At 37.7% G+C, this 142,249-nt stretch overlaps 12 protein-coding genes, 1 long non-coding RNA gene and 2 other non-coding genes across 18 annotated transcripts in view; 7 read left to right on the top strand and 8 right to left on the bottom strand.

The window, feature by feature from the left end:
- Positions 1-1,220, top strand: part of LOC137963327 (uncharacterized) — a 1,595-nt gene extending 375 nt beyond the window's left edge. The window contains exon 2 of the mRNA XM_068810463.1: positions 856-1,220. Within this exon, the coding sequence (XP_068666564.1) occupies positions 856-1,220 (365 nt within the window). The remainder of the gene's footprint in view (positions 1-855) is intronic.
- Positions 1,221-15,653: 14,433 nt separating this feature from the next.
- Positions 15,654-20,913, top strand: LOC137962674 (uncharacterized). Of its 2 annotated transcripts, none has more exons than XM_068809678.1 (6): positions 15,654-16,306; positions 17,774-17,965; positions 18,223-18,339; positions 18,435-18,584; positions 20,411-20,469; positions 20,643-20,913. In XM_068809678.1, exons 1-6 carry the CDS (start codon positions 16,118-16,120, stop codon positions 20,776-20,778), a joined length of 843 nt encoding a protein of 280 aa, XP_068665779.1. In that variant the 5' UTR covers positions 15,654-16,117; the 3' UTR covers positions 20,779-20,913. The 2 variants fall into 2 exon arrangements, with proteins under 2 accessions (XP_068665779.1, XP_068665780.1); XM_068809679.1 differs by having other exon boundaries at positions 16,224-16,306; positions 17,757-17,965.
- A 92-nt stretch (positions 20,914-21,005) lies between these two features.
- Positions 21,006-24,817, bottom strand: LOC137962671 (TPR repeat-containing protein ZIP4). The gene is made up of 5 exons (XM_068809677.1): positions 23,449-24,817; positions 23,072-23,261; positions 22,937-22,969; positions 21,779-22,399; positions 21,006-21,657 (listed from the first exon to the last, which is right to left on the bottom strand). Exons 1-5 carry the CDS (start codon positions 24,777-24,779, stop codon positions 21,028-21,030), a joined length of 2,805 nt encoding a protein of 934 aa, XP_068665778.1. The 5' UTR covers positions 24,780-24,817; the 3' UTR covers positions 21,006-21,027.
- A 3,930-nt stretch (positions 24,818-28,747) lies between these two features.
- Positions 28,748-31,469, top strand: LOC137962887 (rhodanese-like domain-containing protein 4A, chloroplastic). Its single transcript, XM_068810010.1, has 4 exons — positions 28,748-29,661; positions 30,369-30,471; positions 30,773-31,018; positions 31,207-31,469. The coding sequence occupies exons 1-4, from the start codon at positions 28,784-28,786 to the stop codon at positions 31,258-31,260; spliced, it is 1,281 nt and encodes a 426-aa protein (XP_068666111.1). The 5' UTR covers positions 28,748-28,783; the 3' UTR covers positions 31,261-31,469.
- A 30-nt stretch (positions 31,470-31,499) lies between these two features.
- LOC137962888 (uncharacterized) lies at positions 31,500-32,932 on the bottom strand. 2 transcript variants are annotated; one of them, XR_011115180.1, is made up of 4 exons: positions 32,823-32,932; positions 32,419-32,547; positions 32,146-32,310; positions 31,500-31,764 (listed from the first exon to the last, which is right to left on the bottom strand). It is a non-coding gene; the product is annotated as an uncharacterized lncRNA (long non-coding RNA). The 2 variants fall into 2 exon arrangements; XR_011115179.1 differs by having other exon boundaries at positions 32,419-32,932.
- Positions 32,933-44,298: 11,366 nt separating this feature from the next.
- On the bottom strand, positions 44,299-47,149 carry LOC137963580 (endoglucanase 12-like). The gene is made up of 6 exons (XM_068810709.1): positions 47,091-47,149; positions 46,503-46,990; positions 45,896-46,203; positions 45,105-45,702; positions 44,792-44,964; positions 44,299-44,703 (listed from the first exon to the last, which is right to left on the bottom strand). Exons 2-6 carry the CDS (start codon positions 46,870-46,872, stop codon positions 44,299-44,301), a joined length of 1,854 nt encoding a protein of 617 aa, XP_068666810.1. The 5' UTR covers positions 46,873-46,990; positions 47,091-47,149.
- Positions 47,150-48,059: 910 nt separating this feature from the next.
- LOC137962964 (outer envelope pore protein 37, chloroplastic) lies at positions 48,060-57,867 on the bottom strand. Its single transcript, XM_068810120.1, has 6 exons — positions 57,275-57,867; positions 49,530-49,619; positions 49,165-49,332; positions 48,950-49,044; positions 48,643-48,763; positions 48,060-48,348 (listed from the first exon to the last, which is right to left on the bottom strand). Exons 1-6 carry the CDS (start codon positions 57,677-57,679, stop codon positions 48,217-48,219), a joined length of 1,011 nt encoding a protein of 336 aa, XP_068666221.1. The 5' UTR covers positions 57,680-57,867; the 3' UTR covers positions 48,060-48,216.
- Positions 57,868-57,970: 103 nt separating this feature from the next.
- On the bottom strand, positions 57,971-58,044 carry TRNAI-AAU (transfer RNA isoleucine (anticodon AAU)). Its single transcript has one exon. It is a non-coding gene; the product is annotated as a tRNA-Ile (tRNA).
- A 364-nt stretch (positions 58,045-58,408) lies between these two features.
- On the bottom strand, positions 58,409-64,276 carry LOC137962383 (la-related protein 6B-like). The gene is made up of 10 exons (XM_068809213.1): positions 63,797-64,276; positions 61,443-61,524; positions 60,262-60,356; positions 60,088-60,159; positions 59,913-59,992; positions 59,728-59,824; positions 59,386-59,433; positions 59,207-59,275; positions 58,954-59,088; positions 58,409-58,863 (listed from the first exon to the last, which is right to left on the bottom strand). The coding sequence occupies exons 1-10, from the start codon at positions 64,184-64,186 to the stop codon at positions 58,615-58,617; spliced, it is 1,317 nt and encodes a 438-aa protein (XP_068665314.1). The 5' UTR covers positions 64,187-64,276; the 3' UTR covers positions 58,409-58,614.
- Positions 64,277-65,397: 1,121 nt separating this feature from the next.
- Positions 65,398-75,953, bottom strand: LOC137962761 (protease Do-like 10, mitochondrial). Its single transcript, XM_068809813.1, has 8 exons — positions 75,476-75,953; positions 73,466-73,711; positions 73,176-73,371; positions 67,142-67,401; positions 66,919-67,046; positions 66,046-66,249; positions 65,838-65,888; positions 65,398-65,744 (listed from the first exon to the last, which is right to left on the bottom strand). Exons 1-8 carry the CDS (start codon positions 75,831-75,833, stop codon positions 65,499-65,501), a joined length of 1,689 nt encoding a protein of 562 aa, XP_068665914.1. The 5' UTR covers positions 75,834-75,953; the 3' UTR covers positions 65,398-65,498.
- A 7,091-nt stretch (positions 75,954-83,044) lies between these two features.
- LOC137962450 (protein ASYMMETRIC LEAVES 2-like) lies at positions 83,045-87,041 on the top strand. Of its 2 annotated transcripts, XM_068809319.1 has the most exons (4): positions 83,045-83,665; positions 83,902-84,052; positions 85,253-86,011; positions 86,867-87,041. In XM_068809319.1, the coding sequence occupies exon 3, from the start codon at positions 85,392-85,394 to the stop codon at positions 85,986-85,988; it is 597 nt and encodes a 198-aa protein (XP_068665420.1). In that variant the 5' UTR covers positions 83,045-83,665; positions 83,902-84,052; positions 85,253-85,391; the 3' UTR covers positions 85,989-86,011; positions 86,867-87,041. The 2 variants fall into 2 exon arrangements, with proteins under 2 accessions (XP_068665420.1, XP_068665421.1); XM_068809320.1 differs by lacking the exons at positions 83,045-83,665; positions 83,902-84,052 and having other exon boundaries at positions 85,220-86,011.
- Positions 87,042-97,255: 10,214 nt separating this feature from the next.
- Positions 97,256-99,724, top strand: LOC137963718 (uncharacterized). The gene has a single exon (XM_068810888.1). It carries the CDS (start codon positions 97,268-97,270, stop codon positions 99,686-99,688), a length of 2,421 nt encoding a protein of 806 aa, XP_068666989.1. The 5' UTR covers positions 97,256-97,267; the 3' UTR covers positions 99,689-99,724.
- A 17,990-nt stretch (positions 99,725-117,714) lies between these two features.
- Positions 117,715-118,047, top strand: LOC137963326 (uncharacterized). The gene has a single exon (XM_068810462.1). The coding sequence runs from the start codon at positions 117,715-117,717 to the stop codon at positions 118,045-118,047; it is 333 nt and encodes a 110-aa protein (XP_068666563.1).
- Positions 118,048-128,005: 9,958 nt separating this feature from the next.
- Positions 128,006-133,247, top strand: LOC137962386 (diacylglycerol kinase 2). The gene is made up of 8 exons (XM_068809217.1): positions 128,006-128,133; positions 129,157-130,347; positions 130,459-130,837; positions 130,932-131,008; positions 131,535-131,654; positions 131,738-131,902; positions 132,084-132,221; positions 132,581-133,247. The coding sequence occupies exons 2-8, from the start codon at positions 129,247-129,249 to the stop codon at positions 132,728-132,730; spliced, it is 2,130 nt and encodes a 709-aa protein (XP_068665318.1). The 5' UTR covers positions 128,006-128,133; positions 129,157-129,246; the 3' UTR covers positions 132,731-133,247.
- A 6,906-nt stretch (positions 133,248-140,153) lies between these two features.
- On the bottom strand, positions 140,154-140,226 carry TRNAA-UGC (transfer RNA alanine (anticodon UGC)). Its single transcript has one exon. It is a non-coding gene; the product is annotated as a tRNA-Ala (tRNA).
- Between the last annotated feature and the right edge of the window lie 2,023 nt (positions 140,227-142,249).

Raw genomic sequence — 142,249 nt, 5'->3', positions numbered from 1 at the left:
GATTTAAATAACGAGTCACTCATCTGAGATGACTCAGACCAGTTGGGATGATTCGCCGAGGGTTGAGATGAGTTGGACGTTAAGGGTTGAATTGGGCGGTTCGGGTCGACTGAGACAGGCTGAGCCGGCTCGCCCAAGAGAGGATCGAGCCAACTCAGTTCTCAAAATCCAATTTTGCGCCCATGGGGATTCGAACCCACGCGAAAATTTTTCAGCTTAGTGCAAATAACCAGTATGCCAACTCTCCTTCGTGTGTTCGCTTTGGATTAAAAAAAATTATATATATTAAATTACAGAAATTGCAGAATTTATTTTTTGTGCAATTTTCATTCATATGAATATTTATGCATGCACATATAGTTGTATAATGTGCATATTTAAGTTGATTTTTCAATTGTGAAAATTCCTATTGTTTTTATGCAATTAGTCAAGTATTTTAATCAAATTGATTGAAGCTACATGTTGCCAAAGTAACCTCTATACTATAGATTAATTTGACTAAAAATACATAGATGTTTGTGCAGAGTTATTTATGCAAATTGTGTTTGGTCCAAAGGAAGATACAGTTTGGCCAAATCAACAACGTGCCTGTGATGATAAATGTGTGACTTTTCATGTGAACAATAGTCGGTCCAAATAAAGGATATTGTTTGATAGAAGTGATTGTCAATATTTGATCATTGCACTGAGAGTACCACTTATAGTTAATTTCTCAGTCCAAAGACTAATAATTAATGTCGTACTAAGTATCTTGAGATGAGTCTCCAATTTGGATTGTTTGTACATGTCTTGTTTTTCTTTATATGACATGCTAGTTAATGTGAGTATGCTTGTTTATTTTTGTTCTATATACAGTTTTTGTTGCTACTACTATAAATGTTACTGCTCAAATAAGCAACATTCCAATGCTAAATGGGATGAACTTTAAAACGTGGAAATATACCATGGAAATTGTCCTCGGTTGTATGGATTTGGATCTTGCACTTCGGGCGGAGACACCCACTTCTACTTTTGAAAACCTCAATGAGGTTAAAATTCAGAAGTCGGAGGGCTTTAACCGAATGTGCTTGATGATCATGAAATGCTCCATTCTGGAGGCATTTCAGGGCTCTATTACTGAGAGCAAGAGCGCCAAGAAGTTCTTGAGGAAATTGAGCAATATTTTGCCAAGAACGAAAAGTCGAAGGCGAGTGGCCTTTTGGCTAAACTCGTTTCGATGAAGTATAAGGGCAAAAGTAACAAAAGGGAGTACATCATGGAGATGTCTCATCTCGCATAAAAACTCTAAGTGATTTAAGATGGAGCTGTCTGAGGACTTGCTCGTGCACTCAGACAGCTCGTGTACTTGGTTTTGATATCTCTTCATGCACACTTTGGGCAATTCAAAGTGAGTTATAACACTCATAAGGACAAATGGTTTTGATATTTCGCTGTGTGCAAGAGGAAGAGAGGCAACAACGGGATAAGACCGAAAGTGCTCACTTGGCCTCAACCTCTTAGAACAAGAAGAAGAAGAGAGGTAAGGATGTTGCGGAAGGATCTTCTCCGATTAAGAAACAGAAGAAGCAAGATAAGAAGTTTACCAGCTATTTCTGCAAGAAGCCAGGACACATGAAGAAAGAGTGTCCCAAATACGCCGCTTGGCGTGTAAAGAAGGGTATGCCTCTAACTCTAGTTTGTTCTGAAGTTAATTTAGCTTTTGTACCTAAAGATACTTGGTGGGTGGATTTTAGTACTACCACTCGCATAAGTATGTCTTGGCAGGGTTGCATGTGAAGCTGACTGCCAAGTGATGCTGAAAAATTCATCTTTGTGGGCGACAACAATAAAGTTGCGGTAGAGGCTATAGGAACTTTCAGATTACAATTAAACACTGTATTTTATTTGGATTTATTTGAGACATTTGTTGCACCGTCTTTTAGGCGGAATTTAATTTCTATTTCCATTTTGGACAAATCTGGTTTTTCTTATTCTTTTGGAAATAATAAAGTTAGTCTCTACCAAAATTCAAATTTTGTTGGTTCTGGACTCGTAACTGATAATCTGTATATGCTTGATGTTGTTAGTTCCTGTAGAGAAATATTGCAAAAAATTTCACGTGGTACAAAGCAAAAATTAAGTGAGAATTATGCCACATTATGGCGTAAACGTTTAGGACATATATCTAAACAGAGAATTCAAAGGTTTGTGTCGGATGGAATTCTTGAACCCCTAGATACTACGAACTTTCAAGTTTGTGTTGAGTGGATCAAGGGGAAACAAACAAACGTTGGAAAATTAGGTGCCGAAAGAGCTATAAACATCTTAAAACTTATACATAAAGATATATGTGATCCATTCCCTACAACTTCATGGAATTGAGAACAGTACTTCATTACATTCATAAATGATTACTCTAAATTTTGTTACCTATATTTAATACATGATAAGTCACAATCCCTGGACGTCTTCAAGTCTTTCAAATCTGAAGTTGAACTTCAACTTGGAAAGAAAATAAAGAATGTCAAATCTGACCGTGGTGGAGAATATTACGAAAGGTATGATGGATCAGGAGAACAACATCTAGGACCCTTCGCGATTTTCCTCAAAGAGTGTGAAATTGTTCCGCAATACACCATGTCGGGCAAACCCAGTATGAAAGGTGTTGCAGAGCGACGAAATCCAAACTCTTAAGGATATGGCAAGGAGTATGATTAGTCATTCCTCCTTGCCAGAGTCACTTTGGGGAGAACTTTTAAAGACCGCCGTGTACATCCTTAACAGGGTACCGAGAAAGCAGTTGCCAAAAACCCCTTATGAGATTTTGACATGCAAGAAGCCTAGCATTTGGCACTTGAACATTTTGGGTTGTCTTGCTGAGGCGCGACCTGATAGGCCACATGAAAGAAAACTGGACTTAAGGACGGTTAGCTGTTATTTCGTTGGTTACATTGAACGCTTTCGAGGCTATAAGTTTTACAATCCCACATCAAGATCCCTTTTTGAAATAGGAAATTAGAAATTCCTTGAGGATATTGAGTTTGGAGGGGAAGAAAACATAAGGAATGTTGTCTTTGAAGAAGAATCTGTTATTGACAGTTATCAGGTTTCCATACCTATTGTTGTTCAAGACACAATTCAGGCACTAGAGGACAATGTTCAAGCTCCTATTCCTGACATTGTTCCAGATCAAGACAACAATAAGATTCTTCCTCAAACACCGCCTTTAGAACAAACTCAACAACCTCAAGAACTGTTGTTTAGGAGATCCACTAGGGAGAGGAGAAATGCGATTTCAAATGATTATATCATCTTTCTCCAAGAACATGAGGATGGCATCAGATTGACAGAAGATGACCCAATCAACTTCTGTCAAGCCTTGCTTAGTTCTAACTCTCAACAGTGGATTGGTGCCATGAAGGATGAGATGAAGTCTCGTCTAGTCGCTAAAAGTTTTACTCAAAAGGACCTCATCGAGTTGCCTAAAGGTGTGAAACCCATTGGTTTTAAATGGATATTTAAAACCAAGAGGGATTCAAAAGGCAATGTCGAGAGATATAAGGCTCGTCTAGTCGCTAAAAGTTTTACTCAAAAGGAAGGCATAGACTATAAAGAGACTTTCTCTCTGGTATCTTCGAAAGACTCTTTTACAACAATAATGGCACTAGTGGCTCATTTAGATCTAGAGCTGCATCAGATGGATGTCAAAACTGCGTTTCTCAATGGAGACATTGACGAGACAATTTATATGGTACAACCAGAAAAATTTGTATCTGGATATCCAAAGTCTATGTTTTGTAAATTAAAGAAATCCATCTATGGTCTCAAACATCTTCCTAATATCATATGTCGATGACATTCTGCTTGCTAGTAGCTATATAGGATTACTGCACAAAACCAAGAAATATCTGACAAATAATTCGAGATGAAAGATCATGGTGGTGCCTCTTTTGTGTTAGGTATTCAAATACTTAAAGATCGTTCTCAAGGTATCCTTAGGTTGTCACAAAAGAGTTATACTAATAAAGTTTTGAGCATATTCAACATGAAAGATAGTAAACCAGGAGACACACCCGTCGCTAAAGGAGACAAGTTTAGTCTCAAACAGTGCCCTAAGATCTTGAAAGAAAAGAGATGCAGAAAATTCCCTATGCATCATTAGTACGGAGTCTAATGTACGCTCAAGTTTGTACTCATCTTGACATAGCATTTATAGTAGGAGTTCTGGGCAGATATTTGAACAATCCAAGTATGCAACATTGAAAGGCAGTCATACGTGTGATGCGTTATTTAAGGAGAACAAAAGACTACATGCTCACTTATCGAAGATCAGACAGTTTAGAGATCATTGGGTTCCCTTACTCCGACTTTGCTAGATGGCAAGATAGCAGATGCTCCGCATCAGGCAATATCTTTATGTTGGATGAAGGAGTTATCTCATGGAAGTCTGCTAGGTTATTCAACCATGGCTGCGTAGTTCATTGCTTGTTTTGAGGCATCCAACCACGGAATATGGTTGCAAAACTTTGTCACTGGGCTACGAGTGGTAGATGGCATTTATAGGCTATTAAAGATTTATTATGACAATAAATCAGTTGTACTTTATTCCAATAACAACAACAGCTCAACGAAATTGAAGTTTATTAACATCAAGTTTCTAGTTGTTAAAGAGAAAGTTCAGATAAGCAGATTTTTGTAGAACATATAAGGAGGGACTCTATGCTAGCAGACCCATTAACCAAGGGTTTAACGCCTAAGGTCTTTCATGTGCACATTGCTCATATGAGTGATATTTCTGAGGATACCTTGGTTTAGTGGGAGTCATTTCTATACAATATGTTTGCTTTAGACATTGAGTTATCCAATATTTTACGTAATAAAATTGACTGCTTATTATTCTATTTCTAAACTTGTTTGTGTTTCTTTTTATGAGCAATGTTCGCATTGCATTAAAGACTTTAGACAGATCTCACTAAAGAATAAATAATGACCAGTTGGAAATAGGCATGTCTGAGATCACATTGCATGCAATTTTCATACTACTCATCCATATTTGAGCTATGTCATTGAGTGTAATAGTATGGTGATCATTGTGGTTTAGTCCCGACTGTATTGTGATGATAGTAGCGGTGGTTCCATTATTAATATATAAGATGGTTCCATAGTATACAGATGCATGCGTAATTAATTTATTTTATAATTATTTCAGGAATGATATGGAACCCAAGTTGGAGATTGTTAGGAAACTAACGTTTCCTAGGTTGAACAACATATTTTATTCAATTATATTTAATATTAGCTAAAATTAAGTGGTTTAATTTTGGTAAGCTCATAGACTGCTAAAGAAGGAATATGGGTCAATTGACTAGATAACCATATTGTCTTAATTAGGAAAATATGGGAACTCTAATTAAAGAATATAAATAGAACATCAAGGTTGTGGTCCCCACAGACTAAATCAAACACGGTTTCTCTTCTCCCCATCCGAAAGAGAGACGACGGTCCCATAGAGGAAAAATGTGATTTAGTTGAGAAAGATCATAAAACCATTCATTTGTTCGTCATAGTAATCTGCAACAGAAAGACAAAATTTCAGAATGGATCCAGGTATGTTTCCCGAATCTTAATATTCTAGCGTGATGAAATTTTTGGATTATGATTTAAGATTATAATTTTCTAACAAGTCTACCCATCAAATTGTTTAGACATTTATTCATAGTCATAGCATCTTGCACTTACACCCCTCTTATTTGACATTTGTACTCCTACCATTAGAGAGTCGTTCCCTTGTAGAGGGACACCATGATGAGGACTGTATTACTACACTTCTGAGCAATGTTTATACACCCACAACCTACAGAGGATAGGAGTATGCCCAACATCCAGTGTGTGTCAAGTCTATTATTCACCCAAAAAGTATTTTATTAGCTACCCTAAGAAAGTGGGTAGCCTCTATGGCCCATAGTAAGGCTAATTTTTTTCTTGTGAAACTGGGAGAAAAATATTTTTGACTACGACCATTTGAATGTCCTAAAAATCAACATGGTATCAGAGCCCAAACCCAGCTTGAGGGGGAGTATTGGAAGATGGGCCCAAACCTAGCTTGAGGGAGAGTGTGTTAGAAGATGGGCTCAAGCTGACAAGACCAATAAGACCCACATATCAAAAAGAGGTGGCAGATGGGTTCTAGGCCCAAAAACCAAGGAGAAGACCTACATGCCCACACAATGATGTCATGATGGTAAATAAAGAATTATCTCATAAAGATGACACTAATGTAATGAGTTTAAGTTTTAGGGGCATAATTGTAATATTGAAGGATTATTAATCTATAAATTGATGTTCAAGGGAAGGGCTAGGACACAAGTCCATAACCCTTTTATTTCTTGTTTTCTCCCAATGGATGTCTCTTCTTTTTCTCCATGAGTTAAATTCATAGTATTCTGAAAATCAACATGGTATCAGAGCCAAGTTTTTAGTTGACTTGCTCTAGATGTTTCAATAGAAGCTTCATATAAGGTCTCTAAACAATTTGAATGAGGTTGCTTTTTGTTGACCTTGAACTCTAAGTCATATTCTTCATTCTTCACTGGATCCCTTTTGTTGAATTTATGGAAAAAAAAATACTTCATTGACTTTTTGTAATCAGAGTACATGAACCTCTATTTATAATAGAGAAAGGTAGTAGAGTCCAATTACACTTAAACTACCTTTGTCCCAATTACACCCAAATTCTAACACTTAAAGATAAGTCTTAGCATAATTAAATAACTCAATATAAATAGAAGACTAACATGACTAAAACAACTTTAAAATGAAACTCTTCTATAAGACCTGCTACCATAATAATTTTGGCTCAGTAAGAATTCTTATTGTGTAAGACTCATCATGCCACCTCATGTGATAATGGTGGGTCCCACCAGCTCGTGTGATAATGGTGGGTTCATATCTTATAGGCTTGGGTCCATCTTCCAACACACTTGGATATGTGGGCCTTGCTTGGGTGTGTGGGCTTGGGCCCATCTTCCAACACTCCCCCTCAAGTTGGTGGTAAGAGAACATCATGAATTCCCAGCTTACTGCAAATGGTGTATAGGATTTTCTCATATAAAATGGCAGTCCTCCATATCTTCCAACACTCCCCCTCAAGTTGGGGGTGAGATAATGGCAGTGAACTTAGCTTGAACCAAATAATATAGATATAGTAATAAGCTTCTCCATCATGGTGTCCCAACCCGAGCACCGACTCTCAAATGTAGAAATGGGTAATAAGTGGGTAATGTCTGTCACTCAAGAGATAACGATAAAAGACCCACGGATATATATATAAAAAAAATCTCAATGGACTTAAAACACCCATATATACGATGGACTTAAAACACCCATATATACGATGGACTTAAAACACCAACCGAAACAACACACAAGAGGTCGGCCCAAAGATGTATTTGAGAGTCAAATAAAGGATGGTGGGAGATAGGGTGCTAAATAACTAATGGGTAATGGGTAAAGAGGAAGATAGGATGTTGATGTCACCACTTCTTCAATAATAATGTCTCATACAAAGAGACACAATAGCAGCAGCTAAAATGGGTTTGGGCCTACGTACCAAATAATTAAACATAAAATAATTTGATGCAAGTCTGTGCACCAAATAATATGCTGACCAAGGAATATGTTGCGAATACCTCAAAATAATAATCCAGCTGGAGAAATAGAATCGAGTTGAGTCGAGTCAAATAGTAGACCAATATAGCCGAGTCACGGCAGAACTATATGTAAAACTTGGGACCCACACATGTATATCGAGGCAGAAGATAAGTGGGCTGAGTCAGGTTGACCCATATCCAAGTTGACTCATTGAGTTGACCCGAGTTAACTCGGTAGACTGGTGTTGCTCGACAGCAGCTAGAAGGGCAGCCCAATTCGTTGGGTTGACCCGGCATGGTTTGGTCCAGGATGGTAGAACCAACACAAGATTAAATAAGTTTCCTAACTAAGGAAACATGTAATTTTGCAACAATCATCATCTTTCTCATGTCGTCGAACAAAGCGGGAGACCAAAGACAGCAACACTCGGGATGGATGGACAACAATGCAGAGAGATTTGCTCGGGATTACAATAAGATGCCAACAAAGAGCAAGATTGAAGACAACCAGTATGAATATATGCCAGCGAAGAAAACAACGAGATTGACACTGTTATCAATCAACATCTTCTGAAGATAGAAGATCCATCATAATAACTCGGAAGAAACAACAGTGTCATCTTCCTTGCTTTCGAAATTTCAACAAACTAAAATCAAAATCGGATTCAGTATGCCAAGTAGCAGAGATATCGTGAGCTAAGCAATTTTTGGAATTAAACACTAGATGTCCGCTAGTGAAGCTCCCAAATAACACTGCCAAATAGCTGGTTATGAACCATGAAGATCAAACTCGAAAATACGAGTAGCAACGGATATCTTAGCAAAGATAGCTCAGTAAGGATTTGACAAAGGCAAACATAAGGCAGCAAAGGAGACTTTCCGATCGATGATAAAATCCTGTCAGCGAAAGAAAAATGATAAACAGAGATGGTCGGATCTTTGTCCACTAGAAATGAAAACAAATCCCCAAGTTCGAATATAGATAGCTGTGTTGAAGATACTGCTGGATCTTTCCAGAAATAAATCAATTGGAATAACTGGACTCGTTGGATACATAAGCATAACATGCCCACCTGACAGTAGTAATAGTGGAGATGGCAGTAATGACCTCAAAATTGATATTAAATAGCAGTAAGGTAGATCTACAACGAGCCAATTGTTACCCAAGTTCATGAGAAGGGAGCCAGATTTCCCGATTAAGCTTGATGATCAAGATTTCGCCAGATTAAATGCACGGGATCAATTATGAGATGCCAAATTATCAACCAGAAAAGAACACTCTATTACAGCACGATACTAAGGTAAGTGATGATAAAAAAAATTAGCTAGAAATTATTGTCGCATGAGCCAACGAGACTCTAGAGAGCGGTGATGAGATAAGATCTAGCAGAGACAATCACGGGAAATCAGCAATGTGATTAAGCCTGAATAATACAGATTAATCCAAATATGGAGACATCCGAACTGTAATATATATCTTCCCAGAGATGGCACCGAGGGGGAGAAGTTTCAGATACAAAGAGGGATCGTCGCAGTTGGCGGTCACGAACCAGAAACCCCCAAAAATAGAATAACAGTATAGAGGTAAAAACGTAAAGCAAATAATGGGTATAAGGACTGTGTTATGGTCCTAGGTTAAGTGTTTGGCTTTCCGCTACCTACCAAGCCGGTCTTTTGGATAGTATTGGCGAGGTGTTTAACATTTGGTATCAGAGCTAGCGCTACGTCACGAGTTCGAATCCCCACGATGTGAATCCTGAGCGGAGGGGGCGACCTAGCAGAAACTAGAGTGGGTCGTCGCTAGAGTGGATCGTCACTAGTGTGTGGCCGTCGTGGTCGTTGGCTCGTGAAGGTGGGTGTATTGTTATGATCTTGGGTTAAGTGTTTGGTTTTTTGCTACCTACCAGGCCGGTCTTTTGGGTAGTATTGGCTAGGTGCTTAAAAGCACCTAGCCAATACTACCTAAAAGACCGGCCTGGTCAGTAGCGAAAAGCCAAGCACTTAACCTAGGACCATAACAGACTGAAAAAAAAAAAAAAACGAACCTAAATTGCTAGAGATAATAGATCAGAAAAAGATCACATTACCTTTGTGGGTTGACTAAGTCAACTCACAGAACCTACTCTAATACCATGTTGAATTTATGAAAAAGAGAAATACTTCATTGATTTTTTGTAATCAGAGTACATTAACCTATATTTATAATAGAGGAATGTAGTAGAGTCCAATTATAATTAAACTACCTTTGTCCCAATTACATCCAAACTTAAACACTTAAAGATAAGTCTTAACATAATTAAATAACCCAATATAAATAGAAGACTAACATGACTAAAACACCTTTAAACTGAAACTCTTCTATGAGACTTGCTTCCATAATAATTTTGGCTCTATGAGACTTTTTATTGTGTAAGACTGATCATGCCACCTCATGTGATCATGGTGGGCCCATATCTTATGGGCTTGGGCCCATCTTCTAGCACACTTGGATATGTGGGCATTCCTTGGTCGTTTAGGCTTGGGCCCATCTTCCAATACCTTTGAATCTCTCTCTCTGGCTGATGTCTATTATCCATCATGTACTTTTGCTCCCGAATTTTCTCTCTATTTGTGCCATTCCTACTGATTCTTCTTTTTCCTAAAGTGTGAAGGGTTGCACATCATTTTTCCTTATTGTTTTGAACACACCCCAAAGGTAGAATAGTTTGTTCCAACGATGAGCTTTCTTTGGCAACTAGTTTGAAGGGAATACTAAAAGATCAACCCCATTGAAATTTACTTTGAAAGCCAAATCATTCTTAACCATCATCTCAACTAACTTCTTACCACACTTTCTATAACTCTCTAGATATTTTGCAAAGAAATAAAAACCAATGTCATCTTTCGCAACACATTTTCTCTAAAATTTTATAGGTCATGAATTCAAGCGAGGTACCTCCTCCACTTGAAGTTTGGGAGGAAGCTTTTTTATAATTTCTAGAACTTTAGGTATTGCAAAGATAAATATGTGTGCTTGAAGTTCATCGAAAAACCCAAAGCTCCTTCCACTGCATCTCTGCACTTCAAAACCTCCCTTCCATATGTAGTCATGCTCTGGGATGGCCAAGTTTCTCAATAGCTTGCCAAGTTCAGAAGTCTGACTTAACATTCTTGTTGTCCAATACTTATTGGTCGTGGATGGCATCTGGTATCTCTTTAGAAGGTTGTGCCAACTCAAGGGAATAGAAATTTCTCAAACAACTTGAAGAACTACACAATTGATATTTCTTTCTAGCTGCTTCAAAACCTATATCAATGCATGACATAGTTACCTCATCAAACTGTTTAAACAGTTTATTCGTAACTTGCACCGACACCCCTCTTATTTGACATTTTTACTCCTACCATTAGAGAGTTGGTGCCTTGTGGAGGGACACCATGATGGAAGAGTTTATTACTACACTTCTGAGCAATGTCTGACAGCGGCTAGCCAATTCACCCAGAAGAACGATTTGTTAGGTGTGGAAAGTTACCACCTACAAGAGTGGACGGACCCACTCTGACACCCACCCGACCCATTCTTGACCGCCTCTCACGGGATTTGAACGCGGGACGTGGCGTGCCCAGCTCTGATACCATGACAACAGCTAGCCAATACACCCCAATAGACTGATCTATTAGGTGCGGAAAGCTACCGTCTACAAGAGTGAACATAACCAATTTGACACCCACCCCGCCCATTCTTGACCGCTTCTTACGGGATTTGAATGTGGGATGTGGCGTGCAGAACTCTAATACCATGACAGCGGCTAGCCAATACACCCAAAAGATTGGTCTGTTAGGCGTGGAAAGTTACCACCTACAAGAGTAGATGGAATCACTCTGACAATGCCTATACACCCAATACCTATAGAGGATAAAAATATGTCCATCATCCAACTTGTGTCAAGTCTATTATTCACCCAAGAGGTTATTTTTTTAGCTACCCTGAAAAAGTGGGTAGACTTTTTGCCCCACAGTAGAGCTACTTTTTTGCTTGTGAAACTAAGCAAAAATTATTTTTGACTATGATTATTTGACTGGAGTATGGAGTTATGTCTTATAGCTAGGAGTGATTTTACTCTCTCTTATATTATGCTAGTTGGGTCTCTAAGAGAGCACTAACTTGAAGCGGGAGTGTTGGAAGATATGGTGGACTACCATTTTATATGGGATGATCCTATATACCATTTGTAGCAAGTTGGGTGTTCATGATGTTCTTTCACCTCCTGCTTGAGGGGGAGTGTTGGAAGATGGGCTCAAACCTACACGACCAAGGAAGGCCTACATATCCAAGAGAGGTGGAATATGGACTCAAGACCTACTGGCTCACACAGTGATGGAATGATGGTAAATAAAGAGTCATCTCATAAAGATGACACTAATATAATTAGTTTAAGTTTCAGGGGCATAATTATAATATTGTAGTATTATTAATCTATAAATTGAGCTTTGGGGGAAGGGTTAGGACAACTCCATAACCCTTTTCTTTCTCATGTTTTCTCCTAATGGGTGTCTCTTCTTTTTCTCCATGACCTAAATTCATGGATTCCTGAAAATGAACACTTATTGTTTAGAATTTGTGAAAGGTTCATCTAGAACATATAAAATTTAGATAGAAAGGGTAAGGTAGAGCTAGAATCTAGTAGCAATCTTTTGGGAAGATTGGTATTGTAAAAAGCGTCTATTGAGCTACATGTGGTTTAAAGAGAGCCAAAATCTTTGTGTAATTCCTGCTATTTCCCAAGCTATGGTTCTTGGGCGGTGAATACAAATTGGGGAACATCGACAATAAAAATTCTCTTATCTCCTATGGTGTGTGCATGTTTGTTTTACATTGAAATTGCTTTGATGTTTTTTTATTACACACATTGCTTAATTTTAATTTGAAATTCTCAATTCACCTCTATCTTGAAAGGTCATCTGGGCCAACAATTGGTATCAGACCAAGCCAAACACTTAATTGAAATCAAAGTCCTCTTTTGAAAAAGGTTAAATGACATCTCAAGTTAAATTGTTTCTTCCCAAAGGACAATCTGCCAATCGTCCACTTTTGTTCATTTTCACTTGCTCTCTCTCGACTCCTCTCGCTCAGACGTTGCTTCCCTCCTCTCTCGACCCTCTAAAATCCAAGCTTCCTTGTTGTCGATGTCATCCTCTTACAATCGACCATCTTATTTTTTTGCTCCCCTCCCTCTTGTTGTGTTGTCATCCCTAGCATTTCACCGGATAGCCTCACTCAGTAGTTGTTGCCCTGCTATCGTCGCTCAGACATGTTGCTAGATTTTTTTCCCCTCATGCAACCGCTCGGACTTGCCCTTTTGATCCGTTCCCTCTCTATTCATCCTCATCCTTGTCCCCTCTCATCGCCCCCTCTTTACTCCTCTCAACCTTCTTCCTTCGCGCTCAATGCTATTTAAAGAAGAAGATCCAATGTGATTGACGCTAGTCACATTAGCAAAATAGCTTTTTTATTTTTGCTTTTAATATACATAAAAAATAAATTTCATATTCTATTATCACTTGTATGAAAATATCTCATACTCTCTTATTTTAAATGATTAATGTTTTAAATTATTTTGTTTACTTTTTAATTTTTTAAAATTAATTTAATTTAACTTTAATTAATTAATTTTATAATAACATTTGGATGTGTTATCTATTTTGAATTATTTTTTATTTTAAAATTATTATTAATTTTTATCTATTTTACTCCAGTTAAAGTTTATTTAAATTTTTTAATGTTTGTGTTTCTTTTAAATTTATTTACATGATTTAATATATTCCCAAAACACTAAAAAGTATATAACAGATCCACTCTATGGTCTGTATTATATGTTTTAAATTTATTCATTTGTTTTACATTTTTAGATTCGCTTTTTTGCGTAATATTTTTTTTCAAAAGTAAATAGTTGTTATTTCTTTTTTTATTTTTTTATTTTCTTTTTTATTTTATTTAACTTACATTATTTTTAATTTTTAAAAAATATTTACCAATTTATTTTATGTTCAACTTATGTTTGTTAATCTATTCATTAAAAAATAAAAATACTTTCAAATCTATTAATTTATTGAAAATCGATGTTTATTATTTGCTTAATGTTATAGCAAAATATGTTCAAAAAATATTTTATATTTTCCATTTTTTATTTCAATATAATTTATAATTTACTTTTCTGTTTTCCTTTTAGTATATTTTATTTCATATAAAATTATGTTTACTTAGTTTAAGTAACCGTGTTTATTTAGGTATATTTTTTTATTTAATTAAATTAATATTTTATTTTATTTTTAAAATATTTATCTTATTTTGTTGATTGAAAAGAAATAAAATTATCTTAATAAAGTTAAATCTATCAGTATTTTATTAATAACTCATTCTCCACTTTCCCCTACAATTTCCATTGTGCATACTAACACAAGAAAATACTTTATACTACATTTTACATTGAGCACACCAACACTAAGGTCCGGTTAGTGGATTTTGAAAGTGAAAATGACCCAAAACTTGTTAGTATGCACTGTAAGTGGCGAGTAAAAATGAAATCACTCTCTAAGGCTAGTGAATTCACTTTCACTCGCATGCTCTCTCTCTCTCTCTCTCTCTCTCTCAATCTTGAGGCTAGTAAATTCACTTTCACTTGCGTGCTCACACACACTCTCTCTCTCTCTCTCACAATCTTGTTTTTCTCTTGCATTTGAATATTTTAAAATTATGCATTTGATCAAGTATTTTATTATATATATTAATTAAATTTAAAAATATTAATTTAATTTAAGTTATTTATTAATTTAAACAAGTTAAAATTTATCTTAGTTTATTAAAAAATATTTAAATAAAATTATCTTGTAAAAATTAATCTATTAGAGTAATTTTATATAATAAAATATCCTATTTTTATATAAATTTATAATTCTAATATATATTTGATTTCTAATTTAAGAGTGAGAATTTAGATATTAAAAAAGTAAAAATTTGATTAAGTACTTGGATATTATAAAAGTAAGTATTTGTTTAATCATTTTATTTTATATATTTAAGTACATAATTAATTATTTTAAAATTATTTATTAATTTTAAAAAAGTTAGAATTTATTTGAGTTTTGTCAAATAAAACTATCTAAAATAAAAAAATTTATATATTAATTTTTTTTGTATTTATATAAATTCTTTATTTTTAATATTATAATTAATGACTATTTTAAGAGTGAGAATTTAGATATTGTCAAAGTAACAATTTGATTAGCGTTTGGATATTATAAAAGTAAGGATTTGTTTAATTATTTTAGTTTTATATATTTAATTAAATAAATAATAATACTAATAATTTATTTATTAATTTAAAAAGTTAAAAATCTATTTTAGTTTAGTTAAATAAAACTATCTTATAAAATTAAATCTATAAAAGTAATTTTGTATAATAAAATTCCCACTTTTTATTTATATACAATTTTGAACTTTAATAATATATTTAATTACTATTTTAAGAGTGAGAATTAAAATACTTAAAATAAAAATTTGATTAAGTATTTGAATATTATAAAATTAAAATTTGAGTATTTTATTTATATATTTAATTCAATAGATAAATTTAATTAAAAATATTAATTATTTATTTATTCAAACAAATTAAAATCTATCTTAACTTTTCTATTAAAGTAAAATTTGAGTATTTTATTTATATATATTTAATCCAATAGATAAACTTAATTTAATTTTTTAATTATTTATTTATTCAAACAAATTAAAATCTATCTTAACTTTTTAATAGATAAGGTAAATAAAATTATCTTATAAAAATTAAATACATATACTTTTCATTATTGACTAGTTTTTTCACTCTCGTTACGTAATATGTTACGTGGTTGATTTTCAATGCTTGTAAAGGTTTCACTTTCAACTTTCCTGGAATTTATTAATGCGCTGGTCTCTCTCCTCGGCTCCTCTTCTGGTTGTTCTAATACCTTTCCTTGTCCTCTAAGACGACAAAAAACGCCCGGGCCTTCTTCCGTGGGATAAGATATCCGTGACTGGTACCGTGGTACAGTGCATTTTGATGCTTATTGCATTCGAGATTTATTCCTTCTCGTATTTGAGATCGTAGAAAGAGAGGCAGTCAAACGAGGTAACCAGAAGTCAGGAAGAGATTCCCGAAATTATTTCTTCCACTCACTCCATTACCTTTTCCGTTGGACAAATTTAAGGGTTCGCAGTTCGCCGATAAAGCTTCGACGCCGCCCAAGGAGAAGGACAAACGAGCCGAACGTAAAGAGAAGAAAAAGCAAAGCAAGAAAGGGAAGGAAAAAGAAATAAACGCCTTTTCAGTCTCTTCACATTTGGATTCCTCGCTGCATATAAAAATACCTCTTATTTGGCTCTGCTTTCTCACCCTGCTTTTCCTCAATCAAATCGTCTTTTTTCATAACCGAAAAGGAAAAGCTGCCGAAAATTAAGGGCAGTTACAAAAGTCATGGTGTCGCTACTTGTGCCGCCAAACGCTGTATTCTCTATCCTGGGTTGTCCTCCAAAAGCCCTCAATGTTTTATCTCTAAACCAGGGCGTCTCCTGGAAAAACCCTAGTTTTTCCAAGAATTTGTTTGCTTCTTCTCATGCAAGCAGATGGATGGGGAGTAACAAGTCGCAACGGCAAGGTAGAACGGTATGTGGGTCTCGTCATAGCCTTCTATAGTTCTTTTCACGAAGCACTTAGCTCTTTATCTGAACTTGTTTCATTTCTTTCTCGGGTTGGACTATGAATTACTGGAACAATAATTATTGCTTGCCTGGAAGGTTTGTTTTGATTTTCTTTCTGAACCTTTTGAGCCCCTGCGTTTCTTTAGTTGTAGTAGTGTCAGGCGCAGCTATTTTTTCGTCTACGCTTTTGTTCTGGTCTTTTATAGACTCCTATGAGAAATTTTAATGGGTTATTGTAGAAAGAAGCTAATGGGATGGAGAAGACTGTAAAAATGCCTTGCCGTTCGAAAAGTTGTACTACACTTTCGACATACTAATTACGAACATACTATTTAGTCGAATCTAATTGCTATTTGTACTTTAATTAGGTAATGGACACCGGAGGGCTGATCCAATATGAAAAGTCATTTGGTGCGAAACTTGCTAAACACTATCTCAGCTATCTGTCCATGAACAGGTATCTCAGCCGTCCGATCAGAGATAGCCGTTCGTATTTTTTGCACCAAATGACTTTTTTGTATTAGATCAGCCGTGATGGATACTGTTGCTAAGTACCAGGGAGAAAAAGAATATAGGACTTTTTGTCTCCACTGTAATAGTTAAGTGGGACCTGCTGAGTGCTGCATTTTTTCTTTCAGCTGTGGGGTGGAAATCAGTCTTGTTGTCCTTGGACCTCTGTCATTTTATACAGAAAAGATTTGCATGTGTATGTTGTTAGTTACGAGTACTATATGCATTAAGTTGGTTTTGCTCATCTCCTGAAATGAACTCTTTGAACAAAGCAATACGGCTAAATTCTTTACTAATTTAACCAAAAAAGTGATAAGTTTGATGTTACTTTAAGTTCAGTTTAGATTTTTCATAACTTTCTCAAAAAAAAAAAAAAAAGTTTAGATTTATTATCAGCTAAGCTTGTGTACGAAATGTCCAAAGATGGCTTGAGTGTTCATTTCTGTATACATTCATGTGTTGCAAGTTGATAAGAGTTAGATTAAGGGAATTACATTCTCATATTTGAGTTCAGCACGTATTAGGAAAAAGACATAAGTTTCACTTGTTGAAGAACATTAACATGACATTTTAGTTTCCATTGATTTAGGAACTGAAAATATTCACCACTTTCAGCTTCATGTAGACGACATTTTTTTGGTAGAAGCTTTGTGAAGCTAATAGATTCTCATACTGTGGTACAGCATTTTAATAATTGAGCCATGCTACTGTAGTTATGAGCTCTTTCTTAACATATAGCATGCTTTTAGTTTTGTTTTTACCTAAATTTTCGTTCATTAAATGTGTGGCAACTATTTTTTTGATTTTTAAAAAAATTACTTTTGGCATCTCTGAAATATGAGGTTCAGTGCAAAGTAAAAATCAACCGTGGTATTTTGTGGTTTTCACTAATGATTTACTATCAGGGAATGTTTTTGTATAGTGGCAATGTGGATACACGATAGAAGATGAAGAAACAGGTAATTTGAGGAACAATGTCAATGTAGGGGCCTCTATGTTTGGATCAGACGAGGAGATCTTAACTCAGGTTCCTACCCAGGTCCAGTCCTTAGTGGAAGGTTCTGGGACTGTGTTAGTCTCAGAGAAGCCTATGCGGGACCTCGACTACTTACAGGTTTGTCTGTTTTGGTTCTTGAGTTGGGTCTCAGATTCTTCATTTCTTGCCAATGTAGTAGTTAAGGTTTCCAGATTCACTTTTTCTTATTTTGAAAAGTTTTCCCTATCACTTGGAGAAGTGATTTATCTCTACAAATTTGTAGTGTAACCATAACTATTTTATGTACCATCCTGTTTTTGTGTCATGCAAGATCTTAAATAACACTGGCTTAACTTCAGGTTTCTGATACTATATTTATTTACATATTTTTAAAGGAATTATTAGCTATTCAACAGCAAGGGCCAAGAGCAATTGGTTTCTTTGGGACACGTAACATGGGTTTCATGCATCAACAGCTTATAGAGATTCTGAGCTATGCAATGGTCATCACTGTATGTTTTTCTGCATCATTACACTGAATTATTTGCGGTGTTCCTCATGTGACTTCTATAACTTTGTAATTCATGAATACGGTTATATTTTTCAGAAAAATCATATTTACACATCAGGAGCTTCAGGGACCAATGCAGCTGTTATTAGAGGTGCTCTAAGAGCTGAGAAACCAGAATTGCTGACCGTAATTTTACCTCAAAGCCTGAAGATGCAACCCCCTGAGAGCCAGGAGTTGCTATCTAAAGTAAGATTCGTGTGTTTTGTTATTAGACCTGCTCAATGTGTACTGAAACCTTTTTATTTTTCATTCCTTCTTTTTTGAACGTCAGTTGAATCCCTATGATCTATAAGTTTCCACGAAGTGTTACAAGGTATCCAATTCAAAAAAAAAAGAAAAAAGGTTGGTCACATTCTAAAGTCTTCCCCTGCCTTATTCTGATCCAGACAGTTGAATAGTATGCTTATATGCATTTTTTCTACACATTTATACTTAACTTCAGAGTATCTTCATCTCACCAAACATAACAGCTAGTATCTTTCATTAAGTGGAAAAGTGAATGAACTGTGGTTCTTTACTAAACAATGACTCTATATTCTTACAATAGCCAAAATTACAGAACCTATCTATCAGCAATTTTTTTTAATTAATTAGCCAATAAGACCTCTATTTAATCAGCTTGATTAATATGAGCTTTATTATGCTGCTATATATTTATCATGGAAATTCCCTGAAGAACATTTGTGGGTGATGGTGGATTCATTATCAGAAACACTTCCGTCTTGTTGGAGGACAGACTTACCAAGGATTAGTATTAAAGTTACCTAAGTCATAGTGCTAGAATGAGTGTAGTTCTCCCAAGGTCAAAGTTTGTGGGATCAGCTAATGGAAGAAAAAGAAGAAAGCTATTTTAAGGAGTGGTGATAATACTTGTGTACACTTAAGACTAAATGGCAGAGTTTGACTAGTTTACATCTTGCCATGTAAACTAATATACCAAGTCTGGAGAGCAATACCTGTTGCCTCAACAGTCCCACTGAAGTCTGTCCTCCACTGCTCATGGTTACACAGTCGTTGTGTTCTTAGTTCTGTGGATGAATGCCAGAACTGAGCTGTCAGGGGATTAAGGGATGAAGACAGACATCTGATTACTGTAGAACTGAGCTTCCAGTTAAGATCTTCTATTCAACAGGGTTTAGATTATTTTTTAGTTAAGGCCTCAAACATTTATCATAATCCTTGTGGAATTTATTTGAACCTGGTCTTTGGGTCTATTTTTAAACCCATGCAACAGGGCCAAGATTGTGATAACCATCCCCTCCCCGAACTTAAATGGGTTTTTTTTTTCTCTGGCCCTGGCCCTGCCTTTGGTATTTTCACCCAGAGTGGGCTTGCATCTGGTCATTTTCCCTGCTTTAACCCACTCTGACTGCCATCCTCTGTTACCCTCTTATTCTCTTTTTTTTTTTTTTTTTTCCTTTTCTTTGTCTCTCTTCTTTCCCTTGTTTCCCTCTCCTATCTCCTAGAAACCCCTTTTCTGCCATGTCCCTAAGGTAAACCAAGGGACCACTTTGCTGCCATAGGAGAACAAAGTGATGGGAAATCATTTTTCCTTTGACCAATCTTACCAATTGGAAATTTTCCTTTTGACCGTGAATTGGGTGATACTAATGCCATTCGCAGTGATGGATAACTTGTAAAACTGTTTGCATTTTCTAGATTGCATAATTTATAGCATGTGCTGGTTAGCCTTCATTAAGAAAAGAACCTCAAGAGGGGAAGTATGAACCGTTAATTACAAAAGCAAAAGAGGGATAACAGCATTAGCGAAAGGCTAAAACAACAAATCATTGAGGGAGGGCTGACTCGACAAGCCTGCAGTGATCTTCAGTCTTTGAAAAATACTGTAAGATAAGTTGTTTATGAAAAACTGAAAGTGGAGCTAAAACGTTATTTTGTGCATGTTGGTGCCATTGTAGACCTACTAGCAAATCAGTGTCTTGAAATATTTTGTGTTGTTGATTTACTGAATTTGCTGCTATATTTATTTATTTTCCCCTTTTGAATTACAGGTGAAGAATTTGATTGAGAAGCCTCATAATGATCATCTTCCCTTGATTGAAGCAAGCAGGTGTGAAATCTGGATTTTGAATTTAAGACATGTCTATTTCTGGTGTTTGATACTATTTTAACATGCGATTGCTCTTTAATCGTTCTTGAATTGGTATTGAGTCTTGCAATTTACACTTTTATTTTCTCCACATTCTGGTTGCTGCTAACCTGATTTCATTCTCGAACCAACAGATTATGTAATAGGGACATCCTCTCACATGTGCAGCAAGTAATTTGCTTTGCATTCCATGATAGTAAATTGCTCATGGAAACATGTCAAGAAGCGAAGAACCTCAGCAAAATTGTTACTTTGTTTTACCTAGACTAGTAACAATTCAGGGAAGTGAACAGGAAGGCTGCTCATCCAACTGCACAGGAAAACGAAGGAATGAAAGTAAAGAATAAGGAAAGCATAGTGTAGGATTCTTTTGGAAATGTCAAAAACGTTTGATCCCATTGCTGGGTATTCTGTCCTGTCATTGTTTATTTGTTAAATTGTTGTATATGCGAAGGTTTGGTTTTCCAATGATATCTTCTCATTCCCCTGTACAGAAGAAAAAAGGGATACTACAGGAGTTCAACTTGATTGATCATCATTTTCCAAGGTGGCCAGGCATTTCTCCATGCGGAATGCGTAAGTCTCCAGGCTAGAGACCTGCCGTGCCAATTCATGCCCCATTTTCATCCATCTTTTTGCGACCTCCACCTGCCTGAGACGTGCCGGCAAAACCGAACGGTTCCATGCTGTGGTGGCCAACCACTTACTTTCACCTAACGGGTACTCCCCTTCTTTTAAACCCACCATAATCCGGTAAGCTTCCTTGTACACGTTATATACTTCATCGCTCGTCTCCCCATGTCGCAACCCAGCTAAGGTCACAAGTTTTCGGATGACAAAAGACACAGTGGTGTAGTTTGGTGATGAAGTAACGAGGAGAGCACTGAGACAGGTCTGGTGCGTAAACTCCGCGTCTTCGAGGTCCGCCAATGGTCCTTGAGAGACAAGAAGACCTAATTCCAATAGGTACTGTACTGTACATGCCTTGGAAGAGGCAAAATTCTTTATTAGTTGCTTTTGAGAACCTCCGTCGATACGTTTTTTCAGATAGTAGGCATTACTGGTGTGGATAAAGACGAGGCTGGGTTCAACGCCACTTCTTTCGTCTGCTGCTAGGCTTCCTCCGCTGGAAGAGGACGTGAAAACCATCTGCACCACAATAAGATTATACTCAGTTATATGGAAATGTTTTGGCCGGTAATCGACTGGTCTTCTTTCAGTTGGGCTGCACAGTTATAGATTCTCAAACCTATGTTTGACCGGTGCTTACCTTTCCTGCTCGGTCTACCATTTGTAATGCCCTCTTTGCCTCAGAATCCGTCATGGTGGACTTTGTCTTCTTCTCGCGAGCGATCATCGCACCCACACAGAGGATCGAAGCCTTACAAACAGTCAATCGATATTCTTCTGCTCCGTCACTAAGTCCATCGTAGAATTCCGATGCCAACTGCCAAAAGTCGGGGCAGAAATCGAATTTCATTTCTCTCCAGGTTGTTAATCCCATATTCCATGAATGCCTGGCGAACCAGTGCAACTCGCCCTTCCCGACAGCTCCCCTCCCGAAGAATTCGTCAGATCCAATCTCCAATGACCGATCCCGGGCGCGTTTGGTGAATTTCAGGATCTCTGACTCGTCTATGTTTTGGCTTCGAAGGTGCAGAGAGATGATGTGGCGGAGAATTGACACTTCGGTTAAGGACATTTGTTTTCCACTGGAGAAGAGGTTGAGAAGTGTGACTAGGGAAGCGATGGCCAGAGGGAGCGCCCGCGAAGCCATGGCCTCGTGGGCTGATAGAGTGAGGAACTCAGGCTTAAAGTCCACATAGTTGACCATGGATTGGATTTGATTAATGGCGCCTTCTTCGTCCTTCTTTTGGAGGAGGATTTTGAACTGCAGTAGACATGATCGCGTAATTATCATTTATGAGGAAGTGGGAAATTCTTCGGGCATTTACCTTTGAAACTCCCACAATTTGTAGAAGAGGAAATACAGGCAGAGATGTGTTTGGTAATTGAGACCTGTGGACTACCTCATAATCAAGCAGGAACTTTCGCTGCCTGAACTGCTACCCGGCCATCGATTAGCTTTTTTTCGAAATAATCTTACAGAGCAGTTTTCCGCCTTGTGCTAAATGGAAGTTTTCTTCAAACGTAGACAAATTACGACGCCCTTAAGGGGTGCCCAAAGTTCAGGGTTCGAATCTATGAAGGTCTCTTGGGCAACAGCGCAGCCACTGGACTAGAATGCGAGATCATTACCGACATTGATGGTCCCAATTACCAAACCCATCTGCCAGGAGGAATGATCAGAACTTATCAGTCGGCCCCTGTGCCTTAAGCGGGTTCCTTGATGGTCGCTTAGCAGGCGAACCAATTGTGAACCGAAGTGTACTTTTTGCCGTTTGGATTTCGCAAATGAGGGAAATACCTTCAAAAAAGCGCTTGAAATGTTGGGGTCGAGCTGTAGATTTGGATAAATGAAGCAGATGTTAAAGAAAAAGGTGATGGACGTGATTAATAAATCCACCGAGTTGTTTTCGCTATTCATGGTGGGAGTAAGTACCTTCTCCGCTTCGTTGATGTATTCTTCTGCGAGATCGACCTGAGAGAGGGCTAAATGGCAGAGACAGAGGACTCGGAAGGATTTTGCTCGGAGGAATCGATTTCCTGCATCTTGAGCTACGTAAAGCATCGATTTCTCGAACATCTCTGCGCTCACATCGTACTCCTTCCATCTGAAATGATCTGCAGCCCTGTTGCAAGCAATCGCAGAAAAGGAACAGGAAAGTTTCAGTTGGAGAGTCCAAAAGATTGAAAGGGGATGAGAGGGTCCTAATTCACGAATTGGATTACGGCAGGTGCCATTTGTGAGGAATCTTTCCATTCTTCCAGATGGTCGCGCAAAAAACAAACCACAAGTTGGAAAATATCATTTCTGACCTGTTCCATAAAACGGCATACATTGCTTCTCTTTCCTTAGCTCCGGCAAAAAGGGCGACTACCCTCTCGTCAGAAACAAACTCCGCGGCCACTTTTGTCCTCATTCTGGACGGGGTGCCACTTCCGATCCCGCAAGATGTTATCGTCTGTGTCACTGTCAATGCCGCTCCAGCGCTGATGTGACACCTCCCAAGCAACCCAAAGAATACCATCTTTGCTACTTCCGCCCCCGCGGATCCTGCCATTCGGAAGAAAGCTTCCACTGCAGACACACAAAGAGCTTCTGAATGTTCCTTGTTTATCACGATGCTCTTCAACTCCTTCTCTGCCTCCACGTGCCTCCCTTGCCCCAAATACGCCTTCATGGCCATGAAGGCCACGCTAGGGTGCTCATCGGTAGTCCTACACGTTTCTCGAAGAACCCTTACGCACTTGAGGACGTTATCCAATTCCTCGCCTAACAAGTGGGTGGCGCCCAGAAACTGGAGTGTCTTCTCACGAAGATTCTTGAAAGCAAGGGCTTCTTCCGGCCTTTTTGTGCACTTTAGCCCCTTATCGCAGACATCTAAAGCTTCGTTGAACAGTTTCAGAGCTTCTACAATGTCAGATTTACCTTCTTTTGACAGAACAAATTTTCCGAACTGTAAATACTGCTCGGCTAGGATCTTGAAGCTCTCCGAACGTCCGAACAGAAAATTCTTGCAACGACTGAGTAACATGAGAGCAAGATTCCGCTCCGACATCTCCCATGCCGTCATTGACCTTGCGATGTGAAGATCCGAAAGTAGTTTCTGTTCTTCTTCGTTTGAGATCGTCTGAATGTCAATCTTCGCCGTCAAATCCGTGGCTCGTTCGAAGCAATTTGCTGCCAGATCAAACATCTTGAGCTCGTGCCAACACAAGCCAGTCCGGAAATAAAATGACGCCGTTTTGAAGGCTGGAGATGAAATTTCTGATGCATTTCCTGCCAGAAGAAGTAGATCGGCTGCAATCTGTCGGAGTTTCGCTTGCTCTTCTTTGAAAATTTGGAGCAGGCTTCTGTTTTTACCGTCGTCCGATCTGATATCAAAGGCGTTATTGAGATCAACGCAGCCATTCCATAGGCGAAAGCTGAGCTTCCATATCTGCAACTTTCCCGTTTCCGGCAAAGGAAGAAGTAAATTCAAACGAGGCAGAATATTTTGGAGCTTGCTAGAGATTTTCTCCGTTGAGAGATTGTGAGGGGACAGGCGTTCGATATCTTTAATGTAGGACTCAAGCTCTCCCAGCAAGGTAGAGAGTGAATCCGGAGAGTTTGGTCGGAATTCCGGCGAAATTTCGGAGATTCGCATTTTGGCGACAATTCTCGCCGGGAAACTATGATGAAAGAATCCTGGGCGCGGGTGAGATGGAAAGCCAAAAGATTTGAAAGTAGTTCTTGAGGAATGCCACTCCTGATTTATTGCTGAACCGAAGGTCTTTAAGTAATTTCAACGAAACGAGTCTCTCGTCTTGGATGTCCGTTATTGATGAAATTACAGGAATACCCTCGAGATGTCACATGTAACTGACATGTGAAGTTTCATAAGAACAATCTGGTGGCATTTTAAAAGAAAAAGAAAAAAAAGAATAATCCGGTAATGGTAGCTTTTGAATTTATAGAAGCCGAAAAATTAATAAATATGAAAGGAAACTTGATATAAAAACTAATAAATCTCATCATTGGAAGACATCTCGTGGGGCTATTAAGGTAAATACGTTCCCCACGTAAAAAGAAATAGTAAAAAGGTGTAAATTAGTGTCATTTTAATAAGGATGACACAAGGGTGTAAATAGAGAAAATGATGTATGTCTCTAATTATGTCTTTTCCTTTCAAGAACTTGTAGCCTTAAGGGCAATGTAGTCATTATAACTTTCTTTCATAAACTATAAATAGAAACTCAAGGCAAACGGTAGATTATTCTCTTCTCTCTCAAGTTCGTCCTTACAATTTTCTCTCAAACCCCCCCCCTCTCTCTCTCTCTCTCTCTCTCTCTCTCTCTCTCCTCTCTCACCCTCTTGGTCGAGTACCTATCATGGGATCTTAAATCTAACATTATCAAAGCATTAGGTTTGGGATCCTAAAATTATGATGTTGGTTAATCAAGTTTTTATCAACTCTCTCGGTGGAAGTTGAGGTTTTGGTCAAGGTTCAATTTTAAACCTCTTTTGGCTCACAAAGATAAAATTTTCTTCTCTTATTTTCCTTGAAATGAATGTTGTTGTATATCTCAGAAAGATGAAGGTTTATGTTGAAAAATAAGAACATGCGCATTTTACTATGTCGTTATTTACATTTCATGTTGTAATCTTATTCTACATGTCAAACTATGTCTACCGACCAAATTTCATGTACATGGGATACACAAAATAGGAAATATAGAGAACTAGGGCTTTCACTTAAAGTAGGGGTAATGTTGTAAATTGACCTCACCTACTCAACCATAAATCTATAAATAGAAGTTGGAGGAAGTCCAACCAATTTGGGGTTTTCTTTTCTCAATTTCTCTTCTCCAAGCTCTCCTTCTCATTCTCTCTCTTCAACCTTTATTTTTCTTATCATTTACTTGGTATCATAGTAGTAAATTGCACTTGGGAAGGGTCTTTGTGTTTCTTCTCTTCGAAGTAGAAATTTACATAAAGGAAATCTTTTTTCAGGTTTTTGGTTATTGGTTAGTAAAAATCCATTCTGTTTTTCCTTTTTACTTTGTCATAAGCCTAGGGTTACTGGTCCTATTGTTCTAAAACATATAATGATGTTCTAAACTGCCAAAAGAGGCTCTTTTATGTTGATCTGGAGGTGTGCGCCAAAATTCTAAAATACAACTGCAAACATTAGCCCTAGTGTAGGTTCCAGTGCACTTTTTTTTTTCTGAATTTAATCTCCTTGTTGGATTTTCTGGACTGTTTGATCTGCACGCATCTTATAACGGCCCTAATTGTGGTTTTTTTAACGTGGTGGGGCCCATTTGAGCTGGTTGATTTAAAAAATTTTCAAAGGGTTTTATTAGATCTTTATATCTGATTTGGCTGACTCTGGTGAGGTTTACACTCCAACAAAGGGGTCATATAATCTTGATGGTAAATATATTATCACTATCACCTCTGATAAGTTGAATGGTAATAACTACCTTACTTGGTCCATATATATTAGAATGTACTTGAAGGGCAGGAAAAAGTCGATAAAATCATGCTTTTCTCACTTACCTCCTGATTTTTACACTCGCGTTTTTGTGTGACCCTTATGTCCACAATTTTAACATGTATCTTCCTTCCCTTAGACTTGGAATGTCCCTTTTGGGACTGCCCTCTATTTCTGTATTTATCGTGTTGTAATCCTCAACCCCTTGCATCAAGAGCTAGAGCCGAACCTGATGAGGATGCACTACTTTTGCGCCGTTTCCTTAGCTAGCAACAAACCACAAACTTCATTCAATACAAACTTCCCAATCGAGTGTGAGCTATGTACCACTATCTTAAAAAATTCTCAATCAAGCAGTAATGACTTCAACAAGGCAAATGATTGAATATTTTCATCCAATTTAACATCGACAACCTCTAATTGATTCAGTAAATCATGGAAGGAATTCATGTGGCTAGAAACACTATCACCTTCTGCCATCTTCAAAACAAAAAATTGAGTAACAAGATGTACCTTATTTGTGGAAAAGGGGTTTGCATACATTGACTCTAGCATATCAAAACAATCCTTTGTAGTCTTTACTTTTGTTATATTTGAAGCGACTGATGAGGAGATAGAAAGTTGAACCCTAATGCCTGCCGATCCAGAAATTTCCAGTTTGCATCTGACATCTCCTTTGGTTGATCACCAAAAATACGAAGGCACAAATACTTCTGGTACAGGTAATTTTCAATCTGCATCCGCCAAAATCCATAATTTTAGCCCATAAACTTCTTTCTCAATTTTGAATCTTCTGTCATCTGACATGTCTCCGACAACGAATTCCGGTGTCGTTCCAATTTTTGAACGAAATTTAGTGACCTCCTAAAGTTTTGGTGACTAATTCAAGTGATGTACACAAAACCTGGTCATACACCTTTTGGCTCCTCTCTTGTCACATACTATTGTGTACAACCCCGCTCTGATACTAATTGTTGGGGATTGAACAACTTGATAGAACACATGCAATCAATCAATCAACCCGTAGTGGAGTAACTGATCTTGCACTATACAAGATCGTAACGTAAATTTTAAAGGGAGACAAAAAAAAAAAATTTGCATGGTTTAGCAATATGCTTACTTCACAGGATCACAGCCGCTTTACTATCACTCTTAAGTGATTACAAAATGCATCAATGATGATGGAATGGCCAGGGACACTCCCCTTTAAATAGCCCAAGAGCTATATTCGGTGTGGGATACCCAAGTAGAAGACTTCCCGGTCTAGGACTCTTCCCAAAATAGAACCCCTTCCTAATTAGAACTCTTTCCTAGATTGAGACTCTTTCCCAGATTAGGATCTCAGTCCTAATAGGACTCTAGTGGAGTAGAGCCCACTACAAGTGATCTTCTCTTCAATAGGAAATGGGGCATTAGTTAGCATGGCAGGTGCATGGCCTAGAGTCTTATGCATCCCACAAGGAGATGTGCCTCACTACCCAGATTGTTATCAGCTTTATGACCATACATATGACAGAGCCGTGATGTGGTTGCAATTGGGGGCCCTGAATGGTATCTTGTGGGTTGGACATTTCAGAAAATGCTGTCAAGAAAGCAAAAGTGCAACTCAATGGTTGTATATGAACAAAATATATGAATTCTACTCTCTACCAGATTGTAACTCCTTTGATGCTTGTCATCAGCTATCTGTTTTTTGTTTTGGATTTCTGGATGATTCTCTAACCAATTTTTTATATGTTAAGCCAGTCTTCCTCCATACCACCATGAAGGTGTTTTTCTGTGAAATTGAGCCAGGGATGAGATCGGCCTGGGCAACATGAGTTCAAGATGTACTAAAACTGGATGGAGAGCTTATAACTTTGATGTTTCTGGTTAATGTCCTTCCTGGGACTCCTTTTGCTTCAGTTGAAATTTCATAACACTTCCATGTAGCTCCAAAACCTCAATCGGGGGCCTGAAGAAGTTGTGATGTTATCCTCGACGAAACCAGAGAGAAATACAGAGGAGAAGAAAAAGAATTACTGTGCTGCCTCTGGAACTTTCTTTTTATCATTTTCTTACTCGATGGAGGGCAATCTAGTCATCAAATGTGATAGTAGGCTAATCTTATCTTGTCTACTCCATAGGAGATAGAGACCAGAGTTTTCTCGCATTCGAGGTTCAGTGGACAGAGCATGGAGGTTCTCTCTGTCAGCTGTGTCTCTCTCCAATCAATCCAAACTTGCTCAAGAACTCACAAACCCGAACTCAAAATCTCTTTCCTTCTCAACAGTTCCCCTCGTAATCACATCTCCGTTGTTAAACCTGTTTCTGAGTTTTCCAATTCTCAACGGAACTGCCTTTCCTACCTCCAAGCACTTTTTCCACTCAATAGGTGGAAATCCCTTCCCTTAAATTCCCCTCAGTTTTCTCTCTTCATCTCCAAAAGCTCGCCCATTTTGAAAATTGCGACTGCTCATCTTATAAAATGCCACGAAAATCATTTTCACACGCAAAAGGCGGCATCTTCACCAAAAGTCCCGAGTCCCCATCTTTCAGATACTCTGCTGCGTCATGTTTCATCGTCTGTTACAGCTTATTCTATCAGAAAATCTTCAAAATTTTACATCCTTCCCTTGGTGATGTCAGTAGTGATGCCTGTTCCATCTGCCGCGGCGGAAACATCTGTTTCCGCTGAGCAAATGTCCGGTAGAATCAACATTGAATCGGTTCTACTGTCTATTGATGATTTTTTCAACCGATACCCATTCTTCGTTGCCACAGTTACCTTCATATGGCTAGTAGTAATCCCCCTTACTGAACAATACTTCAAGAAATACAAGTTTATTTCCGCCTTCGACGGGTACCGCAAACTTAATGATGACCCCAATGCGCATCTATTGGATATCAGGAACAAGCAGAGCTTGGAGTACTTGGGTTCTCCTAATCTAACGAGTATGATGAAAAAGACACTTCAGGTCGAGTTCACAGAAGGAGAAGAAGAGAGTTTCGTGAAGGAAGTTTTGAAGAATTTCAGTGACCCGGGAAAAACTGTCGTCTGCGTTATTGACAAGTAAGTACAGATTGCCAAGATTCACTTCTCTTCTCTTCAAAATAAGCTTCAATTGACAGTGCAAAATGACATTTCCATGCATATATTAGTTAAGGTTTTTAGAGGATAAAAGTGAGTCATCAAACAAATTTTGAAGAATGGTAAAGGAGAAGGGAGATATACCAGTATTTGCAGACAAAATTCCAAAATAGAAAGCATTTATAGAAGAAATCTTAACCTTCAGAAATTTCGAATTGTAATATGAATTTTTCAGTTTTTCTATCTATCAGAAATTGTTCTGATACAGTGGCATGTGAAAGAAACACTATTCGAAATTAATGAATTTCTAGGATAGAAAATTTCTGTTTCTTCTAGTGATAAAAAGTGTAGTCACTGGCATGATTATAGTGAGTGTGGCATCATAGTTTTATGTCTTAAAGGAGCATATTTATCATCTTTGCTACTGTACATATAGTGGAGCAATGTTATTTGCTTTTTTGTATTAAAATTCACCAAAATCTGCTGCAAGAGAAGTTTGGTTCAGTTCATCTTGTATTAAGAAGATCAGGTTAACTTCTTGTCTACTTAGTACCTGAGACTAGTGTGACTTCGTGTGGATCCCTTCACTCATTGACACCAGGAAACCTTTTTCTAAAAACCTTAATTGTGTATGAGTATACTGCTGTGCCATTTGTTTTCTGAGTATTTGTTATTCCTGAATAAGGTAGTTTTGATGGTAACTCCCTGAAAGTGGCGGAACTCTTATTCAAGAGTGGTTTTAAAGCAGCCTATGCAATCAAAGGGGGTCTCAGAGGCAAGGATGGATGGCAGGTCAGTTTCTTGTCTTCTATTTGTATACAACTTCATGCCTGGTAATGTATTCTGAATAGGATCTAATCACGGATGGGGAACTTGATTGCTCATGAAAACGCTGTTGTGGTCGTATTCTTTTATAAGGAAAATGGGTTGATGTAACTCCATTTGTATTTATGTTCATTTTTATGAAGAAGTAAACAAATTTTGGAATACCCTTATGTTATAGTTTCAGAGTCAGAGGAAATGGACTGTTATTTTATTTTATTTTTAAACGGAGGAAATGGAGATTGATGTATCTTCTACTTGATTACTTCAGGAAATACAAGAAAACCTCCTTCCACCACATGTGCACGTTTATTCTAAGAGGAAGAAGAAGAAAACATCTCAGCTCAATGTGCGGAAAGACGAAGGGAAGGTAGATGCTGTCAATAGTAATGGCGTAGTTTCTACAAGTGACCAACCTGAAGAAAGAAAGCAACCAGAAAATGGTTATCTCAAGGCCAGTCATACTTCTTCTGAACCACGCTCCCCTTCTGGAAGACCAAGTTCACCATACCCAAATGTATGTTTTTGTCCCAAGTTTTTTTTAGTAAACTGGTGTCGTCACAATGACTATCTTATATCACTCTGAATGTATACCATATATTCATGATTCTACGCATGCATATCTAAATAATGCACATGATATTCCTTGCACTCTCAAATTAAAACTTGTTTATTATTAACAGCAGATTTTCCTTTTCGATGCAGTATGCAGACTTGAAACCGCCGTCTTCTCCAACTCCATCAAAGCCAAGAAACTGAATCCCTACTAACTATTGCTTCGAAAACCGACAACGTGTCGCTGCTGTGTCTTTGGGATTTTCCTTTTTCTTTCCACTGTGAAATACTGGTGCCTGGAAATTTTGTTATGGTACAGCAGAGCTGCTAAGAGGTACCTGTATGATGTGTTTCAGCTTGTTTATTGTCTTGTAGTTGACTTGCTATATTATGAAGAAATTGTTTTAGTGCTTTTTATTGGTGAATTTATGCTTGTTTTTGGAAAAAAAAAAAATCGTATGTCTAATGAATAAAAGGTAGTATTGGCTATCATTCAGAGAGGCTTGGGTTCTCTGAAAATCATTAGTATCATATATTAGAAAATAAAACAGGCGAAATTACACATATGATTGGAGGTAGAAAAGAGACAACGAAAACAACTTCATGAATCAATCTCCAGCTTTTCTGATGTCATTGCAACAGCAACAGCAACCAAGACAGCATTCACACTTCTCATTGCAGCAACAGCAGCAGCAAAGGGCAAACAGACTGTAAATCAAATAGAAAGAGAGAAAATGAGTTTAGTAGTAATTTTTCCTTTGGGACAAGTAAACTTAGTGAAGGTAGACAGAAGGACATTAATAAGAAGAGTGGATTGTCAAAATGCATGCTAGTAGTGAAAGGTTGGTATTCTCCTGCTATTTGTCAGACCTGAGTGAATTAATCTAAAAAGTCCTTGTTTTTGTATTAGGTTGGGATTTTGCTGAAGCTCTATTCAAGGCATTGAGCCAACTTAGATTTGCTCTTACACTATTTCTAAAACTTGGAAACTATCCGAGAAAGAAAAAAAGAGAAGGAAATAAAAGAACAGGTAAAAACACAGATTGCTAAGAGTTTCTGAAATAGAAAACAGAAAAAGGAAGCATATACCAAGTATATAATAGCCCTTCTTCTTCCTTTCTCTTTTGAACAACATCGTAGGAAGAAATCTTCTGTGCAGGTGGAGCATCCATTCTGATAACTTCAACTGATTCAGTCAGTTATCAGGAAACAACATAAAAGATCAGCACACTCTCTTTCTTTCCTCCTTTCAATCTGTAAGAGGTAGAACAAAGCTATAAAACCCCTGGAGGAAATGGTTAGCTGTGACATTAAAGAGAAGAAAAGGATGTCCCAACTGCACCATCAAGGAACCTGACTCACTTGAAAAGAAAATGACGCTAATTCTGTATATGAGTAGGTTATTGTTATTTTAATGATGCTGCTCAAGTCTTCGGCTGCTCGTTTCTTATTCTTTATCTGAGGCATTTCAAGCACTGCACCGCTCAGTACCTGTATTCGTTCAATGGAAATTTAATGGCCGACGGAGCGCACAAGGCATGTGAAAGTGTGAGGCTTTTCGCTTTCACCTCCGCGACCGCTCGGACGGGCTCTTCTTTAATGAAAGTGCCATGAAAACCATGGCGAGGGCAATTTCAAATCAATGTATAAATGGATCATGAACATCTACTACTTCCATTAAAACAAGCAGGTGCAGTTCAGAAGAGGAAGAAAACTTGAGACTTGAGACACGGCAACAAAACCAAATTCAACAATAGGGAACCAACCCATGACGAGAATCATCGACCCAGTCCACCACGAATACCATTAATCCAGTGCAGGATCAGCGATCTCATTCTCTCTGCTTTTTATTCTGCTGTAGTTACAGCAGCATCTATCGAGGCAGAACTCGCACGTCTCGTAGCAGCAGAAGCAACAGCTGAACGCGAAGTGACTGCGGACGTTTAGTAAACGAAAACAAGAGCAGATTAGCCACAGATTGACTCGTTCAAAACAGAAAGAATAGCTCAGATGGTAATATACTGTCGGCAGCCATAGACAACTTCGTAGTAGGACATCTGTTGCGCAGCCGGTCACCCATGTCTACGAAACCCTTTACAACAGAAGCTCGAAACTGTCAAAAAACCTCTTTCACTTGTTTATTCAAAAATCCTCATTTCAATTTACATCGATTACATCTGTCAATTACATCAAGAGTATTTACTTTCTAATTCGTCGGGAGAAAACTCATGCCAACGGTCCCTTTCAAATTAGTGCATATAGATATATGATGCCCAACTTACAAAGTGAGTTCTAGAAGTTCTTGTTGCATACCCTTTTTGTAAGTATGTCTTATATTCAGATTTAGAAAACGGAAATTGAATTATTTTAACCTCAAGGTTTTGTTTGATGAAATATTGATCTACTTCCACATGTTTAATCCGATCATGTTGAACCGGATTATGAGAAATATCAATAGCCGCCTTGTTATCACAGAATAAATTCATTTCACGGCTTAGGGCAAAACCAATTTTGGTTAATAATCTCTGAAGTCAGAGAAGCTCATAAAGACCCTTAGCCATCCCATAAAATTCGGTTTCAATACTTGATAATGCTACCGCCTTTTGCTTCTTATTTTTCCATGTAACTAGGTTCCCTCCAACAAACATAAAATAGTTGGAGGTAGATCTTCTATCTGAAATATTTTCTACCTAGTCAATATCTGTATAACCTTCAACATGTGTTTGTTTCCTGAGAACATAAGTCTTTTCCCAAGAGACGACTTTAGATACCAAAGAATTTGACTCACAGCAAGGGGTGACCACAAACCGAGTCGGTTCGCGAGCGGCTCGAGCTCGGTTTAGTTCCGACTCGGTTCAATTCGGAATACTTTGATCTCGAACCGAGTTCGAGATCAGGGATCGGCTCGTTTAAATTCACGAGCCGAGCTCAACCGAATCAAGGTTTGGCTCGAGAGCCGGCTCATTAACGAGCTGAGTCGGGATCGGGAGCAGGGGACCAGGAGCTCGTCATCACCGAGCCCCTCCCGTTCGTTGTTGTCGCCGCCTCTGTGGCCGTCGACAACTGCTCGTTGGCCACCTCTATGGCCGTTAGTTCGATTTCTTCCTCCCCTCCTTCGCCTCTGTTTCCGTCGTCGTAACCCCCTTCCCTGTGCGTCGTCTCGGTGGAAAACCAGAACCAGCAGAGATACCTACGTTCAGGGGAGAAATAATCCCCCCCCCCCCCCCCCCCCCCCCCTCCGCGCAAAGATGATTTCGCACGTGCGAGATCATAAAGTGAAATTTTTTTTCTTAAACTCTCCTTCCTCATGGCTCTTGAAGAAATTGAAAATACATTTTTGAAGAAATAATTTTTTAGGGACTATTAGTGTCTCATGTTTTTTGTAAATATTTTTCTAATTGAAAATTCTTATAAAAAACATATAATTTTCTAAGTAAGATTTTCCTGCCAAGTGAGCAAGAAAATCGTATAATTTTTTTTTGAATAAGTATGTTACGGTCCCAGGTCATGGATCAAGTAACACGGCGTGGAACTTGAGACTCCAGCACTCAGAATTTAACTCACTTCACGTCAAGGGTCTATATAAGAGTATTTCTCTTTGACCAGTGCTCGGTCAAGAGGAAAGATCCTCTGTTGATGGTCTTGCCAAGTTGTTGTGCTAGGTAGGAGACCCCACAACAATGCTGACCTTGTTAGAGCAAGGTGCTCTCTTTTCTTGCTCACGGCAAAGAGGGTTCTCCCCTCTTTATTGTTGCTCTAGCTAAGAGTGCAATCCTTATTTCTTAAATAAATTGAAACACGAGTTTGGGATAGATTAATACCTCTTCTTTGATGTTATGATCCACTCCCACGTTGCACCAGGATTGATCAAGATTTGAGGATAAAGATCCTCAATTTTCTGCTCGGTAAGGGAGGAATTGAGGCCTCTCTTGCTGCTGCTGTCGAGAAGGAGGACATACCCTCCTCTTTGGGCTCGAAAAAGGGGCAGGAAGCTCCTTTTCTTAGTAGGGATGACGGTAGATGAATTTGGGTAAAGATGGATGGCAATGGAGGGTGAAGGATAAGTTGGATTTTTGGAGTCAACCCTAAACTCGAGATCAAGAGGAGATCTCAACCTGTTTACAATGGTTATTCTATGAGGCCTCTCTTGCTGCTGCTGTCGAGAAGGAGGACATACCTCCTCTTTGGGCTCGGAAAAGGGGCAGGAAGCTCCTTTTCTTAGTAGGGATGATGGTGGATGAATTTGGGTGAAGATGGATGGCAATGGAGGGTGAAGGATAAGTTGGATTTTTGGAGTCAACCCTAAACTCGAGATCAAGAGGAGATCTCAACCTGTTTACACTAGGTTATTCTAAAATCTCAAAGCTTACCTATTTCATTCATTCATTTCCCTTAAATAGGTCACGTCATGGAGTTTTAGGGTTAGGGTTACAATAATTCCCCATAATGCCCTTACATATAAAGTAATTAGAAATCACTCCTACTTAAAACAATATAAGAAATAAATCCTACTCAAAGTAATATAAGAAATAAATCCTATTTAGCGAGTTGTTGCTGCCTCCTTCGTTGTGTGACTCGGTGTGCTATTGAGTCCACAACATCTGCCTCCCCATGGAGAAAGAGCTTGTCCTCAAGCTCAAAAGTTGGGTAGACTTGTTTGAAGATGTCCACATGTTCCCATATTGCAGCGTTGGGGTCAGTGTCCATCCACTGAACAAGAATCTTCCAATGGTCATTGGTCAGCCGCGTGCGTAACACCGCAGTTGGGTTAAGAATAACCTCGCCATTATCAACCGGTGGTAGGAATGGAGTGGACGTAGGTTGCGCCCCGGAATGTGGCTTCAAAAGAGAGACATGAAACACATCATGAATTTTGGCTGTGTCCGGTAAGTTGAGCTGATAGGCGACTAGTCCCACACGTCGAAGAATGGGAAACGGCCCAAAAAATCTGGGAGAGAGCTTATGACGTGGAGGTCCCGCAAGAGACTGCTAATGGTAGGGTTGGAACCGTAGCCACTCATACTCCCCAACCTCAAAAGAGACCTCGCGGTGGCCTTTGTCATAGACATCCTTCATCCGAGTTTGGGCACGTCGTAGCCGTTCTGTGATATTATGTAGCAGCAGATCCTGGTCCATAAGTGCCTGATCAATCACGTCCACGTGGGTGTACCCTGGGTTGTACGAGAGAAGGCGAAGTGGAGCCCGGCCATATATAACCCGAAAAGGAGTGGATTGCAATGTAGAGTGGAACAAAGTGTTGTAACAGTATTCAGCCCACGGAAGCCATTGAACCCATTGTTGCGGACGATCCCCCACCAAACACCGTAGATACATCTCGATAGTGCGGTTCACCACCTCCGTCTGCCCGTCTGTCTGTGGATGATAGGAGGAGGAGAACTTCAATTTCGTCCCACTCAAGTGAAACAGTTCCCGCCAAAAGGTGCTCGTGAAAACTGCATCTCTATCACTCACAATGGATTCTGGAATGCCATGTAAGCGGACTATCTGCTCCAGGAAAGTCTGAGCAACCCGTGTTGCTGTATACGGATGAGCCAGCGGTATAAAATGTTTGTACTTGGAGAATCTATCAACCACCACGAAAAGTACAAATTTTTCGGAAGATAGGGGTAGACCTTCCACAAAATCCATCGAAATGTCGGCCCAAACCTGCGTAGGAAGGGCCAGAGGCTAGAGAAAACCGGCTGGACTCAAGTGCTCGGCTTTGTTGCCCTGGCAGACCTGACAGTCGCCCACATAAGTCGCAATAGAGGGTTTCATGGTTTGCCTGTAAAATTCAACTCGAATCCTGTGCAAAGTCTTATGTATCCCCTTGTGTGTACTGTCATAGTAGGCCGAGAGATTAGCTGGAATCAACTCGGACTTAGGTGGAAGGAAAAACCGCTGCTTGTAATAAATAAGTAAATCCTGGATGGACCACTTCGAATTCATTGTCCCTTCCGAAATCTTCTGATGGAGTTCCTACAGTGCAGGGTCAGCAGTGTGTGCGTCTCTCACCAAGTCCAGAATGAGAAATCTCGGTTGGCTGATCGAATAGATGGACTGTTGATCCTCAAAACACCGTGACAAGGTGTCCGCCACCTTATTTAATCTCTCCACATGATATTCCACCGAGAAGTCAAACCCCAACAACTTATTGATCCAGTGCTCCTATGGCGACGTCGTCAAACGTTGTTCTAGTAGGAATTTAAGGTTGTAGTGATCCGTGCGTATGAGAAAAGCCCGGCCCCAGAGATAAGGCCTCCAATGTTGTACCGCCTTGGCCAACCCAATCAATTCGCGTTCATAGCCTGCCAGCTTGTGGTGACGCACTTCCAATTATTTGCTAAAATACTCAATAGGATAGCCCAGCTGCTGTAAAACTGCCCCAATGCCCACACCCGAAGCATCGCACTCTACCACGAACAATTCGTCAAAGTTGGGAAGTTGTAATACTGGCGCGGATGCGAGGGCAGCTTTGAGTGCCACAAACGACTTGGTGGCCTCCTCATTCCAAATAAAGGAATTTTTCTTGAGTAGACTGGTCAATGGTGCTACCACTGGCCCATAGTTCTGAATAAATTTGCGGTAGTAGCCTATAAGACCCAAAAAACCTCGTAATGCAGAACACAACTGTGGCTGCGGGCACTCGTGAATAGCTCGGATCTTCTCGGGATCCACCGTAACCTCCTTCATGTGAGATAATGTGTCCCAAATACCCCACATGTGAAGCCGCAAAAGAGTACTTGGAATGTTTCAAATAAAGCTGATGTGCTCGTAACAAGTCGAAAATAATCCTCAAATGTGCCAAGTGCTCCTCAACCGACTTGCTATATATCATCGAAAAATACAATAACAAATTTTCGAAGATAGGGGCTAAATACCCCGTTCATCAAAGCTTGAAAAGTGGAGGGTGCATTGGATAACCCAAACGGCATGACGACGAACTCAAAGTGGCCATGGTGCGTGCGGAACGTCGTCTTCTCGATATCAGAGGGGTGCATCCGGACCTGATGGTATCCCGAACAGAGGTCAAGTTTAGTGAATAACCACGACCCATGTAACTCATCCAGGAGCTCATCCACTACTGGAATCGGAAACTTGTCTTTTACTGCCTGCACGTTCAACTCCTGATAATCCACGTAGAACCTCCATGTCACATCATGTTTCTTCACAAGTAAGACGGGTGAAGAGAACGGGGAGCGACTAGGACGAATAAGACCCTGTTTCAACATCTCCTGGCACTGATGCTCTTTCTCGTCCTTCTGAAGGTGTGGATAACGGTACGGTCGCACGACCACTACCTCAGATCCTGGTTTCAGTCAGATCTTGTGGGCACAGTGCCTTAGGGGAGGCAAACCCGAAGGCTTCTGGAAGAGGTCAGAGAACTCCTCAACCAGACCCTCACTAGTACTATCAGGTTGTTACTGTGTCTGCAAAGTGTGCATGCGGTGGCCCTATCCACCTAACAGCCCTGTAAGAGCACCCGACTCCCGGCCAAATCAAAGCTCATGGTTAAAGCCGAAAAGTCCCACAGAATGGGCCCCAACGTTTGTAACCATTTAATGCCTAATACCATATCAAATCCCGGCAGGGGAATAACAAAAAATTCAGCATTAAATGAAGTGGAGCCAATGGAAAAAGTTATCGCCTTACTAATCCCATAGTTAGGGACCTTCTCGCCATTGGCCACTGAGACGGTGGCTGTCGGATGAGTGTGTATCTGGAGTTGGAGATGTTGTACGGCTGTCAAACTTAAAAAATTGTGTGTACTCCCCGAGTCGACTAGTCCCACCAGTTCTCGGTCGATGACATGAGCTCAGACTTGCATTGTATTAGGCGATTTCTGGCCAGTAATATGTTAAGCACCTAGCCAATACTACCCAAAAGACCGGCCTGTTAGGAGTGGAAGGCATAGGTACTTAACCCAGGACCATAATAGTACACCCCGCCCTCCCGAGCCGACGACCACGACGGCATTAAAACAACGACGAGAGCCTTTGGGGAACGTCTGGGGATTGTAGTCGCCCGCACACGCAGGGAGTCGAACTCAGGACGTAGCGCCTGCTCTGATACCAAGTTTTTACGGTCCCGGGTCATGGATCGAGTAACACAGCGTGGAACTTGAGACTCCAGCACTCAGAATTTAACTCACTTCACATCAAGGATCTGTATATGAGTGTTTGTCTTTGACCAGTGCTCGGCCAGGTGGAAAGATCCTCTTTTGATGGTCCTACCGAGTTGTTGTGCTAGGTACGAGACCCACAGCAATGTTGACCTTGCTAGAGCATGGTGCCCTCTTTATTGCTGCTCTAGCTAAGAGTGCAATCCTTCTTTCTTAAATAAATTGAAACACGAGTTTGGGATAGATTAATACCTCTTCTTTGATGTTATGATCAGCTCCCACGTTGCACCAGGATTGCTCAAGATTTGAGGATAAAGATCCTCAATTTTCTGCTTGGTAAGGGAGGAATTGAGGCCTCTCTTGCTGTTGTTGCCGAGAAGGAGGATAGACCTCCTCTTTGGGCTCGGAAAAGGGGCAGGAAGCTCCTTTTCTTAGTAGGGATTATGGTGGATGAATTTGGGTGAAGATGGATGACAATGGAGGGTGAAGGATAGGTTGGATTTTTGAAGTTAACCCTAAACTCGAGATCAATAGGAGATTTCAACCTGTTTACACTAGATTATTCTAAAATCTCAAAGCTTACCTATTTCATTCATTCCTTTGCCTTAAATAGGTCACGTCATGGAGTTTTAGGTTTAGGGTTACAATAATTCCCCATAATGCCCTTACATATAAAGTAATTAGAAATCACTCCTACTTAAAACAATATAAGAAATAAATCCTACTTAAAGTAATATAAGAAATAAATCCTATTGAGGGAGTTGTTGTTGCCTCCTTCGTTGAGTGACTCGGTGTGCTATTGAGTCCACAACAAAGTATTTGACACTTGATGTTGTAATACTTTTTTCATGAGTCAATTTTCATTGCAATTTTGTGTTTGACATTTTATTTGATTAAAAATATATCGATAAGTATAGTAATATATTAGATAGATTATTAATTTTTATTTATTTCCCTAGAAGAGGCAATAAGAGGTCTATTTAACTTTCCTGAGAAAATTTTAAAATATTTCTTGTAATTTTCTAATAAGTCACTAATAGTAATAGGATTTTATTTAAAGGTTTTTTTTGGAAATATGTATCATAGGAAAAACATTCCTAGTTTTTCCTAGAATATAAATTTTCAACCAGGGGCACTAAGGAGGTCATAGTAAATTTATAGCCAGATTCAAAAATTACAAAACAAGATAGATAACATTTGAAGTAAAAAAGATTAATATTGATGCATTTTAATCCATTATTAAAATTCAATCCTGAACCTCCCCTATCATTCTTTTTTTAAAATGTATGCATAATTTTATATATAATTTATTTGACATATATTTTATATAGAGTATTAAATGTAGGTTAAGCTCGAACTCGACTAGTGCTCGAGCTCGAACTTGGTTAAAATTATTAGGCTCGAGTTCGATTACAATTTTAGGTTCGAGGCTAGGGTTGGCTCGAGCTCGAATTCAAAATATTTAAATCAAGCTCGGCTTGAACAATGTTCGGACTTAGCTAGATTCGATGTCACCCTTATGCCCAATTTTAAGTAGACGTCATTCCCAATTTTATGTAAAATGTATGCATAATTTTATATAAAATTTATTTGACATGTATTTTTTGAACAGTTGTAAATGTATGTTGGAGCATGAACTCGAGACATGTATTTTTTGAAAAGTTTTAAATGAATGTTGAAGCTCGAGCTCGGCTCGAACTCGGTTAAAATTATTAGGGTCAAGCTCGATAACAATTTTAGGCTCAAGCTCGAGTTCGAAATATTTAAATCAAACTCGGCTCGAACATAGGCAGGTTTGGGCTCGGCTCGGCTCGATGCCACCCCTACTCACAACATCCATATAATCTTCACTTGGACAATGCATTAATTGACTTACTACACTTACTGCATAAGCGATGTCAGGTCGTGTATGAGACAAATAAGTAAATTTCCCAACCAACCTCTGGTACCTTCCTTTATCTGTTGGCTCTTGATTTGGGTATTCTCTAAGTTTGTGATTTTGGATTATTGGGGTATCTGCAAGCTTACACTCTAGTAGTCCAACTTCAGATAATAAATCTAGGATATATTTTCGTTGGAAAAAAAAATATGTCTTGCTTAGATCTAGCAACTTCAATTCTCAAAAAATATTTGAGTCTTCCCAACAATTTTATCTCAAATCCTGTAGCCAGTTGCTCTTGAGGTCTTTCTATTTCTTCTCGATCATCTCCAGTAATGATCATATCGTCTAACTCGTTAATGCTTTAAGAATAGCGTATGATCTGAGTTACTTAGTTGAAAACCATATTTCCTTATTGTCAAGCTCAATCACCCAAACCATGCTCTAGTAGATTGCTTCAAGCCGTACAATGTTCGTTGTAGTTTGCGCACCACCTTCGATTCCGAATTTGCCATATATCCCAGAGGAAAATCCATGTAGATTTCTTCTTTTAGATCTCCATGGAGAAAAACATTATTAACATCAAGCTGGTGTAATGGCTAATCAAGGTTAGCTGCAAGAGATAGCAACACCCTAACAGTACTTAATGTGGCCATTGGTGAGAATGTCTCTTCATAGTCTATGCCAAATGTTTGTATGTATCTTTTTTCTACTAACCTTGCCTTGTATCATTCAACTAATCCATCGGATTTGAACTTGATGGAGAATACCTATTTACACCTCACTATTTTTTCTATCTTCAGGTAATGGAATAAGACTCCATGTCTCATTTTTCATTAATGTTTCTATTTCTTCCTTCATAGCTTGAACCCACCCAGGGTCTTTTAGAGCTTCATCAACACTTGTGGAAATATGGTGCGAGGAGTGTTCACTTACAAAGTTCTTGAGGGGTTCGAACGATTCTTTTGTAGATACATAATTGGCTATCAGATATCTCGATCTTTGTTCCTTCACTTCAGGAGAATATCTGTTCAATGGTTTGCCCCGATTATGCCTGACAGGTAATTGATAGCCACTAATAGGAGTATCCGCATCATTAGAATTTTGAGGTGTGGCAGTACTGCAAATTCAACTTCCGAAGATGTCAACTCTGGATTAGGTTCTACTACTTCCAACTTCCAGAGATGTCTTTGTATTAGTGTCCTTGAACCAATCAAATTTCAACAATTTCAGCTCTTCTTCTCGTATCTCTCCCTGAAGAGAAAAATTGGATGTGGTAGGAGAGTAACAAGTATCGGATTCCAAGAATGTGACATCCATAGTCATATATGTGCACCGAGGAGTTGGATTGTAGCATCGTACCCTTTTTTATGTATAACATATCACAAAAAAAGACACTGAATAGCACAAGGATCAAGTTTCATGCACTGGTTTTTTTTTTTTTTAGATTAACAAACACAACATAGTCAAAAATTCGAAGTGTAAGCATCAACACCGTGGGAAATGAAACATAGGTTTGACAGGACCTATAGTGGAGTCTTGAACTCAAGCACTTTGGAGGGCATGTAATAAAATGAACTATCGTAGCAACAACATTAGTCCAACGGTGGCTAGGCCTGTGAGTTCCAATAAAAAGAGCTCGAGCCGTTTCAAGTATATGGCAATTTTTTCGCTCTGCAAAATATTTTGTTGAGGAATTTGGGGGCATAAGGTTTCATGAATCAGCTCATGATGTTGGAAATAATCATGGAACTATTAATTCACATATTCTACACCATAATTAGATCGAAAAATTAGATCCTAGCGGAGAACTGGGTTTGAATAATTTATTAAATGATTAAAATTTATGGAAGACCTCATCCTTTTATTTCAACAAGTAACTCTAAGTCATTCGAGTACAATCATCAACAAATATCACAGAGTAGCAAAAATCAGACAAAGTATATTTAGGGGAAGGACCCCACACATCAAAGTGAATCAAAGCAAAATGGACCTCACTCTTAATCATATTTAAATGATAATTGCCTCAATGACTTTTAGCTAGATGCAAGTTTCATTAATAAAGTCCAGAATTGAAAAATCCAAAAATAAATCAAGAAACACATGTTTCAGATAACCAAACAAAGGATTACCTAACTAATGGTGTCATAGCCAAATATGTTCCACTTGGAGGTCACTCGGGTGGCACATGTGATATGCTCGGCTCATAGTAAAATATTCCAAGTAAAAGAGCCCACCTCTCCTCTTTGTATCACGCCCAATACTCTCCTTAGTGAGAATATCCTGAATAAGATCAAATGTAGGATAAATATGCACAACACAATTTAGGTCTTTAGTAACTTAACTTACGGATAATAATTTGTGAGAAAGAGTATGCACAAATAATGTATTTGATATTGTTAGGGCTGGTGACAACATCACCTTTCCCACCCTTTTTATCGAAAAAATAACTCCATTAGCATTGGCAATGCTAGTTTGTCGGGGAGGAGATGTATGAGAAAAATCATTCGCATCAAATGTCATATGGCCCGTTGCTCTAGAATCAAGTATCCAAGTGTTGCAGTCAGCCTCTCTATTAAATCTGAGGAGAACATTACTTGGAGTAGAATTTGAAATGTTGGCTGGAATAATGGAAATATGCGGCTCTACTGCAACTACTGTAGCCTTGCCCATGCCTTCATTATTTCCACCTGCATCCGAACGCTTTCTAGCCTGGAGTTCGTGCCACCAATCGGGATACCTGTGTAGCTTGAAACAAGTCTCACGAGTATGCTTTGCATTCCCATAGTGAGAGCATTTACTTCCATCAAAAGTAGTTCATGATTTGGAGTTGGAATAACGATTTGCCACTTTGGATATGGTGTAGGCGATCATCGAGACCATCCAAAAATACATATATCTGCTCTTCTTGAACCAAAATATTATATCGTTGTATATCAGCTAAGTACTATATCAGATTTGGTTGCGGAAGTCTGAGATTATTGTAGAATTTTTCAAAAGAAACAGCCAAACTGTTTGAGACTATCACGAGTCGCCGGATATCATATACTTCGGAGGTGGCACCGTCTTGGTTGTCGGGATTGGTACCTTAGATTCGTAGTGAGCGTTGAATAATTCGATTCGTTTAAGACCCATCAATCAGTCAGTGCACGCGCTCCGTTTTACGCCTCAAGTAAGGTCTCAATTTGACGAAGGAAAAGCAAAAATGGAATTATAGAACCAAATGTAAGTGAAACCAATATCATGGTTTCCATGGCGGAGGGGGAGGAGGAGACATTGGGTAGAGCGGTGGCACCGCGGAGAAGATTGTGTTTTTATCTATAGTTTCGCTGCCGCCGCTGGAGGTGAGTGAGATTAGAGCAGCAACCAAGCCGGCATTTCCGGCCAGTGTAGGCTCCGTGTAGTTGTAATTCGTGCGGACGTCCTTAAACCCATCGAACCGATCGGGGCCGCCCACCATGCCGCCTACGATGGTGTGAGGATTGGGATTTCGGCTGTCCCGCCATTTCCATCCGCCGGTGCAAGAGTATTTTTTCCCGTCTGTTGGAATAGAGGCGCCCCGGTGGTGGACATGCTTCGGGTACTTGGTTCCATATCCCACCACGTAGCTCATTTTCTGAGGATTTTTCCCCAGAATGTAATTCACCTGCGAAATGCAGAGTCTGTCAGACGACGCCTGATTTGTTGATGTTCGTTGAAGAAGAAGAAGAAGAAGGAAAAGAGAGAAATAAAACCTGGGAGGTGGCAAATTGACGGAGGACGTTGGAGGAAAAGTATTTGGGTCCGCAGAACCAACCAGGAACGCCGGTGGCGTTCAGGTAATCTGCATAAAGTGATGCCAAGAAGGCAGCGTTGGCCACATACTGGAGAGGCTGAGGCCGCCCATGATTCAATTGGATCATCCCTCCTGCATTCAGATTAACCCACAGTGCATATATCAATAAACTATTTTTATCATCTCTATTATCTCCGCCCTTACTATACAGCCATTTCAGGCGGAAGAGTAGCTCCGAACTTAACAGAAATTCAGTTTCAGATGACTACTACCTCGGGTCCAGTTGAAGACGTTAAACTGACGGAAGTAAGAGCACATGTTTAGCCCTGTAACGTTGTGGTACATCCTGAGCATGTCCTCGTAAGGGTAGCCGGGGTTCAAGAAGATCCTCATTCTCGTCAGAAGCAGTTGCGCCGCAGGGAGTTTGTTGTCCCAGCTCAACACGCTCAAGTCGGGGATACCGAAGAAGGCCTTGGCATTCTTTGGTAATCCTGGCTTCGTCGCCAGCGCCAGGTAGGAAGAATTCCCGGTTGCGTAGTACATCCAAGCAGCGCCCCACATGTACTCGTCGTAGTAGCCGGTGGAGTTGTAGAACATGGCGATATCCTGGTTTCCTCTGCTGTAGGAGTTCCGCTTCCCGTTGTCCCTAGCAAATTTGTACAGAGTGGCGGCGCCCTGGGCTAGCTTCTTAGAATAGGTGGGGTTGTCGCGGAAAACTATCGAAGCGGAGGCGAGGGCTGCGGCCATCTCAGCGGCGAGGTCGGGGCCTGCGGCGACTGATATAACCGGCCGTTTGTAGGTCATGTCTTCAGCCCTTTGCCAACAGTAGTGATCATCGGGGGTGCTTGTTCCCTTTTGAGCCCTTCCTACCTACACAAACCTCTGTCGAGATTAAACAAGAACTGATTTTGCAAAACAAACCTTTTTTTCCCACGATCAAAAGCTCTAATTTAAATGAATTTATCGATGAAAACTGAACTCGGTGTGAGTGAAAAACAGAAACAGAGAAGGATGAACAGATAAAAGAGGGAGACGGATAGAGATCTGGCAAGTCATATCGCACCTGCGCATAGACGTGATCGATGGTAGTTGCAGTGGAATTGAAGGTTCGAAGAATGTAATCAGTACCCCATTTTATGAGATCCCGAACATGATCATATTCCCCAATCGCTTTGTATTTGTGACTGTATTCGATGACAGTCCAGCTCAACATGCTCATGGAAAAAGCCATGGGAAAGTGGAATTTTATGTTGTCGCCGGCATCGTAGTAGCCTCCGACAAATCCACCCTTCACATCCTGGACATCTGAGCCATCTTCAAGGCCAGAATTCCCTCGCCATGGCACCCCATTGCTCTTCGGCAATCTCCCAGCTGCAAGAGAAAATAATGTCAAGAAAAGGGTATTCAATTATTGTGAACAAGATAGATTTTTCTATCATCCAACATAATTTTCTGCGTCTCCGCCACCATATCGAGCAGAGCCATCAGAAGTCTGGTTTTCTTCAAAATTTTCAATTAGACATTTCAAGCAGTAAAACTTCATCTCAGTTGCAGTGTGAACTAACGATTCCCATTGTATCTTTAAAATCGTTATCTCTAAACTGAAGCAAAGAGGACGCAAACAGCCAGCCGTAAAGACAGAGATGATCGGAATCAATCGAAAGACTTACACTTTTGTGCATTGAAGAACATGAGGGCCTTGTGAAGGGCCAAGGTGTAGTTATCCGGCGGTGGAGGGGGCTTGTGGTGCTTCGGAATTGCCTTGACAATGATGATCGGGAGGACTATGAAGAATAAAGTTATGGCTATGGACCAGAGAGTCCACTTCACAGCCTTTCGGCTGCAAACGAAGCAGCCGAAGTCGATATACTTGTTCTTATCCTTCTTGGATTGCGGCCCCAACAACCAGCTTTGTTGCGTCTCGTTCAGGTGCCGGGAGTGAGCCAGAGCTGCTCTGTCCAAATCCATGTTTCGGCTTTCATCTGCTCCTGAATCAGCGTGAATCTCGAAAGTACCGCCCCAGTGATTCGCCGCATGCATCTCGACAACCCACTTTTAATCCGACTTCATCGAACGTTACAGATTCTAGGAATGACCAGTGATTCGTTCGATAGGTGCCTTTTCAATGAAACAGTGGATTCCAATGTCTTTCTTTTATCTGGGAACTCATCGAAGGAGAACAACGGGGAATGTCAATGTGGCGAGAAAACCAGTCCCAAAATGAAACGAAACAATCAATTGAATCATTTTCTTACTACCTCGTCGAATAATGCCTCCACGGAAATCTCCAGTTTCAGCAATTCCAATCGAACCAGTCCTCAGATCTCTATTCCAGACGACTCCATTCAGAAAACATTAGAAAGCAGCGGAAAACCCAATTTCATCTGCAAGCAAGAAGACGGTAGACCTATATGTTCTGAAACGCAAACGCGACGAAGGTACACATTTGCCACCCATAAAAATGATAAACCTTTATATAAATCCATGTCGTTCCCAAATCTTTATTAGGAAGGGACAACATTCAAAATTTCAGACCCACAGAACGCGGATATTTCAACCACAGTTCACACGAAAGAAGGAAAAACATAAAAGGAAAAGACTGAAATTAAAAAGAAATCAAAAGAATAAGGAACGCCGTGAAACAATTACAGTCCATTTTTATATGCTTCTTCCCTTCCTCGTATCGGAACGACCTGTCACATTCATTGTTTTCAGATTTTAGAATCGAAAAATGCAAAATACCCAAACAGAGCCGCAGATTAATTACAAAGAGAGAAGGGCATGTAGGTATTCGTGTGGATTGGATATGGATCCGAATTCCCATCCCAGAAAGTCAGCTATTCTGTTTCCTGCAATTGCTCCCCAGCACGCATTTCCCTTCTTCCCCAACCATATTTGTTAGCGTGTAGTTCACACAGAGCCTTCTCTGTTCACACACAGGATCGATGCTTCAAGGGACAGGATTCATGCTTGAATTGAAGCTCAGATGTTTGGACTTCAGAAGAAGCTAACGAGTCCTCAATTGAACGTTAAAGAACAAGCATCGATTTGGAAATTTGGATCAAAATACAGCTTTTTGTTCGAAAAAAGATGAAGATCGAAGTTGACGAGCCACGAACTTGTAATTCCTTTCTGCCTCATTCTTATGAGTGTTTAAATGTCAACTAGTTTACTATTAGAGATGCAGAACTTGTATTCTGTAAATTTAAGTCGGACGCTTTCTGCCGAAAGAGAATAAAAAATTTACATTGAGAAAACAGATGCCACAAATTGAACTACTCCCAAAGCAGTAGATTACACATCGTTACATCTGGCTGTGATCATGCACAGCTGCTGCTAGCATAAAGATATGGTGATAATCTGTTATGCAACTTCGTGAATAGATCAGAGGTCCCATCTCTTCTTCACCCTGAACATGACAACTGCAGCTGCGATATCGTCTTGAGGAACTTGAAGCATGAACTGGACTTTCATCTTCATTGGAGCAGTCTTAGCCTTTCCATCTTCATCTCCAACCTAGAAATAAAGCAGTCGTTTGAAACCAAGTGAGAACCTGTTTTGTTTTTATCATTTGAATGAGTAAGACCGTTTCTTCCAGCATTCAAATTTGAACCCTCCAGCAGTGGAACAAGAAAACAGATTCAAGTCCAAGGGAGTGAAGTTCAAGATTATTGTGAAAGTCTTACGAATGTTTAACTTCCTCACCAGCCTATCTTGCTATATATGTCCTTTAATATGTTTGTATAGTCTTCACTTTTATCATGATGCTCAATTTAATAAAAGATTCAAATAGAATGGAATGAATTTTACCCAAAGCGATGCCCATCCAAGTCGAACCTCGGAATCGTAACCAGCTTTCAATTTTAAATCCTTACCGACTGTATGCTTGTATACAGCACTCCAGTAGTCCGAATCAAAGTTGTACCAGTAACTGACCATTACACCATATACAAGTTAGAAACAGTCCTGTTCCAAATACTACTGCAAATTTTGCCTACTGTAACTCTTCCCATATGATATTCAAGCAAAATAGATGTATGACTTTTAATTAGAAAATATTTTGTAACTGAATTATGAACAACTACAAGTGGAGGATAAGACGATGAAAGTTGCTTGCCTCAATTTATCCGAAGGACTGAACCGCCTCTTGAAGGCAAATGATGCTGCATTCGAAGGCAAAGAGATGCTTGGGATGAAAGTCATTTGTTCATCCTGTCAATTTAGTTTCACATTTTTAGTACTAGGAAAGATCCATTAGAGTAGCATGAAGAAAATAGGATAACAACTAGTGACTGGAAGAAAGAAAGAAAATGTGCAGAAATTGGTAACAACCTTGTACGAGTATCTGAGGTTCAAGTCATCGTCCTTGTACAGTGCAGTACAGACTCCATTTAACAATTGACCTTTCACAATCCCACTGATCGACAAAACTCTCTTCACTTCATCTACTTTCTCTTCCAGCGAGACTTCACCATTTGGAAATCTGAACGTTGCTCTTGGCTGAAACACAAATTACACAGCAATTAATTTTTTGTTTATTCATCCATCAGTTAAGTCTTCCAGGATTTTCAAAACCCAAATAGGTGCAGCCAAGTCAGACAAAGGGAAGCAAATAAAACAGATGATTGCTGGAACTAGCATAAATTAACACAAAATATCAACACATGTCATGTAACTTAATCCGGAGTTTCACGCACCAAACCAATTGATGGAACAGGAGATGCCAATTCCAATTTATAGGAGGGATCACTAAGACTTGCGACCATGGCAATCTCTCCTTGTTGAGCCTACACAAACAAACAGAAGATTCGAGTTAGGATTTGAACTATAAGACATAAAAAAGAGAAAACAGATAAAACCACAGCCTACATCTTCAAATTAAATTAGTTGCAGATAGCTACATTTTTCTTTGGGGGGGGGGGGACTCAGACGATCTCTTCTTAAAACCCTAGAACTGCACCAAAGGACTCATGATTTCATTAGGTTTAGCAAATGATTACCCACCATAACACCCTGTACAATTGAGTAGAAAAGAAGAAAAAAAGAGAGAAGTGAAGGAGGAAAGAGAGATGAAGGGAGAGAGAACTGCATCAAAGAGGTAACAGTTTGTTAACTCTCCCATTGATCCCTAATTAGCTTTTACTCATCACTTAAGTGACATTACAACAAATTGGCAAAAATGCCGCCCAACACACTAACCTATAACACAGTCAACAAACACCCAAAAAAGAGGAAAATTTTTACATCTCTGACCCTTCAACTTAAACACTCTACAAATAAAGAACTACCATACTAATCTATGCTATATGAAATAACCAAACTACCCTTAAACTCTAATACTACCCCTCAAGCTAGGGTTTATAGCCAATAACACCAACTTGTTACAAAAATGAACAAATTTACGTTTCCCAAGGGCCTTTGCAAATACATCTCCAATAGGATCTATTCTCTTGACACATACAGTGTTTACTTTCTCATCATTATAACATTAAAAATAAAATGGCAATCCACCTTTATATGTTTGGTTCTCTCATGGAACACTGGGTTACCAAAAATAAAAATAGTTGTTTGATTATCATATTTCAACACCATTGGCTCAATTGATGCTAGAACAAACTTGTTCAATACAAATTTTACCCACATGAGTTTATTAATAGAGTCACTCGAAGCTTGGTATTCAGCCTCGTTTCCTCTGCCGAACTTACAAGATTACTGCCCACAAAACACACAGTACCTTGTAGTGGACTCTTCATCTAGCTTGAATCCTGCATAATTTGTGTTTGAATAATCTACAATCTCCAAATGGGCATGTAACTTGTAAGACAACCCTCTACCTAGAGACTCCGAGAATTTTAAGATCCTCTAGGCAGCCTCAAGCTGAATCATTTGGGGATTCTCCAAAAATTCTCTTACAATTCTTACAACAAAAAATATATCAAGTCTAGTAATAGTAGCATAAATCAACTAGCCAACCAATCTTTTGTACATTATTTTGTATTTGAGTCAAGGGTTTCCTTCATCATGTAGATCCAGATTCACCTCCTTAGGAGTCTCTACAAGTTTTGCTCCCATTAGTCCATGCTCAAGCCACAAGTCAACCAAATACTTCTGCTAAGATACTCACTCTTACCTTTAGCAATTTCGATACCAAGAAACTATTTAAGCAACCCTAGCTCATTAGTCTGAAAGTGTTTCTTGAAATATACCTTCACATCTATAATCTCCTCGGTATCATTACTATAGAGCATTATATCATCAACATATACTACCAATATCATGATACATGAGGTTCGATGAAGAATAAACAATGAGGAATCACAATGTCTCCTTCCAAATCCAAAAAATATAACAACCTTACTGAACTCATCAAAACATGCTTGTAGACTTTGCTCTAAGTCATAAATTGCTTTCTAAAGCTTGCACACCTTGCCAATCTCCCCTTGAGCGACATATCCACAAGGTTGTTCCATATAGACCTCTTCCAAGTCTCCATATAACAAAGCATTTTTAATATCTAAATGTGAGAAAGACCAACCTTTATTTACAGCCACTAAAAGAAGGATTCAAAACAATACTCAACCTTACCACAAGCAGGAAAGTACAAAAAAAATCCATCCCTTATATCTAGGTGTAGCCTTTAGCAACCAACTTTTGCTTTCTAGTGCTCAACTATTCCATCAACATTCTATTTCACCATGTAAACCCACCCACATCAAATAACCGCAGCCTCATCTAGAGGATTAACTAACGTCCGAATTTTCCTAGGACCCATTTCCTTATCCATAACCTTTTTCCACTCAGGCGACACTAAGGGATTAGGTCTGTTGGCCAAAGACAAGGCAAAGTATAAAAAACAGGTGACAAAGAATCAAAGAACATAATGAGAAATAGGATACCGTGTACCTTTCCAAAGAGCAATCAGAAGATCAAGATTACTAAGTTCTGGAACTACATGCATGGAGAAAGAAGATAAGGACAATGAAAGACTTTGGCAGAGATTTTCGGCTATGACCCCTTGCTGAAGGTTTCTTCATGCAAGCTTCCTTGCACTAGTACACCTCCATTGATTTGGAAGGTGGCAACACATGAGAAACAGTGGGAACATTCACCACTGGAATGGGCAATGTTGAATCAAGTAACAGCTATGTATGAACCTGTGAATCCTCAAAAGAAGAAAATCAAGGAGCACTCTAAAAAACTGCAACATCCACAGATGTATAAGTCTTTCTAGTGTAAGGGTCATAACACAAATACCGTTTCTAGTTACGAGTACCCAATAAACATACATCGAACACCCCCCCCCAACCACACACACAGATTCAATGCATACGATTACAAGAAGCAACAATTGCATCTTCCCATAAATGTTTTCGTAACATGCACCTAGGATAAGATTGCTCCAGCTACTTCAAGAAGATGTCCATTTTTCTGTTTGATAATCCCATTATATTGCAGAATATATATGCAAAAAGTTTGGTGAAGTATTCCATGCATATCACAAAAGGAAGAAATTTTCTGATTAAAACTCAAGACCATTATCAAAAAGAAAGACTCAAATAGAAGCACCAAACTATGTTTTTATTTCATTATAAAATTTGGAGAATACATCAAAAACTTCAATTTCCTTCCGTAGGCATTACACCCATGTAACCCAACTATAATAATCAATAAAAATTAAAAAATATTTAAAACCAAAAGGATTAGGGACCCATACATCTAAATGAACTAAATGGAAAGGACATTGACTTTGACTATACTTTGAGGAACAAACTTTCATAGTTCTTCTAGGGACCCATACATCTAAATGAACTAAATGGAAAGAACATTGACTTTGACTATACTTTGAGGAAGAAACTTTCATAGTTCTTCCTAAGTTGACATGTTTGACAATCAAATGAAAGATCTAAAGGTAAATAATGAAGAAGCTAACGTAGTTTCAATGGTGATGAATGCCCCAATGGTAGATGTCACAAATATCGTGATGTAGTATCAGCCAAGACAAGAGGCTTCTAAATAGAAGGCACAATAAATTCGTCTTTCTTATGCCCACACCTATTATTCTCCTTGTCTACAAATCCTGAGAGATAATGAAAAAGTAAAAATGCTATTGAACATTTAAGTTTATAGACAAATATCAAATCAACTAGAAATTTGGGAACATACAACATTGAAGATTGACAAATGTGATGAGGCATGTACAACCCCCTCACCATGAACAGATGAAGAAGACCCATCAGCGATATTGACAGACTTACAGGACTAAGATGGTAACAAAGTAGAAAACACTGAAGACATACTTGACAGCGGGATGATGCTCGGAACTAATTGCCCATGAAGAAGTAGACACATGGCAATTCCGTGTCCATGCTCACCTCATACACATGACATAGGACCACGACAATGCAATTGTCACTACAGCCCATTAAGTGATAAACACTTTCTCCCATTGTCTAGCTATGGGTAAATACTAGGGCTTGCCATGGTCCCTGCAGCTGTGAAGTAATATGGTTAGATTAAGTTCACAGAAACTTCTCCATCAACTAGCTAAGGCATCAGAATTGACTAGTGACAATTTTAGTAGTGCAAAAAGGAAGATCGATGTCTCAAATGCAGGGAGCACTTTCATAAAAATTCAGGAAAAAAAACAAGCTTGTTAAAACTTTCTCCTAGTCAGTGAAATTGAACTTTCGCAGCACCACCAGTAACCATTCGGGTCAAACAAGCTATGTGGGATGGATTAAGAATCCGAGGACAAAAAACTGTATATAACCATTATAAACTAAAATCTTCATATTACCATGGTGCCCTTAGTCAGGCAGATACAACACATGCAGAAGTGTTTGCACTTAACACAATGTGCTATAATCTCAACAGAAGTTAATTGTATATCGCAACTCAAAGCATGTGATTGGCTTGTCATTCATATGATACATTTGTTCAAGTGATATAGTTCCTACACAAGAGAGAGAGAGAGAGAGAGAGAGAGATTCTGTGAAGCCCTGTTCCTTCAATTCCAAACTCTTGTGCAAACAGGATGACAAAGAGGAGAATTGGGGATTCAGCCATGTTGCTTTTCTATTTTTCCTTTTGTAATTCTTTAATTTCATTTTTCAATGATTTTCCAACTTTCTATTTCCTTTCTGAGCTTCTTTTCTCTGTTGAGTTTGCTGTCATTTCACCATAATCTTAACAAATATTTACCTGATTAAAAAAATGACATGCTCAAAGGAGGACATAAGCGCTTCAGAATACAGGTAAATGATACAACATAACCTTCTTAGCTGAAAATCCAAAAGCAAGGAAGCCTGCAGTTATTTTGTTTTATTTTCCTGTTTGCAGATGAGGCAACAGATTAAACACCAAGAACCAGCTCTTCCAGGCTGTCACTGCCGAGAAGAATAACCATTACTTAGGCCTATACTAGAAATTCTCTCACGTTGTGACTTTCTTGGTGGTTCACTTGGCAATGTTAGAAAGATTGTTTGACAGGAAGAAGGGCTCTGCATACATCTGGATTGGTTTAGGTTGTTAACAAATAAGTTTATGGTTTATTAGGTGATAATTCTGTCAAACGCCTAGCCAATACAACCCAAAAGACCAGTCTGTTAAGTGCGGAAAGCCAAGTACCTAATCCATCAGTGGTGGACGGAACCACCTAGCTCTGACAAGTTCATATGGAGAATTCACATTTTTTATTTTTTGGTTTAACTTGTCAAAAAGAGTTTAAGAGAAACAAAAGAAAAAGAATCCAGAATGAAGAAAGACATAATTTGACACGATGAATTGGGCAATTCAAAGTAATTCACATTATTTTGCACAAGAAAATTGAATTTGCCTATCAATTTGAGCAAACTGCTTCCACCATAACTATGCTTAGGAAAAGACTATAGTGGTTGAACTGATGCATTCGACTCAAGTTCAGGCAAATTTCTTGCATACATGGTACTCATTGAACCTGTAATGACATTCAGGAGACTTCCATGTAGAGCTAGAAGCAAAAACTTCATAAAAGAAAGAAATAAGTAACTCGCAGAAAATAATCTTTAGAAAAGAACACAAGATTAAAAAAACAAATCAAACAATAAAAGTTAAGGAAAAGGGACCTCTTGATAGTTTAAACATGTAGACATGATGAAAAGTGTATGGAGTCATAACTAACAGAAACTTCAGCTTCTAAATAGATGATGATTATGCATTTATATAATAGGATAAGGTTAAGGCAACTCTTCTTTGCTATTTGAACTTAAATTACCTCCGCACCCTGAAGACAATATGATGTGTGCATTTTGGGTTCGATATCTACCACACCACGAAGACAACATGATGGCACACTTGGTGTTTAATATTATTACCTATAACCTTGTAGTGCTATCATAAATAAATGAGTTTATAAAAAAAATCCAGGGAATGGATAAAGACATCTCAGACCTTTCATGGTGCATCAAGTGGGAGTCAACATATCAAAAAGGAAAAAAAGGAAGTCAGCAACTTTGAAAAGCAACACATCCAGAAGAAAGGTACAGAAATAGATATGACAGCAACACCCCAATATATATTCAAGATAAATAAATTTGATAACACTTGTTACACTTCATGCCACATTATAGCATTATGTACACATTTTGGAGGAAGAACAAATAAGGCAATGTCTTCTTTTTTTGTCATGCAAAACATGCAATTCAAATGGCGTTGTAAAGTGCAAAGAAAAAAATGAGTTATGCGAAAATTTAACACAACACCCAACACGAGTAACTGAAAGCTAAGGGGTGGGAAAAAAACCTTTAACAAACAAACAAGAACATCAGAAAATTTTTCAAAATAAATGATGCATGTGGTGATACTTAAAAAAGGAGAAGAAAAGTTAATGGGTCATAAGGTTGAGCAATAGGCCTCGAAGTGGCTAGTTATTTTAGGATGGAACCAAGTTCAAGCCAAAAACTGACATGGTACCAGAGCAGGTTGTGTGTGTGATCTAAGCCCCAATTTGTGCTCCCAAGGTTATTTGTATGTTTTAGGCTCCATAAGGTAGGAGTTTGTGTTGTGGGCTCCTTGAAAGAGTGTGTTATAGGCTCCATGAAAGAGACTGAATGCCCCATTAGAGGATTCTAGCCCATGTTTCAGGCCTGTTATGTGTAAGCCTAGACGTGAAAGGGACTACTGAGTAGGAAAGTCCACATTGAAAAATGGAAAGAAAAGTTAATAGGTTATAAGGTTGAGTAATAGGCCTCTAAAGTGGCTAGTCATATTGAAATGGAACCGGGTTCAACCCAAAGATCCAACAAATATATTACGAAGTTAAAGCAAGATAGAAAAGACTTGTTATCACTAGATGAATATGACGTGGACAAAGATTTCATTGTACATCTTATATGATAGTTTTTTCGGTTCTCAAATCTGTCCACTTGAAACATAACTTGTCTTAGCTGAATAACAGAGTGTATTCATCCAAAAAAAAAAAAAACATCTGAGTTACACTGAGTGTTAGCATATAAGAATCATTAAAAGCAGTAACCCAGGAAATTACTACAAGTCACATATCGAGGAGTCACCACAAAAGAATGGAAAGTACTTGTGCTTACATGGAAAATCAATAAAATTGACAGCCATAAAAAACCTAATGAACATTCAATCAGACTATAAGATTTGCATTCTTCAGGCAATAAGCTCTAGCAATAATATCATCATTGACAATTTGGAAGAACAGGAAGCAGATAGCAAGATTATTGATAAATACCACCAACACAATGTGAAAATCCTCGAAAGCACGGGACATTGAAACCAAAGAATAATAAGTGAAGAACAGTTTTACTTTTGACACAAAGCCAAATAAGTACAAAATAACAATTATTAATCTATTCGTCTCCAACCATTAATGACTGGAACCATGCTACCAAAACAGAATTCCGATCACTAGACCTGAATAAATCCAGTGGCGCAAAGAAAATTAAAAAAAAAAAATAAAGATGGGAGAAATAAAATCTTGTCCGGATCCCGATATGGCCCAGTAATTGAATAAGATATTGAAAATAGTTGTACCATCTTTTAGCCAGTATAATTCAGAAGTAAATACATGATATAGCGATATTGACTTCAAGAAGCGAGATTAGGGAAGGAAGATTATAAGAACGAGGAAAGAAGCCAATTACCTACACAAACATCAGAACAAATAGGAGAACAAGAAATGATAATCCTTGACAATAATACTAGATGGATAAAAGATACTGAACAAAAGTAAAGCAAGGAGAAGGTAAAAAAATTGAAATCTAGTAAAACAAAATAATGTTTATACGGACGATATTTTCATCAAGCAGAGAGCAAAATGAAAGATGGTGAAGTTATCCATCATTGACTCAGCGAGCAAGCATCCCGTCCAAAACCGTAATTACAGGGAGAGAAAAAAACGCAGCAGAAGGGAAAAAGGAGAAGATGTAAATATTGAAACCTTAACATCTTGCACAGCCCTGAACTGCAACTTGCTTCCAACGTCAAAGGATCCCTTGACGAGCGCACTCTGGTCTTCTAGGTCGTAAAGAAGGGACAGATACTTGGTGATAAAGCCAAATTGAGGACTCAAAATCTCCCCATTCCGGTTGTTTTGGAAGGAGAGCTTAAGCTTGGCGAGACGATCGAAGAACCTACAGGAGACTTTGTGGAAGAAGATGGAGCTGTCACTGTCAAACTCAGAAGTCACTCTAATGGCGGGAATTGGGAGAGAAAAATTAGGTTTAGGAGGAGTAGAAGGCGGAGGAGGAAGCTCCTCGGAAGGTAGGGTAAGACTGGGAGGAGGCGACAGTGGTGGCGTGGAGGGGGAAAGAGAACTAGGGCTGGCAGAGGAGGACTCGACCATCGCTGCGACCGGCGGCTACTGACTACTGGCTACGGGGACTGCTGCAGTGCAGTACGCAATCCACAGTCCGCCGTCCGGAGTCAGCAGAGAGGGAAGAAGAGGGAGATGAGAGAGGAAAGAGGATAGTCCCGAGCGTCTCGGCTGTGCGTAGCGAACTAGCGAGGGGGAGGGGGACATGTGCTCACGGATTATTTGAAAATTGAAAAGAGATAATTGAAGCGTTGATTGAGAGAGATGCCCATAAAGAAAAAACGAAAATTTAAGATGGATGGGTAAGGGAAAAAAATTATTTGGCCCATGCAGGTCTCGAACCTGCGACCTTCGCGTTATTAGCACGACGCTCTAACCAACTGAGCTAATAGGCCAGATTGTTATGTATGAAAATGTAACTGTATTAAGTTTGTATTATAATCATTGCTCTTTTGCTTTTAATAAATGTTGAAAATATTCAGTTCATTCTCTGAAAACTCGCGAGTCTCTTTAGAATTTAGACTAAAAAGAGGTTAACATCCAAATGGAATTCCCCGATTCCCTGCCGAGTTTGCCTACTGCTTTTGGTTCCGAAATCTAGTAAACATGTGCTAGTTTAGGAAGGAAAAACTGACGATGAGGCGGGAAAAGAAATACACTCCAAATAATATTGGTTACTGTTCAGTCGTGTTTTTCTAAACTTTTTTCCATTTCCTTTACAGTAAATAAAAGAACAAAAAATAGAACAAACGCCAAATCTACGCGAAATGCGTCCTCCCTGCCCCTTTTAAAAGACTTGAAAGGTTCAGAATTCTATAATAAATAAAATAAAATAAAAACAGACCACCCATCCATAAAACCCAAGCTGTAGACTAATCTCACAACTACACTTGCCCAAGGCCATGGACATGACAAAACCAACAGTACCAGGCTAGATTTATATCCAGATAGAATAATACTATGTTTTATGTACTCGCACTAAGCGGCTTTCCCCGTCCTAGGGCAAACCCACGTGTACCATCCGGCATGCGAGGCCCCGGTGGCTGCTTGCTTGCAGTAGGCTGGTCGTTTTGAAACAAGTTACTCGAGGGTGGAGTTCCTACCGTGTGTCCACCTCGGCCATTATGGTACTGACCACGCCCACGGCCCTTTCCTCGCCCACGGCCTCTTCCTCTCCTGCCTCCAACCTCTTTATCATGTGCACTCTCCTCACCCTGCCAAAAAAACAACGTAGATTCAGTCTTCATTAATATAAGCTCAGATTCTCAACGAGGATTAAGGCTTTCATATCCACCAAGATTTACCACATGGTCCGGCCACAATTCAGATGGTAGAAGATCCTCAGAATGCTTCTCATTTTGCTGCTCAGATGTACAAACATCCTCCTCCTCACAATTCCAGTCACCATCATGTCCCCTTCTTCCTCGGGCAGATTTTACCTGGAATTACAGAAAAAGTATTGCATTTTTCTAAGCTTAAAATAGACAAAAGGGAAAGACAGAACCACAATTTTCCAGCTGGGTGCATATCTAGGGCAGTCCTTGCTTAAGATCTTACCATGCATTTACTTAATAATCGAACTCTGAGACCACTTCTCCAGTTCTTCTCATTATTTAGCTCTGCAACCTGCTCAACAGCAGGAAAACACACTTAATATCCATAGTCTTAAGAACTTATGAATCCAGAATTCAGACATCATGTATAGGTACAGACTCCAATGTCTGAAGAAGACTTACTGATTTCTCAGCCAATTCAACAGTCTCATATTCCACAAAAGCATGTAACTACAAGGGAAAAAATCTTATTAACCAGATGATCATAAATTCTGTAATAAGTGCAAATGAGCGACACTGGTTCTTGAACAGACCTTGCATTTTATATAGTCATGAAAATATACATAAAAATAATCAAAATGACATTCTGAGGCCATTGTCTAAATTCACACTCTATTCTTCCTATTTTCTTGTCTAAAGAAGTCATTAACTTAACCATGAGATGTAGATTACTTCACCATAGAATCAATTGATTTCTTGATTTTTACACAAAACTGCACAATCAAATGAAGAATAGGAAAAAACCTTATGACTGAAAAACATTTCCATTTTTCCTGATCTGGATGCTGCAGAAGCTGCACCATTAGATGGCTGTGCAGGACAGGTGCGGATTGATTTCACACTGCAAAAAATGCCTCATTAATAGATTTGCACTTCTACGTGGAATACTTGCTTATTAAAATAGTGCAAAACAGAATAGAGTTTGCTACCTGCCAACAGAGGAGAAAATCTTCATGAGCTTTTGGTGGGAATGGTCGTCAGGTAGATTTTCAGCAACAATAATTCGAGACTAAAACAAGAAGAAAACAAGCAGACAACTTTAGTACATCAGCAAATCGAGATACAAGCAGTAGAGGACAAATAGAAACACAGAATGAACAAAACCTGCAACTCTTCCACATCTGCAATAGAGAATGGATGCTGACGTCTAACTTTCTTCCCATCTTCACTGACAACCTACACCCACCAAGAAACAGATTTTAGAGAGGGCAGAAAAAATCAAGGCCTCCATCAGAACATTCAGCTACTCCAGGGGCAGGATTGGAAGTACAAACTTACAAGCTTTGATGATGACCGGAGAGCATCAGCAAGAAGTGAATGACTACTGACTAGGGCTTTAATCTTCTTAAATGCTGCAACTACAGATATTGGCACTGTTTCACAAACAAGAATAGGTCCTCAGTCAATTTGATCATTATTGATATACTAGTGCTGCCTCTGTTGCCTTCAGTAATAGAAATCTCAGAGCCAAATTTCCAGCCAGTGGTGGTTTTTTTCACAAGTATCACATTTAGTTTCATTTGAGCCTCAAAATATGACATTTACAATTTACTGTTACCTATAATTGATGATTGGTTTTTCTTTTTTAGATAGGAAGAATGAACACTCATACCCCTAAGCATTTTTTTTCTTCTGAAAAATTATATTGAGAACTAGACAGAGAGCCCAGCGCAAAACTCGGACAACATAAAGAAAGGCCATAGAGAATATGTACATGCTTCTTCACACACACACACAACTATCACACCTAAATAACAAACCTGAGAATTCATATGCAGGCTACAAACCTGAGACTTAGATATTAATAATTAATAGATGCTTACATCAAATATGCTTCAATCAAATAAAATACTTAATATTGTAACAAACAAGCCAATCTGTAGCTACACAACTTGGGTCCTGGAGAACAGAAGACACCAATATATTTTTGAGGTAACGAACAATCTAAGCAATCAATCTTACTCAGACTAAGTACCATATCCACACAAACCAAAATCGGATCAGCTTCTATTAGTTGATACCACATCCACAGAAAATACAAAAAATCCGATAGTTACTTGCACAGCCTAATTCTTTTTTTTTTATGTTTGGATCTATTCCACAATTAACATGTGATACCTGATATATACCATTACATGATATCTAAGTAATTCCACTAAGACGTACCATTGAATATCGCAGTCATTTGACTATATTTTTATGTCTTAAACGTCATTCCTAACAAAACCTTGGTCTTTCGAAAGAAAGTCATTGAAGCACCCTTCACTAAACCTCATTTTGTGCATCCCACAAGGTACAACACTGTTCCTAACGTTCAAAAGACATACATAAACAAAGCCCACTATCTGAATTACCTCCATATTTTAGTGCTTGATTCCACAAACATTTCTAACACAAGTAAAAAGAAAAAGCGCCAAAGCTCACTTCAGAATAACTGAGCATCAAACAGAATATCTTACCAAAGCCCTCAGGATCTTTATTGATGAACCTCATGAGATGATCAGTTGTAGCAAGGTTTACATCACTGAAATAGTATTCCACCTATACCATTAATATCATGTCAATTTCATGAAGGCAACCACTTAATTAAACAATAGCTACAAATTAAAAGAAAGAGACTAACAGATAACCATGCACAGAATTCTGTGATACAGACTTCAGTAAACAAAATGCGCCTCCTAAAGATAAGAACATAATTATTGTATGATTAATGAGGACACTGCAACTGTATATCCTTCCACTACCATGCAAAAAATCTAATTTCTTGTTAATAGATCTTTCTTACTTCTCCAATAAATTAAAATAAGAAGATAAAGAAGATGATGCCATTAGACAAAACTAATTTTTACCTTACCTATTTGTTTGTGGGTGTTTTTTACTCCAAAGGAGTTCAAGTCGCAAAATAAAATGCACAAGGGTCTAAGCTATCAAGTGTCTTAATCAATTACAGGCACCCTTAAGGTTGTGCCAATAGAGTTACAAATAGGTATCAGAAGGAACATGAAATGGCATTATAAACCTCCACTAAGGATCTTCAATTTGAAACAATGAAATATCATCACCTCATTCAAAATACTTTGTACAATTATACAAGAAATTTCACCCGTAAATAAAATATATGTTGCTTTTAGAAAACTAGCCAACCTACTACTTGGTGCTTTAAATGAGCCATTAATGCCACTAAGGTAACTGGCATGGGATCCTAATTTACCCTCTTCCACAAGTAGCACAAACCTATGCCCTTTTTGGAACTTGTGAAACTAAAAGCCGACATTTGAGGAAAAATGCTTTATTCATTTTTTAATAATCATTGAAGCCACATATCAATACCACACACCATGTAAGTAATAATTTCAAGACTGATCCATGTCTAGCTGTTAAAAGTAAGAAAATAGCTTTTGAAATTTGGAGCTCAATGACTTACCCAGGAAAAGCTAGTGAGGACAAGAAAATTGCAAGAATTGAAAAAAAAATTCTCTTAGATCCAAAAGCAACCACTAACTCTGTCGTTATTGTCTTTTTCTTTTCTTTTTTTCGGGGGGGGGGGGGGGGGGGGTGGGGGTGGGGAGGGAGGGGGTTGCACACAAAAGATACCCCAGACCCAAGACCTCATGTTAAGAAGCATCCACTAATTGTATGATTCCTGTCTTGGAGCCTAACAAAACCCAGAAATACACCTATGCCTCAACTTAATTTGCATTTTGTTCATGGCAATTGCTGGCGATACCACCACAGTTTTGTGTCCAACTCAGTTTCTTAAACCATAGTCTCCACTTTGTATCATTTTTTATGTTTCTGGTGGCAGATGCTTGGAGGATTTTCAATTTTCAGGAATTTTGGAAATGAGGAAGAGCAATGGATGCTTATCTCAGACCATAGATGCAAATCTTTGTTGAAAAGTAGCCCTTTCTTCACACTTAAAAAAAAGAAGCACAAATAAGTAGGAACAAACAACAGGAAAACACACATATGTAGGGCCAACATACCTGGGAAACATAAATACAGCCAACCTCCCCCATCTATAATGTAGTATTAATCTCAACATAGAGAATTTTTAGATAAGTGCATCAACAAGTTTTTTTTTTTTTGAATGAAGATGTACAAGCTATTTAAAAAAAACGAAGATTAAAGAGCATCAACAAGTTAATTCACTCTAGAAAAATAATTGCCTCTTTATGGAATGTATTCTAATGAACAACTGCTTAAACACAAAAAATGAGTGCATATTCTCCGTCCAAGATCCTGGAATGCCAAATTCTATTCACTAGCTCAGAAATATGACATGGAGAAAACTATGGTAAATGGCTGAATCCAACAGCAGCAGGTGCACAGAAGACAATCGTTGACGGCATATTGACATATGTAAAGAGGTAATAACGAAGGCGTCGATGGAGCAAACAAACAGATTCAGAGACTTTCTTGAAGAAAGCCAACTGCAGCGCAAGGATATGCTTGGTCAAATCAAAGATTTTATACGGCTTAACCTTTCCTCCAGTCATTAAAGTTAGTCAAAACAGATATAATTTTCCCATCGTCATCTACACTGCAATGCTCTCAAGGCCAAAGAATCCACAGATGGTTAGTTTCTTTGAACAAAATGTCGGGCAGAGAGTTTATTGCTCTCAAGCTCTCTTCGGATGACCACGAGCGCACATACCCAACACTTCAAGACTCTTTTGAAAGTGAGACTTCAGTGATCTCCACGAACCATGGATACTCGCTCTAATGTCCAAATTTGAACAAAAGGAAAGAATTCAAACCGATAAAATGAAGAAAAGAGGACAGTAGAGAAACAGTACCGAAACTAACTCACCTGATTCACAACCTTGTGAAGAACTTCCTCCGATAGCCCATCCCTCGCAGGCGCACTCTCTTGATCTGACACAACCGGAACCCCGTCTTGGTCGGCGTACCCAACGTAATACTGAAAGGATCCGGGATTCTGCGGCGACACAACTTGAAAATGGGAATTGGGCGATGCAAACACGTGCACGGGGGCAGGTGACTGAGCAATCACCACCCTGGGCGTAGACTGGTCTGGCCGATTCACGGTCCGGGGTATAAATTCGGGCGCCCGGGCATTCAAACGGCTAAAAGAGACGTTCCGACCGAGCGTGGCATCAGCGGGGAGGCGATCGCCCGAAGCACGATCCTCTGATTCAACGGAAGTTTCAAGAATTTCATGGATAGATTCCTGAGCCATTTCTAGAAGGTTTTGAGTGAAACGAGAGGGTTTTTAACTCTTGGGGCCCGTTAGGGCAGAGAAAAGGGCGGAGAGAATTTCTCAGTTGGAGAGGGCGAGAGGACTAATTTATAGGTTTAACCTCTGAATGGAACTACGAACTACGAAGTGGAAGCGACTCCACGAAGCCGCTCGTTTTGGTGGGAATTACAACGATGCCACGCCTTGCTTTCCCAACCTGGTCTCTACTGCGGTCGAGTAGACATGCCACAGTGTGATCTTTTCATTTTTTGACCTTTAAGGATTTGGGTCAGCAATTACTAGTATTACTTGAAATGGTAATTTATCAGGGTTAATCTAATCTATTAAAGCTTAAACGTATCCTTCCATATAGCTCTTTAACATAAACTTATTCATGATATGTTACCAAATCATACTTAACCTAAACCCTAAACCCTAAACCCTAAACCCTAAACCCAGTAAGGTGGTTGGATGTTGAGTTCAATCACAAAAACTTTGGTAGTTTAGATTAATAATGTTAAAAAACCTTAAAACTCTATGTTAAGAGGGCACATCTACCCCTACCTCCCTGTTATGGACTCCATAGCATCAAGAGTGGCAAACCGGAGAAGAGAATAGATTGAGTAAACTTATATTTCAATACTTTAGGGGTTTAATTGTAATTTAAAATTTAATAAAGGTATAATTATAATTATGGAACCTTTGACATTTTCCCTCATTTATTTAGGGTGTCAAGTGAATGAGAGAAAACAACCATTGATCAATTAGCATAGACGAGATCGGGTACTCTCTCTAAGGAGACCTAAGGTTGGAGTTCCTTCAAAAGCTCACGTTCCTACATCATTGGATGTTCTAAGACTGCTAGATCCTTCCCTTCTTCGTCAACTAATTTGGAAAGTAGAAGAGATCTCCGGGTGATTCGATCCATAGCGAAAAAACCTAACATCAATTTTGTTTTTGCAAGAGAGGGAAGGAGATATATGCCCTCCTAGTCATTTCCCAAATAGACTTGTCCTATAGTGAAAAGGATAAGGGTAGATGACTCTCTCTCTCTCACTCTCTCTCTCCCTGTATTATGATTATGATGGGGCAGGAGAAAGCCAATATTATTTGGAGTGACTATATTACTTACATAAAGAAGGGATATTATCTTATTGATTATGTTAATAGAAACATATAAGAAAAATGGCTAATAGAAATTTTTTTGATTGACCAAATTTATAATGGATATTAAGGCCAGATAAATTAATAATCAACCAAAACTTAACAAAAACACATTACAATAACTTTAGAATGCATTTACCCAATAGAATCAATTTGAGTAAGCTAATTCGGTTTCTGTTTCTGCTTCCTGCTCCTCTATGAGGTCTGCAGACATGGGTGATGGTATCCTGTGGCGCATTAGAATTCGAGAAGTGGCAATTTTGGCTGTTTTATAGTTCAATCCTATCACTCTCTCGTCATCCAAATCGATTCTCAGGCTCTCCTCGCTGCAATCCTCCATTAGCCGCCGTAAATGTTTCAAATTCTCTACTTCCACACCGTTCACTTTCTTCACCTGGTAACCAAAATCATCAATCTTCAACACTTGGAGCAATCACAAAGCCAAAACAAATATATATATACAGCAACAACTTGAGAGATTTAGTACCTGTAGTTCAGAAAGGCGTTCGTACCCTGCATTAACATCATCCATGAGCACCTGAAGCAAGAAAAATCTTATCAGTTGTGGGAACAAGCTCATGCTATTTACTAATGAACCCATTTCTGTGAAAAAATAGTAGCATCTGAAGGAGAAACGCTAGTTCAAATAGAAATAAGTGTACATATCAGGAATTAGATAAAGGGAATAAGACTACCTGAGAGAGGATAACTAGTTGCTGCGTAGGCTTTTTGGGAAGTTCGCGTAGTGCACGCTCACACAACCGACGCGGCGAAGTGTTGTACCAGTCCTCTCCATACTCATGGAGGTAAGGTTGGGTTAACGGGACAAAAACAAGACCAGCAAAAATGTAGTAGCTAGGGAGTTTATCAAACTGGTGAACTGGAACCAAAGCTTGTAACTGCAGAATTTGGCAAAGAAAAAGTGATCTAATAAGAAGTTGATAAGAAGTAGCTTCAAACAAACAAAAACTCAAGAGCTGTTCCAGAGGAAGAAGAGAGGAGGAAAACAGTGCAGACCTACTGAACAGGAATAAATGTTTCATTTGTAATCTTATAAAGGCGGAAAGGAAAAGAAAACAAAAACGGAAGCATCTCAAGTTTTGATGGACTGCCAATCATTTTTTGTTCTGAACGGTACAAAATCAATTATATCAAAAAATACAGAAAGGATGAGAGGGACGAATGTTTTTCCAATTTCAGTTTTGAATCCTCAATTAACTTGAAAAGTACAAATTATCAGTTACTATCAAGAAGCACATGGAAAGTCCAAAGTCAACCACCATTTTATTTTCTAAACCTTCAAACAATCCATTGGCTGTTTCTGGGTAAAACTATCAATTAATTCACCCATCTCGAGTAGAGGGAAAGAAAATTTTAAAAACAGCTTTCAGTTAACTTTCGGTAAACAACTCAAGCCTAGTTTAAGGACCGATCACTACTCGCTATGTTGGTCTCAACCAAATGACAAAACCTTCATTGTCATTCCAGTTAGCTAACAAACAAGGTCCAGAGAAGCAGATATAAACCAGACATAAGGATACAACAAAGTTGAATGACAAAAGTCTTACTGGTCGCAAGGTTATGCTGACTTCATGCTCCACGCCATCCCTCAGTATTGTTACTTGAGCTGATTCATTGGGTTTTTTCATAGAAACTAGATGATCAAATGTAATTCGTTCTCTATTCCTGAAAGGAACTGCAGATAGTATGCATGAGCATGAATCAACACTATACCCCAAAAAATAGAAAATAGAAAATAAGAGAGAGAGAGAGAGAGAGAAAGAGATCTACCAGTTCCATCATTGGCTAGAGGCATCCCATCAAATGCTAAAATAATGTCATCCTTCTTAAGGACCCTATAGGCATCAGACAGAGGATTAATTTTGCTTACAAGGACACCTGTCATCTCTGGCCGCATGCGGAAGTGCTCTCTCAGTTGCACATTTTCAGTGGGTTGACAGGATAGACCCAGTGAACAAAACCCAACATATTTCCCACTCTCCTCCACACCCCCAATAAATTGTTTAATTATGGGGACTGGTATGATATACCTGCAAAAAGTAAAACAGATAGTTAAGCAAATGGTAAGTAGCAATTCAGTATCATCGTGTTTTCAATGAAAAGGTAATTTATCTTTTCAAAACAAAAAAATTGTGGAAATTTATTATCATTGTGTTTTCAATGAAACATTTCGTTTTGCCCTTTCATACTCTCACCAATTGAAAGGTTTAACATATCAAAACTCACAATCTGGAAAAGCATAAAAAGACAAGTACCTTCAGAAAAGCAAAGGATGCATATATAGTCCTATGTCATTTCATTCCAGCGGCATTCTTAAATACTCCGTTTCTGTATTAATAAATATTCTATAACATGGGTGGTCTTTGGTTCAGTGACTACAATGGGGAGCTTCTAGTTTGAGGTCTTGGGCTCAAATCTCACTTGGGTACAGGATCCAAAATTCATAAAACAAACAAATAAATAAATGTATAATTACAAACTTATAGAAAATGATTTAGAACCATTTTACATCAGTTCCAGGAAAGTTTTTCAATGACACAGCCTATTTGTTTTGAAAAATCTGATATTTGGATGAAAAAGAAGAGAAATAAGAGAAGAACTTGGAGAAGAGCAGCAACTGCTACCTCGGATTGTGTCCTTCAAAAAGGATGGCCCCTTTTCTTTTAATCAGGGTTTTAAGTATTTTACATAAAAGGCAAAAAATACTCCCCAACACATAAGCTTACATATCTCCTAAAATACACCTCTAAAATGAATGAAAATTGAACCATAGGCATATGAAGACATTGCCTACCTAACAAACATTATATGAGATAAAAACATAATATATGAAATAACAAAAATACCCTTGAGTTGATATTTTAACACTCCCCCTCAAGCTGGAAAATAGATATCAAATAACCCCAGCTTGTCACAGAAGGATACATGTTCATGTCTTCCCAATGTCTTGGTAAACACATCCCCCAACTGGTCTGAAGACTTCACATATGGAGTTATCACACTTCATGACCATAGGACCTGGTAACTGGAAAGCAAATTCAAGAAGAACAGATTAATTCACATAAGCTCACTAACCATGTGAGCCATTGCTCGATATTTAGCTTCTGCACTAGATCTAGCCACAACTATTAATTTTATACTTTCCAACTTACCAGGTTACCTCAAACAAAACAACAGTAGCCTGATGTAGACCGTCTATCCATTTACACCCAGCATAATCAACATCAAAATATCCATGTACATCAATCTGTCTATTCTAAGTATGCAATAGATCTTTTCCAGGTGCACCCTTCAAATACTTTAAAATCCGTTGAGCAGCTTCTAAATGTGCTTTCTGTAGATTTTCCATGAACTGGCTCACAATTCCCACAACAAATGAAATATCTAGCCTGATAACTCTAGCATAAACCAATTTACCTATCAAGTGTCGGTATTGAGTTTTGTCCTTGAGAGCAGGACCCTATGTGTCATGAAGGTTATGGTTGACTTCTATGGGAGTATCTACAGGTTTAGCACCTAACAAACCATACGCTTACAACATATTTAATACCTTGTTTGTTGCGGGTAACTTCAATGCCAAAAAAGTACTTGAGGGGGATCTAAATCTTTCGTCTGGAAATATGTGGCCAAGTATTGTTTAACTTCGGTAATGCCTTCAAGATCATCACCAGAGAGTATAATATCATCTACATAGACTATCAAAACAACCCCCCCCCCCCGAGCAACATACCCAGGAGGTTGCTCCATATAAACTTCTTCATGCAAATCTCCATACAAGAAAGCATTTTTCATATTAAGCTGAAAAAGATGCCAACCTTTATTAACCGTTAAAGAGATTAAGATACATATCAAAGTAAGGCTACAGGAGAGAATGTCTTAAACACATCAACACCAAAGGTCTGTGTATAACCCTTTGCTACCAATCGGGCCTTGTGTCATTCAATAAATCAATCGATATTATATTTTATAGTATATGCCCAAAAACACCCCACAATAGTAGCTCCTACCAGAGGATCACATAAACGCCAAATTCCCAGAGACAGCAAACCACTCATTTCATCATCCATAGCTTGTTTCTACTCTGGAGAACACAAAACATCCTGCACTGAATGGGGTATTGTAGAAGTAGACAAGGACAGAAAAGGATTTAAAAGAAAGGGGACAAAAAGTCAAGAGTGTTAAGTTGTGGAGCCTAATCCATGATATATTAATTCTTGTTTCATTAAGGGTAGTTTGAGGATTGCACACTTATAATTCGATTGCCCTAATTTGCTCTTTATATTTAGGGGCGTCGTTGTTAGGGTTTTATCACCTAGAGTATTATCATTATGGAGAAGGATCTTTAGTTGTGGCCCAATAGAGGTTAGAAAAAAAACTTGTAAGTGTGTGTGATTTCTCTTGTAAACTATTTCATCTTCATAGTGGATTACTGCAGCGGCGGAAGACAAGACGTAGTCTCACCTTGAGGCAAACTTGTATAAATCTTGTTTGTTCTCGTGCTTGCTTTTTTTTTTCTTCTTCCACATTTATTATTATTACTCTCATTAGTTTGGAATTAGAGCGTCTAATTCCTAACAAAGAGAAACATATTTAGATATAGGATGAATAGTGCAAGACCGTTTACCTTTCCGCAGACTAATAGGCAAGTCCAAATCTCATAGAATAGAACTTGTAGGCAAAGAGGAAGACGGCGAGGTATGAAAAGGTAGCTCAATAAGCCTATCTGTTGGAGGCACTATAGCAACACGAGGATGGCAAGTATAGACTCGAAGAGGTGGAGAGGAACCTGATGGAGCTGGGACATCTAGAACAACAACTAGAACTGAACTATCTAAAGAAGACTTAGAAGAAACAAGAATCTCACAAGAGGACTCAAAATACGGGGTATGCTCAAAGAAGGTCACATCAGTAGACATATATGTCTTTCAGTGAACGGGACCATAGCATTTGTACCTTTTTACGACGATAATACCCTAGAAAGACACATTTGCTTGACCGAGGTGACAACTTATCAAGTCAAGTTCCAAATATGTGGACAAAACAAATACAACCAAAAACACGAGGTACCATATCAAATAGTTTACAATGTAGTTTTAAAACTCGGAAAGGAACATGACTATTCAAAACAAAGGAGGGCATGCAATTAATTCAAAAACAAGAAGTTAAAACATCATCCCCCCAAAACGACTTAGGAACTTTATGTGTAGTAATAGTGTCCGAGTAACCTCAAGTAAATATCTATTTTTACGTTCAACTACCCTATTTTATTGAAGAGTATAAGGACAAGATGTCCAATGGGTAATACCATGGGAGGCACAAAAAATTGAAAACTTATGATTAATATATTTCCATCCCATTATCAATATGAAACACATGAACACAAGCACCAAATTGATTTTTTATTTCACAAAAAAAATTCAAGAATACATCAAAGAGTTTAGATTTCTGCCATAAAAGATACACCAAAGTTACTCGACTAAAATCATCAATAAATGACACAAAATATTTAAAACCAAATGGACTAGGAATCCGACAGAGACCCCATACATCAAAATGAATTAACTCAAACAATTTAGTGCTACAACTAGAACTAACTGGGAAATTAGACCGATGATGCTTTCCTAGCTGACATGACTCGCAATCAAATGAGATATCTACAGGTAATGAAGGAAACGATTGACACAACTTAACAGGTGATAAAATGTCCCTAGAAATATGGTTTCACCTACCATAGTGAACACATTTCCGATTTCCCCTATCATTCCGACCACGATCATGGGTAGAGAAGGAGCGACCTCTACCTCTATTATGACCACCACGAAACTGACCATTAGATCTGCTAGTAGAGGGTTGGAGGTTAAGAGCAACTGCATCTGAGAGACTTCCACTTGAGTTATTTTTACTCACTAATGAAACTTCAGCCCGAAGAACCCTATTATATGCTTGCTCTAGGGTGGTCACATCCTCATTAGCCAACAACTGAACTCAAATGACATCATACTTAGAGCCCAAACCATCTAGAAATCGAGTCATGTTAATCTGATTTTCTTTCTTACGAATATCGTCAACATTCATAGTAAATTGATGGAATGTGTTGATTTCAAGTAGTTTCCCTCTCATCTTAGTGAAGTAAGTTGTCACTGATCTACTGCCACTCTTCATGTTAAAGTATCTCACATACAACTCATAGATTCTCGACAAGTTACTTTCCTAAGACAAATAGATGCTAAGGTAGTCTACACTGCCTTAGCAATATTACAACTCAAAATCTGGTCATTAAATCATGACTCCATACTGTTGACCAAGCAGGTCATCACTAAATTGTCTTCAACCACCCAAATCTCAGTATTAGGTATAGGGGGGATTATCTGTTATATATTTGGTCATCCTTCTAGCCCTCAAATACATCAAAACTAACCGTAACCAATTGACATAATTCGATCCATTCAATCGGATCGTAGTTATCTGAATAGGCCGAGAGAATTTCACATCAAAGCCCTCATTGGTCCTCTGGATAGCAACTTGCATGCTGGATTCAGCCATTATACACCACAATCTACCACAATTCAGGGCAACAATGCGTCAACCAATCAAATGGGAACATTTTTCCCCAAAAACATGTGTAGTCAAGTAGGCCCCACAATTGAACCAATTAGGGCAATCCAGCAGTAATCCCAATCAATTTCAGCAATCAAGACCAGGCATTGAAGAATAAACAACTCAATTGCATGAAATTTGGGTGACACATGCAACATTGATGATGATGCAAGTAAGGTAGAGGGAGACGTAAGCAATATTGAAGAAATTTCTCAAATTGGGATCATTAAATGACTCAAAACCCCAATAATCTTTCAATTAGTAGTAGTAGCCAAGAGCCGAGAGGTTATGGCAGGCAGAAAAAGGGGATAAAAGCAGTTTTTACCCTACCAGTCCAGAAATCTGTGAAGATCTTCCAAAAGGGTTGCAGAAGATTGAGAGCAGAACCACAAAAATGAGATCAATCTGCCCAAAAAGTTCTTAACCTTGCTCTGATGCCATGAAAAAAAACTGATAGTTGGGTGAAAAAGAAGAGAAATAAGACAAGAAGAGCAGCATCTGCTGCCTTGGAGTGTGTGCCTAAAAAAGGACACCCCTTTTTCTTTTAATCAAGATTTTAAGTGATTTTACATAAAAGACAAAAATATCCCTCAAAACATAAACTTACATATCTCCTAAAATACACCTCTAAAATGAATGAAAATTGAACCATAGGCATATGAAGACATTGCCTACGTAACAGACATCATATAAGATAAAAACATAATATATGAAATGACCAAAATACCCCTGAGTTGATATTTTAACATGTTTAACAACTAATTAGTTCTTTGACTTTCATCTGGAGCTTATACCATATATATTTTCTTAACTGAGTATACAAAATTTAGGAAGAAGAAAATACCAAATGACTCCATATTAGCTGTAACTTTGCTATTCCTGAAAAAAAAATAGTTATGTTCTCTATTTTATTTTTTATTTTTTTTTGAAGTGATGCTATGTTCACTACTTTTAATAAGCTCAAGTTAACAAATCTTCTTTTCTTGGTTTTTATTCTCTTGACTGTTGCTTTACACTATGCACACTTTTTCCTTGAAAAATGGCATGCAATTCATTAGAAAAAAATACAAATCTGTCCATCACCAGATGCTCTAGTTTCCATAGTCACTAAGTTGCATCTTTTAACATTAAATGATATGGGGAAGTAAGTTGAAACAACACAGAGAAGGATATTGAACAGGCAGTAAGAGAACTTCTTAGAACTTACCCAATGTTCTCTGCACCTGACAGATTCTGGAAAGCCACTCCAGCAACCTTGTCACCCATAATTGCCGGCCCACCACTGTTCCCAGGATTAATAGCTGCATCAATTTGTATAGCCATGAGCTGGGTTGCACCATGAACATACTGTGTTGGCTCAACTCTAGAAACAACACCTTTAGTGACAGAGATATTGTCACCACCTGCACCCAGAGCACGTGGCAATGTTTCAATAACTGAGAAATGAACTAAAGATCCTTCTTTCAATTTAGTACTGTCGGCGAGTAGATTTGATACCTTGAGGATACCCAACAACAGCTACTGATTCTTGTAGAAGAGGAATGTCACCAAGCTCTAAGAAATGCAAGCCATCCCAGAATTCTTCACTTTCAACTGTCAGAATGGCCAAATCACATTCATGTCCAACAGCTTGAACTTCTGCTCTATATTTGGTAGGGGAACCATGTTTCCTCACCAGAACAAATGTATGATCAGCTACCACATGAGCATTTGTTAGGATCCTCTGACCAGGTATGACAAATCCTACAAGTGTTCACTGAAAATTAGACAAATGCTATCTGCATGAAATTTTCACCATAGACCTGGTTCCATTAGATGACAAGAAAACCAGATGTCCTTGACATACCTACCAAATTCAAGATTCCTCTATTGCAAAATCTTTGCATGAAAGTTGAACTCTTTTAGTCAGACAATGACTGGAATACATAAGAAAGTCACAACATTCCTCATCTTTTACACAATTTTATGCCACAATAGTGTACAGTGTCAAATTTAAAACCTGTGCAAATTGTAGGAAAAAAGCCTATCGTCTAGGATTGAGAGGATAAACAACCAGATTCTGTATTGAGGCCTTCCAACAGTTACTTTTCAACATAAACTGCAAGTAGACTTGGGCCTTTGGATCAAAGGTCACATGGGAGGTTTCTAGTATGAAATATTGGGTTCAAGTCTCACCAGGGGATAAGGGGGGAGTGTGCACGTGTACTCGACATTCAAAAAAACATAAACTAAAGTATATGACACCATATGCTATATTATTGCGAAACCTTTCTGAGAACAATATATTAGATGCTTTGGTATGCATTTGTGTTCCATTATCATCAAGCAAAATTTCCTTTTTTTTTTTTCAGAATAATCAAGATTCTCAATCTCAAACCTCAACAATGCGATTTTGGGATAGCACAAAAGAATGAATACCAATTTCTGAATACACAAATAGCTATATGAACATGTATCTGTATTCACATATAAATATATGTACTTATGCCTTTATTCATGTGGACGATGAACCTACACCAGATCACTGTTTCTTCTGGGATGGAAGCTCATGATTTGCTCCATTAACTATCAGACTACTACCCATACATACCAGGATATTACTTCAAAGGGGTTGTTAACTTATTTTCTTTTAAATGAGAAGGATTTTCCACAAATTATAAGATGCTTCCAGGTAAATCCTTTTCTTCAGTTAAACAACCCCTTAATGTTTTCTGTAGGAGCTATAAAATTAAAATGATATACTTACTGTCATTGAAGACAGACAGGCATGCATCCATCTGCTTCCTGCTTCAGCTCCTGACCACCAGACCTCAAGAGCCAACCCAGAACATAGCCCTCACCACCATTGGAATAGAAATGACTCATATGCAATACATATTTTAACAAAAGGGCATGTTTTCAAAAGTACTTTGTGACAATGTTATTGCCATCTTCTTCCACTCAGCTCAGTTCTATGGTTCCACAAAACACAATATAATTACTATACGAAGATGTGTTGCAAGGTAGCAAATATTTCTCTATTTCATGTCCACCGGAATAAATTTGTGGAAAACCTCTGCAAGCATGCCTTGCTAGAGGACCAGTAGAAAGAGTGGCTTAGTGGATCCTTATATCAAGCTTTGGTCTTGTACATAAATCATAAGTTGTTACTCAACTAAATCCAACAATTTCCTTTACTTCCCTAGTTTTGCTTCAGCATTATCAAGTTCGATAGAAAACATTAACCAAATGCATCCAAAAACATGCTATTTTATACATCACACCTTCAAATCAACTAAAATGCACAAAATGACCCCCTCTATTTCAAGCTAAAAGCAGTTTGCAATGTGGCTTATTAAAATTAAAAAACCTGAAAGGCTTCCTGGCTTAGCCATTAAACTCAAAACTAAACAATAAAGTTCAGTTTTTAAGCGCTAATCGAAATTAAAACCACAGAGAAACGAGACCCTCTTATATGCTTGACATTAAGTTCAGAAAAAAAAAAAAAAGGGGGGGGGCCTATCTTACCTGATCCCATGGTCTCCTTTTGAGACTTGTTCTGCCATGGAAGGAAGTGATTGGGGCTACTCGACACAGTAAATATCTTGACCACCGAATCAAGAGCGAGCTCTATTGGAGCGTAAGCGTCAGCATGACGAGACGGAATTTGATGAAGGACCTCTTCATCTCCAGAAATAGAATGGAAGAGCCTGTAGCTTGTACGAGGGGGGGTCCAGTTGACTAAAGAAATGGAGTCGAGAGAAACAGAAAAACGGGAAGATAGACAAAGCGAATGGAATGGAGTAAGGTGACCAGCTGAAAGGGAAGCTGATAGGAAGGGGCGGAAAGTAGAGAGCTTGCTAAAACTTCTGAAGGTACAGAGCATGGTGAGGGAAGGCGGACAGGTAGAGACGCGTTGGTGCAAAGGTTTGTCTCCCCCAGTCCCCTGCTCAGCAAAGGTTCCAAACCCGCGAAGAGGTTTACGAAAGTCGACCTAATAGACGTGTTAGAGTGCCGCGAGACGGGCATGCAATAGACATGCTGTGACCTTAAACCGGTGTAAGCGATATTAGCAAGCGTGTCACGCTATTACACCGAGTGAAAAATCACTTTTAGTGTAGCTTAGTTTAGTAAGGACGATTTGTATGCTATAGTCATTCTCCTGGTACAAGAAGAAATAAAGCAATTGGAAGATCCAATTCAAAAATATTTTAATTGATTATTATTTTAATTTTGATTATTATTTTAATTTTGATTATTATCATACCCATGCAACAACAATAACGTAGATGTTCTTGTTGTATTGCTATGCAACTGCCAAGTGGCTTCACTCTTCCGTAGACACAAGTACTCTTTGTAATGTGGTATGTCCCTTTGTCGCACCTCCTAATCTGCAATGATGTAGTCCCCCTTGTGAGAATCTATAGACGTTCGCAATCCGATGGTGCATGAAGGGTCAAAAGAATTTTTATTGTAATGATTTAAACTACTTAAGGGAGGTTACTGCATAGAAAATGAAAGTGAATTACTTTTTTGTGTTAGTGTGTGAAATAAAAAGTGCAGAGAGAATTTTTATTAATTACACGTTACAATAAATTTAACTTTTATAACTTTTACTTAACTTTTTTATTAATAAAAAGATAGATTTTAACTTGCGAGAAATTAATAAATAATTAAAATATGAATTAAGATTATTGAAGTAATTAAATAAATAAAAATAAAATAATTAAACAAATACTTACTTTTATAATCTCAAAATAGTTAATAAAATTATAATTTTTACAGTGTTTAAATTCTCACTCTTAAACTAGTAATTAAATATAATATTATCATTAATTTATATAAAAATGATATTTTATTATATAAAATTAGTCTACTAACTCTTATAAGATAAGTGTACTTAACTTTTTTATTAATAAACTAATATAGATTTTAACTTGCGAATAATTAATAAAATAATTAAACAAATGCTTACTTTTATAATATCAAAGTAGACAATAAAATTGTTATTTTTGCACTATTTAAATTCTCACTCCTAAACTAGTGATTAAATATAATATTAACTGTCATTAATTTATATAAAAAGCATATTTTATTATATAAAATTAGTATGTTAAAGTGTGAAAAAACAGAAGACAAGAAATTTACAACAAAGACCACATCCACCTTCTTCTTTTTTATTTTATTCTTCTTTAGATTTCTGCTTTGCCCTTTTTTTCAAAGTTTCAAGTTTTCATTTTCAAACTTTGGATGAAGAAAAAGTATAAAATGTTAGATGCTCTTTGTCCAATGTTTCAGAGTAGTTGTTGCTGGTTGTTGGAATTTTTTTGTAGCTTTGGTTTTGGTGTCATTATGGGTTTTCTCTCTTACATAAATCAGTTTGTTGTTGTTGATTTTCATAACTCCATAGATTTAGCTCATTGGGATAAAACAAGAGAGAAAAGAGATTATGGACTTATGTCTTATCCCTCGCCCTGAAATTCAATTTATAAATTGATAAAATTATAATATTATAATTATACCCCTGTTACATCAATGTTATCTTTATGATACGACTCTTTATTTACCATAATATCATCACTGTGTGGGCCTATGGGCCTTCTCTTTTGTCTATGGGCTTGGACCCATCTTCCATACACTTGGACTTGTGGCCCTTTGTCGTCTAGGCTTGGGCCCATCTTCCAACACTCCCCCTGAAGCTAAGGGTGAAAAAACATAAAAAATGCTTAGCTTATTGCAAATGGTGTATAAAATCTTCCCGTATAATATGGCTGTCCACCATATCTTCCAACATTCTCCCTCAAGTTGGTGGTATCTTCCAAGAGGCCCAACAATCATTATATAAGTGAGAGTAAAATCACTCCTAGCCATAAGACATCGCTCCATACTCCAGTCAAATGACTCATGCTGGATGTTGGACACACTCCTATCCTTTGTAGATAGTGGGTTCATAGGCATTGCTCAGAAGTGTAGTACAACTCCTCCATCACGATGTCCCAACACGGGGCACCAACTCTCAAATGGAAGGAGTAATAAATGCCAATAAAAGGGGTAAAATCACTCATATTCGTAAGACATCGCTCCATACTCCAGTCAAATGACTCATGTTAGATGTTGGACACTCATATCCTTTGTAGATAGTGAGTCCATAGGCATTGCTCAGAAGTGTAGTAAAACTCCTCCATCACGATGTCCCAACACGGGGCACCTCTCAAATGGAAGGAGTAATAAATGCCAATAAAGGGGGTAAAGAGTAATCACTCGAAAGATGATATTTTGGGGTCATGCTTTCTACTTCATCAAAACAACCAATGTTGACAACAATTAGTAACTGAGAAGTCCTTCTTTAATAATAATGTCTCAGCCAAAGAGACACAATAGCAATAGCTGAAATGGGCTTGGGCCCATATAACACGAACCAAATAAACCTCAAAAATGACCCATAAAATAATCAGCTACGAGTCCATCATTAAATAAGGAATTTGCACAAAATAATATATTGGAACCAAGTAATAAGCTGCCAATACCTACAAATAATAATCCAACTGGAGACAAAGGACCGAGTCAAACCTAGTTAGATATCATACTAATATTGTAGAATCGCTGGAGGAATAGGCAAAGAACATGTGACCTGAACCCGTATAACAAATGCAGGAAGAAAGTGAGCCGGGCTGAGTCAAGTTGACCCTACCCGAGTTGATTAGGCTTGGTCTAGGTCGTTCCGAGTTGACTCCATTGGAACAGAACCAAGTGATCCTCGGTTTGCTGGTTCGCCGGCTTGACTCGGGCGAGTTCGATTCGAGTCTCGGTAGGTGCTGAATCGACGCTCGATTAAATCAAGTTTCCTAACTTAGGAAACTTTTAATTCAACAACATTGTCATCGTCTTCAGTGAGGCCGGCTTCCAAACAGAGTGGAAAACCAGAGAGGGCGTAGCCAGCGATGAGAGGAGTTTCTACAATAAGAAACAAAACAGGAAAATCAACAACGTGTTCGTCCAGAAATGACAACATAGAGGAAGGAAACCAATGAGTCGATAGCTGGATAACAACAACTTTCGTAATCGCTAGAAAATGATCTTTCGAATATAGTAGAGAATCCTTGGAGTAACAAAAAATTCTCGCGTTCAGTAGGTCTCACATCAGCAGTGAAGAAAACTTTCTGAGTTAGAGTGCTTGCTGGTTCTTTGCCAAAACTTCCAAGTGAAGATGCCTGCGGGAGTAGAGGCTTTTGTCTTTGCTCTCTTCTCCTAGGATAGTTCGGTATGTGGGTTATGACATCACAATGGAAAATGGTGAGACCTTCTTCAATCTTATGATGGAGTACATCTAAGGCGGTTCACTCTCCGACTTTATCAAGCTGCGTGAGGGTCGCTTGAAGGAGTCTTCTGCACTGTTAATGTTGGCAATGGTGGAACTAAAATCTGGGCAAGCTTCCGTTACCTACTCCTTCGTCTTCGTCCCTATTCGAGTAATAGCATAACAAGCTTCCTGAAGCTTTAACTATCAAAATTTATTTTCTTTGTGGTTTCTCATCGACAACAATCTGTCATCGGCGATGGTTCCTACAGCATACCAGTAATTTTAATATGGCCTCTAGGTCGCCCCTTCCAGGATTCGAACGCACGACGTGGGAGCCCGCTTTGATACCAAATGTTACATACCTAGCCAATACATTCCAAAAGACCGCCCTATTAGAAGCGGAAGACATAGGTACTTAACCCATGACCATTTACTGTTTACCAAAATTTTCACTAAAGGCAAGTTTCTTATGGTGGTATATGTGGATGATATTGTTATTACGTGCAATGATCTTTGTGGCATTCAGAAGGTAAAACAGGATCTTAATAAGGAGTTCCAAACCAAGAACATCGGGCTTCTCAAGTACTTCCTTGGGATTAAAGTTCTTCAGTTTAGATATGGTATAGTCCTATCACAAAGGAAGTGCATACCTGATTTGTTGAAGGAGACTGGGATGCTTAGATGTAAGCATACTGACACACCTATAGAACCTAATGTTAAGTTGTGTGCAAGAATTGGTAATAATGTTGATGTTGATCGGTTTCAACAGTTAGTTGGGAAGCTGATTTATCTCACAATCACAAAACCAGATATTTCCTATTCAGTTAGTGTTATCAGCCAATATATGCATAAACCATAACAATCACATTGGGAAGAGATGGAAAGAATCCTTCAGTATCTCAAGAAAAGTCCAGGTCAAGGGCTGCTATATAAATGTTATAATCATATAGAAAGTGGAGGCTTTGCTGACACTGACTAGGCAAGGTCCCCTGATGACAGAAAATCCACATCTGGTTACTGTACAACTATTGGAGGCAGTCTAGTCACCTAGAGAAGCAAAAAACAAAATGTAGTGGTTAAATCAAGTGCGGAAAGGGAATATAGAGCTATGACACTTGCGGTAACTGAATTGTTATGATTAAAATTATTCATGATTGAATTTTGGTTCCAGATAACAAAACTTATCCAAGTTCACTGTGACAATCAGACATCTATTCATATTGCGACTAATCCAGTCTATCATGAGAGAACCAAGCACATTGAGATAGATTGTCATTTCATACGAGAAAATTTCAAGTCGGAATATATCTATGCAATATATCCCTTCAAAGAATCAATTGGCGGACATCTTCATGAAGGCTATTGCTATAAAGTCACTCACAGTTAAGCTAGAAATATTTGATGTTTTCTCCCCAGTTTGAGAGGGAGTGTTGAAGTAGTTTGAGTGGTATTCTATGTAAATATGAGAGTGAGTGGCATAAGCTATAATTAGTAGTTATTTTAAGTATTTTTTATTCTTATGTATTAGGACATCCATGCCCCACCTACATAAATAAGAAAGAGAGGGGGAGAAGCCCATTCGTGTGCTCTCTCTTAATCCCTAAAGTTTCTCTCATCAACTCGTGCTTTTGCCTTCTCTTTATCATCTTCTCTTCTCTTCTCTTCTTCCTTTTTTTCATCTTCTTCTCAAACCAAATTATCCATGGATTAAATCCTATAATTCATAACGTAAAGAACACATAATTATGTAGACAAAAGCTAAAGAATGTTATTCTAACGGATAACAAAATCAATAAAAGAACATTTCGATTTCCTTAATTAGAAAAAGTACTTGAATCGTGTTTTATCTTAAACATACATTAACTCAAATGAAAATTTAATAAATAAAATTTATAAATAATCAGGTCATTGGGTATGATATAACCCATATCCATTCTATTTAATACAGTGTAGTTGCACATGTTTTAGGATAAGAATTCTTGTTCCATTTTTATTCCATTTAACAAATGATAAATGAGAAATAAGGGAGACGACCCTTCATGAAAGTGGGCAATAAGTTGATGTGAAGTTCCACAATTTTGGAAAGGCTGGAGGCCTCAAAACATACCTGACCATATTTGCACCCAGTCTGTCTCCCCGTGTCTTCACTCTTTGACACACAAGAGAATTCTACCCTTGTTCTTTTGAGGCTTTGTTGCCACAAGTAGCCACCCGACCCAAGATAACCTCTCATCTTCTCTAGTGTAGCTTTCCCACTCCACCTTTGTTCCTTGTATATAGACACTTTTATGCTCAGACATTGGAATTGCTGGCCAACAATGAACGGAAGTAGTCGCCGGAAAACTGTTGCGCCTCCCACAAACGCAGCTCGGAAGGACCCGAGAGGAAGTATCTGCTCCTCTTCCACGAGTTGCTCAGGTGCCAAAAGGAACAAGTACTCGTACATATTTCTAAGTAGTTTTAATGTCGCAGGGAATTATCCGCCGCAGAGGATTCGGTCGGGGAAGAAAGGTGGAATTTAGTTAATTTGTAAGACTTGAAAGGCAAAACGGTCAATTCCGGGGTAACGTCATGCATGGACATGGTTGTAGATGCATGGAGGCATGGATGGTCCAGACCGCGGTCAGGGAGCAGAGGTACGGACACGTGGCAGGCGGTTTGGTGGCAATAAGTGGGGGTCATTGACGAACACACGCACGCTAACGCCGCTGCTGCTGTGACTCGGTTGCTGCCACTTGCTGAGTGCCGCCTGCCGAGTGCTGCCTTCTTCACCTTCAAAACCTTTTTGTCCCCGCCCGCGCTTCCCCCCTCCCTCGTCTCCCGTACCGGCCCCACTCTTTTAATTCTCGCACGTCTCCCGAAGCCTCAGGGGAGCCATTTAAACCTCTCCTCTGACATGAAATGTTACAATACGTGACATGCTTTTTGCCTCCCTCCTTCCCCGGGGTCCCACCTCCTCATCCTCTACCTCAAGTCAACCTCGACCCTGGTTTTTCAAAACCACAGCCCCACGTTCCCGGGCCGGTTGTCCCGGCGTTCGGACCAGGTTTAGTCTTATCGACGCGACACTCGGACAGTGTACCATGTCGGGCTTTGGAATCGGAACCGTCTCCCCACCAGATCCGATTACGTGAGACTAACTTTGAATTAACCAATTGGCTTTTAATTTCCGCGTACCTCGTTCTGTACGACCGTCGTATGCTGTTCTTGCCCATTTACCGTTTATTAGACCTTTCCGGAATCCGGATAAAACCGTTTGTGTGGACCGCTCCACCTAGAGGAGGCGGAATTCTGGTAACCGGGAATAGCCTGGAAACGCGGTGGATGTATTAAAAAGTCCTGGCGCAGGTAGCGGTTTAACTCGCAGTGGATGTTTGTCGCTTGCATTAATTCACCGGTTGCCTGTCATACCTGTCTCTTATTAACCGGCTACTCTCTCGGAAATATTTATATATAACTAAGTTTGCTTAATTAATGCGTAAAGACGCGAAATCTGCAATTAACGAGAGTCCGACCTGGCTTGACGCCTGGTCGAAGACATTTCTCTTAATCGGTGGTTTATCGGAATCGGACCTACCGATAAGGGGATATGGGGATTTGGATATTACTACTTGGAGAGAAAAACTTCGAGGGGAGTGGAAAGGTAAATTGGAAATGCAAACCCTAAGCTCCAAAAAATAGAGGCGGTCATATCACGACATGCTCATGTGACCACGAGGGTCGCTATCGGCGACTCTAAGGGGGATTTTCCGGCGACGAGACGTCAGATCATTTGGCTCCCTCTCTTCTTTCTTTTCATACTCTCTCTCTCGGATACTGCACTGCATTATAAATCTCACTCTCGCTTTTCTCGCCGCCCTTTCGCTCCGCCGCGCCCTTGTTCCACTTCCGCCATCTTTTCGTGCTTTGTCTAGGCTGAAACGTTGGCTACCTGCTGCTCTTCTGCTCCTTTGTGTTTTTCCGGAAAATCGGAGTGAAATACGGTGAGATATCTGAACCGGAAAGAAGGCGAGAAGAGGAGAGAGATTTGCTTGAACCTATAAGCAAGAGGACAAAGACTGGAAGCTTCGAAGAAGAACAAGTGAAGGGAGGACTGAGAAAGGAGAACGAATAGAAAAAGTGACAGAGATATCAAGAAATATCTTGGATGGAGTTGAACTGTCACTAAAAAAAAGAAGCAGCGAAAAACTCGTAAGGGAAAAAGGTGAATGCAGAAATCGAGGAGAGGATGAGAAGAACGTAAGCTACAAGAGAAAAAGAAATCAGTCGCTCTCTCGGATCGCTGCTAAATCGCCTTTTGAGGCATTCATTCATGTTTCTTTATTCCAGTGCTCATCGTTTTCACTGCAATCTCTTCAACTACAACACGATCTAAAACTCTTTGTACGACTTCACGAGATCCAATTCCAAAACCAGCGGTAAAAATCCTTGACTTCTCGTCTGATTTCTCTTATCAGATTTTATTCTGAAGAAGCCGTCGGCAAGTTTTAACTCCGGCATCAAATGTCCTCTGCGGGAACAGGCGGCGATAGAAGATTTTGCAATATCTCGAACGGATTTTAGATTTGATTCTGTTCGATTTTTATTTTTATTTTAAATCTGGAAAGATCCGGATCTTCACTTATTTTTAAGTCTATTTTTCTTCCGTTATCAGCTTGCTTCTTAAAATTTGCCAAACGATCAAAGAAGAGAAGATTTGAGTCGATTGCTTGCCGATCTCAGCACCACGAATTCCAGCGGCAAAAAGTGAAAAGTCATCCATTAATTTTCGTCACCAGATTCTCAAGAGCAAGGAACTCGAAGAGGTATAATTCATTTTTCAACCATTTCTTCCTGTAGCTCTTATCATTTTACATTTTCCTTGATATCAAGGCATCTCCCACTCTCTGATGTCTCATAGTTGAAGTTCCTTTTGATAAGAACTAATTAGTCCTTGCTCAGGTAAAACCAAGAAAAGACTTGCATCGGCTGCCTTGTGTAGAGACTGTTACTTGTCTCATGACGAAAATACTTACGATTGTTTTAGTTGATTTTTTTCTTAAACATGTGAAAGTTGATTGAATCTGGTTAGAGATTTAGTAGCGTCTGTGGATGAATTACGTCTCTTCCACTCGGGCAGTCATTAGGTATGCTTCTATACCAGCCATAAAAGTAAACTTACCGTTTTCTCTCTAACAGTTTTTTGACCTTCTCTGATATTAGAAAGATATATATGTAATCCCTGCATCGGACAAAACGATGTTTCTACTTTTCATGAGGTCAATTTTTTCACCACTTTCCTACAATTTCGTGGGTCATTTTCTTTTTTTGTTTCTCAGTGCACACGACCTTGAGAAAAAGTCGGCACTTTCGGAGCATCTATAGCTCTGAATCAGAGATAAACAGTAAATCATGTATACTTTATTATATAATGTCGCAATCCTTTTCTAGTGCTAAAAGTTTTCCTTCCTAGTCACTAGATGTAAAAAAAATAAATTACGTATATTTTTCTACTTTATACCATGCGGACGGTATTCCTTTATTCTTGATTGCCGTTCTACTTTTAATTTAGTCTGTTTCAACTCAGAGTAGGCAATATCCATGTCCGCACTATAACATTTGTACTTTACTCTTTTTGTTACTATTTCTCTTTATTTGGAGGAAGAAGAACAAAGTTTCTTGTGTGATGTTGAGGCTGACGCTGCCCTATAATTTCCCATTGGTCCACGGTATATTTTTACTGGAAACCAGCAACCCCTCAGACAAATCTTCATTCTAGTACTAGTACAATGTCAGGCTTGCATTTTTTTTTTTTTTTTTACATCTCTTCCTTTCTACCATTAGTTCAACAACAGTTGTAGAAGATTTCTGTTCTGAGTACATATCCTCCTGATTCCAGCTGGACTTACCCACTTACTCCACATCTCCTGCCAGTTAATCATTTATGTAGCTCATCGTCACTGTTAAGAAATTACGCCTCTGCAACTGCATTTTAAATTTCTTCGACTTCTTAATTTTTCTTGCAGATACAAGAGCAATGTTTGCAAGATTCATATATCATCATCCTTACTGCGGCTGAACTTGCACTTAAACCTCCGGTTTCTAAAGTCTTAAGCCCAGCACAAGACACACCTGTTACCACGTACCAAGCTCCTGCCTTGCCAAATGGCATCCTCTTCAAACTCCCCTTGCGCCGCATGCAAATTTCTCCGCCGGAAATGTCAGCCGGAATGTGTTTTTGCTCCATATTTTCCGCCGGATCAGCCAACGAAATTCTCCAACGTCCACAAAGTGTTCGGTGCAAGCAACGTGACCAAGCTCCTCAACGACCTCCACCCTCACCAGAGAGAAGACGCCGTAAACTCCTTGGCGTACGAGGCCGATATGCGCCTCCGAGACCCAGTATATGGCTGCGTGGGTGTAATATCTCTCTTGCAGCACCAACTCAGGCAGCTCCAAATAGACCTCACCTGTGCCAAATCGGAGCTGTCCAAGTACCAGAACGTGGGTATAACTGGGCATGGATTTATAGGCAATACTCCGATGGGAATTGGGCTAGGACGCGACCAGTTTTTCGCTCGAGAACAGCAGATGATGATGCGAAGTAACTACGACTCGGAGATGGCAAGGCTTGGGGCTAGTGGAGCCTATGATGCTAGCTTGTTGGCAATGAACGTCTCTGCAAGTATTGGCCCGTTGGGACAGTTTCAGCAGCAGCCGAGGGCCGGAGGGGACGATCGTCGGAGCATTGGGCCTGCATAGAACATATTTGTCTTTGTTTCCAGGTACATTCTGAATACCTTTTTCTTTCCTTCCAATTTTGTGTACTGAATGGGCAGAAAGAGACAAAAAAAAAAAATGAAATCTTTCAATATCATGGAAAGCATATTTTAGCTAATAACTTTTTGAAGATGCTGAGGGCATCAGGTACCTCAGACATAACTGGAATGGCGTGAAACGAAATTCATCTTGTAAATCCAAAGTTTTTTGCTCAAATAAATCAAGCCCTTGAGTTTTCATTGGCTTTTCCTCTGTCGCTGGTAAACATTTAACAGAAAATGCAAATGACCCCAAAATTTAACCAAAATTAAACGCAGAAACTTAATAACCAATCAAGCTTGTTAATAGCTAGAGCGGAATGCACATATTGATTGAAAGAAATACTTAAAAAAAACATTAATGAAACAGCAATAGCGAATTACAATTATAAAATTGAGAGCCGAGGCTATTCGATACTTGGGTTTGTGTCTGTGTTTTTAGTTTTTCTGTACAAATGTTAATCGTTTTCAACTCAGAAGAACCTCAAGTATGGCAATTAAGCTTCATGGCGTGCAATATATTGATGCTCTTATGATAGGCTAGTTGCCGCTTTGCTGAATCATGTCATGAAGTGAAACTGATGATTGCTTTAAGCTTTAGTGGAAGGTCCCGGTGAGTCGATTCCGAAATAAAACAATGAGTTAAGAGCTTGAAAAGGCTGATATGATTGCCGAAGAGATTCTTCAGATGTTTTGCGTCGATCGTCTCTTTTTCTCAATTTACATCCAGTCTACACCTTTATCATCGCCTGATGCCTTTTTCCTTTTTTACTCAATATATTTGTCATGTTACCTTGATAATGTCCGTCTTCTGTCCCGCAGGTTTAGGAGGATGAAGTTTCCTGGACTGGAGGGAGAGAATACAGCTCGATTTTGTTCGAGACCAAGAGGAAGTACAACAAAAAACCTAGAATTTGTTTTTTTTATAAATTTTATTTGTCTCACTTTTTACTGTCCCGTCGTCTGATAGTGTCAAAGCTGGACGTTTTGTATTATCAGTGAGCATTATAGTTACTAAAATACTTATAAGAGTACGTTACCTCTATTACCTCTATGAATTGAAGTAGCCAATGGTCACTGGAGGGAAAACTGAAAATGAAAGTCATCCACATTTTTATCTTCGCTTCATCGAATAAGACCTGTCCTTATTTAGCCAAACTTATTAGGTAGAGAGATTAGATATCCCCTGAATGATGCCACTATAGCACGGTTATCTCCTTTAAAATGAGTAACTTAGACCCTTACAAAACGGGAAAATTTTAAGCTTTGTTATCAAAAACTCCCAAATCTCGAATAATGTGTATAGGTTTTGTAGTTGTAAACTTGTAACATCGTCTATATTTATGCAGCGGGAGCGGGAGTGGGCGCGGGCGAGGCAGTTTCCTATGGTTCCCTATGCGCAAGAAACGGGAAAAATTTAGGGATACCTGGCAGAAGTCGTTTTCGAGAAGAGTAAGGAGAGGACAAGACGAGGAGACAAAAAGGGTTTTAAGAGGTGAGAAGCAAGAAGACTTTCCCCGAATGTCTTCCCCCCGACGCATTGACACAGGTATGCCGTTGCAGGAAAGCTGCCATGGCGCATTTAATGGAGAGAGCCACAATCAAAATCCCAATGCACAGAAAAGGGGGAGCGAGCGCTGGAGGGGAAGGAAGACGAGGGAAGGGAAAGAGAAAAAAAGAAAAAAAAAAAACTCATGGTTCTCTCCCATTCAAACGTAGTCAAAACATAGCTTGACAATGATGACGTACCCTAGCAATCATGACACTGCCATTGCCATAATGTATGCCCACGTTCGTCGTCCTCCACAGGCGAAGGCCGGTGGCCGGAGGCCGGTGTAGGGAGTATTAGACACAGGAAAGGGACGGTTGGGGGATATCCCGACAGAAGCACGGCTATCGGGGAAAACTCGGCATTTATTGGACAGTGCCAACACCATGAAACCTCTCTTTATACATACTTGGAACTCTTAATTGCTCCTCCCTCTCCTTCCCATTTCAGGTTTTGACCATTCCTTCTCGGAGTTTGCCAACTACACGCTTCCCTACACTCAAAAATCTTGCAATTTCGACTCCCTCCTCTTTAAAACTCGTAACAGTGACCACCTACCCAACCTCACATCCAGCTTTCATTTCTGACTACACCTCACTCCACACTGCAGAATGCAGGTTTCTTCTCCCCTCAAACCTTCCCTTCTTCCCTGACGGAGACGGATCTCTATCGCTACTTTACATTTGACGTTTTTCCTTCCTCACTTTCTGGGAAGTTTTTTTAACTTTTGGTTTTGCGAGCTGATGTTTTCTGATGACTCGAGATTCACTCCAATGATTTAGTTTTCCTGCCTCTGAATTATCACCTGGGTTATTAACAGCTACACCTTCTACGCTACTTAATACTACTCCTCATCTTCTTCTCCACTTCATCTCTGTGTCACCTCAAACGGTAATGGATATGGATTCGTATTTAATGTTCGACAAAAAAGTTCTACTTTTTCTGAAACCGATATAAATAAAAAGTTCTACTCGCGAAAATGTTCTCTTTCCTGCATGGATGCATTAAGGTGGATTATCTGCCAGTGGAATTAATCAATCGGAGCACAAATCCAGGAGGAAAACGCGATAATACAAATGTTGAAGTCTGCTCATTTCATTAAATCCTTGTTTGTTGAAGTAATTGATGACCAACAATAATGAAGATTCACTTGCTCATCCAATTTTGGACATTTCAAGTCATAAAAAGTTTTTTGAAGAAATTTATTATGGAAAGTACCTCCTTTAACATGCTATTCTTTGGTATACAATGTGTGACAAAAATCAAGTTATATTCATAAGACTGTGCAACAGTTGGTGCCAATGTATATTATGACATTTATAATTAGGTAAGTGATTAGTACCTAGCCAATACTATACAAAAGACCAACCTGGTAGGAAGCGGAAAACCAAGTATTTAACCCAGGACCATAACAGTTAGTCTTTTAACCTTAAAATATCAATCTAACTGTATATCCTTGGATTTCAAATTAACAACTCTTGCTCTTAAATTATGTTGGTTAAGTTTAATTATGACATAAAAACATAAAAAAAAAACTTTGATGAAGTGTTATTATGATTCTTCTGATGTAGTTCTAGGTGTCACTCATCTGTATTATTCTGAACACCATAGTTAGTTATCCAATATCAATTATGTGTACTTCTATCAAATGAGTCACTCATAAGCCTATCTTTTATGGGGTTTGTTTGCCCATTTTCATGTAATGGTTATATCGACTATATAATAGGGTGATCTACCCCGTTTGATACTTTTGAACTTAGGGAATAACAACTGTATGCAGTTTTTTTTGTGATATTGTAGAGTTATGTACGCTTTAGTTTGAAACTTATGGGTATACTTAGGTGTTTATGTGACATTTCAAGGGTATCAGAGAAATAAACCCACAATTTAATTAGATAACCAAATTAATATAACTATACAGGTCCAACTAATAAATGCATAAAAAGATGAAAAGGGATTGAAGAAGATTGTACTCTTGAAGATGAAAAAATCTTCATGTACGAAGTATCCAACTAAATAAGTAATGTTCATTTCTAGGGCCCTCTTCACATTATTACAAGGGACTAAGACAAGAGAGAAGAGAGAAGAGGGAAGAAGTAGGGTTGGCATCGAATTGAGCCGGTTCACGAATAGCTTGAGTTCGGTTTGGTTCGGTTAAAATTTTTTGATCTCGAATAGAATTCAAGATTGGATTCGGGGGTCGTTTTAGTAAACAATCGACGATTCGGTTCGCGAGCCTTCTCATTTACTTAAACAAGCGGGCAACAAGGGGAATAAGGGCATTCAACTCTTCGGGCAAGTATTTAGCAAAGTAGAAGCATTCATCGAGAGACTAGGGCAAGCCATGTTCGTCTTCACTCTTTGGTGTCTTCAACCTCTAGTAGACTTAGGTGTTACCGATGGCGACGAAAGTCACAGAATAGATCAGATCTAAGCTGATCTTTCCTATTTTGATGCCAATTAGACCTTGTTCTCTATTTATCTACCTATCCATATCTGTGTTCATTTTTGTTTTGACTTCGAACTCTCTCGAAACTCTAGAGTCCAAACATAAAAATTGGCGATGCAATCTCTGTCTCATCTAGTTCTCTCCAATCCTCCATTCTTTGTCCATTTTCCAATATTCGGTGGCCACTTCGTTCTCGGGGCCGACACATTCCCAAGCCCCTACTGCACTCTCTATGCCCTTTTTTTCTCAAGGAGCTAGTGACAATGTTCTCTCTGTTCGTCGGTTGCCTTAGCAAATGCCTCATTGAGATCCTTCAATTGTTTGCCCCATCTTAGGTTCGTTAATTGTTGAACGGAGTAACCAAAGCAATAACAAAGGTTCAAAGAATTTTCTGATATATTCTTCTCCATTTAGGAGGTTATTTATAAGATATTACATGCTTATTTTAGGTCCAATTTAGATCCTAAAATCAAGGTACATAATCAATCACAGATTGATGGAAACAATCTGTTTCCTACAATCACGCTAATAGGCTTTTTCGTTTTGATTCTATGGAAGATTTCCTCTTCTGAAAGAAAGCTCAGACAGCTCACGCCAACACTCTTATGCTGATCCCCCTCAAGTTGGTGCATACAAATATCGGATGCCCAACTTGCCAAGTGAGTTGTATAAATTCTTGCTGTATACTATGCTTGGTCTGAGACAAAATATGTCATATATCCGGTCTTCTTGAGCGCTCCATTGGGTGCGATCAGCATAAGTCTATTTGTGCGATCTGATTCAGACGTTCAGTTCTGTCCGGTTCGATAATTTGGTTCGATTAAGTCTGGTCTGAGTCAAATCTGGTCACGTCGTCTTCTTCATCGAGAGCACTTCTGAACCGTGCTCTTGCGATGAACTAGAGATTAATTCGAGACAGTTTTCGGTGACAGGTGACGACAAAGTGTCTTCGGTGACGGGTGACGACAAAGTGTCTTTGGTGATGGGTGACGAAAGAGCGTCTTCCGTAATGGGTGACGACAGAGCGCCTTCGGTTTTGTGGTCATGACAGAGCGCCTTCGGTTTTGTGGTCACGACAGAGCGTCTTCGGTGACGCGCGTCTTCGATCATGGTGACGACACAGGGAGAAATAGGTGGCCCGAGTCAGGTTGACCCGGACCGGGTTGGTTCGGACTGAGTTTTTCTAGGTTGACTCGGTTTGGCTAGTGCAGAAATAGTACCTCAGGTTGCTGGTACGCTGGTCCAAGTTGACTCAGGCAAGTTTGGGTCCGGTGCGCTGAACCTGGTGCTGAAATAATAAAATTTCTTAACTTAGGACAATCTTTAATCAGGAAACAATGCTTCTTCCCGACTTCTTTGGCAATCGGCTTCTTCGACAACGACAACTTCAGCAACAACAACTTTCCGGACAAAGATTCTTTAAACCGAAATGGAATCATCATCGAGAAAAGGTAACTCTCCTTCTTCCCCACGACGACGATCCTTGCTTCCAAACAGAGCGGAACAACAACGGGAAAGTTTCTGACAGTAGCAAGAATGACAGTATTTAGTAGTGTCATCGTCTTCGGCAACGACAACGTCATCTTCGGCAAACAGACCTCGGCTTAACGACAATATTCTTCTTCTTCTTCTTCTTCGGCAACGGTGGGTCGTCTTCCCCCGCGGTCGAATAGAGAACGACGAAACCTGGTTTTAGGTTCCTAGAAACATTCCTACAGCTAGTAGTCGCGGTTTGGTTCGGTTCATTAGTCAGGTTTGGATCGGTCCAGTTCGGTTCTGGCCCTGGATCGATTCGGCTTTGGTTTGGTTCTGGTCCGATTTTGGACCGATTCAGGTCTGATACGTCTTCAGTTCGGATCCGCTGAGTTGACCTGCTGGTCTGGGTCGGTTCGATTGGTAGAGAAATAAAGCAACAATAGTTCCTAAGTTAAGAAAAAAAAATTCACCTTTCTCCTTCGGTGACGGCGACAGAGCGTCCGCTTCCTTCAACGATGGTGGTGGTCGTAAGCGATAACGGGGGCGGTGGTGCGGTCGTTGGCTGTCTTCGGTGATCTTCAGTGCTCATCGGCGATGTGGTTTCGGCTACTGGACCGTCAGCAGTCGCAGAGAAAACAACAAAGGTCGTCTACTTCCTTCGGCGACCGCAGTGATCCTTCTAGTTTCGGGAACGATACGATTTTTTTGGGAGGTCGAGTGGTAACAGCCTTCAGAGCTTCCACCAGTGTTCTTTGACAGTGATTCTATTCACGACGACAACAAAGAATGTTTTCCTCTTCGCTGGGCTGGTGATGCGTCGGAAAGCCGAGCGGTGATTCGGCGGCGGTTCGACAGTGGTTTGGTGGGTTCCAGCGGAGTTCGGGTGGCAGAATTCGGTGGTGTTATGCGACGACTGAAGGAGAAGATATAACACGTATACCGTGTTCTTTGTTCATGGTGATGGTAGAGCAGACTTGCTTTGTTTTTTTTTTTTTCCCTCCGACGTCAGAGTTGTTGCTCTGGTCTTTGGCTATACGACAACTTCTTCATCGACGACGACGGAAAAAAACTTCTCCCACTCTGATACCTTGTTGTATGGAGTAACCAAAGCAATAACAAAGATTCAAAGAATTTTCCGATATATTCTTCTCCATTTAGGAGGCTATTTATAAGATATTTCATGCTGATTTTAAGTCCAATTTAGATCCTAAAATCAAAGTACAGAATCAATCACAGAATGAAGGAAGCAATCCGTTTCCTACAATCATGTTAATAGGCTTTTTCATTTTGAATCTACGAAAGATTTCACGCCAACATTAATGTTGCCTCTCCCTTCCTCTCATTGACTCTATTGTTGTCTTCTTTTTTCTCTTTCGTGTTATAAGTAAAATCTTTTTCGACTCGTTCCTTCTCCACGACAAGCTTTAGCCTTTTTCTTACTCTTACTTCTTTTTCTTTTTATTGATTTTTTTAGTTCATTTTGATCGTCAACTTGTGTACTCCTGATAACAATCCAGACATTCCATGGATTTTATTGAGGCCAATAAGGAAAGGGTGAGTCCTTTTTCACTTATTTTGTAAAACATATTAGCTTTATTTTCCTTTGTAGAGCGGAACGGTGAAATATCATAAGTATTTTGAAACTTTTGGTGCTATTGAAGGCAGGTGTGGTGGGACCAAGTGTTTATTTTTATGGTGAGAATCTGATTTGGATGATAATACTTTTCACTTGTAATGGAATCTTTTCTTTTTGACTATTGATTATGCACACTACACACCAAATCCTATTAGGACTAAACCCAATACCTCAAATTAGAAGCCAGCCAAAGGCCCAATCATATTTGTATTGGAACTTTTTGGCCTAGAATCAAGTAAGGGACTGGAAGGAACATAATATCAAACTAGTTTAGAAAATAAATTTGTCATATAATTTTTTATATCAATCATTATTGAAACTGTAATAATCTAGATGTTAACAAGTAAATGAGAGTCAAATAAGTTTCTTTTCGTAGTTTTTATTCAGCAAGTTGTTTTAAGTTTTCTATTATGCTGGCATTATTTATTGACAAAGTTTAAGCATAATTTATCAATGTTTATGGGCAATTTTATGCAGAGTGTACGAACAATTTTAAACAAAGCTTATGTACAATTTGATGCAGAGGCCTATAGTCTATTTTGATACGGATTTTATGCAAAGTTTTAAATATAGGTTGGAGTTCGAGCTCAAACTCGATTAAAATACTTGGGCTCGAGTTCGATTCCCATTTTAGGCTCGAGGTTGAGATCAAGCTTGAGTTTGAGTTCAAAGTATTCAGATCAAACCAAACTCGAGCATATGGAGGTTTGAGATTAGCTCTGGTTGATGCCACCCCTAGGAAGAAGATAAGAGAAAAGGAGAGACAATGCTCAAACTCATGGGAAGGGAAGGAGAAGAAATTGAAGGAGATAAAGAAGAGGAAAAGAGAGAGGAGCAAATGACGAAATTGAACCCAAAAGAAGAGGCTATATGCTCTACCCATGCCTTGAGGCTGTAAATAGTTGTGAGAAGGTATTTGCAATGACTACAATGCCCTTAGGGCCACATATTTCAAAAGGAAAAAGACTTAAGAGGACATACACCAACTTGTATAGTTATGAAGAAGATGTTGAACAGGTTCAACATGAATGATGCAAAACTAGTGACTACTCATTTGCCTTGTCACTTTAGGTTGTCTAAAGAGCAGTCACCTTCTACAGAGCAGGAGTGAGCCTACATGGCCAATGTGCCTTATGTTTCTACTATTGGCAGTCTCATGTATGCCATAATGTACACTTGACCAGACATAGCTCATGCAATGGAAGTTGTGAGTAGATATATGAGTTATCTAAGTAAACAATATTGAGAAGTAGTGAAGTTGATTCTCAGGTATTTGAGAGGCACTGCTGACTTAGACTTATGTTTCAGAAAGTCAGACTTGGGATTACAAGGTCATGTAGATGCTGACATGGTTGGAGACATTGATGGCAAGAAGAGTACTATTAGATATGTATACACATTGGGTGGTACAACAATTGGTTGGGTCTGTAAGTTGAAGAAGATAGTTGCACTTTCTACTACTGAGGCAGAGTATGTAGTCATGATCGAGTCTAGCAAATAGATTGTATGGTTGCCGGTTTTTTTGGAAGAATGAGGTCTCAAGTATGAGAAAAATGTGTTGTATTGTGACAGTCAGAGTGCTACTCATTTAGCAAAGAACGTTGTTTATCATGACAGAACAAAGCACATACAGGTGTGTTATCATTTCATTAGATCGGCTCTAGGATGGAGTCTTAGTACTTGAGAAGATTTAAGGGAGTTAGAATCCGGCTGATATACTGACGAAGACTATTACGATAAACATAAGCAATTGATAGTTAGGATGAAAAATAATTGACAAATATGGGCATACAATGAGCATAATACGTATATAACATATGTAACATATATTTATAAACATAAACAATTGATAATTAAGATGGCAAAAATTAAAAAATATGATCTTAACATGAGTATAACAAACCCATTATTTGACATTAAAAAGGTTTGGTTGAGCAAAGTGTTATGGGGTATAGGTAGACCACGACCTAGTCTCACTAAATTAAGATTGTTAGGGGTTGTAGTGACGTATTAGTGAGACAATCAATTAGATGTGTAGTTATCATACATTCTTTTGTATTATATTACTTTTATAAAATGTGGCTTCCCATTCATAATTTTGTTAGTATGTTCCAATGTCTTAAATTAAGTGCGTTTTACTGCCCCATTCATACCAAGGGAGTATGAACGTTGGAATGTAAGGGAACAAACTCTTGGACAATCTTGTAAGACAGTTTGGGACTCACAATATTGTTTGACCTTGTATGATGTTATATGATTTAAAATAATTGTTGCATGGATTTTGTTTTCATATCACTGAAAGTCCTCTCCATTTTTTTGTATCATCTCTTGACTTATTGTACACTATGTTTTGACAACAGAGTGTAGTGCATATTGGAAAATAGACAATACCACTGTAACATAAGGGGTACAGAGAGATGCTATTGAAAATTTGGAAACTATCTTAGATTGTAACCATACAATAGAAAATAGTGTTGAGTTCCAAATGGGTGCAATAGAATCCTGAATTCAAGTGAACAAGGAGTTGGAATTGTATGTGTTTTGGTTGAATTTGTAAAATTTTAATATAATTATAGGATTGTTGTTGATAATGGTGTATATGTTGTTGAATTCATCGGTCTCAAATAAGTATGAATAAGAGTTGGATAAATGAAGATGCATTTAGATTTGGTGAACATTATAGGAAAAGAATAGATGCATTTATTTAGATGGTTCAATCTGTGGCAAATAGCATGGGTCGGAGTTTTTGCCCATGTAAGAAGTGTGTTAATAGGTAGTATTGATCATAGACAAGGTAAAAAATGACCTATACCACCATGGGATAGAATCGAATTGTACAATATGGAAATCGCTGGAGAAAAAAAAGGTATATGATGGATCAAGGGGTAGAGATCAGTTAGTAGGACACAATTTGACTAACAAACTGGAAACATGAATGAGGAAATTGACACTCTCATGCATTACCTTCAAGTAGGACAAAATTAATGTTTATGATGGGTAAGGACTAGCGAGTGTGTAGTCAAGCAAGTCAACACTTTGGAGAAGAAACCAATAGCAATGATACGTACACAAAATTAGTCATGGATGCAAACAAAAGTTGTATCACGGTTGTCAAAATTTTTCTAAGTTTGAAGTTTCTGAATAAGTTGATTCACATTAAGATAACAAGCAACATCAACAACAAAACAAAGGATAACATAATCTCACTACCTAAATAAAGGCCACCTCTAGGTGAGAGGCCAAAAATCTCATGTATAACAAGATACATGTACAAAATTGATTGTGTTGTATTGGAAAGAAAGTCCATGCACCATACAACAATTAAATAAAGGCCATGCACCATACAAAAATATACACAATTCTTTTGAGCACAACTCTTCGAAGAATATATACATGACTAAATATATATAATAATTAATAATTAATAATTACATAATCATTATTATAATAATAATAATTATGAAATTAATTAAATTAGTAATAATTTAATTAAATTCATTAAGTATAATTAATTAATTAAGGTGATATTACTTATTTTTAAATTCAATTAATTATTATTTTAGTTTAAATTATTAAATTATAATTTTTTATTGTTATTACACTAATTTATAGGTTAATTATTACATTGGTATAATTACTACTATTTAATTAGGTTATATTTTAAATAAATTTAATTTAATTTAATTTAATTTAAGTAAATTTAATTTAATTTAATTTAATTTAAATAAATTTAATTTAATTTAGTTGTAGTTTGGTTAATCAAAATTTAATTAATTTATAATACCTTACTATTGTTTAATTTATTATCACATATTAATATTTTAAATATTGATTTATTTTTATATTTATTTATAATAAAATAAAATAATAATAAAATAATAATAATATTCACTTACTTGTGACAGCACAAAAATGTATAGTCTTGTCCAACTTTATTTGTTCGCTAATACTAACTTTGGTGGTCCCACAAGCTTTTGGATATTGAAATCTGAGAAAAAGTATCTAGTGATGGGCTACAGCCAGTAAGTGACTCGCATGCCCCTTTTATTCTCATTTCAAAATGATGCATCTCATCGTTCAAACTTTCTACCCATCTCTGAGTTGCAGCAAGAAATGAACAAACCGAAGGTCTCCCGAAACTGCTCCTCAGCTGCTCGAAATCAGCCGGTGGCTTCTGAATCGAAGGGCGATAATCCCAGGAGTCCCTTGAAAGACCTTAATGTCTCTGCTTCCTCGACCTCCGTCTCTGCGGAAGCTCCAAGCGGCTGCTTCCGCTTTCTTGCCTCCAACTCCTCTTCGAAAATTACCCTACCCAGAACCCCTAAATCTACTCCCATCCCTTCCAAGCCCAGGCCTGGAGCTGCCAACAAAAATACCAAATATTTCAACTTTGACAATCCCAGAAAGCCCAGATCTAACAACTTAGAGAAACGCGCACCTCGAGCTCCTCTCCAGCGAAAAAATGATCACAAACTCACTTCCGTAGGGAATTTCCGGAGGCAAATTTTATCAGAAAACAAAGCAGGTTGCACGTCTGGAAATGGTATGCAGTTTGCGGAGAAGAGTGATCGATCAGCACCTAAGCTGCCTTCCAGGTTCCGTGTGGTTAATCCATCTTTGTCTGAGTGGGAAAAAGGCGATGATTCCATTTTCCAGGGAAAGTTTAAGCGCGCTACACTAGCACAAACTGATGCAGGTAAGGTTCCTTCCTTCAGTTTTCTGCCTGTTCTGGAAGATAATGAAACCCCAGCCGACAAAGTGCCATCAACCTCTGGTTTCACTGAAACAAGTTTAGGCTCTGAACTAATTGATACACCTGTAAATAAAATGCCGTCAAGTGGGTCGTATTTTGTTTCTACACTTGAAACAACTACGCCGCCTCTTCAGGCTTCTGTATCTCCCGAAATTCCTGATGGAGTCGTTGGTGGATTGCCTTCAACGCCTGCTTGTTTTGCCGCTGGTCATGTTCTTGTTGGGGTTTCTGACAAACGAAAATGCAGGCCTAGAGGGATATTGACCGTTCAGAATCAAGTTCAGGAAAGTGGTTCATGCAAAGAGAGGGAAATTCAGGATGTTCTTGGGTTTACAAATGGTGTTATCTTTGATAGAACTTCTTTGAACCCTTCCCCTGCTAAAGCTTCTATAAACTGGATCTCATCATATAAGGTTCAAAAAGACTGCAGTTTCAAATATAAATCACCTGAATTGAGTGGTTTGGGGAGCACCACTGTGCTTGTAGAAGACTGTTTTACACCTCCATCTAGTGACGGATTCTCAAAGATTGCTGTTGGGAAAAGGTCACTTGAATTTGAAGGGTTGGAAAAACCAACAACATTGGTTTCAGAGGTTACTCCACCTTCATCTGGTAATAATCTCTGCAGAGCTGCTGTGTACGAGGGCAGTGCAGGAAATGGACCTCAAAGACTTGATTTTGAAGAGTCAATCGGTCATAAAGCATTGGTCCTAGAAGCCAAAAATATTGAAGCAAGTCTTGAAAATGGGTTGCTGCAATTTAGAGGTTTTGAGGGTCGCAATACACCAGACCCAAAGTCTACCAAGACATCGCCATCCATTTCACTCATACCATATGGTTGTAGCGTTGAAAATATTAGGTGTCAATCACTTTGTTGCCCTACTAAAACTTCTGTCAATTGGGTGTTGTCTCCTTCTGTAGATGAGCAAACAGGAATAAGGGGCAATGGATCACCTCAAGACAAAGGATTGATGGGACCTGCCATATTTATACGAGAAGCATCACAATGTGATCTTGATCTTCACAGGACCTCAACTACCACATCAGCTATAACTGCTGCTAACAAGAGCTGTTTATCAGAAGTGAGGGGATATCGATACAATCGTGTAGAGGATTCTCCATATTCAGCTGAATCTTGGGGCAGTCAAAATGTTATTTGTACGCCTGGCTCTGGTTCACATTCAGAAAAGCACATTGCCTTCTCTTGGATGAGTATGGAAGATTACTTGGATCATGATATTGAATTGAGGTCAATGGTGGAGGCTCTTAAAACAGTGAGCTCATCAACTCAAAGCTTGCATGTGACATGTGACACAAGTAAAGCTTTGTTAGTGCCTGATTTGAGTTTTCAGTTGTCTTATCCAGCCACACCATCTAACTCAACTGATGGAACTCACCTTCAAAGGACAAATTTTGATAAGGCATCGGCTGTGAGGATATCATGTAGGGAAGGACTTGTTAGTAGGATCTTTGAGATGGATGAATTGGACTGCTGGCAATCAGAAGACGACGATTATGATCTTCTCAAAGCTGATTTCCATCTTGGTATTAGTCCTGATCTAAGAAGTTCGTCTTTAACTGAGAATGACCTACAACTAACTAATGGGTTTGGATCACCTGAATATGTGGATGACCAAAGAAGAGATGGGAAATGCAAATTGAGAGTTCCTCTTGAATTGCCTGGATGTGCAGAGTCCATAAGCACTAATGGTGGTGGACTGGTTTCATCTGGTGATTCAGATTGGACAATGTGCTATAAGAACCAATTATTTGAAATGTGATTATTTTAATCCAATCTTTTCAACTATAAGCTTTATTTTCACCCCTCAGAAAATCCTTCTGCCAATTATTTTAAATATGATTATTTTTATCCAATCTTTTCAACTGTGAACTTTATTTTCACCTCCCACAAAATCCTCCTTCAATGGCAGAAATTTTGGTGGATGTAGTAAATTTCACGAGTTGGATTTTAATCCCTGAATATTGTGGAACTCATATTTTTATTCCCCTAAAACCTTATCTCTCTACTTGGTCAGAGCAAGATCGCCTGTTCATGTCCAAGTTTCAGCTTACATTGCTGTAACCAGCACCTTCCCCCCGTCTCTTTCTCTGTTGATCAATTGCACAACTGCCCTCTCTCGCTCAATGTAACATTACCTAGTGTTTGTGACGAATTTGCTCTTTCTTTATTTTGGATTGAAATATTGCAGGTTTATGATGATTTGTTGTGAATAGTAACATCCAGTTCATGCAGCTTCAAATCTCATATTATTATTTTTTTGTTCATAACGTTTTCATTTGCATAATAATTCGATTTCTGTCTTGCATGATTTCTTGCTTTTAGGACAACTATATTTCACAACAAGAATTTTCAACTTGAAGCATGAAATGTGAAGTATTGAGCTTCATAATTTTCTCTTCATGGATCATTCAATGTGCTTTGGCAAGTGCTCACTTTGTTTAGTACTAATTTGGTCCAATCTTTGTTTTAAGAATTTTACTTATAGTTGTTGAAGGGTAAAGGTATTTTAGTCCCTTTGTAACTTTTTGATTACGATATGAATAAATGTGAGGGGAGAGCTCAGACCAAGGTGGCTTCTCTCCATGTTCTGTCTTAGAATCTTGTCTTTCATTATCTTCTCTTCTCAACCTCTTCTCTAACTTTCTCTAGCATGTTCTCTCTAACTTTCACCCATTACTATCAATAGTATACTTTAAATCATAGAATTTAACATAGTATCAAAGTAAGGTTTTATTGTTTAAATTATGTTACTCTAAAATCATGTTTGAAAATGTTGAAGAACAGATATGGAAGAATCTTACATGACTTTCATGGTAAAAAGTTTCATAGATCCAAAATTAATATGATGAAGTCTTAAAAGAACTGGTGAAGGTTTTACAAAAGAGTATTAGTTAAAGGTGTTTTAATTATGTTAGTTTTTTATTTATGTTCAATTGTTTAATTAGTGTAGGACTTATATTTTAGTGTTTAATTTTGGGTTCAACTTGGACAAGGGTAGTTTAATTGTAATTGGATTTTACTTGTTTACTCTATTATAAGTAAAGACTCATTGTATTCAAATTACACCAAGTTAATGAAGTATTTTTTTCCAAAAATTCAACATGGTATCGGAACAAGTTTTTTGAACTGACTTGGTAAACCCATAGAGATAATTTGATCATTTTTTCTTCTATCGTCTCTAGTAGTTTAGGTTCATATTTTATCTTTTTACTTTTTTTCTTATTTTTGAACCTATTATTTCTTATTATTCGCAATTCCATACTGAACTTTTCATATTAAAAATTATCTATTGATGGAAAGATCTTCGAGTTTACTTTCCAACGCAAAAAGAAGTTTGGCAATCAAAGTTTTTTACAAAGAGAAATCAATATTTGAAGCAACGAAGGTGAGGTTGAAAAAGAGGTTCGAGCAATAACAAAAAACTTTAAATTTTGAGGCAATTTACACCATCAAGAATGAGATTTTATATGGAAAATTATATGTCAAAAAATAGATTTTTCAATCTATTTTCTTACCTATTAAACCAATTCTCAATTTGAGTTTTTTAAGAGGGAGATATCAATATTAGAAGAATCAATGGTCATGTTAGTCAAAGAAGAAAGAATACTTAGTTTAGTCAGATTACAAAGTCCAAAAATCTGTCAATTTTTTCTCTAAAAAAAGTATATTTTATGAACAAATATTATCCTTGAATGAAAGGTATTGAAGTCTAGGTTCAGAAAGAAAAAAAATCATGTCAATTTGATCTATATGTAAGGAGATATTCGTATTGGAGCCGGCAAATGTCAAACTACATAATGAAGAAAATAAGAGATTATAACGGGTTCAAGAACGAAGTTTTTTTATGTCAAATTAGGTATCAAATTAAAGCTCTTTAAGTTTAGTTTTTAAGAAATAAATGGTTTGTTATTCTGATCTATAATTTGGGAGATATTGATATTATAAGTACTGAAGATCGATTTTGTCGATTTTTCTCCTATTTTCTCTTATTTTGCCTCTCCATGCATTCGCGTGAATTATTTTTTTTCTCCTAGAATCCTAGTTTTTTAGCCAAATTTCTCTTCTAATAAAATAATTTTTGTCAAAATTAATCACTTCATGATGCGCTCATTTAAGGTATGAAAAATTTCTTCCTTCGATGTTGTTTTCAAGTTTTATGTTTTTGTTACTTAGTTGTGTATCTTATGCATTGTCAACTCCAAAAATTATGGTCACCCCAAGAAAAGTTATACTTGGTTAAATTTATGAAGTTCTACCATTGTAGTTTTCCCTATTTTTTTAAAGAAAACCATATTCTATATTCATTTGGAAGTATGAATATTGCATAGTCACCTCCTGCTAGTTAAAATTGTTCTCTTCTAGTATTTCTTTAATTTATCTTTTTGTGCTTTCATCACTTCAAAACAATGTATAAAACCATCACTTGAAAAGAATAAGAGTATGTCCAACATCCAACTTGAGTCAAGTCTTTTATTCTTCACCTAAGAAGTAGTTTGTGTTTGAGCTACTCTTAAAAAGTGAGTAATATTTTTGTAAAGTCTTTAAGTTGGACCATTTTTTTGCCTTTAAAATTGAACGGAGTGTGTTTTAGACTATGAAGTGTATGGAACTTTGTCATTTGACTATGAGTAATTTTCTTTTCCCATATTGTGTTTTGTCCAAGTTGGGTCTCTATGTCCTTTTTGTCCCCAACTTGAGGGGGATAAGTAGAAGAAGACATACAAAAAATAAGTATTTGTTCCACATGTTGTGGTAATTTTTATGTGACCATAATATTTAAGAAAGGGGGAGAACAAATGATGAAGATTTAACATCTATGAAACATTTTAAGTCAATGAGATTGAAGACCAAGAATCTTTTTCATTGCAAGTTGAAGTTATAAATTTCACCTTGAGGGAAAGTGTTGAAGAGCAAATATGGAAGAATCTTACATAACTCTCACAGTAAGAAGTCACACAAAACCAGAATTAATATTTCATAGAAGAGTCCCAGTTAAAGGTGTTTTAGTTATGTTCGTCTTCTATTTATGTTCAATTGTTCTAAGTCTTATTTTTTTAGTGTTTAACTTTGGGTGTAACTGGGACAAGGGTAGTTTAATTATAATTAGATTCTATTTGTTTCCTTCTTTATAAATAAAAGTTCATTGTATTCAAATTATATCAAGTTAATGAAGTATTTTTCTCTTTTCAAGAAATTCAACTGAAAACTAGAACAACCATGAGTTACTACAATGGAGCCTATTCAAGAAGACTCATTCTAACCAGATGAGGAGCCAAAAAATCTCATTACTTTTTTTCCTTCAATCCTTTGAGTTCATGTTAGTTGTATGACAGTCTCTATACATATGCTCATACATGTAAATTAGGGTTTCATGAGCTTTGAACCCTCTTTTTTTGAACTCCATGTAACATTCTCCAAGTTCTTTTTATTAGCATATGAGAGCTCAAAAACTCTTCTTTTATGTTGTTATAAAATTCACAACATATTGAAAGATAACTGATTTTTCAAGGCTTGAAGCCCTAAATTATGGTTTTTGTATAATTTATGGGTTACATGCTCTTATTCTTTGTATGCTTGAGCTCTTATAGCATGCATGTCATGGTCATCCCTTCCCTTGGCTAAAGTCACTCTTTTACCTCAAGCAATTAAACTTTCTTTTGTTGTTTTTGTAGTAGAAAAAACCTCTTCATCTAGCACATCAACAACAACTCTTGAATTGCTCCTTTATAAAGTTGATGCATGTTTGCATCCCACCAATCTTTGGCTGATTGGGTGTTCTTCTTTAATCACCTTGAAATCTTTAAGTTATAAGTTTTTTTTCCTTATTTTTTCTAACCAATTTGGTAGAGAAAATGTAGAAATTTATTGGTTCATCTAGTGAATTCAGCAAACATGAGGTTTTGAAGATAACCACTATTCCTCTAAAGGGTTTGTCAATTTACTTTCGCAGTCGTAGTCTATCAAACGTTTTCATGCTTCAAGATTTTACTAGCCATTTGACTAAACCACCTCCATCTACTAATGAAGAAGACACAATATACCAATAATGGTTAAAAGAAGACATACTTGTCATCAACTAATTGATTAATAACATGAAAAAAATCAGTCGCTAACAATATTTTACATTTAGATACTCTCAAAGATATTCGTGAAACTTGTGTTATGCACTATCTTACATCTTACAACCTCCTAAAGTTTTATAATGGCTTTTAGAAAATGTACATAACAAAGAAGGTGAAAACCTCAATGATTACTTCACTTGATTTAGAGGACTATTACAAGAATGGAAATTTGCCCAATCTTGTTCAAGTGACATTTCTATTCAAGAAAAGTAAAGATAAACATTGATTGTTGTCATCTATTGTGCTAATTCAATGTCCTATTTTGATGTAGCAAAGTTGCCAGACTGTCTTCGGATGATATTTGTGTTATTGTGCCTCAATGTCCAGAAAAGTATTAGAATTGTTGGCCTAGGTGACTTTTCAAGAAGATGAATGAATTGAGATATAAAATATAAATTTAAACGCTTGTACACATGGAAGACATACATACAACCCCAAAGAGGTAAAAAATTTTGTTATCAATTCTACTATTGGTAATTACCGCCCAAGAACCCTTGTTTGAATTTTTTTCGCTAATATTCTCTAGTAACAAAATTACGAAGAGAATTTGTCTCTCTTTAAGACAAGTATTAATCCCAAAATATATTATCACAATCTCTCCCAAAGAGTTTCAATATAACTAGATTCTAGCTCTAGTCATCAATTGTTCTAGCTTTTAAGGTACTAAAAAACCTCTAACAAAGCAAGTGAAAATATAAAAGAAAAGAGTCAAACTTATAAGTTGCTTTTGAAGAGACAACCTTTCTCCTAGTGAGATTCAAAATTCTCTTTAAGCCTGGAATGCGATTGTGAAGCTTGATAGAACTAGGAATGTTCTTATGCAAAAGAGTAAAGTTGGACATTTGGTATGCCACTATAAGCTCATTGAAGACAACCCCTTTATGAGTCTGGGACCTTACAACTTCCAAGCCAAAATAGCCGTTATTTGACCATTTACCAAAAGTTCCACAAAATGTTGATCGATCAATGAAAAGGTACGATCCATCAATCTGAGTCCAATAGCTATAATTTTAGCCATATGATCAATCATGTTTGATGGATTGATCGATCATGTATTACATGGGTTGACTGACCAAGTTCTATTCACTGTCCTAGCAAGATTTTGGTTGATCGATCAAGCTTGGATAGGTTGTTGCCTACAACAATCTATATGGTCTATCATACTCAAGGGGTTGATAGATCCTACTTTATAACCTACCTATCTACACACAAGTTGATCAATCATCTACTTTATAACGTATCTATCTACACACAAGTTGATCAATCATGCCTTCTAAAACTAGATCAATCATGCTATTTCCAGTGTAGACCTTTAAGTTCAAAGATGATAGGGGCAAAATATTGTTGATTTAAAGGTTCCACAACATTTGAAAAATATTTCATGTCCTAATGCTCTAATGAATACTTGTACTTGAGAATCATAATTTCGATGATTATCTATTTACATAGCTAGAATTCATTAAATTTTAGTCTTCAAATCTTCAATCTTCAATGAGTTTTTGCTTCAAGTCTTGACTTGACAACTTGATTGATTATTTTTTTGTCTTGAGTTTTTGTCATAGACCTCATATTGTTTGTTCTAAAATGGATGTGTCGAATAACACTCTTAGTAGCATGCTCTCAAGTTACCCATTTTGTTATCATCAAAATAATGGAAATCAACATGATTTTATCATTCATCTAACACAAATTTCCAACACAAAAAATAGAACTCTCACTGTGTTCTCTAAGGGTAGAGGAGTTACCATCAATGGATTAGGCCGAGGTGGTGGTGGTGGTTAAGGCCATGGTAGTAGCAAAAGTACATGGCAAACTGGAGTTTTTTTTTATCAAGCTATTGTTGCCATTGAATCCAAAACATAAACATTTTCAGATTCCTTCAAAGGTAAGATAGTAATCACAAAAGAAGACTACGAGGACATAAACTCAAGTGTCTCTTATCTTCATCTTCTAGTGCACTAACTACCACTATTGCCACTACAAGGTATGCAATTTGTTCTCTCATGCTCAACCTCATCTTCTTGGATCATGACTTGGGAGCTTCAGAATACCTCACTAGCCACATTGGTAATTTGTCCACTCTCTTTCTCATTGTACCACCAATTGTTTGTGTCCATCATTGATGGTTCTCAAACCAAAATTCAAGGCATTGGGTCCTCCATTCCATCTTCATCTTTAACTCTTCTTAATGTTCTTTTTGGTTCCAAATTTCCCTTAAGCCTAATGTTTGTGAGTTAACTAACAAAAAAACTTGGTTGTAGTATAACTTTTTATTCCTCTTATTGTGCTTTTCAAGACATCAAGACCAAGCAGATGCTTGGTGGAGGCTATGATAGATGAGGTCTTTACTTTCGAGACAACCAAATACTTTCAGGAATAGTTACTTCAAATCAACAAGTAGTACAATGGCATAATAGGCTAAGTCACCCCTCTTCATTAGTGTCATAGTCCTTAATTCCTTATTCAAAACATCTTATTAGTTTATTTTAATTAGGTAAAGACTAGAGGACCATGTTTTCTCTCATTCTAGAGAACATAGTACTAGTCCATTTTCTTTAGCTCATTCCAATATATGGAGGGTAGTGCAAGTCTCTAATATTACCTAATTCAAATATTTTGTTATATTTGTATATGATTGTGCTTTTGTTACTTTGCTTTATTTAATGAAAGATCAATTTGAAGTATTGTCTATATTTGAATCTTTTTGTGCTATGGTTAAAATTCAACTCCTAAGGGAAGTTCAAATTTTTAGATCTACAAAAGAATATGTTTCTTCACAATTTTAATCTTATTGTACTAAAAAAAAGCATTATTGATTAAACCTCATTCTCCTTTACACCACAACAAAATGGTGTATCTTAAATAAATTAAAAACTGACACCTATTAGAACTTGCTTCAGCCTTAATGTTATCAATGAATGTCCCCCAATTCTACTTACCCTAGTAGTCCTCACCGCTTGCTACTTTATTAAGTTTCCCTTCTCTAAACTATTTCCAGACTCCACCCTTACAATTCCCCCTTGTGTGTTAGTGTATCTACTTATGCATAATTTATCACCAGGCAAAATAAATTTGATCCCTAAGCATTGAAATGAATTTTCTTGGATAATCTCACACTTGGAAATGGTGTATTTGTTATTTTTCCTCACTTCATAAAACGAGTGTTTGTTAATATCACTTATTTGGAAGATAAACCATTTTATTATAATGCATCTCCTCCTGGTTTTACGTCTCATAAAGGCATGCTTAGAATGGTTGTGGCATTGGACTACCTTCTTCAACAACCATTTGATGCGCCCATTGAAGACATGAGTCAAAAAATTTATGCTCCACTAGCCAACCAATCATCTGTGTTGTCTAATGATTATTCTTAAGTTAGTACTTCTTCATGTCTACTTGTTGTATTTAGACCATCTTATGATGACATACTTGTTACCATTAGGAAGCCTACTTGTACTTGTGTTTAGAAATAGTCTTCTTCTTCTCACCCTATTTCATATTTATTTTCACTCATAGACTTTCCTCAGTTATTGTTACTTTTTAGCAACCTTATCTTTTGTTTCCATCCCAAAGATTTATGTGGAATCTCTGCATGATCCAAGTATGACTATAACATGTTGGAGTTGGTATCTTTACCTCCTCACAAAAAAAAAAACTATGGGCTACAGATGGGTTTTTAATATCCAATACAATATAGATGGTTGCACCACTCAATATAAGGCAAGATACGTGGCCAAGGGTTATGTACAATCTTATGGTATTGATTATGAGAAAAAATTTCACTACTAGCTAAGTTAAACTCATTAAGAGTCCTTAAATTCCTTGTTGCCAATTTTAGTTTGTTTATTTATCGCTTAGATGTAAAGAATGCCTTTCTAAATAGGGATCTACATGAAGAAGTTTACATGTCACAACCACAGAGATTTATGGGTCAGGGAGAGCAGGTATTTAAGCTTAAAAAATCATTTATGGGCCAAAACAGTCTTAGCATGCTTGGTATGAAGAATTTAGCAAAGTTGAACTCTGGTTTGGTTTTAATAGGTGTGAAGTTAATAATTTAGTTTTGTTGAAAATTTAACTAGGGAGTTCCTCTTATGGCAGTATATGTTGATGTATCATTATAAAGGCAGTGACAAGGACAAAAACCTCGATTTGTTAAATTACTTTTTTGAAATTAAAGTGCTACAATCTCGTCATGACATGGTATTATCTTAAAGGAAGAATGTGTTGGACCTATTAGAAGAAACAAGAATGGTTGGTTGCAGACCGATTGATATACGCATGGATCCAAATGTGAAGCTATATATTGAAACCAACAATGATGTAGACGTGGGAAGGTTCTGATGCTTAGTTGGTAAATTAATCTATATTACTGTGATAAGATCAGATATTTCTTTTGGAATTAGTGTTATTAACCAGTTCATGCATCAACCACACAAGTCACACTAGCAAGCCTTAGAAACAATCCTCCAATATTTAACGATGAATCCAAGACAAGGTCACGGACATGCTAACATGGAAGGTTTTGCAGATGCAGTTTGAGTAGGTTCTATTGATGAAATCTATATTTGTTTACTATACCATGTTTGATGGACACATAGTCATTTAGAGAAGTAAAAAGCAAAGTGTAATAGCAAGATCAAATGCAAAAATTGGGTATCCAATCATGGCTTATATTGTGAGTGAAATGTTATGGCTGAAGTCATTGTTAGTCGAGCTTGGTTTCTTAATGATAAGTCTCATGCAACTTCATTGAAACAACCAAGTTGCCATTCACATAACAACAAATCCAGTATTCTATGAGCGAACCAAATACATTGAGATCAATTGTCACTTTGTTCAAGAGAAAGTTCAAGCTGAATTCAGATGGTCTATATTTCCTCAAAGAATTAACTTGCAAATATCTTTACCTAGGCTATTACAATGAGCCTTTTCCATAGTACATGTTCTAAGGTTAGTCTTTTTAATTTTTATGGAGGGAGTGTTGAGACAGTTGCTCACTTACTTGACCGAATTAATACTTATTTTGTTCAACCTTTGTTTTAAAAGTCCTACTTATAGATATTGAAGGACAAAGATATTTAGTCCATTTGTAACTTTTTTATTCAAACATAAATAATGGGAGGAAAGAGCTCGACCAACACAAGGGAGCTTCTCTCCATGTTCCCTTGGAATCTCCCCTCTCATTCTCTTCTCTTCTTTCACTCATTCTCTCTCTTTCTTCCTTCCTCGATACCTACAAGCTTCATTAATATGCTTTAAAACCTATAATCTAACAAACATATTTGTCTTGCGTGAAGTTTCAGCAAGCAATACAATCCATTTTTTAGCCTATAATGGTAAAAAACATAGGCTTAACGATCCATTTTTTAGCCTATAATAGTAAAAAAAATAGGCTTAGTTTTGCACTCAAAGACGCATACCTACAACAAAATTATCGTTCATTTAGCTTCCCTGTCATTGCAGAATAGGCACAAAAGGATGGGTTAGTGACACAGCTAGATATAGTTCAATTATTATTGCAATAGATTTTCTTGGGTTTTGTTATATGTAAGATATGATAGACAAACCAATGTGAATCACCAGGGTCAATCTATGGAACTCAATCTAGTAAAGAGGAAATCACAGTAAAATCAAGTGAAGAGATAAGGGACAACTTATTCTTGTAAAACCAACTAATTCCAGCGTCTCTTTGCTAAGAGACGTTGTTAAAGATTAGAGAACAAATCAATTTATTTCAAATTCTTTCTCTCAATCATCTTATCATGGTATTAAGAGCCTATGGTAAATTTTCCTTGTTGGGAAACCACTTTTTTTATGTCTCGTTTTTTTTCTTTCTAAAAAACACTTATTAGACAACACTCTTCTTCCCCTTCTCTCCCATCCTTGCGTCAAAGTTGCTAGCAATACTTCTGTAAGTGCTCTCACTGCGACTTCAAAATCTTTTGACAAGCAATCCTAGTATCAAAACCGAGCATCTTCCAAGAGCTTCTCGCCGTCGAAGACATCCAAAATTCTTATCACTTTCTCCTTATCATGGATCAAATAAGGTTATGGTAAGAAATGGTAATTCGTTATCCATCAGATCTCTTGGACATGTACAACTTTCCTCCTCTACTTCTTCTTTTATTCTTTTTAATGCACTCCTAATTCCAAATATAAATAAAAATTTAATATTTGTTCATAACTTCACATATGATAGTAATTGCTCTCTTGAGTTCTTTCCGAACCATTTCGATGTTAAGTCTTTACAGAATGGCAGCCTCCTAGCCTGAGCCACAATATAATGGGCTCCATGCCCTTCCTAATAAGGAGTACGCTCTATTTTCCTTAATGTTCTCTCTTGCTGAAATATGGCACCAATGCTTGGGGCATCTATCTAAGCATTCTTTAAGTAGTTCAATTAATAAACATTTGTTACCTAAATTATCTCTTTCAAAAGAACTTTGTATGGACTATCAAATGGCTAAAAGCCACAAGTTATCTTTTGCTTCTAATAATAGAACTGCTCAATTTTCATTAGAAATTATTCATAATAATTTGTGGGGACCTGCCCCTTTGCTTTCTTTAGGTGTTTTTAGATATTATGTTATCTTTCTTGATGAGTTTTCTAGATTCATTGGCTTTATTTTTTGAAACTTACATCAGATGTTTTCCTATTTTCTTTAAATTTAAAGCCATTGTTGAAATTTGATTTGGGCACAAGATTAAAATTTACCAATGTGATAATGGTGGAGAATACATTTCTAAGATATTTTTTGGCTTTCATACTCTTGAACACAATGGAGTCATTAGACATGTTTCTTGCCTTCATACTCTTGAACACAATTGAGTGGTGGAACAAAAGCCTCAGAACATTATTGAAACTATTTTATGGGTTCATGTTTTCTTCGTAACTCTTTACCTAATTAATAGACTTCCCACCAAGGTGCTTCAAGGTAATTCTCCCGACTTTACTTTACACCACAATGAACCCTCTTATACTCATTTACGTGTTTTTGGATGTTTATCTTTTTCATACCTACTTGATTATGCTCCAAACAAATTTCATCCCTGATCCCTAACTTGTGTTTTCATTAGTTATGGTGATGAATATAAGGATTTTTTTTTTCATCCACATAGTGGGTGAGTATATATATCTAGACATGGTTTTATTTTACTAATCTCAATTACCCTTTGTTGACTCTTCTAAGTTTTCCTTCCCCTTACTCCCACTAGGAAGACTAATTGATTTTTTTTCAATAATTTTTTAAAGTACAAACTTTTAACACTTCCCCCATAATCCTGTAAGGATTTTATTTAAATATTTATATTCACCACACCTTGAATGGTGAGGATTACATATATATATATATAAATATATATATTAAAATAGGCAATAGAATTTACGACGGTGTACATCGTGTGATCCAGTCTTCCACCTCCATTTTCGGTAATGAGAATTGATCTTCAGCTATTGGTGGGAAATGTTCTTTGACTGCTATTACGGGGTATCCTTCACATCCCCCCACAAGTTGAGCATAGGATTGGAATAGACTTGAAGTTTGGAGTGAAAAAATTAAAAAAAAGGGCGTAAAATACTTTTGGTGAAAATGTCGACAACCTGCAAGTGAGATGGCACATACTGTGTGTGAAGTTTGTCAGCAACAATAAGTTCTTGAAGGAAGTGATAATCTAATTCAACATGCTTGACTCTCTTGTGAGAATTTGGATTGGAGCTTAGGAAGATTGTACTTTTGTTGTCACATAAGAGAAGAGGTTGATGTGGAATAGGAACATGTATATTGCAAAGAAGATGCGTAAGCCAAAGAAGTTCAGTTGTAGTGTACGCAAGAGCACGATACACAGATTCACAGCCATAACATGATACCATAGGTTGCTTTATAGCACTCCAAGAAATAATTTTGTCTCTAAGGTAAATAGAGTAATCTGAGGTAGAGCGACGAGTGAATGAACAAATTTGCTATCATGTAACTGAGCTCTAGTTAGGATATCCCATGCATATTTGAGTTGATTGATAAATAGTCCATCGGTAGTTGGCAAAGTCTCAAGGTAAATAAAGTAACTAAGAGGACCCAAATCCTTAGTGGCAAACTTAGAATTGAGCTTACGAGTGAAGCTGGTGATAAAATCTGATTTGTTGCCAGTATTAATGATGTCATCAACATAAAGGACCAGATAAATAATGTCTGAGTGCTAATGAAAAATAAATAGAGTAGTATCATCACGACTGCAAGAGAAACCAAGTTGAGTGATAAAAGAGTTGAAGCATTAAAACCAGGCACGAGGAGTTTGCTTGAGACCGTAGAGAGCTTTCTGCGATTGACAAGCATGATGAGGATAACGAGGGTCAATGTACCTAGGTGATTGTTCCATATAAATATTGTCAATGAGAGTACCGTTGAGGAGTGCATTCTTGACATCAAGTTGGTGAAGAAGCCTTGTAGGTTACAACAAGAGAGAGCACAACTCAGATAGTGGTAGCCCTTACAACAAAACTAAATGTGTTAGTGTAGTTAAGACTAGGTATCTAAGTATCACCCTTGGCAACGAGGCGTGCTTTGAGACGCTCAATGGATCCATTAGGTAGATATTTGGTCCGAAATATCCATTTGGAGCCCACAATGTTGGTGTTGGCAGGTTAAGGGACTAAAATCCAAGTTCAATTATGTTGTAGAGCTTCAACTTCTTTATGCATGACACCAAACCAAGCAGGATTCTTAGCAGCAAATTTGAATCCTTTAGGCGCAGTGGAAACAAGGAGAGTGGAGAGAAGTCCAGAGGATCCCACGATATTGAGGTTTGAAAATATAAGCTTTAGCTTGTGTAAGCATAAGGTGAGAACCTAAAACGAAAGTGCAGGAGCAAGGTACAGAGGAGTGATTTGTGTCTCAGTAGGTTCTAAACTGGAAGCTTGGTGCTATGAGGAGGGACATGCAATAGAATCAATGGCCTGCATGGACTCATCTACCAAATATATACAAATAGAACATGGGGTAAATCCGGATTATGTGCGGAGAATGGTGGGCAGAGGAAGAAGGAGGAGGGGTGTCTGTATGGAGAAGACTTGGTTCTACAAGGTAAAAAAAAATGGAGAGATGAAGGTGGTTGAGCCTGCTATGTTTTTATGAAAGGAATGTTGTGTTCATCAAATTGAGCATAGCGAATGATGTAGGTCTGAGAGGTGATGAGATGAAGGCAGAAAAACCCTTTATAAGAGGGATTATAACCCAAAAATATGCAGGGAATACTACGAGGTAAAAATTTATAGGCATATAATCATGTAAGCAAGGATAAACACGAAAAAAACTATGGAAATTTTCGTAGTTTGGAAAGGAACCGTATAAGAGTTCAAATGGTGATTTACCTCTAAGAAGTGATGTAGACAAGCGGTTGATGATGTAAGATGTAGTGCAAAAAGATTAAACCCAAAAATGAGAAGAGAGATGGGAGTGAAAAAGAAGTGGCAGATTAGCCTCAGTCACATGACGATGTTTGCATTCAGTATGCCCATTTTGGGCAGGTGTATATGGATAAGAAAGTTGTTGATGAATGCCAAAGGTGCGAAGATAAGTTTGGAAGCAAGTGCTAGTAAATTCGCCTCTACCATCACTTTGGAAAATTTTAATACGGGCCGAATATTGATTTTCCACAAGTTTTTGAAATCGTGTAAAAACATCATAAAAATTGGATTTGAATTTCAAAGGATAAAGCCATGTGAAACGTAAAAAATCATCAATGAAGATTACATAATAAACAAATCCTACATGAGATTTGACATGTGAAGGGCCCCATATGTCGTAATGAATAAGATTTAACACATTAGACGACCTATGTCCATGATGTGGATAAGACATACAATTATTTTTTTGTAATTTGACATGACATAATGATGGAGAGGGAAATAAAGAGGTAAAATCAAGATGTATTTGTTTATGTAAAGAATAAATAACATAATGATTTACATGTCCAAGTGGAGCATGCCATAAATCATAGGAAGCATGTAAAGATTTATTCTTAAGGACAGAAAAAAGGGTAGGGTTTCCACGCTCCAGCACATATAAGCCTCCATCTCTGTTACCGGTTGCCACCACCATTCTTGTGAAACAATTTTGAATATTGGAAAGATTATTAGTAAATGTAACGAATAAAGAAAAATCAGACGTTAATTTACCGATGGAGAGAAGGTTTTTGGTGAGATGACGAACAACTAAAATATCTAACAATTGAATAGTTGGGGTAGGAGAGAGAATACCAGTGTGTGAGATAGGTAAAGCGACACCATTCCCCACAATTAAAAAATCTTTACCCGTGTACAGAGTGGACTAATCCAGGATGGATGGGTTAATGGACATATGAGCAGAAGCCCCAGTGTCCAAGAACCAGTCAGAAGCCGTATATCCATTTAGAAAGCATGATCCAGTAAAAGCCTCAACATGATGGGCACAAGACACACTTGGCTCATTACAGGCATAACGATGGTTGCAACGATCAACATAGTAACCTTCGAGACGACATATCTAGTAGGGAGGAGAGCGGTGCCCTTGACCAGAATGAGTGCGGCCTCAGTTGACATTATGGCAGCCAAAACCATTGGTTCGGCCATGGGTTCGACCAGAGCCGCGGGTGGTTGGCTGGTCCGAACCACAAGATGCGGCAGTGAAAGCAGCACAAACCCAACCCTCACATATTACATCCTACCTCCTCTCCCAACTCAACATACACACCAACCCGTAACTTCTTCTCCTAGCCTAATCCTCTGGCTTCTCTTTTAAAAAATCCCCCTTCTACACCATCGGATCCTTCCACTTTTCTCTGCTTCCAAATTATGTTACTCTAGGACCCACTCATAAACTAGTGGTACTTCTCCCTATCTCAACACCTTCTACAACTAATGTTCATCCTATGATCACTCAACCAAAAGTAAAAACTCCTTCTCCACTAACCTTGCATGGACCCACCTCCTAATAGGAAGCATTACTTCTTTCTCGTTGGAAACAAGCCATGGCAGAAGAATACATTGCTTGACTTTCTAATAAAACTTGGAAGCTTGTTCCTTCTACTTCTAACATGCATATTGTAGGTTCCCGTTAGTTTTTTTGTTGTAAAATGAAATAAGATGTTTTTTTGGATAAATTTAAAGCCCGTCTCATCACTCAAGGCCACTATCAAGTTGTTGGACTGGATTATAATGAAACATTAGTCTAGTTGTTCGTCCTCAAACTATCCAAGTGGCCCTTACACTTGTTGTATCTAAAGGATGGTCTCTTTATCAATTTGACATAAACAATGCATTTTTAAATGGGGACTTAGAAGCATAATTTTTTACTATACAACCTCCTATTTTTAAAAATTCGCTTTTTCCCTCCCTTATTTGTAAACTTAAAAAAAGCTCTTCATGGTCTAAAACAAGCTCCTCGCACATGGTTTTCTCGTTTTAGTTCATTTTTTCTCTCATTTGGTTTTCAAACAAGTCAAGTTGATCCCTCCTTTCATATTACTTCTTCAAAAGGCCACCTATTTTTGCTTGTTATGTTGATGACATTATTCTTACAGGAAAGAACACTTCCCTCAAATCTGACAATAAAATGTCTCTCTTTATTGAATTTTCTATTAAGAATTAAGAACTAGATTTGGGTTTCTAATTTCACCCCTTAGGTCAGAGAAGGGACAGAGAGAAAAATCCGCCAAATTTTGGGTCAGGGTTAGGTTTTTCCAAACCTGATCAAAACCTGATCCACATATAAGACATGGATATAAAACAGGGTTTCATCGGGTCGGGGTTGGGTCCCACGTTTTGGGTTCGGATTTTTCGGGTTGGGGATTTGGTTTGGGTTCAGGTTTTGGTAAACCAGCCCCAGCCCGGCCATGCCCACCCCTAAATAGGCGAGTGAGATACTAACGTTATTCGTGTTGCTTGATCTCCGCCCATTTTGTAGGTTTGCATACTAATCTCAAACTTAAAAATCAGATAGAACAAAGCAAAGGGTATGTAGCTCAAATGGTAGAGCGTTCGTTTTGCATGCGAAGGTTCGATCATTTGCATCTCGATTACTGTCATTCATTTTCTTTTTCTTTCGAAGCTTCATCTCGTATAGCATTGGATTGCACGAGTATAAAAGTGTATTCATGTAACTAAATACGTCCCTCATTTAAAAAACAAGAATGATAAAAAATCTAAACTCACTATACCCTATGATCTTACAATTCGATCCCATCTCATCACCTCTACTAAACTCTAGTTAGGGTTGAACTCGAGCACCAATCTTTACTGGTCGAGTCTTGGTTGACTCCTTTTAAACTTGTTTTAACTCCACCACTCCACATAAGGGAGAAGAAAACCTTATTAAATTGATAGTGGTTAAAGCATAGCTATGATTCTGTCGATGACCTCTTTCAAACTTCTATCATTTTCCTTACTATCCCTTGTATCAGACGCTAAATTGCGTCGAAATGCCGATGCTTCTCGTATATCTTTCCGAGTTGTTGAACTTGCAAAACCCAGAACAGACGGCTCTGCAAGCCATCCAATTCTCAACCACCCAAAGTCATCTCGTCTCTAGTTTCTTTGCTCTCTCTCATCAACAAAAGGACTTCAGACGAAACCATTGAAAAACGAAAGTTTTAGTCTCATATGCAGATGATTGACAAGACAACCAAACCCAGTATAACCACTCACCTTCTAAAAGAAGATTTGCTTTTAAGAGATTGATTTTCAGTGTGTAAAAGGTTTTAGATGTTTCCTTCCTCTTTAAAAAAAAAAAATTGGAAAAGAATTCTGATTCTCAGTAAGCAATCTGAATCATCGTCATCCATGGCATCCTACAGCCAAAGTGGTTTTCACTCAAACTCTACTGACCATAGATCAGTTTGGATTTCGGATCATAAACGTTAGGCAAAGAACTTGGAAGCTTCGTCTGTTGTTAAGTTGGTGAAACTTGTTCTTTCTTCCCTTTTTCTGTTAAAAAATAAACAACCAAGGATCTGGCCGCGGCGCTTGTAGTTTTATATTTTTCTTCACAAGATAGTTGACACAAGTAAGAGTATCGTGTGAGTTCACGCCAACGAATTTGTATCAGTTTAACGAAACCTTTCTTTATAATTTAGAATGCTCAAATTCTTTCTTGACAACTAACGTTTTGTATAAAAAAATTGGAACACTTGACTTGCTCAGGTTTTCCACTTTTTTTTTTCCTAATCTGAGTCAAATCGCTTCTCATCTAAAAAGCAGCAGAAGATGTTTTCATCTAGAAACAGCACCGACTGGTTCCTTCAATGTCAACGTCTTGATCTCATCTCAGAAAAACTAGTTAATTATCGATCCAATGGATTTTGTTAGGGGGATTATGATGCCGTCTCTAGAGCATCTCACGGTGAGAGTACTTGTGAACATAAGCAAGCTGTTGCAACAAAGGAAGTGCTCGGTGCTCCCACTTGGAAGTCCATTACACCTAACCTTCCGCCATTAAAATAATCAATTCTTGAGTCTCCAGATGTCAGGAAACCAGGTTTTGATTATACCCTTTACAGCGATTTTCCAAGTTTAAGTCAAAGTAACATGAAAGACTCCCCCCTGCTCTATAAAGAAACACCCACCCGTGAAAGATTTCATTCATTTGCAGGAGCAGATGGAATCCTGCTGATACTCGATAAGAAAGTAGAGATGGATGGATTGATCCCATTAGTGTACCGGGCTATTAAGAGGAGCAACACTCGCAGGAAATACAGGTGCCTCTCCTACGACCCGGCGCAGCGACTACACAGCCTGGACGCGCATGTCAACAGTCACTTGTATTTAACTTCGCCGCCTCTGACTACGGAGAAGTTCGCTGGGTACGAAGAGGGGAGCTACCGTCACAGGAGGTACCGTTCTTTCCAGGACTTACCCCGGGATTACTCGCCGGAGAGGAGAAGGAGAGAAGTGCCGCGTCTTACGAAGGAACTTGGTGGGTTCAGGAGCCATCGCATCTTCTCGTGCGTAAGCGGCGGTTCGTGATCAGTGATCATGTCTTGGCGATCGTCTCTCTGTTTTGCCTGCGTAACGATTAGATTTTGAGACAATAACACGCGCGAACTGTAAATACAAACTTGGTATTCTCTTTAAATTCTCTGCTCTGCTCCATTTGTTCCATTTTCGACAATTCTGAAGCCAAGACATTGGAACTAAGAAGGATTTCACTTTTCACCTCTCAATTCGCATCATCTGGGTATGGGGCCGAGTTTAGGCTTGGGATCCGGAAAAGGGTGCTTCAATCACGGACGCTAAAAAAACTCCGTAGAATCGTTTTCTGCATTCAAACTGCAGATTTTCCGATTTCCAGTCGTTGACGTCGATGTCGAGGCAATCTGCTGGTTGAAGCCCCAGGCTAATCGTCCAAATGTCCAAGTTCGTTGTTAAATTGAAAGGTAAATTGTTAATGAGGCTAGAATCAAGTTCAGTCAATAATAGTTTCATTCATTTGTTCTAATTTACACTATTTACCATAATATTACTGCCTACATTTTATATTAAAAATTTGATAAAAATTTCATCTATGATATAAAAAATTTATATATGTGAAATGTTATATTTGATTTCTTTCTTTAGTTAGAATATATTTTGTTAAAGATGTGGATTTATATACTACTATTATTATTATTATTATTAATAATTATACGGATAATATTAACAACACAATTAGGGTGTGTTTGTGCCAACTAGAAAATGATGGAAAACGATGTCATAAGAAAAATTTTCTATTGACCAAAATCTTCAGGTGTTTCTGTCATTTTTGGGGATGAGAAAATTTTCCACTTGATTCTTCTTGATTCCTTTCGCCTTCGGGAAATCTTAAAAAAGATAAAAATGAGTCGTATGAAAATAAACCAAGAAGCACTTAAGTGGTATTTTGGTTTTTTATTACTTACCTCTTACTTTAACCTTACTTTATATTATTTATAACAATATTTTATTTCTAGTGTAAACACAAACTGTATAGCTAACTTTTTATGTTATTTCTTGTAGCAACTCAAACACAAACACACAAAAAAGCTGATTAACGAGAAAATTTTCCAATAGGGAAACATTTTCAATTGAAAGAAATGATTTTCTTATCATTTTGTTTCCATTATCAGAAAATTTTCTCTTTAATCGGCTTTTTTCTTATAATTTTCTTTTTATATAACGGTACAGATGGTCCCTTTATAACACATATATAAATAGATATGTACTAAATGAGGATTTGATCTAAATATCATATTTAGTATTTTGGTTGTATTTTAGCTTTATTTTTATATTCTATAAAAAAGGTTCATATCATGGGTCAAGTTGAATAAGAGAAATTCAGAATTTGCTGAGTTGGCAACTCCTGTCACCCTTTGAGAGAGAGTGCTTTAGATGCAGGATAAGGTTTTAGGGAAAAAGAAAAAGAAAAAGAGAGAGAATCAAGGTGTGAAGAGACACTAGGATTGCTTTGATATTTTGGGAGGAGAAGTCAATCATTTCCATCTATGTCACTAATTTCTTCATAGATTTTTTCATCTTTGCTTTCTCATATTTCAAATGTGTTCTCATTGCCCATGGCTTTGGGGTCTCCATCTTCTCCACACCCAGCAACATCCCATGCATCTCCTTTGCTATCAAGAGCTGGCCTGGTTACCTGATTGTAGTGGTCCCTATCCACATTTTAGATTATTTTGCTGCAAACTCCTAAATAATTTGGATTTCCATTTTGGAATTCCCTTTTTTAGATTTGATTTTTTATTTTCACTTTTTTTTTTACCATTTTGATTTCTCTCATGATCAAACACAAAGAGACCCCAAAGACACGAAGCTACAGAGTCCCTTAAGACAATAGAAATGAGGTTTATATCATTTTTTTATTCAGTAATTGTGTATAAATGTATTATTGTATCTTGCCAATCTTTTATTGTTATTTCCTATTTGTTCTACTACTCTTATAATAACTGGTTGTGCATTTTATGTTCTATTATTTGTTTTTTTATGATTTTTCATGCATGTTGTTTTCTGGATTGCCTTTTAAGTTTATTTTTTCATTTTTAGTAGAATGAGTACTTTTGTAGCAATTTCACCTACTCCTTACCCCATTAAATAGCAATTAAATAATTTCTTTATCTCTTTCTCTCTATGTTTTAGATTTTGTCTTATAGTGCCAAAACTTTTGTTGCTCTATTTTTGTCATTCTCCTATTTTTTATTCTCTTTCATTCCCTACAAATATCTTTGACATCCTCCTCTATAGGACTTCTCATCTATCACTTGCCTCTCTTTATGTCGTTCTATCATGGTCTCTCATCTCCTTCTTGTTTCTTGGTGTTGAATTTAGGATCCTATGATTACAACCTCGAACAAAGTAAGAGAGGGAAAGGAGAAGAAAAGAAGAAAATAAGAGAAGAGAGAAAGGGAGCGAGAGAGAGAGAGAGCCTTTAAGCTAAGAGAGAGCTTGGACGAATTAAGAGAAGATGAGAGAGTTTGAATGCTCTACACCAAACCAATGACCTCTATTTAAAGTTTTTTAGAGGATGTTATGATATCCATAATGCCCTTAGAGCTACAAGTTTTACATAAGAAAAGACATAAGTAGACATTTTCCTCGAATAATTACATCCTTGTGCCATCTTTATGAAAAGTCTTCTTATTTACCATGATGCCACCTCTCTTGGGTGTGTGGGCTTGAGCCCATCTTCCAACACTCCCCCTCAAGCTAGGGTGAGAGAACATCATAAACGCCTAATTTGCTGCAAATAGTTTATAAGATCTTCCCATATAAAATGACAATCATTCATATCTTCCAACATTCCCCCTCAAGCCAGTGGTATATAAGAAGACTTTTCATATGTGATATGAAGGATTGTTTTCATATGGTATATAAGAAGACTTTTCTAATTTGTGATATATCCTCTTTAAATATGCTCCATTTGTTCCATTTTTTATATTTTTGAAGCCCAGACATTGGAACTAAGAAGGATTTCACTTTTCACCTCTCTCAATTCACATCATTTGGGTATGGGGTCGAATGTAGGCTCGGGATCCAGAAAAGGGTACTTCAATCACAAACTCTAAAAAAACTCCGTAGAATCGTTTTCTTTATTCAAACTGCAGATTTTCCGAATGTCCAAGTTCGGAGATGACCAAGTAATTTGTTAATTGAAAGGTAAATTGTTAATGGGGCTAGAATCAACTTCAGTCAAGTTTCATTCATTTGTTCTAATTTACGCTATTTACCATAATATTACTGCCTACATTTTATAATTAAAAATTTGATAAAGCATTCATATATAATATCAATCAATGTATGGGAAAGAAATAATGCAGATTTTTAAATAGTTCAATGCAAATTTTATGACTAAATTAAACTTTTGGTTTACTTGTCTTATAATTAAAACTAATGGCTTCTAAGTTTAAACATGTGTGTTTTTCATGGTTAATGACTACTTAATCAATCCCATGGTAGTTTTATATATGTGAAATGTTATATTTGATTTCTTTTCTTTAGTTAGAATATATTTTGTTAAAGATGTGGATTTATATACTAATAATATTATTATTATTATTAATTATACGGATAATATTAACATCACAATTAGGGTGTGTTTGTGCCAACTAGAAAATGATGGAAAAAGATGTCATAAGAAAAATTTTCTATTGACCAAAATCTTCAGGTGTTTCTGTCATTTTTAGGGATAAGAAAATTTTCCACCTGATTCTTCTTGATTCCTCTCGCCTTTGGGAAATCTTAAAAAAGATAAAAATGAGATTTTTATTGCTCTAATGGCCGTATGAAAATAAACCAAGAAGCACTTAGGTGGTTTTTTGGTTTTTTATCACTTACCTCTTACTTTAACCTTACTTTATATTATTTATAAAAATATTTTATTTCTAGTGTAAACAGAAACTCTATAGCTAACTTTTTATGTTATTTCTTGTAACAGCACAAACACAAACACACAAAAAAGCTGATTAAAGAGAAAATTTTCCAATAGGGAAACATTTTCAATTGAAAAAATGATTTTCTTATCGTTTTGTTTCCATTATCAAAATTTTTTCTCTTTAATCGGCTTTTTTCTTATCATTTTCTTTTTGTATAACAGTACAGATGGTCCCTTTATAACACATATATAAATAGATATGTACTAAATGAGGATTTGATCTAAATATCATATTTAGTATTTTGGTTGTATTTTAACTTTATTTTTATATTCTATAAAAAGGTACATATCATGGGTCAAGTTGAATAAGAGAAATCCAGAATTTGCTGAGTTGGCAACTCCTCTCACCCTTTGGGAGAGAGTGCTTTAGATGCATGATAAGGTTTTAGGGAAAAAGAAAAAGAAAAAGAGAGAGAATCAAGGTGTGAAGAGACACTAGGATTGCTTTGATATTTTGGGAGGAGAAGTCAATCATTTCCATCTATGTCAGTAATTTCTTCATAGATTTTTTCATCTTTGCTTTCTCATATTTCAAATGTGTTCTCATTGCCCATGACTTTGGGGTCTCCATCTTCTCCACACCCAACAACATCCCATGCATCTCCTTTGCTATCAAGAGCTGGCCTGGTTACCTGATTGTAGTGGTCCCTATCCACATTTTAGATTATTTTGCTGCAAACTTCTAAATAATTTGGGTTTCTATTTTGAAATTCCCTTTTTTAGATTTAATTTTTTATTTTCACTTTTTTTTTTTACCATTTTGATTTCTCTCATGATCAAACACAAAGAGACCCCAAAGACATGAAGCTACAGAGTCCCTTAAGACAATAGAAATGAGGTTTATATCATTTTTTCATTCAGTAACTGTGTATAAATGTATTATTGTATCTTGCCAATCTTTTATTGTTATTTCCTATTTTTTCTGCTACTCTTATAATAACTGGTTGTGCATTTTATGTTCTATTATTTGTTTTATACGATTTTTCGTGCATGTTGTTTTTTGGGTTGCCTTTTAAGTTTATTTATTCATTTTTTAGTAGAATGAGTATTTTTGTAGCAATTTCACCTAATCCTTACCCCATTAAATAACAATGAAATAATTTCTTTATCTCTTTCCCACTATGTTTTAGATTTTGTTTTACAGTGCCAAAAGTTTTGTCAACCAAGTAAGTTTTTCTCCTCATTGTTGCTCTATTTTTGTCTTTCTCCTATTTTTTATTCTCTTTCATTCTGTGCAAATATCTTTGACATCCTCCTCTATAGAACTTCACATCTATCATTTGCCTCTCTTTAGGTCGGTCTATCATGGTCTCTCATCTCCCTCTTGTTTCTTGGTGTTGAATTTAGGATCCTATGATTACAACCTTGAACAAAGTAAGAGAGGGAGAGGAGAAGAAAAAAAGAAGAGAATAGAAGAGAGAAAGGGAGAGAGAGAGAGCCTTTAGGCTAAGAGAGTGCTTGGAGGAATTAAAAGAAAGGGAGAGAGCTTGAGTGCTCTACACCAAGCCAATGACCTCTATTTATAGTTTTTAGAGGATGTTACGATGTCCATAATGCCCTTAGGGCTACAAGCTTTACATAAGAAAAGACATAAGTAGACATGTTCCTCCTTGAATAATTACATCCTTGTGCCATCTTTATGAAAAAAACTTCTTATTTACCATGATGCCACCTCTCTTGGAAGTGTGGGCTTGGGCCCATCTTCCAACACTCCACCTCGAGCTAGGGTGAGAGAACATCATAAACGCCTAATTTGCTGCAAATGGTGTATACCCCTCAAGCTGGTGGTCTCTTTGCTTTTTACCAAGAGACCAAATTGGCATCATATAAGAGAGAGTAAAATCACTCCTAGCCATAAGACAAAGCTCCATGCTCTAGTCAAATGGTCATAGTAAAAAATATTTTCCGCTCAATTTCCTAGGCGAAAGAGCAGCTCTATTGTGGGGCATAGAATCTACCCACTTTCTCAAGGTAGCTAAAAAAAACACACCTCTTGGGTGTGAATAATAGACTTGACTCATGTTGTATATTGAGTATACTCCTATCCTCTGTAGTTATTGGGTCTATATGCATTGCTTAGAAGTGTAGTAATAAGCTCCTCCATCATGGTGTCCAACACAGGACATCGATTCCCAAATGGTAGGAGTAAAACTGTGAAATAAGGGGGTAGAAGGTAATCATTGGAAGATAATATTTTGGGGCCACCATGTGCTTTCTTCTTTATTTGAGTAACCAATCCTGACAGTTATCAACAATTAAGAAGTTCTTCTTCAATAATAATGTCTCAATTAGAGAGACACAATAGCAGTAGTAGATATGAGCTAATGCCCAAATAACATGTACCAAATAATGAAAATCCTTAATAAGGACACATGAATTAATCTGTAGTGAGCCCATCCTTGAATAAGGAGAATGTGCGCCAAATAATAAGCTAGAACAGAGCAATCAACTGCTTGTAAAGGATGAAGTAAGAAAGTAATTTCCAAGCCTTGGTAAACTCAAGAAAGAATAGATTACGTACAAGCTCACCAAAAAAATTTGTGAATCACCTTATCACTAAACTTAGCCAAAGATGTCATTCCTTGGTAAATTGAGATAGCCTGAGTTGATGATGGGTTTATGTCAAGTTTCCATCTCAATTTTTCGTCCACTGCTTAAGGAAGATAGTAGTAATAACTTCACAATAGCTCAAATATCAATTGGCGTAATTTTGTTTAAGAAGAACCAAACCAAATCAAAGAGCCCAAGTAAGTGACAACTTGAACTAACTCGGGTCAAGGAAAAATCTAAGCCCAATGTTTCAATTTCAATTTGAACTCAATTATTGACTTTAGTCAATTAATCATGTACTTAATTAAGAAAACTCTTGGCTAGCCAAAAATCACAACTTTCTTAATCAAAAGGATGATAATTGAATTATCCACCAAATCATGATCTTGAAAAGATCTTTCATAAAATTACCTGCTTCCAAATATAAATAAGGAAACTTCCCCTTGGCACCACTTACCAAAAAATCAATCTTTCATTGATTTAATACTCTAGGATATCAAATTAGATTCTTGTAAGCCTTCCAAATCACCAAAAAAATCTCATTGAATATTCGTGGCTGGCCAAAAAGGTTCATAATTCAAAATAGGAACACTTATTCTCTTTGACAAATAAATCAAGGAAAGTTTCTGAAAATAAGATGATTTTCTAAATATTCTATCTAGATATTATTAATTAACAAATAAAAACTTTCCAATGGTAGATCATGAGATATTTTCCTAATATTGTTGATCAATAACAACAACTCAAAAATGAAGAAAAAAAATCCGGATCTTCGCAAACAAAAGGATACTACCTTTGGTTCTTCCAATGTAGATATTTTATTAAATATAGATTAGATTGACATGAAATTTTTTCCTTACGAAACTAGACTTTAATACCTTTCATCCAAGTATAATTTATATTCATAAAATATACTTATTTTGAGATAAATAATCTAGTGGATTTTGGAATTTGTAATCCGTTAAAACTGAGTAGTTTTTCTCCTTTGGCCAGCATGACCATTGACTCTTCTGAGATTGATATCAATCATATTGAGAATTGGTTAAATAGGTAAAAAAATATACTTATAGATCTTTCTTTTAATATATAATTCTCCATATAAAGTCTTATTCTTGATGGCATAAAATGGCTCAAAAGTTGAAGATTTATGTTGCTGCATGAAACTTTTCTGCTCCTTGACCTTTGGTGCTTCAAATATCAATTTCTCTTTCTAGAAAAATATGATCTCAATGAAGCTTTTTGAGTTAGAAACTACACTCAAATATCTTTATAACTATATATAATTTTCTATATGAAACATATGTTAAGAGAGTTAAAAATCCAATGAAAAACATGAATTGGGAAAGAAGACTAAAGGAAAAATGAGAAACTCCTCTTATTTCTTTTTCTTTTGCTTCTTCTTTGTTTTCCTCCCCTTCTTCTCCTTCTTCTTCTCCTTTTCCATCTCAAATCTTTTCCCACTATGAAACCCTGTTGAATTTAGGATCTCATGATTACAACCTCAAGCAAAGTAAGAGAGGTAGAGGATAAGAAAAGAAGAATAAAAGAGAGAAAGAGAGAGAGAGCTTGGACCAATTAAAAGAAGGGGAGAGAGCTTGAATGCTCTACCCCATGCCAAGGGCCTCTATTTATAGTTTTTTAGAGGATGTTATGATGTCCATAATGCCCATAGGGCTACAAGATTTACATAAAAAGAGACATAAGTAGATTTGTTCCTCCTTGACTAATTACATCCTTGTGCCATCTTTATGAGAAGTTTTCTTATTTACCATGATGCCACCTATCTTGGATATGTGTGCCTTCTCCTTTGATGTGTAGGCCTTCTTTGGGTTTCAACCCATCTTCCAACACTTAGAACCCAATGGATGACACCCTTCTAACTATTATTCTCTAATCTTAAATCAGAAAATCAGATTATTATGAATTTACAACTTACATATTATATATGTAAGGTGCGGATAAGTAAGTTTACATGCATTTGATTGTAGTTTTTAAATCTTAAGCATTGTATAACTTCTCTTTAACCAACAAGTTTACCAATTAAGATCGGGAAGTTCTAATTCTCCTCTCTTCTATTTCAATTTTTTTTCCCAACACTAACCCTTTGGAAAAGGAAATTTCACAATTTTTTGTTCTTACTTCATGATGATTGAGTCACCCAATAAAATCAAAGAAATTGGCCTTCCTCCTCTTTTCATAGGCTTCAAAATTTTACTACCTGTATCTGAAGAATGCTCATTGTTCAATCTCTATTTTGTACATTAAGAAAATAGTACCAAAGTTAGGCTTGGTACTCTCTCTTATTTATTTACAAATAGATGTGTTTGTATTGTTGTATAGGACATGTTTGTTATTTTAGTCCAACACAATATCTAGTAGATATTTTGATACTTCAATTAGAACAACGAATGAAGTTGTTGTAGTTTAATTAATTTCTTACGCATAATGGACACGCAGATTAACCTTGAATACAGAGAGGTTAGAGAAAAACACTAATAAGCTGCGTCGTTTCCTCTCAGACTTTGCCGTCTTATATTTCTATTTAATCGTCCCAATTCCCAACTTCCAACTAAATACCGCTCTCATCCTCGTATCGATCGACATGAAATGGGACAAACTAACGGATACATTTCTAAATCATCATAAATGCCTCACAATTCCCACCGCTCAATCGATCCTACCTGTCGTGACACGTAACCACCTGTTTAGATTTTAGATGCCGACTTTTGTTACTTTTGGGTTTTTATTTAATTTTATAATTTTTATTTTGTTTACTGGAAAGTGATAAAAAATGCATAAAAGGCGTAGGGGACGGTGCAAAGGCATTCATGCAGCTGCACGTGTCGCACGTTCCATGCACCTCCCCACACATGCCTCTTTTTAACTAAACTTTTAACTAATATCTTCTCACGTGACATACCTTAAGTGTCACGTCAGAAAAAAAACGAGAATTTGATATTTATTATTCTTAAAAATAATTAATAAAACATAAAATTTCATCGTTATCTTAATTTTATTAACTATTTTTTAAAATATTAATGATTAAATTCTTATTTTTTTATTTTCTATGGGTTCGTGGGTTCGAACGGACCCTAAAAGAGCCCCCTTCCCCCGAGTTGAAGGGCCCTGACCTAATTGCAACCAAAATTGGGGTTGTCGACATATCTTGTAGCAAAGGAATTAACTCCCTAAAATCCAATTTTCTAATTTGAGATGTTATTTTGCCCTAATTAAACAAAATCAAGAAGAGTTAAAATGGGTCCGAAGCAGTTCAAAAAGTTGGTTAAGCTTAGTCCTAGCCCCTTTTCTGTCAACCTTTTTAGTCCAGGCTCGACTAATTGAGGACTTTTTAGGTATTTTCTTACCTCATAAAAGAACAGCATCCCTCCCTCCCGCGCCTTCCTCTTTAAATACGCGCTTTTCTCCCTTTACTTGCTTGGCCTCTTTTATTATTGTTTTCCTTCTTTCCAAGACCATTCTTATTCTCCCTAACGTGTGGGAAGACGAATCACGAAAACCCAAATTCCCAGAAACGCTGTGATTTAGGAGAGGGGAATTCGCTGCTTCCCTCTCCGAGGATTCTTTTCCTCTTCTCCGGCTTCCAGGTAATTTGGTCTTCGTGCTTTCTCTCCTGTTTTTATTTAATTCGTCTTTGGTTCTCACAAGAAAGGTTTTAGCAGTGATCATCCTATTTTCACCTGAATTCCCCACGTCGAGCTTTCGTCGAGCAGATCTGTGTCTGTTTCCGATGCAATTCGATCGAGCTAACGCTAAAATCGCGTGAAGTCCTTCTGTTTTTGCCCTCTTGTTTTGATTTATGCCTTTCCCTTGTGTTTTTCGTTAGCTTTCTCTGTTAGTTTCTTTTTGAATTGACGAAAATTCTGTGTTCTTTTGGTTGGCCTTCGGTTGGTATCCGTTGGTTACGACGTTCTTTTGGTTCCATAATATCTTGCTGAAACTGTTAGGATCATTCGGTTATTTTTGTTTCTGCGATTCTTGGTGTTGTCAGAATAGTTTCGGGGAATTCAACGTCTTCTTTCCAAATTTCCGAGTCGAGGTTTCTCTCTGGTGCTGTTAAGAAATTTTCCTTCCACCTGTTTGACTTGTTGTTTTCGTTATACGAGAATACCTAATTTTAATCTTTCAAACTGCTGGAAACCTTTGCCTTATGTTGCTCAGAGGAACATTATCCGTTCCTTGAGTTCTTACTGGGGATATCTTAAGCCATCTTTTGTTTAACTAGTACCTGATTTTTCATGTCCATATCCTTGCTATTTCCGTGTTTTCTGTTGTCCTCTTTTAATTGAACATTAAGAAATCAACCTTGTTCAGCTAAAGAGGGTGAAAATTGCTGTGTTCTGGTCATCGTGGTAAAAGTGGGGATCACCTTCCTCAGAAACTTTGATTCAGCTTCGCCCATCAGGATCGGTTTTTGGTTCTGGTGAATTGTCAACTTTTGTACTGCTTCTCATATGCCGGGTCTTTTATTTCTTTGTAATTCTTATTTCACAACAAAATGTGATTTCTTTCATGTGGTCTTCTATCAGTGGTCTCCTTTGATATTCAGTTTTGTTGATTTTCTGATGTAAAAAATTGTGATAAAACTGACTATTGATCTGTTATATCAGGTTCTTTTTTGCTCAAAACCCATTTTCCAAATGACATGCACTCGTGTATCATAAACAAGTAAATCTGGACAAGAGGAAATTGGGTTAAGTATGATGCACTTAGCCTTTTCCTTGCTTAGATTTGTTACCGAATCTGATGGTTCTCTGCCACTTATCTTTGGCGGGCTGGTCACTGGTTCATTCGCAATGGTGGCCCTTATTTTTGCTTTTCTCAAGTGGCAAAGAAATTCTTCGCAGAATTGGGTCAAAGCTGCTGCTGTGGCCAAGAAGAAAGTTTGGAAAAAGCTAAAAGTTCCTTTATCACATCATACATGGGTGGAAGATTTTGCCCATGACACACAACCATCTACATGTTGTGTCTGTTTGACCTCTCTAGTGTCCATAGGTTCGAAGGCAGGATTTGGTTTTCCTCTTCATCGATGTGCTGTTTGTGGTGTAGCAGCTCATTTCTATTGCTCCCAGTATGCGGTAAAGGACTGCAAATGTATAGCACAGGCTGGTTCAACCCAGTTGCTGCACCATTGGTCAGAGAGGTGGATTGATTTGGATGAGAATCCTGAGATGTCTTCCTTCTGTTATTACTGTGATGAACCATGTGGTATTCCTTTTCTTGGTGCTTCTCCTATATGGCGCTGCCTGTGGTGTCAACGTCATATACATGTTAGATGTCATGCAATAATGTCAAAAGAATCAGGAAACATTTGTGATTTGGGCCCTCTCAGGAGGCTTATCCTTTCACCACTCTCTGTTAAAGAAACAGACAATGGAGATGCAAGTGGCAGGCTGCTAAGTTCCATTAGGGAAGAGATTATTGCATCATCTTTACGGGGTCAAATACGTAAAAGGCGTCATCGAAGTAAAAGTTCAAGCAGCCTTTCTGCTCCAAATGGGCTTCCCAGCAATAAATTACTTGATTCAGGTGCCTCTGCAGCACTTCAATATATTGTTACTGGACTAGCTGGATTGGAGGACTCGTGCAGTGGGAAAAGCAAAGGGAATAACAATAGTAAAAACGGTCAAAATGGACTTTTGAGGAAAATGGAAGTCTCTAACACCAGTGTCAAAAAGTATACCCTGTTGGATCTCCCACAAGATTCCAGACCTCTTCTTGTTTTCATTAATGCTAAGAGTGGGGCTCAATACGGTGCTTCTCTTAGAAGGAGATTGAACATGCTCTTGAACCCTCTACAGGTTAATCTTCCAGCTCTATGTATTGGCTTTTGATCTTTATGTTTTTTGAAGCTATGCATGTTAGTGTTAATTGACTGCTTTTGGGGCTTGCGGTGCTGTTGTGCCATGCAGGTTTTTGAAATTAGTTCTGCCCAGGGACCTGAGTTGGGTTTGGAGTTGTTTAAGAATGTCCATTATTTTAGAATTTTGGTTTGTGGTGGTGATGGTACAGTTGCCTGGGTACTTGATGCAATTGAGAAATGGAACTTTGAATCTCCTCCACCTGTTGCTATTCTTCCTCTTGGAACAGGGAATGATTTGTCCCGTGTTCTGCGATGGGGAGGAGGTTTGTCATCTGTTGATGGACAAGGTGGTTTAGATGCACTTCTGCATGACATTGACCATGCAGCTGTTACAATGCTTGATCGCTGGAAAGTTAGTATCAAGGATCAAAACCTCGAACAGCACGGTCGAAACAAAGAACAATCAAAGTTCATGATGAACTACCTAGGTATGTTTACAAGCTGATAATTGGATATGATGATGCTTGTATAGGTTTGGCCTCATTAAGTCACTTATATGATCACGTGAATAATATCTTGTAGGTATTGGGTGTGATGCAAAGGTTGCCTATGACTTTCATATGACTCGAGAGGAGAACCCTGAAAAATTTTACAGCCAGGTATGGGATCTCTCGTTGAATGATTTTTGCAAATTCCAGCTATGTTCTCTGATGGGCAATGATGCTTTATATACCACTTCAAGATGCTATTGCCCCATTATTCAACATGTATACCTGCATAGAGCTCGAATACATTCTAGGCACTGGCCCATCCAAAAAAAAACTCAAGTGTGTAATATTTCAGAATTGAACATTGCTTGGCATGATAGTGGAGTTTTTGTTTTGACAAAATAACAAATATTTCCTTTCTTTGCACAGTTATCTTCATGCATGTCTGTGCTTATTAAATTTTTTTTGGCTCCTTCAAGTGTGACTTAGATTTGAAAAAAGTTATCTGAAAAAAGCTGTAATCATGTCTGTGTTTATTGGAAATGTTTCCCTAACCTCAAGTGCGACTATGTTTGAAAAATGTTATTTACAAAAGCTCTATCAAGCTCTATTAGGACATTTTGTAATTGTTGAAGTATCCAATTTGGGTTATTATGTAGCACTCATGTCTTTTGCTAATAGGGGTTCTATTCTACAGTTTGTGAATAAATTACGATATGCCAAAGAAGGAGCTAAAGATATGATGGATAGAACATGTGCAGATTTGCCTTGGGAGGTTCGCCTTGAAGTTGATGGAAAGGAAATTGAAATCCCAACAGTAAGCTTCAAGTGGCTTCTTTCCTGTTGTCAATTGAGATATATCTGCTGAGCTATTTTTCTGTTTTTATTTTTGTCTACCAGGATGCTGAAGGTGTTCTTGTGCTTAACATTGGTAGCTACATGGGTGGGGTGGATCTTTGGCAAAATGACTATGAACATGATGATGACTTTGAACTGCTGTCTATGCATGACAAGCTGCTTGAAGTTGTTTGCATTTGCGGAACATGGCATCTTGGGAAGCTTCAGGTTGATCTACCTGTTTTCTGTTTTCACCCATCATATTTTGGCGTCTTTCCTTATCTGGTTAATGTTTAAGAGTTTTCTGATGTCTCAGTGAACCGACATACAATTGCAGAAGTTTTGGATGGTAATTAATGTAGTTCAGATTATAGTTTTATCTAAATGCATTCTATTGATTTATCTACAGGTGGGGCTTTCACAAGCTAGAAGATTGGCACAAGGGGAGATTATAAGAATACATTTAAACACTCCATTTCCTGTCCAGATTGATGGAGAACCATGGATCCAACAACCTGCCTGTCTAGAAATAAGGCATCATGGGCAGGTACTATTCATTGTGCTTCACATTAATTTACTACCATTAAGGCATCTCTCAGAGTGTATATTTTTGAGGTACGAAGGTTGTGTTCCAATCTTCCTTGAGGTGAGGTGGTGCGTGAAATTTAAATATGCAAGGTGGTTTTTGAAGTCCTTGTTTACAGGACACTAGACATAAACTTAATTGCTTAGATGTGGGGAGGCTGGTTTTAGTTGGATGTCTTGGCCACCATACCTGAACTCTGAAAATCGTCTGACAATAAATTATCTTGGAAGTTAGAAAAAATTGTTTCCTGCAAGAAAGAAAAAAATCCATTCGTTTTCTAGGCAATTGATTGAACATGGAACTTGTTACTGGATTTTCAGATGTTTATGCTAAGGAGGGCATCCGAAGAACCCACAGGGCATGCTGCGGCTATCATGACTGAGGTATTGGTAAATGCTCAGTGCAGAGGCGTGATCAGTGCAGCACAGAAGAGGTTACTTCTTCAACAGATGGCTCTTCGTCTCTCTTGACTTGTTTCTTCTGAAACTGAGAACCCGGGCCATCCCTCTTCAACACCCCCTTCTTCAGTTTTCTAAGGCTTTCTCCTTTTTGTATCTGAGGAGAGGCCGTGTCTTTAATCCCCCACAACCCTGAACAGTTTTGCAGTTTTTCTCCTTTTAGAGTTTAACCGGAAAAGAAGCGGATAGGTGCATGAGAGCTGGATACAAACAAACAAAGAAAAGACCAGAAAAGTGTGGGGATGGGTGTTTTGTATTTGACTGTAACCATACGTCGTCAACCAAAAGAAAAGAGCCGAAACATTCGGACTGTGACTTCACTGTTCCAGAATATGCAAAATAACATGGCAAAGAAAAAAATAAAAATAAAAATGAACATCAACAGTTGGTGTGAACCTGTCAAATGCTGAATAGAACACAACTTGTTGTAAGAAATGCATAGGAAAAGTTAGAGAGGAGAGCAGGCAAGGAAAAGTAAAGATGACTGAGGAGAATTTCCCAAACCCAATAAACGGGAGAAAAAACTTGGAAGAAGAGAATGTGAAAAGAGAATGGTCAAAATTGCATATGCTATGCCTTGGAATCTTTTTTTAATTAGTGAAATATCTCATCCTTCTATATTTTTTAATTCTTAATACATTTTAAGTGCATAGTTTCTTTAATGCTCTTCCCAATTATACCATGATCTATGTAACCCACAAACCCACATAGGAGCATTGATGTTTGTTGTTGAATAATGCTCCTTATATATATATATATATATATATATATATAAAATAAGAATAGACAAGAATTGCTTGAGGGATTGCATTGCACAGAGTAAGCAGTGGCGAACCATATAAATTCTAGTGTTTATGTCTTTTATAATTTTGTTCCATTCTTTACATGGTATCAAAGCAAGGGGATCAACCCTAATTCAATTCTATCAATGACCTACCAACTAATTGACAATCTTTCCTTTTAGATTTGTCAAAAAGAAGATTTATTGAGTGTTTGAAAGTCAAAGGAAGGGGTTTGCATGGAATTGTAGACCCGAAATTGCAAAACCAAGGTTGAATTCAAGCACCCCTAGCATAACGTCTCGATCAAATCATTTGCCACAAGCAACGAGTCCATTGTGCCAACAATCAAGTTGAATGGATCAATTGTGGTAATCAACCAGTCGCTTGACTTCCTCTTCAACTCACCATTTTCTACCATTGAGTCAAACTCCTATAGATTTGATCCAAGCTCACATAGAGTTCGAGATCTAAATCAGTCTTGTTTAAGTTAACGAGTCGAGCTCGATCGAACCACGGTTTGGTTTGAAAGCTCGTGAGCTGACTCGTTAACTTAACGAGGGCCCGGGAGGTGTCTTCGACAGTTCGAGTTCGAAACAACTCTTCGTCTTTCATTCTGACTTCTCGTGAATCAGAGGGACAGGGAAACAACGTTCAACAGGCATCGATTGAGCAAAAATGGGGGAAATTTCATCTTCTTATTTTTCATTCTCCCTCTTCTATTTCTTACTCTCAGTCTCAGTCTCCGATTTTTTCTTCTTCAATTTCTTCCTCCGATTTGTTCCTCCCCCCGTCTGCTGTTGTCGATCCTTATCATCGACGAGCCCCTCCCGCAACTTTCTCTCCCTCTTCTCTGTCTTCGTCTCTCATTCCCCCCTCCCCGACGCTTCTGCCGTCACTGTCACTGTCGCCCGACGTCTTTGTCGTTGTCTCCCCGTTGCCGCCACCACAGTTGTCCGCTCTCTAAACCACCATTGTCGGTGCCGCATAGAACTGCACGTTCGTGCGAACTCGCACGTGCAAATTTTTTTTATTGTAAATACTATCATAACCTTCTTATGGTTCCTATTATATGTGGTAGAAATGTTTTTTTAAGTGAAAACATTTTCACCTTTCCCCTAAGTAGGAGGGTATTTCAGAAATCTATCCTTCTCCTTGAAAGATATAAAAAAAGGCCTTTGCCTTTACGTGTTTAGTACATGCAGTGGAGTTAATATGCTTACACCTTGGTACTTGGTTCAACATTATCACTTATTTTCTGGAAGGTTGGAAATTTTTATAAACTTGTTTGAGGTACAAATTGGTAAAGAAACTGCATGATGCTGGTTGCCGTTGCAATTTGTAACTCCTCTTATTGTTTGAGGTACTCTCTTAATGCTAACTCCACTCATGTTTTTTAGAAGAATAGATTGGTAATGTTTCAAAACTTATGATGTATGAATCCATGCTCCAAAGAAAAACAAAAATGGGCATGCGATTAAGTCATCCAAGATCATTTTTCTTAAACTTTTTCTCTGACTCAATGATCTGGTTTTCCAGTCCTAGAATCAGAATGATATGATTGAGTACAAATGGACAAAATTAGCGTTACATTTCAAAGGAATGTTTTTGTGTTTGATTATTGAATGAGGTTTATGCATAATTATGCAACTTTTATGAATAAATTTATGCAGTGTTAGATAATTTTATGTAGGGTTAATATACAGAGTTTATGCCCAATTTTATGTAAAATGTATACATAATTTATATGCAATTCATTTGACATATATTTTATGCAAACTTTTAAAAGTAGGTAGGAGCTCGAACTCGGCTCGAGGTCGAGCTCCAACTCAATTAAAATTATTGAACTCGGGCTTGATTAAAATTTTTGGCTCGAGGCTAGGCTCAGCTCGAGTTTGAGTTCAAAATATTTAAATCAAGCCCGACTTGAACATAGACAAGTTCGGGCTCGACTCGATTCGATGCCACCCCTACTCTTCAATAGATGGTTCTTCTTCTTCTTCTTCTAAACAATTGGCTCCCTTTCTTGGGCATTTGGGTGATTCCTTACACGCTCCCAATGGCTTTTTCTCTCTCTTGACCGTTCAAACAAACCCAATCTGCTCGAATGACCTTCATAAATCATTCCTTTTTTCAGTGATCAATTGGGTGGCTTAACAAGTACTTAAAGAACATTTTCATTCTCATGGCCAAATGACCTCCTTATCTTAGCCTTGTTTTTCTCCTTTTTCTCTTTATGTCTTTCATCATGCTAGTTGTTCAAATGTCTGAGAGAATGATATTCAACATAGACTTTTCTTTCTCTAGTCCAGTTGAACGAGGGCAGTCCAGTTGAACATCTCTTATTTTCTAACCTTTCTTACTATGTTGATCTTTGTTTCTAGTTGGATGATGCACTCTCATGCATGATATGTTTGCTTCCCTCTTTTTATGGGCCATTTGGTCGGTCCTTTTCTAGTCAAATCGGTTTGTTCCTAGAAATTTCCTTTGAGTTGCAAAGTATTCTTGATGCACATCATTAGGAACTTAAGTATTTTCTGTCATCAAAATCATCACAATAGGGATATTGAGACTAACAAGGTTGGCTAAACATCCATCATAGTTTGTCCCCTATCCCATTTCAGAGCCATCTCCACCCCCTAGTAATGCTCTGGTCGAATTGCTATGCTTTTTTGGTCTTGCTTGCTATGCTGAGCTTTGTCATTTGGTTGGATGATGCACTCTCTGGCATGAACTACTTGCTTCCCTTTTTGTATGGATCATTTGGATAGTCCTTGGCCGGTTGAACAAGTTACTATAAAAAATTCCTTTAAGGTTTTCCAGCTACAAAATATTCTTAATGCACATTATTAATAACTTAATTGTTTGTTGTCATAAAAAATAATCTCAATGGGGATATTGAGACCAACAAGGTTAGCTAAACATCCATCACAATCCTTCCTCCATCCCATTCCAAAACCATCTCCTACCCCCTACTAATGCTCCTCTTGTTTTGTCCGCCATGGATTCTACTTGTCCACATATTGTTCATGTGCCTGACTCTTGCTCTACTCCTATAGAGTGGGTGTCGTTGACAAGGGCAGATGTAGAAATTTTTATTGGGGAAGGGCCATAGTAGAATGAACAAAATGATCGATAATTTTTTTGACATGAGCCAAAATTCATTTTAAAAAAGGGGACCCTTAAAAAATAAAAAACACAACACAATAAACAAATAGTAAAGCAAAATTTCACCTTTAATGATTTTCAGTTAATTTATTATTAATTTAGATTTTTTATTCTTTTTTCAAGCCAAAACACCTAAGTCTTCAAAGATTAAGATGTCAAAAGTCAAGGAGCTAAAGAAATCATCTTTCAAATTTCATATTTTTAGTATGTTTTTAGGATAGGATTTACATGTGGGTAATTATTTCAAAAAGTCGATTTCAAAGACATCTTATGAAATCTTCAGTATTAAGAGAATTGTAAATAAGTAACTAACATTAAAACAATGACTGAACAAGAAACTAATGTATATGAAAAATAACAACATTCTAAAATGTTTAGTTAATCCAAGCAATTATTGTAGCTATTTAAGAACTGAAAAATAAAGAGGAAAAAGCAATTTATACCTCTACGTTTCATGCTTAATATGAAGGGAGAGATATTATTCACAAAGAATTGGATATTTTTGAATCTTAACTTTGGTTTTCGTAGAGTTTTTTTGGAGAGTTAGGAAACCAAGAATATTAGTTCACTTTTCTCATCAACTTAGGTTACCACAAACAAAATAGAGGAAGTGTTTTCATAAAAATAACTAAGTCAAAGTTGCTACCAAAAGACCAGTGGGGGGGGGGGGGGGGGGGGGGGGGGGGGGGGGGGGGGGGGGGGGGGGGGGGGGGGGGGGAGCGTTTAGAGAAGATATTTTTACTAGAAATAGTTAAAGGATGTTTTAGCTATCTAAAAAACCAACATTATAGTTAGCCTTCCAAAGATAGTAAATGGGTCTAACTGTTAGAAGAAATTCAAGTCATGCATTACAATAAACTTGGTAGATTATTGAGTGACCTCAAGCCAAAATTTGGAGGAATTCATTGAGCACTATAAACGCACGTTGTGGCAGAGGGGTATAATCAACAGTATAGATTGGACTATTAAAAAACTTTCAACCTGATAGTCAAAATTGTCATTATTTGATTCATTTTATCAATGGTTGTCATATATGGTAGGGAACTTTTTCAATTGGATATCAAGAATGCACTTCCACATGACACTCTTTAGAAGGAGATATACATGGAAGAATCGTAGGGTTTTCATGTTCAAGATCTTGAATGGTAAGTTTGTAAACTTCAATGTTATATATATGCTCCAATATGCTCCTCCTACTTGGTTTCATTGTTTTCAAGAGATTGTTTACCAATAGAGATTTACTAACACAAAGGTTCATCATTCTCTTTTTATTCAGAAGGTTGGTGGTTACATTATTTTTTTCTAGTTTGTGTTGATGATATTATCATTACTGGCAAGTGTACCTTGCATGACAATTTTGAAATGAAGGATGTAGACCCTCTTTGTTATTTATTGAATATTTTGATTGTTTGAACATTTTATATAGGTTTAACACTCACTCAAACCAAGTATGTCGTAGACATGCTCAATTGTGACAAGATTAGTCAATGTAAACTGACTCCTACACAACTCGTTCAAAATAAAAAGTTGTTAGGTTTCACAATCACTCCTTGTGCTTCTCTGAGAATTATCAAAGTCTGGTGGTGGCCCTCCAACATCTTTTTTTTAACTCAACTAGACATAACCATCATTGGGATGCCTTAGAGCATCTTTTACATTATGCACATGGTACACTTACTCTTGGTTTGAGATTTTGCAAATGTGCCTCTTCTTTGTTACTTTCCAAGGCATTATTACTTATTTGGATCCAAACTGGCCTAGAGACTTTGAAACCCAAAAATCTCTTTCTAGTTATCGTGTATTCCTCAGGCTAAATCTCATCTCATGGAAAAGTTGAAAATAAAGGATTGAGGCTTAATCTAGTACAAAATTAGAATATAACGCCCTCGCTAGTACCAATGCAGAAGTTATATGGATTTGTACGTGATTATTTTTGTTGATTAGTTCGACAGGGGTCTCTATGGTGCATTACGGTGATAAAAGTCCAGTTGCCAATGCCACGAATCATGTCCTTCACGAAAACACTAATAATATTGAAACATACCACCACTTTGTCTTCCAATAGCTTGATTGTATAAGCATCCACCTGTTGTTTGTTCCTTCTGATGATTTAGTTAACCGACTTGATAACCAAGGGATTAAGCCATGAATGACAGCAATTTCATGTTGACAAAGTCATACAGATTCTACCACATATGAGTTTGAGGGCGAATGTTAGTGGATACAATGGTTTAGAGGAAGATATGGAGCACGTATGATAACGTAGACTTGGTATAGATAGTTGGTAAGTGTCGTCTGCCTATTATACCACAATCTATGTAAACCATGACCCAGTTAGGGATATTGATATAAATTGTTGAAATAATACTCCTTATATAATAAAAAACTTAAATAAAAAAAGAATTGTTCAAGTGATTACACTATCCTAGAGTAGAAAGTATCGAAAGATGTCAATCCCTATATATGTCTTTTATTGTTCTGATTCATTCTTCACATCATGTGGGTATATTATTCTTCATTATTTACTCCTTGATAATAAGATATGTCTATATCATTCCTCGAGGTATCATTCTTGTAAGATGTCAACTCTAGTTTGTGATTCATATGGGAAGTCAAGGTATTTCATAATTTAATGGGTGTTGTCGAGTTAAAGTTAAAATCTGTTGACTCGGTCCACGACTGGAAAACCTAGAGAAAGTGAGAAGTTCTGCAGATTTACACAAGCCAACCATTGAACCATGCAAACCAATTTAACGGATCAAACCCCGTTCATTGGCAACTATGCAACCTCAGCTCCATTTCTCCCCTCTCTTCCCTCTCTTCCCTTCTCTCTCCTTGGGCAAAGAGGTGAGCTGATTCCAGCTTCACCCCTTGGGCCTGTCACTTTCTTTCTATATGTGGAGGGACACTAATCGTTAAGCTCTAAAGGAAGCTCTAAAAGATTAGATCTGATCATGTTCCAGACAAAAACCACTAGTTTATGGAAGCTCTCAAGCTCTATATATGCTGGCATTTGTCATCTCCAGCTGATCTTGGTTTGTAAAGATCAGGCTTCCTTTGTTTTTAGTAGTAGCACCATGACGGAAACATCCAAACCTCTAACACTTTAAGAAAATCTAACAACCGATCTTCCTGTAGCAGGTTAAAAGCAGACTCGGGTAGTTCAGATGCCTCCGAAACTCAGTCTGGTTCTGGAGTTTGATATATCTTTGTGGAAGAGAAGGACACTAACTCAAACACAAGCCTCTGCCCTTCTGTATGCTTAAAAAAAGCAAGAAAAAAAAAACTAAAAACGAAGAGTTCTTGCCCTCTATCTTCGTGGGCAAGAATCATCACTAATGGCTAGTAAGGTTCAGCACAGATGAGTTCGTTTTGAAATGCATTCATCGAAAAAAATTAGTGCCAGAAGCATTTCTGGAAAGCGCATACAGGGGAGACGCTCGGCGAACATGAAAATTATGACAAGGAAAACAAAAGTTGCTTTCAAATGGAGATGCAGGGGATCGAACCCTGTACCTCTCGCATGCAAAGCGAGCGCTCTACCATTTGAGCTACATCCCCTTCCACAAATATTGATAAAACAATATAATTTATCCATTACAATAAACTAAGACTTCTTTTCTTGAGCTCCTCTACCTCTATACATACAACATGCACGAAATACTTCCCTTTAATACAATCTGGTTATAAAAAATTTTAGGATTCTTCATCTGAAATAACCTCTTTATTCATGATACATGCTAGCTATACAACAAAAGTTATGAAATGACAAATACCACAAATAGTTGTATTTATAGATTTTTAAACACAAAAAAACTGTTAGATTTATTTCTAGTGTAAACACAACCACCATAATTAATTTTTTTGGTGTTTCCTATGGTGTTGAAAACACCAAAAAAAAAAAAGTCGGTCAAATGACAGTTTTGTCAATAGGAAAGTTTTTCAATGAGAGATTTTTTCATCCATCATTTTTTTCTCCTATGACAGCGGAAGTAGCTCCTAAAGTGTTAGTAAGGCCACCAACTAGTGTTTTCTTTTCAGTGAAACCAAGATACCACAAAAGAGTATTAAAGAGACCAATAAATCATATTTAGAGTCTAGCTAAGTACATGACAATAAGGAAGGTTCATTTCGACTTGACAAATGCTTTTGTCCAAATCCAGTAAAGGCTTGTTAATGCACTAGGTAAGTGAAAGTGGAGAAAGTGGCTCCAAAAACGTTAGTGCACTGTGTAAGTGGAGAGTGAAAGTAGATTATACAAGTAATTGACTTTCACTCGTATAAGTGAAAAAATGAGTGTAAAAGTGAATTCATTCCATGAGACCATTGAATTCACTTTCACTCCTGTAAAATCAAAGGATTTCAAAGAATTTTTTTTGATGTATTCTTCTCCGTTTAGGAGGCTATTTATAAGACATTACATGCTTATTTTAGGTCCAATTTAGATCCTAAAATCAAGGTATAAAATCACAGATTAATGGAAACAATTAGTTTCTAAAATTATGCTAATCTAATTTACATACATTCCATTACAGTCTGCACACACTCCCCCTCAAGTTGGTGCATAGGTATCGGTCCTGCCTAACTTGTCAATTATACCATGAAATGCCTTCCCTGATACTGCCTTCGTGAGCATATCAGCCAGCTGACTCTCAGATTGAATAAAAGGGAATTGTATAATTTTTACATTGAGGTTCTCTTTGATGAAATGACGATCAACTTCAACATGTTTAGAGCGATTATGTTGAATCGGATTTTGTGCAATTACGATGGTTGCCTTGTTATCACAATGGAGATTCATAGGTTTGGCGTATTCAATCCCGAGGTCCCTCAGTATACACCATGAGTCATGCCTCAAAATTCAGCCTCAACACTTGATCTTGATACTACCTTCTATTTTTTGCTTTTCCAAGAGACAAGATTTCCTTCCACAAAAGTAAAGTAACCCGATGTGGATCTTCTGGTTGTCTGGTCACTTGGACAATTAGAATCTGTATATCCTTCAATATTAAAAATACCATTTTTTGAGAATAATAAACCTTTTCGTAGAGCACTCTTTAAGTATTTCAAGATCCGATAGACTGCTTCCATATGTTCTTCACTTGGTGCATGCATGAATTGACTCACAATACTCACTGCATGCTACATTGGGCCTTGTGTGTGATAGGTAGATTAATCTTCTAACTAATCGCTGATAATGCCATTTGTCTACTGGGATTTGATCTGGAAGAATTTTGAGCTTATGATTCATTTCCATGGGCGTCTCTATTGGTTTACAGTCAAACATTCTGGTTTCGGCTAAAAGATCCAACACATATTTTCGTTGTGAAAAGAAGACTCCATATTTCGATTTTGCAACCTCAATTCCAAAAAAATATTTAAGTTGTCTGAGATCCTTCATTTCGAATTTAGTGGCTAAATACTCCTATAAAGCTTGCATTTCACATGTGTCATCTCCTGTCGCGACCATATCATCAACATATACAATTAAAACTGTTACTTTTCCTTCTGTGGTTTATAAACAAAGTATGATCTGAGTGACTTTGTTTATAGCCAAATTCCTTCATTGTAGTCGAGAATCTCC

This window comes from Aristolochia californica, unplaced genomic scaffold, assembly GCF_029961685.1.
Source record: "Aristolochia californica isolate CCGP_79_NKW_82.1479 unplaced genomic scaffold, dmAriCali1.0.hap1 SCAF_4, whole genome shotgun sequence".
NCBI lineage: Eukaryota > Viridiplantae > Streptophyta > Magnoliopsida > Piperales > Aristolochiaceae > Aristolochia > Aristolochia californica.
The sequence above is the reverse complement of the archived record's forward strand: the minus strand, read 5'-3'. Positions and strand labels throughout refer to the sequence as shown.

Bases quoted from the DNA above. Each gene is read 5' to 3' on its own strand.
- LOC137962674 (XM_068809678.1), top strand. From the start codon at position 16,118: ATGGTGTCGCTACTTGTGCCGCCAAACGCTGTATTCTCTATCCTGGGT. The intron at 17,966-18,222 runs GTTTGTCTGTTT...ATATTTTTAAAG, and splicing joins GGGACCTCGACTACTTACAG to GAATTATTAGCTATTCAACA. The intron at 18,585-20,410 runs GTAAGATTCGTG...TTTGAATTACAG, and splicing joins GCCAGGAGTTGCTATCTAAA to GTGAAGAATTTGATTGAGAA.
- LOC137962671 (XM_068809677.1), bottom strand. From the start codon at position 24,779: ATGCGAATCTCCGAAATTTCGCCGGAATTCCGACCAAACTCTCCGGAT. The intron at 23,262-23,448 runs GTCAGAAATGAT...TGCTTGCAACAG, and splicing joins TATGCCGTTTTATGGAACAG to GGCTGCAGATCATTTCAGAT. The intron at 22,400-22,936 runs GTATTTCCCTCA...TGTCTACTGCAG, and splicing joins TTTCAAGCGCTTTTTTGAAG to TTCAAAATCCTCCTCCAAAA.
- LOC137962887 (XM_068810010.1), top strand. From the start codon at position 28,784: ATGGAGGTTCTCTCTGTCAGCTGTGTCTCTCTCCAATCAATCCAAACT. The intron at 29,662-30,368 runs GTAAGTACAGAT...TGAATAAGGTAG, and splicing joins GTCGTCTGCGTTATTGACAA to TTTTGATGGTAACTCCCTGA. The intron at 31,019-31,206 runs GTATGTTTTTGT...TTTTCGATGCAG, and splicing joins CAAGTTCACCATACCCAAAT to TATGCAGACTTGAAACCGCC.
- LOC137963580 (XM_068810709.1), bottom strand. From the start codon at position 46,872: ATGCATGCGGCGAATCACTGGGGCGGTACTTTCGAGATTCACGCTGAT. The intron at 46,204-46,502 runs GTAAGTCTTTCG...TTTCTCTTGCAG, and splicing joins GTTCTTCAATGCACAAAAGT to CTGGGAGATTGCCGAAGAGC. The intron at 45,703-45,895 runs GTGCGATATGAC...AGGTTTGTGTAG, and splicing joins TCGATCACGTCTATGCGCAG to GTAGGAAGGGCTCAAAAGGG.
- LOC137962964 (XM_068810120.1), bottom strand. From the start codon at position 57,679: ATGGTCGAGTCCTCCTCTGCCAGCCCTAGTTCTCTTTCCCCCTCCACG. The intron at 49,333-49,529 runs GTGCGTGAAACT...TTTGTGTTTCAG, and splicing joins CTGTTCCATCAATTGGTTTG to CCAAGAGCAACGTTCAGATT. The intron at 49,045-49,164 runs GTTGTTACCAAT...CTAAATTGACAG, and splicing joins ACCTCAGATACTCGTACAAG to GATGAACAAATGACTTTCAT.
- LOC137962383 (XM_068809213.1), bottom strand. From the start codon at position 64,186: ATGGCTCAGGAATCTATCCATGAAATTCTTGAAACTTCCGTTGAATCA. The intron at 59,434-59,727 runs GTTTTTTCCTAT...TTTCCCTTGTAG, and splicing joins AAATGTTTTTCAGTCATAAG to TTACATGCTTTTGTGGAATA. The intron at 59,276-59,385 runs GTAAGTCTTCTT...GCTGTTGAGCAG, and splicing joins TTGAATTGGCTGAGAAATCA to GTTGCAGAGCTAAATAATGA.
- LOC137962761 (XM_068809813.1), bottom strand. From the start codon at position 75,833: ATGCTCTGTACCTTCAGAAGTTTTAGCAAGCTCTCTACTTTCCGCCCC. The intron at 67,047-67,141 runs GTAGATCTCTTT...TACTATCTGCAG, and splicing joins TCTAGCCAATGATGGAACTG to TTCCTTTCAGGAATAGAGAA. The intron at 65,745-65,837 runs GTACTAAATCTC...TTTGGTTACCAG, and splicing joins AACGCCTTTCTGAACTACAG to GTGAAGAAAGTGAACGGTGT.
- LOC137962450 (XM_068809319.1), top strand. From the start codon at position 85,392: ATGGCATCCTCTTCAAACTCCCCTTGCGCCGCATGCAAATTTCTCCGC.
- LOC137963718 (XM_068810888.1), top strand. From the start codon at position 97,268: ATGAACAAACCGAAGGTCTCCCGAAACTGCTCCTCAGCTGCTCGAAAT.
- LOC137963326 (XM_068810462.1), top strand. From the start codon at position 117,715: ATGGATGGATTGATCCCATTAGTGTACCGGGCTATTAAGAGGAGCAAC.
- LOC137962386 (XM_068809217.1), top strand. From the start codon at position 129,247: ATGATGCACTTAGCCTTTTCCTTGCTTAGATTTGTTACCGAATCTGAT. The intron at 131,009-131,534 runs GTATGGGATCTC...TCTATTCTACAG, and splicing joins CTGAAAAATTTTACAGCCAG to TTTGTGAATAAATTACGATA. The intron at 131,903-132,083 runs GTTGATCTACCT...ATTTATCTACAG, and splicing joins GGCATCTTGGGAAGCTTCAG to GTGGGGCTTTCACAAGCTAG.